At 35.6% G+C, this 144179-nt stretch overlaps 2 protein-coding genes and 1 long non-coding RNA gene across 17 annotated transcripts in view; 2 read left to right on the forward strand and 1 right to left on the reverse strand.

The window, feature by feature from the left end:
* Window positions 1–9228: 9228 nt before the first annotated feature.
* On the forward strand, window positions 9229–102785 carry LOC115227619 (transmembrane protein 45B-like). 3 transcript variants are annotated; one of them, XM_036499656.1, is made up of 4 exons: window positions 9229–9405; window positions 41514–41583; window positions 72284–72332; window positions 95848–102785. In XM_036499656.1, the coding sequence occupies exon 4, from the start codon at window positions 95889–95891 to the stop codon at window positions 96768–96770; it is 882 nt and encodes a 293-aa protein (XP_036355549.1). In that variant the 5' UTR covers window positions 9229–9405; window positions 41514–41583; window positions 72284–72332; window positions 95848–95888; the 3' UTR covers window positions 96771–102785. The 3 variants fall into 3 exon arrangements, with proteins under 3 accessions (XP_036355549.1, XP_029654253.1, XP_029654259.1); XM_029798393.2 differs by lacking the exon at window positions 72284–72332 and having other exon boundaries at window positions 9230–9405; XM_029798399.2 differs by lacking the exons at window positions 9229–9405; window positions 72284–72332 and adding an exon at window positions 12746–13271.
* A 5272-nt stretch (window positions 102786–108057) lies between these two features.
* On the forward strand, window positions 108058–122226 carry LOC118761627. Its single transcript, XR_004997523.1, has 3 exons — window positions 108058–108198; window positions 108628–108639; window positions 122217–122226. It is a non-coding gene; the product is annotated as an uncharacterized LOC118761627 (long non-coding RNA).
* The window catches only part of LOC115232554 (ralBP1-associated Eps domain-containing protein 1), a 139448-nt gene continuing 113818 nt past the window's right edge, over window positions 118550–144179 (reverse strand). For 6 of the 13 annotated variants that reach the window (XM_036499669.1, XM_029802497.2, XM_029802498.2 and 3 more), the window contains 7 exons: window positions 139755–140027; window positions 134872–134927; window positions 131822–132028; window positions 128691–128724; window positions 126355–126398; window positions 123513–123577; window positions 118550–120229 (listed from right to left, as the gene is read on the reverse strand). In XM_036499669.1, the coding sequence (XP_036355562.1) occupies window positions 120058–120229; window positions 123513–123577; window positions 126355–126398; window positions 128691–128724; window positions 131822–132028; window positions 134872–134927; window positions 139755–140027 (851 nt within the window). In that variant the 3' untranslated portion in view covers window positions 118550–120057. The remainder of the gene's footprint in view (window positions 120230–123512; window positions 123578–126354; window positions 126399–128690; window positions 128725–131821; window positions 132029–134871; window positions 134928–139754; window positions 140028–144179) is intronic. The other 7 variants (XM_029802501.2, XM_029802505.2, XM_036499686.1 and 4 more) reach the window with 3 other exon arrangements.

Here is a 144179-nt window from a genome sequence, read left to right on the forward strand (position 1 = left end):
CCGCTTTTCTCCTTGCCATTCATTTTAAGAGTGTAATTTGGATATGTTGCTAATATACCACCTGCTCTATATTCATTCATCATCATCATCATCATCATCATCATCATCAACAGCAACAAACAACATCATCATTGTTTCATGTCCACTTTTCCATGCTTGCATGGGTCAGACAGAGTTCATCAAGGCAGATTTTTCACAGCCAGATGCCCTTACTATTGCCAACCTGAGCAAAGTAATAGTTCTTTATGGTTTGACATTTCCACAGAAGATTGGAACCAAATGACATCACTTGTATGACACACTGCTGCTCATATACAATGTTAGCTAAATTTCTCAAAAACAATTCCAGGTATAGTTAAAGGTTTATATATATATATATATCTGGTGATCATTTGAATCATCTCAGAAATCCTGATAGTTCATAGCAGTAAGAATCATCATCATCATCATCACCATCATCATCATCATCATCATCATCAATCATCATCATCAATCATCATCATCATCAATCATCATCATCAATCATCAATCATCATCATCATCATCATCATCATCATCATCATCATCAACAACAACAACAACAACAACCTCAGGACCTTACTGCCTTAAGTCTTAGGATACACTGGACTGGTTACTCGGTTTCCATAGCATAGAAGGCACTGAGATCACAACATTCCCACTGAACAGAACACCAGGCAGTCACAGCAATACTAATTTACAGAGAGTGTTTTGCTCAAGAATACAACATACCACCTGGCTCAGGAATTGAAACCATGATCTTGCAATTGTGAGTGCAACACCCTATCCACTCACTTAATTTGATATAATTTATTTAATTAGTTTTCTTTCACCTCAGATGAAATAAAATGTCTTTCTTTAATATTTATCATTAAGTTGTTTAATCAGGCACCAAAAATTTAGTCACTTTTAACTTTGTTACTGAAATACTGAAAATATCAGATGGGGTTTGCACCTAACTAGTCTTTCAAATATATTGAGTGAGGCAATATTATTTCCAGTGATTGTTGCCAATATTAACTGTTAAAACGGTGAAGGTGTTCCATAGAAGAAAAATTAAATGTGTCTCAAGGTAATATTTCTTCAAGTTATGAAAGTGATGAGAAGGAAAATCAGTGAAGTTAGTGCTTGGCAGAATTAATTGAGCAGGATTAATTTCTGGAATCCTACCAGAACATGGAACTATAAATTCAATAGTTCTGATAGTAAGACAAACACAAATTGGTTACTGATAAATACGTAGTATTTTATCTTGTATTTGTTGAAGTTTTTTAGACAGGATATCTTGGTTTGTAGTCAGGTTAATCACATAAAAGGTGGGCATAGATGAATTGCATGAAAGCTGTTCAAACAATAAGTTGAAAGTAAAACTAGGTCAGAGAATAGGGTGAAATTTAGTTCATTTATAACATATTCAAAAAAATCTTAATTTTCATTTCAGTCTTGTCTCATAGAAATCTAATAAACCAAGTATGGTTGTAGTTCAGTTACTTACTTTAGGAAATTTATATATATATATATATATATATATATATATATATATACAGGGGTGTAACCAGCCCACTTACGCGTACCTTTCCTTCATTAGACACTAAACTCTGCTTGTGAAGACCTGTTGAGGTAAGTGAAATCGAAATTGAAATCAAATTCGATGACTGGCATCCGTGCTAGTGGAATGCTAAGAGCACCATCCAAGCGTAATCGTTGCCAAAGCAGCTGATTGGCTTCCGTGCTGGCGGCATGTAAAAAGCACCATTCGAGCATGATCATTACCAGCGTCACCTTACTGGCACATGAAAAAACATTCGAGCGAGGTCGTTGTCAGTGCTGCTGGACTGGCTCCTGTGCAGTGGCACGTAAAAAACACCATTTGAGCATGGCCGTTGCCAGTACTGCCTGCCTGGCCCTCGTGCCGGTGGCACGTAAAGGCACCCACTACACTCTCAGAGTGGTTGGCATTAGGAAGGGCATCCAGCAGTAGAAACTCTGCCAGATCAAGATTGGAGCCTGGTGCAGCCATCTGGTTCATCCAGTCCTCAGTCAAATCATCCAATCCATGCTAGCATGGAAAGCAGACGTTAAATGATGATGATGATGACGATGATATATATATATATGTATATATATATATATATATAGAGAGAGAGAGAGAGAGATATAAAAGAAAAAGAAAATGGAAAAAGTGACATATAGACATCAATTTATTAAAACAAATCCTATTTTGAACAATATTAAACTCATACAACCTACAATTGCTTCCATGTCCAATGAATTCAAATTAGAAATAGCTACATTAAATTAAAGATTCATATTGAATATAGTTAATTGAACATTTCATCAGGGTCAGAACTTGATTGAAAAAAGAAACTACATCACAATGTGTTGATTGACCACTGGTAGACTCAGCAGTAAATTCAGGTATGTGTGCTTGTGCATTCTAATGTATTTTAAAAACCGTTTATAGTTTAAAATACATACACTGAATACATGCAGGCAATAATGTTTACAACACAAGTGCTGCTTTTAATTCACTATTGAATAGAAAAATGTGTCGGTGGCCAACCATGAGACTCAAACTCACATCTCTGTGATTACACATCCATGCTTTACTTTTAAGCTAAACTGACCCAATGAAAAATTCTTTTGCAAATTTAGGATATATAAATCTAGCTTTATAAGATGCTATCATATGTTAAATTCAAATTACAATGAAAGTAAACAAACAAAGCGTTGAAATTTATTGAAAGATAAGGAAATAATTTTATTCTCAAATGCAGGATAATGCTAATAATATAGCATGAACAGGATAATCTACCCATATTTTGCAGAAAAATGTGTCAGCTTCCAAGGCAAACTTTGTTTACTTTCATCGTAATTTGAATTTAACACACACACACACACACATATATATATATATATATATATATATAATGCATATGTGTGTGTGTGTGCTACATGTGGAAAGGTGTGGCCCTCCGTTGGAGGATAGAAAAGGCATGTCAAAAGAATTCACACTGTTGCACCTATTTCTTCTGCCAGCCAGCACAGCTGCATTTTATGTAATAGAAACTCTCTAGTGGGTGAGTTGTGTAGGGACCTCACTTGGTCCTGCCTGAGATTTGAAACCAAATCTACCCACTTGTTACTTGTCAAAACAAGCAGGAAATCCTCTCCAGTCCAGATGATTGATGGGAAAACACTTAATCCCCCCTCCCAAGGACCTGTTCTTGTCAGTCCTTTGTTTAGGGTTTGACCTACATTACTGACCATTTTCTATATAACAGGGAGCATTTCCTATCTCTTCCTCTTTTGCGTCAGCCATAACCAAGGGCAGCACTTTCCCTTTGCCATCTACTCAACATATGAAGAGAAGCTTTCCGCCACAAGAAAGACAATGCCACCTTTATCCTTTCTTCCTTTCTAGTCAGCACCATACATTCCTTACTCTTTCCCTTTCTACTGGCAGACAACAGCTTCTTTGCTTCAACTACCAACTAGCAAGCGAACTTGTTGTCACTGCCACTACAATTACTGCTGTATCTCTAACTACATGTCCAACAAACAAATAAATATATGTAAATAGTATTTCTTTCTTCTTGGTGTTGATTCTGTGATGTTCACTGTTGCTTCGATGCAAGAACCTTCAAGCATTACATCTACACGCTACATTTGGTAGTGGGCTACATCATATCGAACTGATATGACATGTCACTTCAGCCTGCTTCATATGTGTTTTGTTTGTTCACTAGTTCACTGTGGTATAGTACCTGGGAAATGACTCCCTCATTACACTGGGCATTAAAACATGTGAATGTCATAGACAGGTGAGACAACTCACTCATGATTATTTCACTGTTATTTCACCATTTTTTGTGACTTATCAGTGAAGTTAGTGCCTGGCAGAATTAACTGAGCAGGAGGGGCAAATTCAAATACCAGTCCATGACAATATATATAAATGTTGGCAAAACCATTTGCTGACAAGACCACTCAACCCCGATCCCATTCAGGATTGATGGATACTAATATTTCACAAACATGATGATTAGGGGTAGGAGTGGCTGTGTAGTAAGTAGCTTGCTTACAAACCACCTTGGGGAAGTGTCTTCTACTATAGCCTTGGGCTGACCAAAGCCTTGTGAGTGGATTTGGTAGATGGAAACTGAAAGAAGCCCATCGCATATATATATATATATATATATATATATATATATATATACTTTATTTAAAGCAGCAGAAAATTCAACAAAACCTGTTACTCTGAGTTTCCCGTTGCCGTTCATGAACGGCAACGGGAAACTCAGAGTAACAGGTTTTGTTGAATTTTCTGCTGCTTTAAATAAAGCATATTACTCTACCACTGGTATCTGAGTACTCTTTTTTCCACCTTGTTTCACATTTATGTGTTTACTCTGGTATATATATATATATATATATATATATATATATATATATATATATATATATGTGTGTGTATATGTTTGTGTGTCTGTATTTGTCCCCCCAACATTGCTTGACAACTGATGCTGGTGTGCTGGTGTTACAACCCCGTAACTTAGCGGTTCGGCAAAAGGGACCGATAGAATAAGTACTAGGCTTACAAAGAATAAGTCCTGGGGTCGATTTGCTCAACTAAAGGCGGTGCTCCAGCATGGCCACAGTCAAATCACTGAAACAAGTAAAAGAGAGTAAAAAGAGATGATAAGCCACAAAAATGGTGAAACATCAATATCCATCTCTTCTGAATGGGAATGGGGGTGAGTTGTTTCACCTGTCTATGACTTTTAGGTGTTTTAACACCCAGCGTAATGAGGGAATCATCTCTCAGATGCTATACCATAGCAAACTGGAGAACAAGCAAAGTACATACATTGAATACACTGATGCTGGTGCCACATAAAAAGCACTGGTAATAATGGTACATAGAAAACACTGATGCTGGTGCTGCATAAAAAGCATTAATTTAATGCCAGCATGGAAAATGGACATTAAATGGTGATGATGAAGATGAAGATGATGATAATGATGATGAGGATACAGACATAAATATGATGATGGCACATACATATGTATGTATGTATGTATGTATGTATGTATGTATGTATGTACATATGTATGTATGTATGTATGTATGTATGTATGTATGTATGTATGTATGTATGTATGTATGTATGCATGCATGTATGAATGTATTATTATCACATCATTTAATACCCATGTTTCATGCTGGCATAGATTGGACAAGTTGACTGGATCAGATGAGTCCAAGGACAATATCATGCTGCAATGTCTATATTGTGTGTGTGTGTGTTTGTCTGTCCCACTCCCCATTGCTTGACAGCTATTGTCAGTTTGTTTACATCCCCATAGCTAAGTAGTTCAGCAAAAGAGACCAATGGAATTAGTGTGAGGCTTAAAATTAAGTACTGTGGTCAATTTACTCAACTAAAACTCTTCAAGGCAGTGCCCCAGCATGGCCAACTTCCATTGACTGAGACAAGTAAAATAGAAAAGATAAAAGATAGCATTTGGTAAAAATATAATACTTGTTTTACACCTGCTGATAATAAAGTTACTCAGCCTGCACAATAGACAAACTTGAAGCTTGTGTTAAGAATGTGAAGATATATTTTCTTTTATAAATCAATATAAAGGTTAATTTGAAAAATCAGTTGAGTTGAAAAAGTGTGTTAAAAGCATTTCTTAATATATGCAGAGAGACAATAGCAGTCTTTTTAATTAATTGTTGTAAGAAAATGCTTTTGTATAATGGAAAATGAGAATTATCAGACTTAAAACCTTAAAGTGTGTTGGAGTTGTTTCTGAGAAATTTAGCTGAGCTTGTATACAAGTATCATCATCATACTAGTGATATCATTTGTTTCCAATCTTTCATGAAAATGTCAAGCCATGGGGGAATATTACCTTGCTCGGAAATAGGTCGAGGGTTCAATTAATTACTCAGAAGTGGAGGAGCAGTATTCATGACTGTTATAGGCCTTCCTACATTGGTGCAATTGATGTGGTTAATGTTCAGTTTGAACCTTGACAGCAGCAAGCAAGCAGAATCATTAGCATGTTGGATTAAATGCTTAGTGACATTTTGTCCCATCTTCATATCCTCAGCTCAAGTTCTGCTAGGGTCAGCTTTGTCTTTCTCCTTTTCAGAGAAAATAAAATGATAAGTACCAGTTGAGCACTGAGGTCGATGTAATTGACTTACCTCTTCACCCAAATTTGCTGGCCTTGTGCCAAAATTTGAACTTTTTAAAGGCAAGAACTACAGACAAAATATAGGCTTGGTAAAATTTCAGATAGTTGCATTTGTGGAGAGAAATGATTGCACATAGTGTATAACGGAGGAACCGAAGGATGAGAAAATATGAATGATGAGAGGAGGGGAGGTAGATTTGTTGAGTGGGCCTAGGTGAACAAGGTAAGCAGTTAGCTACTTAAAGTGAGCAGAAGCTGTTTTAGTCGATATGTTGATGGACTCTTATGTCCACAATTTCTTGCTGAACAACCTCCATAGATAATTTATTTAATAATTTGTTTATGAGGATTAACTATTTGTGTGTACATTAGCTCACTCCCACCATAAAATTGCTTGGTACAAATTTCCAGATGCAAATGCACTGTGTATCACAAATCAGATGCCTAAATGGTCATAGAGCAATGTGGAATAAAGTGCTTCACTCAAGAACACAACAGACTGCTCAATCTGTGAAATGAAACCATGATCTTGTTGATCATGAGTGCAACACCTTAACGACCAGGCTATGCACTTTCATTATGTAGTAGGTATCAAGAAGTAGAAAGAAGAAACTGTGTTTGTGAGACAGCAGTTGGGAGCGAGTCTTTATCAAACAGTTTTTTTTAGCCTTTTTATACTATCACAATATACCTGTATGCATAAGCAACAGCATCCCAAAATATGTAAGCATTATTCTAATGTGGAACACACTCAGGCTCTGTAAAATATCAGCAACTGATCAGGGTTGATGTCTTTTCTGTCTATAGAGATAAAGCCCAGTCACTGAGGTATAGTTTTGGCAATGATATCTTATATTGTTTATTTGTTTCAGTCACTGGACCATGGCCATGCTGTGGCACCTCTATAGTCAAACAAATCAATACCCAGTACTTTTTCTTTGTAAATTCAGGTACTTACTCTATCAGTCTCTCATGCTAAACTACTAAGTTACAGGAACATAAACAAACCAGCACTGGTTGTCAAGCAGTGAAGAGACAGACACAAAAACAAAGATACACACACATAGCACACACACATACACCCACGTGCGTGCATATGCACATGAAGATATTTAGCAATAATATATGATGAGCATAGTAGAAGACACTTGTGCAAGGTGCCATGCAGTGGGACTGAACCCAAAACAATAGGGCTGAGAAGCATACATTAGTATCTCTCTCTTGAGAAGAATATAACATGAATAGATGGTGGAGGTCAGGTGGTGAAAAAATATTCTCAAAGATGAAGTGTAAAGTAATTAATTGTGGTAGGTGTACTACACAAAGCTGTTACATCAAACCGATTATTATTGGAACTCACAGTTGGTAAAAAGCTAAGAGAGATGCTGTGTTACCAAAGACTTTAATTTATAACTGAATGGAAGGATGATGATGATGATGATGATGATGATGATGATGATGATGATGATGATGACGATGATGATGGCGATGATGACGATGACGATGATGACGATGACGATGATGATGATGATATGATAACAATGATGATGACAATGTCAATGATGTTGAGGTGGTGGTAGTGGTGGTGGGTGTTGATAACAATGATGATGAGGAGAAAAAGGAGTATAATGATGATGGTGACGATGATGCAGAGGAGCGGTGGAGAAGGTGGTGGTGGAGGAGAAGAAGGAGGAGGTGGATGGGAGGGAGGGAGGAGAATGGGGTGGAGGATGCAGTGGTGATGATGTTGCTGCTGCAATTGATGTTGAAGACGACAATGATAATGTTAAGATGATAGGTTGTAGTAGTGATGACGGCAGTGGTGGCGGTGGTGGTGATGATGATAATAACGACGACGATGATGTTGACAATGAAGACAACAATAATGATGATTATGTTGAAGATAATGGTAATGTCGGTGATGGTGGGGGAGATGATGATCGTGGTGGTGGTGATAATGATACTGTGTGTGAAGCACTTATTTAGGTTTCCAATTGAAACCTCCCATCCCCTTTACTACTAATGTCCACTAATAACCATTGGAAAAGGAATGCATGTCACAACACTTGTTTACTTGTCCACTCACCAACTTACCACGCTACTCTTCAGAATCGATAGAACTGATCGTTTCCAATACCAAAAGGTTCAGTAATTTATCCTATTAGTGTACGAGATAAATATTGACTGTGTGTGCGCGTATGTGTGTTCCAACTAAAAGTACACTATTGTGTGCTGGAAACGTTCTGTACGTGCTGTAAAATTTATGTATGCTTGCATCAATTTATCTATCTACCTATCTATCTATATATTGATCAATCGATCCCTCTGTCTCTAAGTAATTAACCTCAGATATTTTTGTTAAAAACTCAAAATGACGATGACGACGGCGGCTGCGGCGGTGGTGGTGGTAGTGGTGGTTGTGGAGTGGCGATGGCGGTGGCGGTGGTGGGGGTGGAGGTAGTGGTGGTGGTGGTGGTGGTGGTGATGATGATGATGATAACGACGACCGAAGCGCTGGCGACGAAGATGACATAAACGATGATGGTGATACTTTTTTTTTACTACTCAGCGCACATTTCGGATATGTGTACGGGTGTAAAATATACATACATACATACGCACGCACACACATACACACACACATTATATATATATATATATATATATATATATATATATATATATATATATATATATATATATACTTTTTTCTCCAAAGAAAAAGTTGTGAAGTTGTTAATAGCAATTCACTAACGCACTTATCTAATTATTTATTTATTCAATCATTGATTGGCAACACCGGAATAAAATACTTCATTCAGTCTTTTAATACTTTTCCCCATCCCTAGTTCCCATTTATATTCTCTCGAAGGATTGCATAAGTCTTTATTAATTGATCAACAATTTACTATATAATAAAACAAATGACTCTCTCTCTGTCTCTCTCCCGCTCTCTTCTATGCTGCCTACCCCTCTGAGTTGGACGAGTTTATTTTGTAATCTACTACACCTTCCACCCCCGTAACGTTGTGGCAATCGCAACATCATTGTCTCGGCTGTGACGATGTATCTCTGTCAGTCCTGTTTATCGCATCCCGTATATCCAACGTGTGGGGGGAAACTCCATGCTTCTTCCTTTTAACAACAACAAAACGTTGGCTTTGACAAGTTCAGGTAAGTCGAAACGATATCTTCGTGTCTCAATTCATTCTGTTCTTTTGCTTAAATGAAAAACCTGTTTTCTTTTTATTGTAATCATTACGTATCGTTAGACTCGAATGAAATATCATTCAAACTAAATGGAATGAATAATAAATATATAGATAAATATGTTGAAATTTTCATACTACAAATACTTTACCAGGTTATTCATTTCCTTCCAACGCATCCTTTCTTCAAATCATATTCTTCAAAGACATTTCCGGTTAAATTCTATGCCTTAAGTTTTTTAAATTTCTTATTTATATTATTTAAGCCTGTGAAATACACACACACACACGTATATATGTGCATGCGTGTGTGGGTGTATATAATATATACACATATATTTGCGTGTGTGTATGTATATAAAAGATAAACATACACATGTGTATGTGTGCGCGTATATATTATATATACATACATCATATATACACGCACACACTTATGTACATGTGTATGCTTATATAATATATATATATACACACGCGCACAAATATGTGTACATATTATATACACCCACACACGCATACACAAATATATACAAGTGTGTATTTGTATGTATGTATATATATATATATATATATATATATATATTATTACTATTATATCGAATCGACTGTTTAGAATAAAGAATCTTGTATATGTGTTTACATTGATGATATCAAACTTTCATGTAAATACCGGGTGTCTTCAATTCTCGTCTTTGACCATTATTCTTCATCTGTTGTCTGCTTTCAGTAATTGCTTCTGCCCTACTGTTTATTTCTTGGTAATTAGGGGTTCAGATTTTTAACATCTTAAGCATTCTCACCAATTACAGTAATTAATAAACTTTTCGAATCTACTGGAGGTAAATACATACATTTGTAAATAGCTTTTTTGTTTATATCTTATCGTATAAATACACAGAATTGATCGATACTTCCTTCTTAATATAAGGATGCACGAGTCCTTTCAACCCACTGATCACTCACACACTCATTCTCTTTCCCATACACACACGCGCGCGTGTGTGTATATGTATGTGTGTATATATATATATATATATATATATATACACACACACAGAATTCTTCAGTATTGTCATGTTGATTTGATTGTTTTGTATCTGCTAAGGTTTCCAGGAATCCTATCTCGGGTCAATTAAAGTAATGCTGCCATCGTATACTGTCTATGTACTATATATAATACTGTACATGTCTCTACTGCAGCTTTCTGTGTACCATATATTCAAAAACTAAATATAGTTGCCTGAGAACTGAGACAGCAATTTGTCCAAACCGCTCTGCCTACATGCTCAACCACATGTACGCACACTCAGCCTTCCATATGTCAAAATACTCCTTTTCTCCACGTATTATTGTTTTATTTATATCTATTCTAGCAATACGGTTTCAATTCTAATCCATCGACTAACTACCGAACGAAAATTCTTGGGTGTTTACATAAACTGGAACTTTATTCTGGAGTGCTTTCAAAACAAATCACCCAGAATTTGTCATATTTTCTCCTTTATTTAAATTTTTTTTTATCGTTTTAGTTGCTCAGTGTGGGTTCAGTATAAAACAAATGAATACAATTCTGTGAAGAAATATTTCTTTCCGCGATCTTCTAACCAGCTCTCTAGATTTATACAAACACTCATAAGATAATGGTAAAGATCTGCTGTGTTTACATTTTTCCATTTAGCTAAAATATAATATCAACATCATGCCAGATTTCTGTTTCTGTCAAACGGAACTCGTCCAAAGAATTTTCTTTTCGTTCTTCTTTTTATTTATTTATTTTTACTTCTATATTTTTCGATAAGTTTTGACAATATTTTAATGCTTTCATTGCATAATTACTTCTTCACTTCACCTCCCAGCTCTGTATTAAAATGTGTTGCTTTTCTTTTCTTTTTTCTTCCTTTTGTTGTTGATAAAATACTTTCATGACTGACTGAGTTCGTTTACTGACAAATTAAATTTGGTAAATTACTGAGCATGTTTATAGGATCGATAAAAAATATTTAGATCACATTGCTTTCTTCCAATATCAATAGAAAAGCGCAATAGGGTTGTATGACTTTCATGCAGATTCCCACTTCTCCCCAAAAAGACAATATAAATTGGGAGCCCTGTTATAAGAAATTGTCCCTAAAAGACGGCGAGTTTGTCTCAACTCAGAAATATGTAATTTTTGTTTGTAATTTTTCTCATTAAAAAAAATATACTACTTGAATTTAAAGATTCCAAAATGAGTGTAAGCTTCTCTTGAGGAAATAGCTCCTTCATCTTTCTCTTTCAAGAACACACACAAATACTCGACCCACCACCTGATATATATGTGTGTGTGTATCAGTATCGTAATTTTTTTTAACGTCCACTATTCCATGCTTGCTTGGGGTAGATGCAGTTGATCACAGTAGGTTTTCTACTGCTTGATGCCCTTCTTGTTGCCAATCTTCAGTATTGTCATGTCGATTTGATTGTTTTGTATCTGCTACGGTTTCCAGGAATCCTATCTCGTGCAAATTTGTATTATTTGATTCTGTCTGAAGAATTTCGAATAGGAAATAACTTATGTTTCCCCATGTACAATTTTGTAATTCTTATTAGCAAATGAATCACTTGTAATAACAAATAAATAATGCCCCAATTTTTCCCAATCTCGTGTTTTCACACACACACACACACATATGAGGATGGATTGAAAAGTTTATAGACTGACTATGAAGAAGTTATACTTGAACTGTGAAAGCTTGTATGCATTACTTTCAGCCCTTCTTATTAATAACTGCATTGTTTCTTTCCAGGTGAACTGACATCTGACTGTTCAAAAAAGACTTTAAAAGTAACTAGTAGCAACTTCTCTTGAAAATCGACAAAATTTGGACATCATAGTGTTATCAAGTACCTGCAGAAAAATAGTTTAGCCCCTAAAGACATTCATACTGACATGGTTGCTACATTAGGGGATGACGAACCAGCTTTATCAACATTGCAAAAGTGGGTAGCTGAATTTATAAGGGGAAGGTAGAGTCTTGAAGTTGACCCAAGATCTGCACATCCTGCAACTGTCAACACCCAGGAAAACATCATTTGTGTTTACCACATGGTGATAGATGACAGTTGATTAACTACAAACCAAATAGCCAATGCCATGAGAGAGTTAAGAATATTCTGTATAATGAACTTGGCATGACAAAGGTTTCTTTTCAGTGGGTGCCACTCTTCTGACACCTGATCAAAAACGCACCAGGCTGATCATATCACAGGAAAATCTGACATTGTTTGAAGTAGATCCAGCTGGTTTCTTTGAACATTTTCTAAGCCACTTTGAGCCAGAGACAAAGAGACAATCCATGCAGTGGAAACACCTCTCCTCAACTGCTCCAAAGAAGGTCATGGTTGTTTCATCCACAGGGAAGGTGATGCCTTAGTTTTTTTGGAATGCCAAAAGCATTATGCTTATTGACTATTTTCAAAAGGGCCACACCATCAATGGAGAGTACTATGCCAACATGCTGAGGCAGTTACGAAAGGCTGTGAGTAACAAACGTCCAGGAAAACTGACGAAAGGGGTCTTGTCTCATGAGGATAATGCTCCAGCATACAAATCCTTGGTTTCAATGGCTGCTGTGCATGGCTGTGGCTTTGAACTGGTTCAATTTCCCTCTGCTTTTGATTTGGCCCCATCTGACTATCATCTATTCCCTGACATGAAAAATGCCTGGCTGGGAACTAGTATATGATGATTACTTTTTTGATCAAAAGAATGAAAGCTTGTTCACCAATAGGATCCAAGCACCACAACACCAATGGAAGAAATGTATAGGCAGCAAGGGCAACTTTGTGGTAAAATAAACTTTATTTGGTCATATTCTATGAGAATATCCTAGTCAGCCTGTGAACTTTACAGCCAACCCTTGTGTGTGTGTGTATGAATATGAGAGAGATGTGTGTGTGTGTGTGTAATGAAAGCAGTGAACACAAAAAGGAAGAAAACACATTTGTTAAAACTTGTGCCTCCTGTATGTATACACACACAGTTTATCACCACTGAATTTTTATCTTGCAGCTTGAGTTTCATATCACTGCTATTTTCAAATTATATTACAGTGGTATGAAACTCGTGTTGTGAGATAAAAATTAAGTTAGACTATATACATTACAACATGCCCCGAGCGATCATTCATACTGGAGTCAAATGATCACAAAAATTTTCAATCATTCACTCGTGGGTTGTGCAGGTTGTGTGAAAGGAAGTAGTGTCTAGCTGGAATATGTACACCTCCCCCAAGCTATTTTCTCAATTCAGGGCTTACCAACTATCTTTCTCTTAATGTAGGCTGCCATATTGACCCTAAGACCTTCTGGAAAAAAGTGAGGAAGCATGACATGGCCTTCATTGCTCACAATCCATAAGATGATTGGAACTTGGTGTGCATAACAGTAGGGATTTCAGTGGGCTTTGTGTACAGCTATCTGTCATCTCTCCTATTCACTTTTTTATTTTGAACAAAGTTCTTCTCATTTGAGACAAACCAGAGCATGTCTGGCTCCTTGTGGTGCTTGAGTTTGTTCAGCAAGCACTTCAACTGGATCATATATTTCTTCCAGGTTTTATTGGACATGATCTGCTCTCTTCTCATAACATAGGATTTGTACCTGATGTCTTTGTGCACCACATGTCTTATCATTGTCGCCAACACATGGAGATGATTGGCAATGGCCTTTACTGATTTCCTGGGTTTCTCATTTATGATCAATTTGCTGGACAAACATGTCTTTTCTGAGAATGCTTGACCATCAAGAATTTTTTGTCTCTTATGGTAGTGGAAGACACGTTCTTGCCTGAGGCTAGGGCCAGGACCTCTTTCCTGTCTTAAGCACAAAAAACCTGATGACTTTTAAGGAGGTTACAATCTCTGAATCAATGTGGTTAGCAGCTAAGGCAATGAGAATGATATGCCTTCTTGTTATCTGCATTAGATTTGAAGCTTCCACATTGGAGCTTAAAAAAAGAGGATATTTAGTTAAAATTTGAACCACCTATTGTTTTCAAGACTTTTGCTCCCAATTAGCTGATGTACTGTTTGTGTGTGTGTGTGTATGTGTGTGTGTGTAACAAGTCACTGGAGCAAGATGCATAAATTTCAATTCATTTGTTTTTACATCCATTTTCCATGCTGCCATGAGTTAAATAGAAATATTATGGAGACATTGTTTTTACACCCAGATGCATTTCTTGTTGCTAGTCATTTTCTGTTTTTTCAAGTATAGGATTTCTTATTTCATATGACTTTGAATATGCATAGCCAATGAACAGTTTGTTGACAAGGAAATGACATCATCACTGCCAATAGCTCAGCAATTTGAGGAGAAGTCCAAATATAAACAAACAAACTCACTCATACACACATACAGTGGGCTTCCTTGTACCAAATTTTCTTGTAAGGCTTCACTTGGCTCAGGGCTACAGAAGACACTTACCCAAGGTGCCAGATTGTAAAACTGAACCTCAAGCCACTTGGTTTGGAAATGAATTTCTTAACAACATAGCCATACATGCACCTTTATGCAAATGTTTAAATTTACTTCACTACACTCATCTCAGATACACTCATGCCAAGTACAAAAATATTCTCAGTTGCTTCAAACTTACAAAACCATCAACCTCAACAATGTCTCTTCCCTTAAACCGAAATGCTGTATCCCTGAACTTGTTCCTTTATTCATCAGACTCATTTTAATCTGTCATTAACTATGGGAATATACCTTGACATTTAGAAACATACTGTGGTCTGTCTCATTCACAAGAAAGATAATCCCCTTCTGACCCAGCCATCTACCATCCAAATTCATTCACTTCTAACATCTCTAAAATAATGGAAATAGCTATTAACACTAACGTTTTCCGATATCTTTAATCTCTCTCTTTCTCTCTCTCATGCACCACACCGTAACAAGGGTTGTTATCAAACATTCTTTTTGCATATCCTTGTGACTCTTTTTCCCTCCAGTGACCCAAAATATGGTTTCTATAGAACCAGATCAACTACTCTGTTATATCTCTTGCTAGTGTTATCTCATTCTTTAGAATTTCAGTAAAAAAATCACTGTTGTTGCACTTGGCTCTGTAAATTCGTCAATCGTGCTTGGCTGGGGAACTTCCCAAGTTGTTCGCTTATCATCTCTGCCCATTTCTCATTTCTTGGATAGAAAGTTTCTCCTCAAACTGCAACATTACATCTCACATTGTATCAAGGCTTGTTTATGTCTCTTACATGCTTCTTTCTGAAAGTCAAAATGCACACCTGTTGTCATCATCACTGTCACCATTCATCTGTTTTCCATGCTGGTATGGGTTGGAGGATTTAACTGCAGCTGGTGCGCCAGAGGACTGTGCCAAGCTCCACCATCTCCTTTGACTCTATAGTTTCAACAGCTGGATGCTCTTCATAATACCAACCACTTTACAGAGTGTAACAGGTGCTTTTTACATGGCACCAACATCAGTAAAATCACCAAGTAACTCACAAGACAAGACCCTCCCCATCTTAACTGAGTGGTGAGTAGTATTGAAAGAAGAGATTTTGTGCTGAATGATGAGATGTTAAAGTATGACAGGGGGACAGGAACAGGTGTCTTTCTGAGAGAAAGATACATAGTCAGAGGGAGAGGGTGTACAGGGAGAGAGAGAAGGACTGGAGCATTTAGTGATATTAGCAATAAAAGTAGAAGTTAAAGATGTAATATATGCCAGGTGTTGTCTTGTTTGGTTTACATATAAAACCTGAGAAAAAGCTATTGCTACTGAGGATGGTTATGATGAGACAGAAACAGAGTTCATGATTGATTGACAGACAGACTGAGAGAGAGAGAAGTGGGTGATGAAAATATTTCACGGAGATGGTGGTCACTTTTAACAATCTATGCAGATTAACCTATCTTTCACTCCTCTTTAACTGTTTGCATGTGGGTATCATGTACATGCAAGGTAAAAAGACGTCATACTATACATACAGTAAATCCATGAACAGAGTTCTTTAGAACATCTTTTGAAGGGGTTCAACCAAGCCTCTTCTCCTTCAACAGTACAAAGACTGAATCACTACTAATATCAAGGAACCATTCTTGTATGCAAACCTCTTTTGTTATAAACACAAACAAAAAGAAAATGAAAAATTGAAGTTACCACAAATACTTTGATGGTCTTTCATGGCAACACCGTATATATATATGTGTATGTGTGTGTGTATATATACATTCTCAATAAAGCTGCAAAGACATCACAATGTGGTTAGCAAGTTTTTGTAATATTTTTGCAGCTTTATTAATAAAGCAGATTACTCTACCTCCAGTATTCAAGTACTATTTTTTCCACCTTGTTTCACATTTATGTGCTTACTTTAGTATATACAGGGTTATTCAAAAAGAATGAACTGATTTCATTGTGCAATATTTTAATAGGGAAAAGCAATAGAAAACTCCAGCTAAGTTACAAGTATTCACTTTTATTTCCTGTCTTACAAGTATTCAGTTTCCCTACCTTCTGCAGCACAGGCAACATCAATGCAATAAGAGAATTCCTCCCAAAAGCATATCAGCATATCACGATCTACTGAGTTGATTACTGTTGTTATTTGATGTTTAAGGTTATCAAGGTTAGTGGGTTGCAGTGGAACTTAACACGATCTTTTACATACCCCCACAAGAAAAATCACACAGTGAGGTCTGGGATCTCGCAGGCCAAGCAGATATGCATCTTGGAGGAATTCTCTTATTACATTGATGTTGCCCATGCTGCAGGTGGTGGCCACATTGAACACGTGTAAGAGAGGAAAAAAAAGTTGATTGTGAGTAAATACTTGTGATTTAGCTGGAGTTTTCTATTGTTTTTCCTTATTAAAATATTGTGTAATGAAATCGGTTCATTCTTTTTGAATAACCCTGTGTGTGTGTGTGTATATATATATATATATATATATATACATATACATACATACATACATACATACATACATACACACACATACACACATACTGTGAAGTCCCAATTAACTTGATCTTCACAATAAAGTTTGCTCTACTCTTAGTATAGTCACACTATCATTAACAGTTCCATTGTTGTTCTTAAACATGCTTTAAAATTATAAACTTATTTTAACATTTAACATATATAATGCATATATTCATACACACACACACACACACATATTTCAGACAACCAGAGAAAGCATAAGATTTTAGCTTTAATATTATCTCACTGAGGACTTTCCAACGTTTCTAATGCTGGTAGCATGAGAAAATGTGACACCTACTCAGAATACACTATATTGTTTTGAATTTATCCTGTATTATCTTGTAGCTTTGATTGCCACATATCATCAACTTCCATGCATGCATGGGCAGGACAAATGATATGTAGAGTATAATATAGATTGCTATGTATAATATGTAACAATCTATCCCCTGTATTTCTCCCCTACAGATTTGAAGTTTGTTGTAGAGATGTGAAGAAATATACTGTTATGTGTTTATTATTTATCTAATGTTGATAATCAATTATTTGACCTTTCCTGATTGCAAGTATCTGTTAATGATTAACCATCCTAGTTGAGTTTAATGAAATAGAAAAGGGAATTGAAATTTTCGTGCTCTTCTTTAAATTGTTTATCTGAATAAATTATATAATAGCACCTGGGAATTGAACCTGCATCATGAGCTTAGCCAGGATTTCAACTATGGTTATTCTTAATTATTAACTCTTTAGCATTTAAACTGGCCATATCTGGTCAAAATATTCTGTCTGTTTTATGTTCAAACTGACCAGATCCAGTTTCTCACACCTATCCTACAATGTCAGTCCAAAAATAAGCAATTCCAACATTTAAGCCTCGAGGCTACAGGATAATGCAGGATAAATTCAAAACAATATGAATAGATAACCATTACATTTGACAGAGGAATCTGAATTCTGTGAAGTGACCAGGTTACAACTGATCAAAGCTGAACAAAGCAAGCTTGGTAACCTCAAAATGCTAATATTTTTCTATGTTCATGTCTCCAATGATTTAAGACAATTAGTTTTGGTCTCTTCTTACTAATTAGTATTTAATGTAAGGAACCTTGGTCAATCTTGATAAAGCATACCTATGTACAAAAAGTTGCCAGACATGACCAACTCATTTTTTATTCAAACATAGTGCATCTATTTAATAGAGTGGTGTGAAGTATTAAAACATTTAATTTGGAAGATTTAATTAAGAAAAATTTAGGCAACAAGAAGTATGTTTCTTGACTAATATAAGCACTATCATTCTTTTCTAATATTCTGTGAATACACTTCTGGCCTTGGGGAAATATTAGTTTGGAAACAGGAGGGGTGGAGATAGTGAAAGGAAGACCATCTGATCATAAAAGATTTGGTGCAGTAAAATCCAGTTGATCCATAAAAGTATGGAAAAATGGACGTTAAAATGACAATGATGATCATGATAGCTGCGGTTGGATGGATCTGGAAAACAAGTCTGTCCCAAATGTATTCTCTACTTCATTGGTTCTGCTATCAAATCTATTCTGTCAACTAGTTTCAGTGTAGCCTCTTCATGCACCTTGCCTCCTGTGCACTATTGTATTGCTCTCCAAAATTTAATGAGCCAGCTGTTCGTAAAATTTTTCAATCCCTGTTTGCTTGGTTTTTCTTTTATAAATTATGTCTACTTCACAAAAATATAAACTTTATGCAAATGAGTTTTTTTGTTTTTTTGTTCTCACATTTGCAATAGAATTTGACTTACTGCTGCAGTAAACCACTCTCTTTTTGCAATCATCAACTAATGTCATAAAATATCTTTAAATTCTCTCCACTACCACACTTTTAAAACTGTGCTCTACCTAGTCGTCAACAATCCTTACTTAAAACCTTTTTGTATTTTTATGGGACATTTTATTAAAAAAAAAAACCATTTCATTTTAATGTTCTTTACCAGAGAAGAATGTCTGAACTCAACAAAGCTTGTTGAGAGAGGAGCAGAGGGTGCTTTGCCAAAGATGATGTTTTATCATTTTTATTTTATAAATCCATGAAGGTTGTGACATGAAGATGCCACATGTTGCTAAATAATAGGTCTTAATGAAACCAACTGAGTTTGATTGACAAGGGTAACACAGTTTGTTGAACTAGAATAGAATCAGTAGATATTTAGGACCTGTTGAACAACAAAATATTACCTAAGATATTATATATTATCATCATTTAACCTCCACAATGCAAACTCTTTTACTTGTTTCAGTCATTTGACTGCGGCCCTACTGGAACACCACCTTTTAGTCAAGCAAATTGAGCCACTCCTAGGCCTGTATCTGCGCATGAATATCTTTTAACAATAAATTTTTGTATGGCTGGTGTTTCCCATATTGTAAACATATTCTAAATTTTGATACCTTTTCTGATGTTAGTCACTCAACTGTGACTTGCATGGCTAAACTCTGTAGGTGTGTGTTTAGATTTAATAGTACATAATGTTTAGATTTAATAATACAACATAGTCACACTATCTTTGAGTGACAGTGTAACATCAGACTGTTATATTATTCATAGTTCTATCTCTACATTCCGACTTAAAATTCCATTAAGGACAACTTTACTTTACATCTCTGTGACGTCAATATATGTAGCAATCTATTCCCTGTATCTCTCTCCATACAGATTTGAAGTTTGTTGTAGGGATGTGGAGAAATATACTGTTAAATGTCTCTTTATCCTATATTGATAATCAATTACTTGACCTTTCCTGATTAGAAGTATCTGTTAGTGATTGACCAGCCTTGTCAAGTTTAATGAAGTAGGAAAGTGAATTGAGATTTTCATGCTTTTCACAAATTCATTATCTGAGTAAATTATGTAAATGCACCTGGGACTTGAACCTGAATCATGAACTTAGCCAAGATTCCAACCAAGGTTGTTCTTAATTATTAACCCTTTAGCATTTAAACTGACCATATCTGACCAAACTATTTTGCCTGTTTTATGTTCAAACTGGCCAGATCCAGTTTCTCACACCTACCCTATAATGTCAGTCCAAAAATAAACAATCCCAAGGCTACAAGATAATGCAGGATAAATTCAAAACAATATGAATAGGTAAACATTACATTTGACAGAGGAATCTGAATGCTAAAGGCTTAAAATGGATCCACTATTAGCTGTCTAATTTTTTTTTTAATATTTTTTGTTGTTTATGCTAGAAATAGAACATGATTGTTGAAGAAATATATTTTTTTCTTTTGTCTATGAGATACAGATATGTTTTATAGAATTCTAAAATAGATAATAATGTTAATTGCATGAAGCGATAAAACCTATGGCTGTGTAGTTAAGAAGCTCACTTTGCTGCCACATGCTTTTTAAGGTTCAGTTCTACTGCAGGGCACCTTGGGCAAGTGTATTCTATTATAACCCTGGGTCAACCAATACCTTATGAGTGAATTTGGTGAGTGAAAACTGTGTAGAAGCATCATGTTTTATATTCGTGTGTTTGTATTTTTGAATGTGTGTGTGTAGGTGTATGTGTGTTTATCTTTGTTAGTTCCTCACTACTGCTTGTCGGTTTGTTCATGTCCCTGTAACTTAGCCGTTCAGTAAAAGCAATTGATAAAATTAGAACTGGACTTTAAAATTAGTACTGGAGTTAATTTATTCAACTGATAAAACACTTCAAGGTAGTGCCCCAGTATGACCACAGTCCAATGACTGAAACAAGTGAGAGGTATTAAAATAAGTACACTGAAGAAAGTTTGCCACTCATGAACTCATATACAAAAGTTTCTTTGAGAGGCATAGGTATGGCTGTGTGGTTAGAAGCTTGCTTCCCAACCACATGGCTCTGGGTTCAGTCCTGCTGTGTGGCACCTTGGGCAACTGTCTTCTATTATAGCTTGAATTTGGTAGATGGAAACTGAAAGAAGCCTGTCATATATATATATATATATATATATATATGTATATATATCTATGTGTGTGTGTATCTGTTTGTCCCCACCATCATCACTTGACAACTGGTGTTGGTGTGTTTGTGTCCCAGTAACTTAGCGGTTCAGCAAAAAAGACCAATAGAATAAGTACCAGGCTTTAAAAATAAGCTCTGGGGTTGATTCACTTAACTAAAAATTCAAGGTTGTGCCGAAGCATGGCCACAGTCTAATGACTAAAACAAGTAATAGATAAAAAGATGTTTGTATAAATAGGTATTGTTTTGCTCTATTTCCTTTACTGGGCCTGGAGAAAGGAACAGTGGCTATGGTCTTTCCAAACCCTCCAAGACTAATGTAATTGATACCATGAACAGAGAGAATTTCAGAAGGTTGACAATTTGGGAGTGAAGGGTTGATCATATTGATTACAGCAGGGCATGACAAAGACTTAGTTACATAAGCAATCATTCTAATCTACATAAAATCTCAAATCTTATTCTAATGTATTTAGTCCAGTGTTTTGCTGATCATTTAAAACTTGATATAATACATGTCATGAAGGTATGTGGCTTAGTAGTTAGGATGTTGCACTCACAGTTGCAAGACCATGGTTTCAATTCCCAGACAGGGCACTGCAATGAGCTCTTGAGCAAAACACTTCATTTAGTGTTGCTCCAGTTCACTCAACTATAAATGAATAACACTGCAATGGACTGGCATCCCATTCCAGGTAAATGTTGTGATCTCAGACCAGGTAACCATCCCCATGAGTCCTAGGACTTAGACATTTCCAAGTGTGCATGGTTCAGATCGAATTCATTGAGGTAAACTTCCTATGACTTTCCTCTTATCAACCTATGCCACTTTTCAAAAAAAATTATGTTTCTCATGGCCAGACATGTTTTACCAGAAGATTGAAAATAAAGGATACTGCTTGTATGGTGATGATGCTCATTTAAAACTCTCTCTCTCTCTTGCTCCCTTTCTTACTCATTCACTCCTCACTCACTCACTCACTCACTCAGTCCTCACTCACTCATTCACTTCTCACTCACTCCTCACTCACTATTTACTCACTCCTCACTCACTCCACTCACTCATTCCCTCACTCATTCACTCCTCACTCACTCGCTCCTCACTCACTCACTCCTCACTCTATCACTCCACACTCACTCGAGGAGTTTTCAATTTCTGTCTACCAAATCTGCTCACACAATTTTTGTCTGTTTGGGGATATAGTAGAAGACACTTACCCAAAGGATCAAGCAGCAGAACTTGAACCTGAAGCCGCATAGTTTGGGAAGCAAATTCCTCAACTACTCAGCCATGCATGCACATGCTCGTGTGTGTGTGTGTGTGTGTGTGTGTATACATGTGATTTAAATGCGCTTTTTGTGCAAAAATCTATCTGGAGGGTCTTTTTTTAAAAAAAAAGTTCAGATATTTACATAAACTGTAGCTGCCCATATTCATTTATGTAATGTTAACTGCTCCAACATAAAGTATGGACAGTTGTCACTTTCTTTCTTACTCAGATTGGATGTAATAATCACTTTATGCCAGACCAATGACACAATACACACACTGCAGTTGGATTTACACTTTTGTTCAGTGATGGTGATTAAGTAGGGGTTGGGTTAGGGTTGTTAATAAGTAGTTGAGCAGCATTTGAATTATATTCCATTCCTGGCTAATCTCTTATGCTGAACTAGTATTTACACACACACACACACACACACATATATATATATATATATATATATATATATATATATATATATATATATATGTTATAATGATAATAAAAATGAAAAATCCAAGATTGTCACATCCCTAACTCTCTGCAACATCCTCCAGTTCATTCAGTCCCACCTTGTTAAATCCTATTACACAGCTAATTATTTCGTTTTCTTTGTTATGGACTTTCTTTTACACTACGCGACACCTTTTACTTTTGTCCTTCTCATCAATTTTCTCCTATTGATATTTAGAGGATGATTTTGTGTGAAACTTATTTATTATGTTATTGTTGTTTACTTTCTCTGCTTTTTGCATAAGTTGATTGTTCTAGCCTTTCCTCACTTCTTTATTTGCTTTTGGATTTTTCATCTTTTTTTATATTTTTCTTTTTTTTTGTAACAGCTTGGAGAAACATTTTTATTTGACTCATTTATTATATGGTTTTATTATTATTATTATCATTATTATTATTATTATTATTATTATCATCATCATCATTGTTATTATTATTATCATCATCATTGTTATTATTATTGTCATCATCATTGTTATTATTATTATTACTATCATCATCATCATTGTTATTATTATTATTACTATCATCAACATCATTATCATTACTATTACTACTACTATTTTGCGTTGTCTGAGTTACTGGCATGGTAACCAAGGCCTTGTTATTTATAATTTTTGTCAGTACACTCATTCTCATCGGATCGATTGCTAAGGAAACCAAAACTCCTACTTCTTCTTCTGCTGGTGGAGGTTTATTGTCAGGTTCCATAAAATTTCTAGCCAAAGTGGAATGCCCAAGTCAATGTATCAGATAGTTTTTCATCAATGGCTGACTAGTTTTACAATAATAGTTTACAATAACTGAACTAACTGGAGGTGTTAGTTACTCAAACACAAGGATGATCATTTTATCTGTTTCCTATCATAATGTCCATTTTTATCTCATTGTGTTCTATATGATTTATGAGAATGACTGAGAATAGTGTAGAATTTGTTTTAAAGTAAGAAGAGAAAATAAGCATCAGAGTTGTCTTTCAGCATAGAACAGTGACTTGCAGATTGTAGAACTGCATATAATCTTTACTTCAGGGTTTTATAGTGAGGAATAACATGTTATTGATGATGAGCTTCAGATTAGATATTATAGATGAATACCAGTCTGTCTGTCTGTCTATTTGTTTGTTTTTTTTTTCGTTTGTTTGTTTGTTTATGTTAATATTTCGCTTATGCATTGTGATGCTAAAAACCTGGTGTTAGAATTCAATCTACATATGCTTCAGTACAAAGTACAGAGCTGTAATAAGAGATTGAAATGACAAAGGAATAAATACTTACATTATGAACTTCATTAGCTTACAGTTGTTTCTGCTATAAGATCCAATGCATTCATTGTTGAGTGCTTGAGTATCTGGAGCCTCAAACATGAAGTGCACCCCAATTTCTTAACTCTCTCTCTCTCTCTCTTCCCCTCTCTCTCTCTTCCTCTCTCCTCTCCCCTCTCTCATATACATACGTACATATATATATAATTTCTTTTTCTGTCACTTCATGTCAACTTTCCCCTACATGAATAGGTCAGACAGAATTTATTGAGGCAGGTTTTTGTATGGGTGGATGCCTTTCCTTTCACCAACCCTTGCCTTTTAAAAAGCAATGTAATATTTCCCAATGCCCAGATATGTTTCCAGCAGAAGAGTAAAAATGAAGAACACCACTCTTTTGATAGTTATACTGATTTATAGGCATCATATAATGAAAAAACAAGGGTACACACACACACACATGCATACATATGATGGGCTTTTTTCCATTTCCATCTACTAAATCCACTCACAAGGCTTTGGTTGCCCTGAGGCTGTAAAGTAGAAGACACTTGCCCTAGGTGCCACTCAATGGGACTAAACCCAAGTGGACATGGTTGGGAAGCAAGCTTCTCAAACACACAACGATGGCTGTTTACCTTTTATCTTTTATTTGTTTCAGTCATTAGAATGTTATTCTATCAATCTCTTTTGCCAAACCACAAAGTTATGGGGACGTAAACACACCAACACTGGTTGTCAAGTGGTGGTAGGAGAAAAACCAAGACACACACACACATAGGTTATGTTTAAAATCAAAGTTTAGATAGGAGACTTTAAAATATAGTATCCAAACCTTGTTTTTAGTATGTCCCTAGTAGTGTGCCTTGAGAGCATGTTCACCACTTACAGCTACCAGGCGTCATCCACAGTACTGCACTTTAGTTGCAGGTTCTACATAAGGAATTCCTTGGTGCACATTTAGTATATTTTAAATAAGTGATAAGGAAGACGAATGCTTATAGTACACTCTGTCTTCCCTATCAATTATTTAAAACACACACACAATGGGCTTCTTTAAATTTCTGTCTACCAAATCCACTCACAAAGCTTTGGTCAGCCTGAGGCAATAGTAGAAGATATTTGCCCAAGGTGTCATGCAGTGGGATTGAACTCGGAATCATATGGTTGGGAAGTGTGTGTGTGTGTGTGTGGTTGTCTTGATGTTGTGTAATAGTTGTAAACAACCATCACCATCATACAAGTGGTGTGTTCATCTTTAATCTTTTATGAAAACATGTTCAGCCATGGAGAAATATTACTTTGCCTGGAAAGTTGGAGAGTAGAGTCAATAAGTTACAGATCTCACTACAATTAGTGATTCAGTCACATTGGGGATATAGTCTAGTATTAATCCCAACTTTCTTTTTCCTTTTTTCCTCTTGCTTGTTATAGTCATTGGACTGCAGTCATACAGAGGCACCACATTGAAAAGTTTAGTTGAACAAATCACCCCCAGTACTAATTTTTAGGTCTGGTACTTATTCCTTTGGTTTCTTTTGCTGAACTGCTAAGTTAAAGTGACAAAAACAAACTGACACCAATTGTCAAGCAGTTGGGTGGGGGCATATACAAAAACACATACATTATGGGCTTCCACACAGTTTCCATCTGCCAAATTCACTCACAAAATTTGTTGGCCGAGATCTTGCTGTGGGACTGAACCCAAAACAACATCGCAAAGTAAGCTTCATAACTACTCAGCTGTACCTCTGCCTATTGAAGACGTTCATTAAAAGAATGCTCGTTAATTAGGTGAATAACTTTCTTTTGTGTGATATAAGCTTGTATTATTTTGCTAATGTTAATTTTTCTGTTGAAGAAATCACTGAACATGAATTGTCTGATCTGTTTTTCTCTGTACACTACATAATGATTGTAAAATGAATTATTTGAAGATTGTCAAAGTAGTTAGAAACTGAAGGGATTAAATAATTGCTCCTTGTTTCTAATATAGGCACAAGGCCAGCACCTTTGCAGGAAGCAGGCAAGTCAATTACATTAATCCCAGTACTTGTCTGGTACTTTATTTTATTGACTCTGGATGGATGGAAGGCAAAGTTTGACCTCAAATGGATTTGAACTCAGAATGTAAAGAGCTAGAATAAATACCACAAAGCATTTTGTCTGACATTGTAACAATTCTAGCATACCACCACCCTCAAATATTTGAGTGAGACCTCTGAAGACCAAAGAGGTGAAAGATGCTGTGCCAACAGCAGTCAAACAATGGGTCAGTTTATCATAAGAAGTAGGTGATAGCTTTAACTAAAGGAGCTGGATCCATCATTGTTGAAATAATAATAATGATAATCCTTTCTACTAGGTCTGAAATTTTAGGAGAGACGATTAATCAATTACACCAACCCTAGTATGCAACTGATACTTATTTCATCAACCCCAAAAGGATAAAAGGTAAAGAAGTCTGCCTTGGCAGAATTTTAACCCAGAGTATAACAACAGATGAGATGCTGCTAAGCATTTTGTCCAGTGTGCTAATGGCTCTGTTCACTCACCACCTTAATAATAATAATAATAATAATTGTTTCTAATACAAGCACATGGCCAATAACTTTGAGAAGAAGGTTCTAGACAATTACACTGATCCCCAGTATTTGACAGCTACTTTAATTTTTATTAACTCCTGAAGGATGAAAGACAAAGTCAACCTCAGCAGAATTTGCATTCAAAACATTAAGCGCTGGAGAAGTGTTTTGTCCAACAATATATAATAATAATAATTATTATTATTATTATTATTATTGAGTGAAAGAGCAGTGCATGCCATCAAAATGACACTGGGGTAAAATATATGAAGCCCAGTATACCCATCATGACTATCCGTCTGATAAGGATACACCAGGCACATGCATCACAACCATATGTGTGCGACATGGTGATCTCATATCAAGATAAGCAGTGCATGACCTTGCAGGTGGGGCCAAGTTAGAATTTTCTTCTGGTCGAGTAGCCCATCCTGCTCAAAAGGTCCCTGAACAAGGATTGTTTAAGAATGTTGAATGAACCACCCATGTTTCCAAAGGTGAATTATCCAAACCCCAAAGAATTCCTTTCAACACATGGCTATGATGCTCCCCCACTACTTCTGCTCATGATCAGAGATGCACATATTGTCAGCCATTAAGGGACATGGTCAACTGGTTAAGGTCAAACAACTGACAAGCAAATCTGTGGTATTGAGCAGAATATTTGCTGTAGCCCATCTTTTATATCAAGACAAAACAATGTACATGATAACACTCCCAATCAGTTAAGATAGGAAGCCATGAGAGCCACTGCCTGGTACTGCATCAGGATATTTATTATTATTATTATTATTATTATTATTGTTGTTGTTGTTATTGTTATTATTATTATTATTGTTGTTGTTGTTATTGTTATTATTATTATTATTATTATTGTTATTATTATTATTATTATTATTATGGGTACAAGACCTAAAATGTTGATGCTCAACTGGTATTATTTTATCAATCTTGAGAGGATGAAAGCAGTCGACCTCAGCAAGCATAAAGACAGATGAAATACTGCTAATTATTTTGTCCCATGTGCCAACAATTTTACCAGCTCACCACTTGTTTACAGCTCAATGAACCAGAACAGATACCACAAGCCAACTTGTTTGACATGATGATGACTCTACCTGGTCAGAGGAATGAAAGACAAACTTGACCTCAGTGAAACTTAAACTCAGAGTATAACTACATACCTAAAGAGTCTGAAGGCAGTAGGGTAGCAGAAAGTGTGTAATATATTATCTTGATCCTATTTTGATGTTCCTAGCCCACTGCATTTGACTTTGTCAGTCGTCTTACCATGGTCTGTCAAAAACAGCCAAGTGCTGGAATCAAATTATGTCAGTCACACTTCTGCCTGAAAATGTATGGCACTGTGCCAAAATAAGAAATCTAATAAATTTCCACACTGGCAAAATGTCACAAAATGTATATAATGGTTTATAAGCCTGGCAGATGGCCACAAATCTAGAATGAGTGATGAGATGGGGGAGGTCTGCTTAATTGAATTAAACTCAATATCTTAGTATTTATAGAATGTACTCTGGAATGATAAACAGCAAAGTTGACACTGGTGAGATATGAATTCCAAATGTGAAGACTTATAAATATAATTGCAGAGTATTTTCTCTGGAGCTCTGTTTCTGCCACCCCACTTCTTTAATAATAATACTAACAAACAGGATTACCTTACATAGGATTAAAGGTTTAATAAATTTTGATTAAAATGATACAGGATTCTACAGTTCTATATTTAAGAGATGAGGAATTATGTACATTATTTACATTCGACGGATATTTGTCCTCATCTTGTTTATTGTTAATAATAATAATAATGATAATAATAATAATAACACCGAAAAATACCTTAGGAATGAGAACCCAGGTTCGAAATTTCCCCAAGACACTTGAAGCAGGCTGGAGAATATATCAGCCGAAACATTGTGTTAACAACAAACAAGATGAGGATAAATATCCATTGAATGTAAATAATGATACAGGATAGTTGAACTAGATTTAAACGGATTTTAAGTTTGTAAATTTACTCCCTATACTTAGGAGGATCAGCATGTGATTACCAAGTGAGTGGTAAGAAAATATATTCTCCCTATATTTAGTGTAATGTTGGGCTTGTGACAATGAAAAGCATGGGTATGAAACAGTGGCAATGAAAAATTTGGTTACAACATATTGGCATTGAAATATTAGACTTGAGGTTTTGGCAGTAAAAAATTTGACTTTGACATATTGATAATGAAAAATTTGGCTATTAGGTGCTGGCAATAAAATACTGACTGTGAGGTATTGGTGAAGAAAAACTTGGCTATGAAGTGTTGGTAGTAATGAAAATCTTGGCTATGAAGTGTTGGTAATGAAAATCTTGGCTATGAGGTGTTGGCTATGAAAAACTTGGCCATGTGGTATTGGCAATGAAATATTAGGTATGAGGTTTTGACAATGTAAAACTTGGGTATTGTGCATTGACAATGAAAAACTTGGCTATGAAGTGTTGGCAATGAAAAGTTAGGTTATGACTTGTTGGCAATCAAATATTAGCTCTGAGGTGTTGGCAGTGAGGATTGGCAATGGAAAATGTTACTATGAGGTGTTGGCAATGAAACAGTGGCTATTTGGTATTCGTAGTGAAAAACATTGATTCTAAAATGTTGGCAATGAAATATTGGCCATAAGGTGTTGGCTATGAAAAACTTGACTATGAGGATTTTGGGAAGGAAACATTGGCTATGAGGTGTTAGCAATAAAGCATTAGCTATGAGGTATTGCCTATGGAATATTGACTGTGAGGTGTCAGCCATGAAGTTTTGGCAATAAAAAGCTTTCCAGCCATAGAAGCCAAGCCAAAGTAGATGATGGAGCATAAAATGCATTCTTTGTACCCATTGGACCCTGTCAAATAATTTAATCAATGCCAGTATAATACCAGGACATTAAATGATTATGAGGAGGATAACCTTGAAAATAGTATGCATGCCACAAATTCCCTTTATCCATTCAAATCATCTCTCTCTCTCTCTTTCTATCTCTCTCCCCTATGCCTTAAAAATTATTTTCATTAGCATCTTCATTTTTATATTTGAAAATTACAATATTCAAGTAAAGTATCTAGCACATAGATTAGATATTCCTCTGTTGAGGAAGACAGATTGATAAAATATTGAGGCATGACATCTTTGATATACTGCTTTGTATACATATATCACAGTGTTTGAGTCTTAGCTGAATAAGTAGCGATACTACAAGGTAAGAGTGCTCTACGAGCCATTATATGGGTTGTAAAGAACACTGTTATTTGCAGAAATACTATACAATTTATGTGCATTTTATTAGTTGAAATCCACCTACGAGTATCACTAGGAGAGATTTTTGCTCCATATACCTGATTTTGCTAGATACATAATCTGATGATAAAGGCTTTCTGTGGCATTTCAAAAAGCCAATGGATTATGCAACTAACTTAGCATAGTTCTTTCTAACAAAGGTATAAAACATTAAATTTGGGCAAAGGAATTAATTGAACTGACCTTAGAACTTGACATGTACTTTATTTTATAAGCCCTGAAAGGATGAAAGTCAAGGATGACGTCAATAGTATTTGAACCTGGAATATAAGTAGCTCAAAGAAATACCACAAGGCATTGTCTGGTGTACTTACAATTCTGACAATCCACTGCCCTTGGACTAACCTAGCATAATGTAGCAATACTGTGGTGAATTACAATGTAGTTGTTGGAGGTTCCAAATATTTGCATGCTGCAAACGATTATTAGTTCTTGTCTCAACGCAATATGTAATTTAATTTTCTGTATATCTGAGAAGACTTCCTGTCTAATTCAGAAATAATAATCATTCATTAGTGTTGTTGTCAAGCAAATCATCTTTTGTTTTGTCTTCTGTTGGTCAGACTGCTGTAGATTTAATAATTCGTTGTGTCTACTTCCTTATGAATTATCTGCAACTAGATATCTGTATTTTTATTATATTTAAACATGTTCCTTGATTTTTATATCGTGGCAGGCATGGCTGTATGGTTAAGAAATTTGCTTTGAAACCTTATGGTTAGGAGTTTGGTTTCACTGTGTGAATGTTGTCAGCTAACATTCTATACTATAGTCACAGCTCAACCAATACCTTGTGAGTGAAACTGGTAAACAGAATCTAAAGCCTGTCATAATCTTACCTTATCTAACAACTGTTAGATCTTACTCTAATAACTTCACTGGAAAGCATGTTACACCCTATCCTTAGAGGAATTCTGCTTAGTACCCAGGAGAAAGGTACTGTAAAATTGTTGATCATTTTCTTGATAATCTTCTCTAACCTATCTTTTATCTTTTACTTGTTTCAGTCATTTGACTGCAGCCATGCTGGGGTACTGCCTTGAAGGGTTTTAGTCGAACAAATCGACCCTAGGACTTATTTTTTTGAAGCCTAGCATTTATTCTGTCGAACTCTTTTGCTGAACTGCTAAGTTAAGGGGATGTAAACACACCACTACCAGTTGTCAAGGCAGTGGTGGGGGACAAACACACACACACACATATGTATGATGAGCTTCTTTCAGTTTCCCCTCTAAATCCACTCACAAGGCTTCAGTCAGCCTGAGGCTATAGTAGATGACACTTGCCCAAAGTGCTATGCAGTGGAACTGAACATGGAACCAGGTGGTTGAGAAGCAAGCGTCTTACCACACAGCCATGCCTGCACCTATACATATTTATCCTACCCAGTTATTTGTATTTGGTACTCTTCCCCATTATCCTTCTCAAATCCTCATCTACAATATTTAAATCCCCCATATAAGTATGTCCCTCACCACTGTAGCAGAATTCAGACTTAGTGTAATCACAGTCACCAAGGCAAATCATTCTGAAGCTTTCCAAATTAATGTTTAACAAGCACTATAATTAAACAATCTATCACCTACAGTATGATCTAGTTTATAGCTAATGTTACCCTTTACCATATATATATGTATACTTAACTGGCAAAAGAACCTGTCTTGTTATTACTAATGATAGGCATTATCATGTATTCTACCTTGACTTTGTCTTTTTCCTGGTTGTTTTAAAAAATTCATTTGAAAAACATTGATTTAAAAAAAAAGCCTAACTCTGTTAAATCTCTATTGCATCTATCCTAGAGTTTATAAGTATGGAAAGAGAACACAATCTTATGTGAAGTTTTCAAATCATTGTTTTCTAGGCCTGTCCCAAATTAGATATTTGCATCTAGTTACATACTCCTATTTAATCTTCTATTGTAGCTACATTGTCTTCTTAATATCAGCTATGAAAAATGTACATTGCCTGCTTGGTTTTCTCCCAATGTGTTACCAAAATCTAAAACCCTATTAGTCATATCTAGTGGATGAATACTAGAGTACACTAATCCAAAAATTCTCCTTCTCCAGAAGTGATTTCCTGTTTGTTTGTTTTTTTTTTTTTTTGGTTTTTTTTTTACTCTTTATCTTCTACCTGATCAATAACTTGTATTCTACAGTTTTCAAACCCAGAACTATGCTCCCTGAAATGTTTATAAATGTATTGATTCTTGCTAAGTTTAAACACCTCTTTATATCCATTAAGATGTTGGTGTAATGTCTGAGTAGTTTGTTCTACATATTGCCTACCACTCCTTACAATATATAAAATAAACATTATGAAACATACAAGTAACAAATAATACACTGTAAATATTAAACTTTTTGCCTAATCCACAATACAAACTGTTATACCCTTTGCCTGCATTTGCCAACAACATAATTGTACCGATTTTCAGATAAGTATTTTTTTTTTTTCTTTAGTATTTATAGAGCCTAGAATTTTTAAAGCAGCTCTTTTTGATGACATATAACCCACTCAAACAGGCTCAAACCAGAGAGAAGCAGCTAGCTGCCAGATAATGTCTAACAAGAAGCTGCCTCATCTAATTGATGTTTCCTGGTATAATTTCATTAATACTGAGATTCCCATTTACAATAACAATATCAGACTGTTCAGTTCATAGCTTTTCCAAACCTTATAACAAGATCGAAATTACCAGCAATATTGCTTAAATAATAGTGTTGGCTCCACCCTTTCAATTAACCCTTTTGATACCAACCTGCCTGGGATGCCCTGCATCTATGATTTAAACTTTCTGCTTTAAAGTTAAATAAAAAATTTCAAGAAACTTAAAAATTTAAATCTTGCATCAAAATTTCATTTTATGTTCCATACAGTAATTTTACTAAATTCTTTAGGATTTTCAAACTTAATTGAAACTAAAGCAATGTATTTCATTGGAAATATGGTAACAAAAAGTGTTAAAAAACAAATGACTAATGATATCCTCTCCCTGTTCTTTTATCTTGACAACCTCACTGGTGTCAGTGGCACAAGAAAAGCACCCAGCATACACTATAAAGTGGTTGGCATTAGGAAGGCTATCTTGCTGTAAAAGTTGACATTGGAGCACCACATGGCTCTAGGACTCACTGAATCCTGTCAAACCATTGAACCCATGCCAGCATGAAAAGTAGACATTAAATGATGATATATATAGCTATCACTGTATCGACCAAACTATCAGATGTTGTTGTACATCATTGGTTGCAATGTGTTTCCTTGCATCCTTGTAGCTTTCAAATGAAGGCACCCAGTGGGCTAGATGGGATGGCCAACATTTCCTCTGAACAAAATGTCAATCCTTTGCAAGGTTACACATTTACTGCTGAACAGACTGGGGTAATGTGATATGAAGTGCTTTTCACAAGAACACAATGCACAGCGAGTCTGGAAATTGAAACCACAATCTTGCAACTATGAGTGGAACTCTCTAACCACTAGGTCAGGCACCTTCACATACTATGTTTCTCTGTTCCCACTTACTTCTACTGACCTTGTAATTTGAGGTGGAGACACCCGGACACCTCATCATGACTATTTATCTCTTTGTAGCTAATACTTATTCATTCATTCTCTCTCCATCCCTCCCTCTCTCTCTCTCTCTCCTTTAAATGTAAATAGCCATATAGCTCCTCTTCAACAAGAACCTGTACTGTACCTATTTCTCCCCATTTCCTAGCATAAAACTTGCCTCCTTCCTTTGGGTTTTGTAGTCTTGCAGGCTGCATTACAACCTCACTAATGCTGGTGGCAAGAAAAAGCACCCAGTACACATTGTAATGTGGTTAGCATTATGAAGGACATCCAGCCATTGAAACCATGCCAATGCAGACACTGGAGAACAATAACAGTTCTTGGATGCATTGGATCCTGTCTAACCCATACTAGGATGGAACATGGACACTAAATGATGATGATGTGTGTGTGTGCATGCATGTTTATATGATTCATATTTTCTCCTTGTTTTATATGTGTTTGTTGCATGTTAAAACAACAGCCTGATTATCAAATACAGACAGTTGTGTATGTGCTTTCAGTGACCCACATAAATCTTACATACATAACTGGCATAATATAGAGTGATAGAAAGAGAGGAAGGGGAGAATTAGAGGTTAGTTACAAGGAGTTGAAATGCTAGAAAGAAAAAATATATTCTTTAAAGATGGATGTAAAAGTGATTGCTTGCCTTCAGCTCTTATTTTTGTCATTCTTTCTCATTGTCTCACCATTTGTCCAGCTCTATATCATAATACAACTACCTATAGGATATTTATAGCTGCCACAAAACAACTACTGCAATACTTTGTAACAGAGGACAAAAAAAATTAGGATTATATTATTCAATGAGCTTAATATTATGATGAATTTAAGTTTGTTTCCCAGTCAGGTGGTTCCAGGTTCAGTCCCATTGTGTGCCCAGGCAACCAAAGCTTTGTGAATGGATTTGGGATGTGGAACCTGAAAGGAATTCATTGTGTGTGTGTGTGTGTGTCTTTGCGTTTGGCCCCACTTGACAACCAATGTTGGTTTGTTTACATCACTGTAATTATCAGTTCAGCAAAATAAGTACTTGGATCAATTCATTCAACTAGAACCCTTCAATATCCCAGCATAGCCACAGTTTGGTACTAAAACAAGTGAAAGATTGATGGGAGTGCAGCCCTCACCTAATACACCCAGAAAATACTCCTCTATGACATTCTCAGAAAAAGATGAAGGCTGAAATCAACATTAGCAGTCATTATTTTATCCAATTTATTCAACATCTGGCTTAGCAAGGGTTCACTACACTTTTATCATTGTCTAGGCTATATCATCTGTTATATGCCTTTAATATTTCTTTTACTCTTCTCTTCAACCAGTGTTTTCCCATACTTATATAGCTTATATAGTTTCATCATTTCTGTTCTCTACATATTTCTATCATCATTTAACATCCATTGTCCATACTGGCATGGGTTGGATGGTCTGACCAGAGCTGGCAAAATGGGGAACTGCACCAGACTTCAGTCTGATTTGGCATGGTTTCTGCGACTGGATACCCTTCCTAATGCCAGCCACTTTACATGACACTGCATGAGTGCTTTTATATGTCACTGCCACAGGTGCTTTTCTATGTATTTAGATATATCAAACTGTTTCATAATTTCCTTTATAAACTTCTTATATCAGTTAGGGCTTTTTTTGTTTTATCAAGTTTTATAGCCTGTAGTTCTCTTTATCCATTAGTTCAAAATGCTTAGCAGCATTTTTTCCAGCTTCACATTCAGTGTTCAAATTCCTTTCATCGTCAATTCAGTAAGTAGGAGTATGGTCGATTATGTCAAGTTTGGTATTTCGTTGGTACTTTATTTCATTGATTGCTGAAAGATGAAAAGCAAAGTTGACTACTGCAAGATTTGAACACAGAACATAAAGAACAAAAAAAATGTTGCAAGCCATTTTTTCCCAAAACTCTTAGGATTCTAGCAATCAATCACCTTATAATAATCATTTCTAGCATCTGCACAAGGTCTGAAATTTGGGATAGGGGATTAGCTAAAACCAATGACCACTTGACTGCTACTTTATCAACTATGAAAGAATGATAGGCATAGTTGACTTCGATGGGATTTGAACTCCACATTTAATATGTTTGATAAAGTACCCTTGGCATTTTATCTGACACACTAACAATTGTAAGGTTTATAATTGTTTCTGATTTAGGCACAATGTCAGCAGTTTTGAAGGCAGGGATTAGTCAATACCATTGGCTTCAGTTCTTTGCTAGTTGTTCATTTAATCGACCCTCAAAGTATGTTAGTTAAAATTGACATTGACAGGATTTGAACACAAAACCTAAAGAGCCAGATGAAATATCACAAGGTATTTTATCTGACACTCTATCAGTTCTGTTATTCCTCCATATAAGGTATGATAAACCAGGTTTTATGTATTATACATTTGTTTTAGTTTTTAAATTTATGACATAGTGTGAAGGTGCATGGCCTAGCAGTTAGGGTATTGAACTCGTGACCATGAGATTGTAGTACTAATTCCAAGACTAGTTGTGCATTGTGTTCTTGAGCAAAACACTTCATTTGACATTGCTCCAGTCAACTCAGCTATAAATGGATTATCCTTGCAACAGATTGGCATACAAGGGTGAGATGGTGAACCGGTGGGGAAATCACCCAAACAGAGGTCCTGCAAGCAACATTTTGTATTCAGCAATCAAAAGGATGAATAATACAACCTGTACTGTGAATCCCAGCTGGTTGGGATTGGTTGTTTAACCATACCAAAGGATGATGATGATGCATCATCATCAAGTGTTTTAAATCCAGGTTTTGTCCCCATTAACAGGGGTGGCTGGATCTACCTCAATGCTATAGCACCTGAGGCAGGTGGTTGCAGCCCACCCCAACCTTTGGGCTGGTTGGTTGGCTGGCTGGCTGGTGCCCATTCTCCCTTGCTATCATGAGGCTTTTTTGGAGCTGGATTTTCTATAGGGAGCATACCCTTGCTTACCCCCAACCTCAGTTTCTAGACATGAGTGGTCCCGAGACCAAGGCCACTGCCACGATTTTTAAGAAATGTGGTGGAACACTAGCTCAGGAAGACAGGGACACTACTCCCTGAGACCCCTTTCGGAGCCCCCCTACCTATACATATAATATATAAAAACACAATCCGCATCAAGTTATCCCAAATTCATATTATTTGTCACTTGTAAATCATTAGCTGCATTTCAGTTGCTAACTTCTTACAATCTGAGCTGGTGTAGTAGACACATGTATGCATATGTACACTTACACATGTATTTCCTGCCCCTCACACTTAACATGCAGAACAATGGATATTCTCACGCTGGTTGGCATATTATAGATTATATAACACATTGGTCAATCTTATCATTTCATCAATTAATTAGTACAGATGCTAATATGTACACCTTTTTTTTATGGTATTGATTTAAAAATCTGATTTACTTTTACCTTCCAATAAATCTATATTGCTCAGTCTGTCAAAAGAAAATCTTTTTTGTTTTTTCTTTAAGGATTAGATGATGTTTACTTACAAAAAAAAAAACATTTATGCATGATGCAACATGAAACAGATTTACACATGAAGTAGCTGATATCATTATCAGTACATTTTTTTAGGTGGGTGGGGGCTTATAATTATTATTGTCATAATCATCGTTGTCATTATCCTCGTCATAATCAGTATTATCACAATCCTCAGCATTAACATCATTATCACCGTAATCATTATTGTGTGTGTGTGTGATAATTAGACTAACAATCAGCAGTTTAAGTATTCCAAGTGATTATATCATGTGTTAATTGGATTTCATCCATTGAACTTGTGGTTCAGCTGCCATCTTCATTGAATGTTGTGACTACTTACAAGTCTGTAAAGCTTGACAGTAATACTCTAAAACACAATGGATTAGAGTTCAATATCTATCTAAGAATAATGGCTGATGTGGTTAATTGTGAAGGCAAAGGAATTGGAACTGGAGACTAACTGGTTATTGATGTGACAATTGAAATATTTATTAACTGCATTAGATATTCTGGGATCAACAGGAAGCTGTTGTAAAGAGAATTTACTTTGTATATTCAGACTGGAGCCTGATGCAGCTGTCCAGCTTACCAGTTCCACTCAAACCATCTGACCCATGCCAACATGGAAAACAGATGCTAAATGATGATGATTCAGTTACTTCATTTTTACATTCCAAGTTCAAATCCAGCTGGGATTGGCATTATTTTTCACCTTTTATTTGTTTCAGTCATTAGACTGTGACCATGTTGAAGCACCACCTTGAAGGATTTAGTCAAACAAATTCACTCCACAATTGTTTTTTCTTTTGTTTTTTTTTTAGATCCAGTACTGATTCTATCATTCTCTTTTACCAAATCACTAAATTACTGAGACAAATAAACTGGTTGTCCAGTGCAGGAGGGACAAACACACTCACACATATATACACAGTGGCTTCCACACAGTTTCTGTCTGCCAAATTCACTCACAAGGCATTGGTTGGCCCAGAAGACACTTGCCCAAGGGGTCACACAGTGAGACTGAACCCAAAGTCACATAGTTGCAAAATGAGCTTTTTAACCACACAGCCATACTTTTTCTTACACTGGTGCTGATAGCATAAATATAAATGATATATATGGATTGATATAGGTGACTACAGACCTTTTCTATAAATGCGTGTCTGTGTGTCAGAGTTAAAAATTAATATTTTAATTGATGCATAGGAGGAAGACTTGTAATTTTATTAATTAGCAGTTTGCAAATTATTACATCACGAGCAAAACGCCCCCCCCCTCCAATGGACAGTGCTGTGTTGCCAAACATTTAAACCAAATTTTCTCAAAACAACTTGTTCAACCATCCCATAGGCCTTCCCTTTGAGAAACACTGATTTAACCTAAATTTGAGACACTGTGCATTTTTCTTGCATATGCGTAGAATCAATAGCAATAGCTGATGTACTTGCACGTTCCCACGGCTTTATCGATTACATTCTCACCTGGAATCGATTTTTGTAATTTTTTCAAGACTTATACACGCCCTGATATCGTTGGTATCTACATATCAAATTTGAGCATAATTGGATGGAGGATGCCCGAGATCCTAGAAGACATACAGAGACAGACAACGGATTTTATATAATAGATGTATAAGTGTTAGCAATCTTTTTTATATAAGCAAGTTAGAAACAACATCTTCTGATTTAAACAAGGGAGGAGTTTAGTTAATGCTATCAATCCTGGTACTTGACTGACACTTTATTTTATCAACTCCCAAAAGAATGAAAGGTTAAGTTGTCCGCGTTAGAATTTGAGCTATGAATTTAAAGAGTCAAACTAAACACCACAAAACATATTCTCCAGTGCTCTAACAATTCTGCCTACTCAGTACCTTAAAGGAATTAGGAATATTATACTCAACCACATGTAACAAACACACACACATACACTAGGCTTTCAGTTTCCATCTAACAAGTTCACTTATAAGGTTTTAGTCAACCTGGGGCTATAGTAGAAGACACTCAACCATGATACCATACAGATTAAATATTTTCCATGTTAAATTTTGGTATTTCTTACTGAATTTCATAAAACAACAGACAAAAAAAGATTAAAAAATAGCCAAAACCATTTTGTCTGTTCTCCTGCAAAAATCCCACCATAAACCCAGCCTCTGAGTAATATTTACCAATCCATTGATTTACCATTGTAAGAATCTTGTTTTATCAGTTACCAAGCAACACAGCTGTTAATTACATTGTTATCCTTTTCTTTTTTAACTGTTTGCTTAGTTACTGTCTCACGTTTACATGTGTGTGTCAGTGTATGACAGCATATTGTCTGACAGTCTGTCTACAGTTACCAAGCCTCTTTCATCTGTCATCTTTTTATTTATACAATTTCAGGTGCTTTATTTTATGGTTATTTTGTTTGCATAATTTTGAAACTAAAATTTGTTTTATGAACCATGTGCAGTTGTTGCCTAACTCTTGATTAGGCTGACACAAGTCTAACACAAAAATAACTGGTGCCTGGTCTTTGTAGCATTAGGAACTGACGCTATCTAAGATATTGCAGTAGCCCATATACTCAGTAGACTTCTCCTCTAGTTTTGAACCCACACACTGTGAACTTATAACTTGGTACTTGACTACTTAACTATGCGGTTAAGAACTAGGCTCCTGGTTTCTGTCAATGTTGTTATTTGCTCGGTCCAGGAAAATCTTTTTGTTTTCTTAAAGCAAATATTGATTATTTCTTTATTCAATACAAGCAAGTTTTCTAAGTAACTACTTAAGAACAATAAAACAAGGATGCCTCTGCTAAGTCTTTTGTGATTTTTGTTTACTTTTTTATTTGTTTGTTTCTTTTAGTGTTTTATAGAAACACTGGACAATTGTAACAGCTGATTAATTGGTTGAAGAGTTTTACAATTAAGCATTAAAAGGCATGAAATATTGTTTGTTTGCAGGTCACTTAGGCCGAGCATTAAACCTAGATCAAACAACCAGTTTCATAAAATGCAACAATTTCATAAAATGTATGAATAAAACTACCCAGTATTCAAGCAATTGTGGACCATGGTTTTGTGCAGCATGGCTGCAGCCAACTGGTTAGAATTAGTGAAACCATCTCTCTCTCTCTCTCTCTCTCTCTCTCTCTCTCTCTCTCTCTCTCTCTCTCTTATGCATTTGCTCAACCTGCAAGAAATAGCAACCAAATCTGCAAAATGCATCCTAAATCATTGTCATTTAACTTCCCTGTTCCATTCTGTTGTGGGCAGGATGGTTTGACAGGATCTGATGGGCCCAAGGACTGCATCATGCTCCAGTGTCTGCCCTGGCAGGGGTTTCTACAGCTTATAGTCTTTAAAAATGTTACATTAGGTTATATAGAGCTACATACACTGTCTGAATAAAAGACAGGATGATTATGGCTGGAATAACCTTTGACCATGAGCCCAAGCTGACTTGGACTTAACAAATTCTAAGACATTTCCACACTCACTTTTTTTATATAGTCCTACCTTTTAAATATTATTAGCCTTTTTAATTGCCTACTGCCTTTGCAGTTTATCTCATGCATCACACATTACTAAATATTGGTAACATATTTATTTCATATAACCAGAGAAAATGTTTTAAAAATACTATTTATTAATGATCTTAAATTAATTTAGAATTGATAATAATTTCACTGTGAAAGGGGTCTCATTGTAATACTTAAACACACACTCTACAGCATGTAACAGAAAGATACATGTTTCAAACCAATATTGCTTCTTTTCTTGTTTCTTACTTTGATAAAGGGTTCACCCAAAATATCAGTCTACTTTTTTCCCCCCTTTTTTTTGTCGTACTATTCACTGTACACTGTATTTGTTATATTTTTCTTGTGTTTTTTTTGTCCATCACTTTTGAATTTTGTCTACCTGTTGTACCCTCTCACATTGTCCATCTGCCCATCTCTTATTGCCCACATTTATGCTATTTCAACTCTCATTATTACTTTTATTTTTGTCTAGGAGCAGTATTCTTCTGAGGCTCTGCCAATGTCCACGTTATACTCAAAGAATATATTTAACAGCTTCAAAAGTGAGTGAAATAGTTCTCATTTTAAATCTTTCAAAATTACCATATTTCCTCGTATCTTTATCTTTTACTCATTTCAATCATTGAACTGTGGGCATCCTGAGACACTGCCTTGAAAGCTTTTAGTCAAACAAATCAACCCCCTACTTGTATTTTTTTTTTTAAATCTGGTACTTATTCTGTCAGTTAGTATGCCAAACTGCTTATTACAGTGATGTAAACACACACACACACCTTCACACACATATATATATATATATATATATGAATGCCATGTTGGATCATTAGCCCCTACACGCAATTTTTTTTCTCTCTCCTTGTTTCTCTCCTTGTTTCTTTTCTGTGTATCTTTCTGTCAAAGAGCATAGGCTCGAAACGTAAAAGACTTGTTTTATTTCTATTCCTGAGCGCCATACTAATACATTATTTGTTTGTACTCCACCTGCCTTCGTCTTTTGTTTATTTTCATAAACCTTCCTGTTATATATATATACACACACACACTATATTTGTGGTTTAACAAGGTAGCCATTAGTTTCATATGAAGAGATTTTCACAAATATGAAAGCGTGTCGCATTGGAATTTTGGTAGTCGTTACTATTCTGGCTATTAGTATGTGTGTGTGTGTGTATGTATGTATGTATGTATGTATGTATGTATGTATGTATCTATATATATATATATATATATATATATATATATATACAAACAAACATTAATAAGTTCAATTCTTAAAACCATGGTAGGTTAGAGTCCATAAGCAAAAAGAGTTCTACAAAATCAATTCATAATGCTTAAGAAGTGAACTTTTTGGAAGTACTCTTGTGTGAGGGGAGTAAAAAAAAACCTTTTAAAATATTTCTAGTCAGTTGGTATTTTATTTTATCTTAGTTTATTTAGTTTTTAGTAGCATGACATGCTTTAGAATTTTTATGAATGTTTAGTCATTTATATTTACCTTTTGATAGGCCATTCTATATATTTGTATTTTATTTGCATATATATTTTTACCTTGTGTGTTTTTATGTATACGTATATTTTTATATGTTTAAGAACCATGGTAATATTTATATTTGATCAAATGTTTGAGGTATGGTGTTATATATAAAGTCGTTGACTCGAATTTGATGTTTGTTCTATGATTAATGTCTCTTTATCTTTGTCTCATTTACATTTGAGCACTTCTTTTTTGCAGTCCTATAAATCCTTTTGTTTCCATAGAGACAAACATTATTCCTTGTTGTGTACATATATATACGCACACACACACATACACAAACTTTCAGTTTCTATCTAGCAAATTCATTCATGAGGTATTGGTTAGCTCATTCCTATAGTAGAAGACACTTCCCTAAGCTGCTATGCAGTGGAACTGAACCCAAAACCATGTGGTAGCAAAGTAGGCTTCCTAGCTATGTTTGATTGATATATAACACTGGTCAACACAATTTCTTCTTTGCTAATTTTGGGGTGCTGAATCCAGAAATGACATCTATTTTCTCCCATCACATCAGGTTTGGGCTGTATAAAAAACCATTTTTTTTTTTTAATCACAATTTTTGACCAAAAATGCTATTGTATCCTGATATTTCTAAATACTATTTTTACTTCTTCAAACTATAACAATGCAAATTGGCATTGAAACAAACACTATAAACATTACTGTTAGGCTGTTTGCTCATTTAACAAAGAAAAAAATTAAAAGTAATGCCATTTTTAACAGATGAACCTGACAATCCCAAGTGGTCCTTTATTGTGATACTAAAAGCTGTATAATCAGAAATTTGTAGATGGAATTACCACCAGGTAGACTTCACACAAAACAATAACAAATTCTTTCTTTTGTGATTTATGAATTTTGTTTGTTGTCACATTGACAGGAGCGCCTAAACACATCGAATTCAGAAGACAGTGATTGGCTTTTTATGATGTCATTGTTCTCTCTGATTGGTTGTCATTGTTCTCTTTGCATTCCACCGCCTCTGAATCAATGCATTGCAATCAGTGTGTTTAAATATTACTGAACTCACTGTATTTAGGCACACCTCACATTGACTGGGAAATAGTTACTTTTGTCAGAATCATTAGAACATCTATTAGCATTATAGGAAAAGTTTAGTATTCCTTGCTAGTAGTAGATTCTGCTGGGATATGATGTTGTTCAAGTTTGTAGGAATACAATGAAAAATTTGTGTGGATATGAATGATCATACTTTATCATTTTCATATATTTAGAAAAGAAATAAATATGGTATCCTCAAGGTACTGTACAAATGATCCAGATTTGTTCTGCTACACTTGTGGAGAGTTTACATTCAAAGAAAATAGAAAACAAATCAATGATTTCTAAGAGACGGCCTACTACATGTATTTCAATATTAAACTTGGAGATCAGGACAAGTCATGGGCGTCACACATCATTTGCAAGTCATGCAAGGAGAGTATACGCCTGTGGACAAAAGGTACTCAAACCTCCCTTAAATTTAGGATTCCAGTGATATGGCATGAACTGAAGAATCATCACGATGATTGCTACTTTTGCATGGTTAGTTTGGTTGAATTCAACAAGAAGAACAGAAAGAAAATATCCTACCTCTCCATTCTCTCTGCTATTCGGCCCATACCACATTCTGAACATTTTCTAGCTCCAGTTTTCAAGGGATTTGCTGATATTCCAGTTCCCGCTGTAATCACACGACTTGCACAAGAACTAGAGTACAAGATGACTGAAAGTGATTCTGACCCAGATCTTGATAATGCCATTCAAGCTTACAGTGCTTTTGACTGTTTTGAATCAGCAAATGAACCAAAACTGTTCAATCAAAATGAACTGAGGGACTTAATTCAAGACCTGAATTTACCAAAAGAGTTAGCAGAATTGTTAGCATCATGCCTTCGTAAGAAAAATTTGTTAGCAGCTAAAACAAATGTCACTTTCTACTGCAACTGAGATGCTGAGTTCACCCCATCCTTTGAACAAAACAACGATCTTGTGTTTTGTAAAGAAATTGAACAGTTACTTCTTAGATTGGGCATTGATGAATATGATGCTTGTTATTTATCAATACTTCAAAGTGCAGCTTGAAGTGTGTACTTCTACTCAACACAAACATGTATGCTTCCATACTGATTGGGCACTCCACTACACTCAAAGAAAAGTATGAGCCGATAAAACAGGTGATGGAAAGTATTAACTACTCCAGTCATAAGTGGATTGATTTAAAAATGGTAAACTTTTTACTTGGACAACAAGATCTAACGATCTTGAATAATGTTGTAGACCATTTGAAATATACTTTGCATTGATTTGCAATATCAACATTATCCAAACAATAATCCATAAAATAGTAAAAACTAGCCGATTTTTACAAAAATGGCTAAAAACAAGTAAAGTAGATGTGATGGGTTAAAATGGTTGTGATTTTCAGAATCAGCATGCTCAATATGATATATTTCACCTAAAATATACCCAAGCAGAGGACTAAAGTTGTTTTTTTTTTTACCAGTGTAATATATATAATGTGTTTATGTATTATTATCATAATAACCCATACTCATTGGCACTTCAATGACTCTACTTCCATGTGATAATAGCATTTTAAACTAACCAAACCTTTATTTGGAAGAAATGCTTTCAAAGATGTTTGTTTATCTGCTTCTTTTAAGGAAATATAAACTATTTTTGCTCCTCTCATTGATTGGCAGCCCAAAGACTAGCAAGTTTATTTAATTTACTTTTATTATACATGTTGTTAGCATTGTTAATGTTGTTTGAATCAGGTTACCTACAATTTCCATAATGGAGTGTTCTAAAGCAAAATTGTTAGAATACTAGTTGAACAACAGGACAAATATATTGATTTTGAAGGTAACATTATCCAATCAGAGTTGATTGGTGTTAAATACTGTTTATTAGCTATGGGTTAGTTTGTTGTGCTTTATTCTCCTCTATATGGTGCAGTAGTGTTTGCTAATGATTTTAGTTGATGAGAAAAGCTCCTTGTTCTTTAGCTATAGCTTGTAGATATTCCTTTCGGGTTCATGTGTAATAGAAAGAAAATAAGTACCTTTCAATGTTATTAATGCAGTTCTTTGTTTGCTTTACAGTGCAGCAGTAATGGGTTTGCTTTTAATTACTATAAACTGAATATCAATTGGTATAAGTGGATATATATATATATATATATATATATATATATATATATATATATATATATATATATATATATATATATCGGGCTTAAAATATATTCACTGTTGACAGGCAAGATACTGCAGTTTTTGTCAAAGATAAATCTCTTATAAGTGTACTGTGTTAAAAACACAATATATATATTAGGAGGAAGAAAAAATTGCAGGTCCCTTCTTTCTACTATGTTTGAAATTTTGGCTCTTTGTCTAAATGTATCATTGTTGTGTCTTTTCTGTATTTCCATGCTCATTGCACTGATGAATTTTCTGATTTAGTACATTCTGTCAAGACTTTTAACTTATTATTTACATTTGACGGATATTTGTCCTCATCTTGTTTGTTGTTAACACAACATTTTAGCTGATATACCCTCCAGCTTTCATCAAGTTTTCTTGGAAATTTCGAACCTGGGTTCTCATTCCTAAGGTATTTTTCGAAGATTTTTATTATCATTATTTTTCAGGTCTCTGCTTGGAAATCGAACTTGGAATCTTGGGGTTAGTAGCCCATGCTCTTAACCACTACGCCATATGCCCGTGGACAATTATGGAGTAAATTTTAGGGCTTATAAATCTAATATTTTCCTATCCTTCCTTAATACCAGTTCCCATGTGCTCCTCATATCTGCACTTGGTCTGCTTAGGAGGTTGTTGTGTCTTAGCATATGTGCTGCTTCTTTTAGTTTATGTATTTTCCAGTGGTGTTCTCTGTCTATTATTTTAACTTCATCCCACAGAGGGAGGTGGTCTCCATTTATCCATACATGATCAGCTATACCCAATTTATCAATATCTCCTCCTTTCACAGCTTTGCAATGTTTGTCTACCCTTATTTTGATGGGGTGGCATGTTCCGCCTTTGTAGAACCTACCACAGCTGCATGGGATGGACTACACGCAGTCTTTGGTCATATTCTCTTCTACTGGTGGTTTTACTAAAAGGAGATATTTGCAAATTGTTGTATTACTCTTGAATACTGTCCTGATGTCATATGGGCTGCATATGTTTTGTATCTTTTTAGAGAGGCCTTTCAAATAGGGTAGACAGACTGAGGACAGTTTATTGGTTTCATTCTCATTTTTCTTCATAATTGGAATGGATAGTATGTTTTTGGGGGTAGTTGATGCTTAATAGATTGTTATTGAACTTTATCATTTCTTCGTGATGTGTATCATGATTGCTACTTATATTCTTTGCTCAATGTTTTAGGCACTGAGCAGTCCTTCTCTTTACACTGTATGGATGGTGGGAGTTGAAGTTTAGGTATCATCCAGTGAAGGTCAGCTTGCAGTATACGGATGTCCTGAATTTATAATTGGTGCATGTTATTAACACATCCAGGAACGCTAGCTGATTGTCTTTTTCCTTTTCCATTGTTAACTGTATGGATGACTTTATTGAGTTCATATGATCTAATAGCACTTGGACATCTTCCTGGTGGGGGCCAGAGTATAAAGGTGCCATCAACATATCGCAGCCATAGGGTTAGTTTTAGTGGTGTTGATCCTAAACCCAAATTCTCAGTATTCCATGTATGTATTGGCTATTATCGGTGATAAGGGTGAACCCATAACTAAACCCTCTTCTTGTAAATATATATCAGTGTCCATACTGAAGTAGGTAGTTTCTACACTGAAGGATAACATTTCCATCAAGTTTCTTATTGGTATACTAGTGCATTCTTTTAGATGGGTGTCTATCACTTGTTTTTCTTGAATCACCGATAGTGCTTCACCAGTTGGTACTTTGGTGAACAGACTTATCACAACTAGACTCACTATCTGGTTGGATTCAATAGGAGTATCCTTGATCAATTCTGTAAAGTGGATAGAATTCTTCACGTACGATGTGGACTTTTCTGCTAATGGACTGATTATATCCACAAGGAAGCAGCTCAGTGGATGACATGCTGAACCTCTACAGCTCACTATAGGTCTTAATGGAATACCATCCTTGTGAATCTTAGGGAGACCGTACATGTGTGGTAGTTTACTGTAGTGTCAAGTCAGTTGTCTGTACTTCATTGGTGTAAAATGATCTTTGTTCTTGATCAAGATTTGTGACAACTTCCTCTCTGTTTTCAGAGTTGGGTCTTTCTTTTCTTTTACTGTAGCTACCATCACTTGTAAAACTTGCCAATTTTTCAGAGTAGTCAGACTTGTTCATCACCACTGTAGCATTTCCCTTGTCTACTATGTGAAAGGCCTCTCCAAAAAAATACAAAACATATGCGGCCCATATGACATCAGGACAGTATTCAAGAGTATTACAACACTTTGCAAATATCTCCTTCAAGTAAAACCACCAGTAGAAGAGAATATGACCAAAGACTGCATGTAGTCCATCCCTGTGGTAGGTTATACAAAGGCGAAACATGCCATCCCCTCAAAATAAAAGTAGATGAATATCACAAAGCTGTGACATGAAGAGATATTGATAAATCGGGTATAGCTGATCATGTATGGAAAAACAGACACCACTTCTCCCCGTGGGATGAAGTTAAAATAATAGACAGAGAATACTACTGGAAAATACATAAACTAAAAAAAGCAGCATATATGCTAGGACACAATAACCTCCTAAGCAGACCGAGTGCAGATATGAGTCGCATATGGGAACTGGTATTAAGGAAGGATAAGAAAATATTAGACTTATAAGCCCTAAAATTTACTCCATATTTGCCCACGGGCATATGGCGTAGTGGTGCTGGCTACTAACCCCAAGATTCCGAGTTCGATTCCAGAATAATATTAATAATAATAATATCAAAAAATAACTTAAGAATGAGAACCCAGGTTTGAAATTTCCAAGAAAACTTGAAGGCTGGAGGGTATATCAGCCGAAAAGTTGTGTTAACAACAAACAAGATGAGGACAAATATCCGTCAAATGTAAATAATGTACATAATTCCTCATCTCTTAAATATAGAACTAAGTCATTTAACTGTTTAGTATTCTAATCCAAATACTATACCAGTTTTATGTTCAAACTGGCCAGACCTGACCTCTCACACCTACCCTACAATGTCATTCTGAAAATATACAATCACATCATTGAAATCTCAAAGCTAAGAGATGAGGCATGATTAATTCCAAAACAGCATGAATAAATAAGCATTAAATTTGACAGAAGGGTTAAACATGTCACTCACTTCTCTTTCCAGGTACATTGTTTCTCTGTTGAGCTTCCTGTTAATCTTGAATCCTTTTATTTTTATAGCTTCTTTCCACAAGCTGCTGCTCTCAGGAACTCATTACCACCATTTTGTTTTCCTTTAGTCTATGATATTCACTTCTGTTTAGCTTTCTGTCAATGGACATTTTTTGAATTGGTAGGTCCCTTCTTTTGCTTTTCTGTAGTCTTTTATGTTACAGTGTCATTAAGCCTTGATTAGAACAAAAATGTTTTTTAAAAATTAATGGTATAAATGAAATGGTTCCAAGTAGAAACCAAACCTGGATTATTGACAAATATATTAGACTGGTTTTTAATTAATGAATCTGACAGTTATTTAAAACCAGTCCTAACTAAGCTAGACTAGCTTTCTTTAATATACTGATTTATCAAGTTTACATTAGATATACCGTTTAAAGCAAAATATATTATAACCTCATAAATATTCGTAGCTCAGAATTTCATTTTTCATGATACCACAATGCTGTAGAACAATTACATTATAGATTTAGATATATTTAAAAGCATTCTAGTAATGGTAATTATATTGTGCTCAACTTAATTATTGGATTCTGATTTTCCTTAATTTCTGCTATATTGTTTTTTCTCAGCTATAACAGAAACTTCATCCAATAGTGGCATGTGATTTTTGTTTTTATATCATAGATTGTTATATTATTCCTGGCATCTTAAACGAAAGGAGAAATATATATTTTGGCTATCTTTCAACATTTTTATCTCTTTCTATTCTAACATTGATTAGGTGTACTGTTGTATCTCAGGAGGGTCATTATGCAAATAATAAACACATATGCTTTATTTTCACTTCTCTATTTTTTGCTTGCAAATTGGTTAACTATTTAACCAATTAACTAAGCAATTGTTTGGTCAATCAATCAATCAGCTAACTTTGTCTAAGTACTTTTTGTCTCCATTTGTGTCTTCTTCATGGAAATAATCTCTACTCCAGATTTGTTTTAGGTCCGGAGAGCATATGTCATTGATGAGGTTGTGAATGATGACAAATGGACTTTGACAAACCCAGCTAATTGATTGATTGACCAAATGATTAATCAAGCAATTGGTTAGTTAATTGGTTAAATAATTAATCAGTTGGCACTAATAATAAAAGAAATGAAATAGGACCAGTGCATGTATTTATTACTGGTATAATGACCTTCCCATGATACAACAAAATATGTTTCAACACACAAGTTCATGACAAGTGTCTTGCAAACCAAATACAAAAATTAAATATTGTACACATGCAGAGGACATATAGACTACTGTATTTAGAGGACATATAAACTACTGTTGAAGAGTGTAATATTTAATTATATCACACCCTTGAACACAACTTATCTAGTTAGATGATAGGTACCAAATTTTTCTGGGCAAAGTTAAATACAATAGCATTAACATCCTATACATGAATAGATAGGTTTTTCATTTCATTAATACTTCAAAGTGACAATTCAGGCACCAGCCCTATGGATGAAGTCTTGTAGTTCTTGAATAGATTATCCGAAGTTTATTTCTTTAATCACTTTGGTGCTAAATATAAACAAACATCAAGCTTCATGAAGACTTATTGTAAGATACTTAGCACCTTCAGTTAACCTCATCATTAGATATTTACTTTTCTTCTTCTTCAAGTGGCTGCAACTAGGTTCCTTTTTACAATGTCACACCAGGAATCTCTGTCCCCATTAGATTTAATAGTTCTTCAATTTCATGCTGTGTGTCTATGCCAATAACATCAATGTAGTTGAGTGCTCTTTGTCTTTTCTTTAAGTGCACAAGTCTACAAAATATAACATCTGATATTGCCTGTTGCTTAGCATGATAGCAGTAACCAGTAAAGCATACCCTGCCTTGGGCAGTAATAGTAGAGATAAGGAGAATGTATCCATAAATCCCCTCTTGTGCCCACATCATGAGATGTTTTGAACCCTCATAACAAGCCTAATATAGGTGCCTTCAAGTGATCTTGGAGCTCCATTTTTATATACATCATACACACACACAAACACATTTTATAGGTACAGCCATGGCTGTGTCATTAAGAAGCTTGCTTCCCAACCATGTGGTCTTAGTTTCAATCACACTGCATGAAACCGTGGGCAAGTGTTTCCTACTACAGTTCTGGGCTAATCAAAGCCTTGTGAGTGTGAGTGAATTTGGTTGGTAAACTGAAAGAATTTTATCATGTCGTGTGTGTGTGTGTACTTTTATTTAAACATTACATGATGGTTGTAAATGAGCATCATTATCTTACAAGTAAGTCTTCTGAGAAAATCATGTCTCTCTATGAGGGAAATATTACCTTGCTTGGAAAGAGGTGAGTATTAGTAATGAAACAGGCATCCAACCATAAAAAAATCTGCTTTGGAAAATTGTGCATTAAATTATGATGATGATGATCCTGTTTCTCATCCTAAACTACTTGATATATGAATAACTGCCTAGTATTGCTATAAATTAGTTATGAAACAAGAACTAAACTCATTTGTTTTACTCATCACATGAATATTTAGTTGCTATGCAGCACTTATATGTTCAAAATAAAACCTCATTAGAACTGTGAATTGCAGTGTTTTTGTTATATTTTTGTCTCTAGCCATGGTATTGTCTATATCTTGTTGTTCCATAGTTTTCAGACAATAGTAACTTCTCATTCCTTCAATACCTTTTTTAGATTCCTTACATTTCTGAATTCCATATTTATCAGCATACTTTCCACTCGAGTGGTTACCTATTGTTATTACTATTATTGTCGGTGTTGTTATTAAATTTATTATTATTACTTTTATATTCCCACCAGACATGCTTTTAATGCTCTCTTTTATGCTCAATAGTGTTTCATTGTCTTCATGACCACCATCATCACTACTATAGCATAGTCACCACCTTCACATCATCATCACATCACATCACATCACAACACCACCACTTGATAGGACTGAATATATCTAACACCTCATATTCTTTCTTTTCTTAACTGTTAATAAAGATGTATTATATTTTGACTCTTTTATCCATTTACTTTCACCTGTATTATGAATAGAGTTTGAAACAAACTTAGTGTGAGTGTCTTGTCTTGTACTTTCGGGGTACAAGAAAGCAATCACTAGTCGTTGCTTTAAAATCCAGAATTCTACTAGTCAGAAACAACAAGACGCAGACGTAAAATATATATAACTACTTTATTCTCTTTCTTGGTAACAATAACAATAAGTGTGTTATCTGATGTCCTTGATTCTGGGCGCGCAAGGCTGAAAGTTAATAGATTGTAATATTTACAATGTCCAGCCGCTAAACCAGAAAGGGGTCAGCCGCTAAACCAGAAAGGGGTCAAGATGGCGTCGAACAGGGAAGTTGAATGTGGTCGGCAACAATTTGGTTAAAGGCATTCGGCCGACTGCTGCTATCAACCGGAGAGAATATATGCGTGACCGCCGCCTTCAATCGCTGGGTCCCAAGTCGCCGCTTGCTGCTGCTAGTGGTCAAACGTTCTACGACCCCCTTGCCTCGCTAACTACCACGATAGGCAAGCGGGTCGTGCTTCCGGTGGTTCGCGCATGTGCGAGAGGGCCCTTCCTTTCTCTGCCTTGGTAAAGGCACCAACACGCGCGAAATACAAATGGACGGTGCGCGAGCGCACGCCGTTGTAGGATCACTACAAGTTTTTAGGAATAATAACCCCCATTTGGCTTATAAGATCTAGTTTATGTTTAAATCCAGTCCACAAAACCAAACAAGTTTGTTGCAATTGTAGTTAACTACATGGAACTGAATGGTCAAAATTGACCAGAGATCAGTGGATATAAGCCCCAGAGCACAAGGAAACTATCGAAGTCTCTATTGATAAGAATAGTTAAAGTTTGCAAATTTAAACAAGTTTTGTTTAAGGACCATCTTCAGAGTAAAAAAGTGTCCTTACCAGCAATATTAGAGAACATGGCTGCCCCTCATACACAGATTTCTGTAAATTTGTGAACAGATATCAGAAAGCTAACTTACAAGTCAGTAGAAATTAAAAGATATGTTTTATAGTCACTTGTTGCTAAGTTGAGTATTTCTTTTCTGTTAGTTTGTAAAACTGCTGATAAGGTTGTATTATATTATATATTATATTATATTATATGTAGATGTGCGCACACACACATATACATATACACACACACATACACGTGTATGTGTGTCTATTAGCTTTCTCTCTCTCCATGCACATGTGTAGGTGTTCAGATAAAAGTACCTTTTCAAATAAACATTAAGATATTTATCGACTGTAATGTTGCATTTCACTAGACACAAAGGTGGGTTGACCATTGGCTTTTTTGTTCCCTTTTTTTTTGTTTGCAGGAGGGTGGGGAAAGCTTCCTTTGTGTTCAGATTTGTTATAGCTAGTGTCTACATGCATGACAATAAAGTGAGTGTGATCTATTTCAAGTGTATAGATGAAAGTGGCTTACTAGTTAAAGGTTCTGGGCTAAGTAAGCAACCTTTGTACTCTATGGATATGAGTGGATTTGTCTCAGCTCATGTGTACTCTTGTACAATTTCTTCTTTTATTCTTTTACTTGTTTCAGTCATTTGACTGTGGCCATGCTAGAGCACCACCTTAAGGGGTTTTTCAGTCAAACATATCAACCGCAAGACTTATTCTTTGTAAGCCTAGTACTTATTTTATCAGTCTCTTTTGCTGAACTGCTAAGCTACGGGGACATAAACACACCAACACTGGCTGTCGAGTGGTGAAGGGGGAACAAACAAAGCTACTAAGATACACATGCATAAATATATACATATATGATGGGCCTTTTACAGTTTCTGTCTACCAAATCCACTCTCAAGGCTTTGGCCAGCCCAAGGCTATAGTAGCAGACACTTGCCTAAGGTGTCACGCAGCAGGACTGAATCATAAACGAAGCGGTTGGGAAGCAACCTTCTTACCACACAACCACACCTGCGCCTCACTTTGTCTCACCTTATAAGGTAAAATCTCTTCATGTTAATTAACATAGGAATGTAAGCAAGAGAAGTTATTGCAGTATGAGTGCAGACAAGGTCCTCACCTCTGAGATTTAGCTTTGGCTTTTGTTGAATATTTAATGATGCATCACTTCACCCTTTCACTTAGCTGTGTTGTCATACACAATGAAGACTGGTTATGTAACTAAACTGACATTATACTAACTACAATAAATGTTTACTGTGAATTGTTTTATTGTCCAAGAAGCTATGCTTTCATGTTGTTTTGCTTAGCCCCAAATCAGCTTAGGTCAAGTAGGCCTCTGAGGAAAAGCATTCCAGCCATGATCATCCCATCTCTTAAGACTGTTTATCACAAAGCTACATTATTCAATATGTCCTTATTTTTAAAGGTGGTAGAGTATGATGTGAGAGAGAGAGAGAAGAGAAAAGGAGAGAGAGTTAGGTGTTATTTCTAACATATCAAGCAACCATGGAGTGACTCTCTGAACGTTTGGCTTGTGTTGAAAACCACTCAAGATAGTTTATGAAAATCAGCTCATTACATTGGTTCAAATTTGTGTTAAATTTAGATTTTCAATTCATCATCATTTTACATCTGCTTTCCATGCTAGCATGGTTTGGGTGGTTTGGCAGGAACTGATAGGCTGGAGAACTGACAGCATTTTACTCCAATATCTACTTTCACATGGTTTCTGCAGCTAGATGCCTTTCTTAACACCAACCACTTTACAGCATATATTAGGTGCATTTTTGTTATAACACCAACACTAAAAGAGTTTCTCATGGCCTTTGGCAAAACCTAAAAGGTCCGCTCAACCCTGAGTTGTCTCTGGCAAAAATGTAAGATTGCTCTTAGCTCCATTGACAGCTCCCTTGTAACCACAAAAGCCACTACATACTAGGTTCAAGTGGATCCTATCTATGTGATCCAATATGCTTGTAGTGACAGTTTCCAACAAGTTTTTGTCAACATGGTGCTGCTGGACAGCACCCCTAACAATACCCTAGATGCAGCTGTCCAATGAGATTCAAAAGAGTTCAGCTATGAGGTCACATGATGCATGGATCACATGACCACATGGTTTTCTCAGATCTTACCTGATACAAACTGCTGTCTCTTTGTCATACAGGACTTGTACATGATGTCAATATCACACCACACCACTTTCACCTACTTAACGAGGGTCTTCATTAACCTGCTGGAGTGATCACTGATGATATCCTAGACTAGCTACATGAACTTGGCCATCCCTAATGACTGCTGAGAATGTTTCTTTTTCTTGTCCACAGATAGCTCTTCCCAACCCTGAACACAAAGGATCCAGCCACATTCAAGAAGCTGGCAAACTCCAATTTGTGTGGTTGACAGCTTAAGCCATGAGCATAGTGTGCTTTTTATTTTCTCTGTCATATTCAAATTTGCCATGTTGATGTTGTTGATTAATCTGAAAGCAAAAAGAAAAAATTGAAATTTGGAGCATGTCATCTTCTATTTATGACCGATTAACATTTTCCTCTAGTCTTTACATGTTGAACTACAGGATATATTGTATATGGGAGACAGAAATATGTCATTACTGCTTAATATACATTCATAAAAAAAAATAGAAAGAGAGAGGGAGAGAGAGACATATATACACACACACATACCATCATCATTATCATCATCATTGTTGTTTAACATCTGCTTTTCGTGCTGGCATGGGTTGGACTGGACTCCAATCTGATCTAGCAAGGTTTCTTCAGCTGGATGCTCTTCCTAACGTCAACCACTCCAAGAGTGTAGTGGCTACTTTTTATGTGCCACTGGCATGAGGACTAGTCAGGCAGTACTGGCATCGACCACACTTGAATGGTACTCTTTACATGCCACCAGCACTGGAGCCAGTCAGGCAGCACTGGCTACAGCCATACTCAAGTGGTGCTTTTTATGTGCCACCGGCACAGGACCAGTCAAGCGGCACTGGCATCGACCACGCTCAAATGAAGCTTTTTATGTGCCACACATACATATATATATATACACACATGTATATGCATACATGCACACAGTGGGGTTGAGAAGGGCATCCAGCCATAAAAACTATGCCAAAACAGACACTGAAACCTGGTACAGTCTTCTGCCTAGCCAGCTCCTGTCAATCCGTCCAACCCATGCCAACATGGAAAGCAGATGTTAAATGATGATAATGATAAGGATACATACATATACTGCAGTGAATTGATTTAATTGTACCTACATGTACAGAATAAATCACCATTGTAATCTACAGCCTATGTTTCTTTTAAATAACAATGCAATTTCATACATTTTAATGATTGGCTAAATGGCATTTGAAGAATTTTATGCACTTCTGTAGCAGTATATATTAGATACATATATTAGATAAATTCAAATGAAATAAGGACAAAGATAAACTAGTCAATATATTAACTACTTTAAAATCCATTTAGCACCATCTTCACTTTGTTTTTGTTTTGTTTTTTTGCTTGATTTTTTAAAAAGTTTTTTGTTTTTGTTTTTTAAATTATAATTTTGTTGTACTGCATAATATAAATATATTATCACATGGGCATGTTCTGAGGAAGGTAATTGTGTTTGAGGTAAATGGAGCATGAAAGCAAGGTAGACTAAGGAAAAGGTGGAGGGGACAGGTGGAGGAGGAGATTGGGAGGGTTAGTTTGAAAAAGGAGAACACCCAAAGCCAGGCAAGACGGTGTGAGGGCAGATACTATGGCATTGAAGTAGATTTGGCCTCCCCTGTTAACGGGAACAAAATCTGAATTTAAAACATTGGATGATGATGATGATGATGATACAAGTCTTGTTTGTAGAAATATAACAATGTGACTTGAGATAATTCACCAACAAAAATATATCTGAAGTGGCTCCTTTTCACTTGTTTAAAAGCAGTCATAAGAGTACTTCAGACAAAGATAATCTTTTGAAGTTTTCCATGGCAATTTTTATTATCATTACTAATATCAACAGCATACCCATGTCATCAAAAGTGCTGACAGTTTTATTGATAGCAAATGGTGCATCAAAAACAATGGGAGAAACCATTTATAATTGTCAGCAAGTAAGTTAATACATGTACCTGTACAGAATTCAAGCACTGGAACAATCAGATGCAGTTGTAATATCTTGGTAAAAAATATTATCATCCACGTAATATCTGAAACCTCCACTTTTCCATGTTCAGATGGAGCAAACAGATTTTGTACAGCTAGCTGCCCTTCCCTCTTTCTAAGAAAGCTAATATTTCACCATGCCCACACATGGTTACATGAAAAATTGGAAACAAAACGCATCTCTTGCATGACAGTCACGCTTGCTTACAACTGTTGCCTGACGTCAAGGCAAGGAGACAGTAAAACAAATGCACACACACATATATGTGTCTATTTATATACATGTATACTCTTGTACACATATGTATATATATATGTGTGTGTGTGTGTGTGTGTATACATATATGTATGTATATTTATATGTGTATATATGTATATATATATGTGTATGTATGTATATTTATATGCATTTATCATCATCATCATACATCCATTGTCCATGCTGACATGGGTTGGACGGTTTGACCCGGGCTGGCAAGCTGGAAGGCTGCACCAGACTCCTGTCTGATTTGGCATGGTTTCCACAGATGGACACACTTCCTAATGCCAACTACTCCAAGAGTGTAATAGGTGCTTTTACGTGCCACCAGCACAGGTGCTATTTGTATACACCAGTATCTGCCATGACTGCGATTTTACTTGGCTTGATGAATCTTCTTCTTCTCAGGCACAACATAATGCCAAAGGTTTTGGTCATTTGTTATTGCCTCTGTGAGGCCAACATTCAAAAGGAGCATTTCAGGTGCCACCAGCATCAGTGACTTTGCCTCCATGAGGCCCAACACTCGAAAGGTGCTTTTTACATGCCACCAGTATGAGTGCAAGTTATGTGACACCAGCATCGGCCATAACTATGATTTTGCTTGGCTTGATGGGTCTTCTCAAGCACAGCATATTGCCAAAGGTCTCAGTCACTACTCATTGACTCTGTGAGGCTCAAAGTTCAAAGATCATACTTCACCACCTCATCCCATACCTTCCTGAGTCTGTCTCTACCACAGGTTTCCTCCTGAGTTACAGATCAGCACTTCTTTACACAACTGTCCTCATCCATATGAATTACATGACATACCAGCGCAGTCATCTCTCTTGCACACCACATCTGATGCTTCTTATACCCAACTTTTCTCTCAAGATGCTTACACTCTGTTGAACATGCACACTGATGTTGCACAGCCAGCAAAGCATACTGGTTTCATTTCTTTCAAGCCTCCACATATCCTCAGCTGTCACAGCCCATGTTTCACTGCCATGTAGCATAGTTGTTCACACACAGGCATCATACAATCTGCCTTTCACTCTGAGGCCCTTTGTTGCCAGCAAAGGTACAAGCTCTCTGAACTTTGCCCAGCCTATTCTTATTCTCACACCTACACTCTCAGAGCATCCATCTCCACTACTAACTTGGTCACCTAGACACTGGAAGCTATCTATTACCTCTAGCTTATTGCTCTGGCAGTTGATGGAGTCTATTTTATGTACATTTTCAGTGTTTATTGTACCTGTACATTTTCCACACACAAAAGCTATTTTCCCTGTTAACTTTCCTCTGATGTTATTTCATCTCTTATGTGTCCATAGCTTACACTGGGTACATCTTATGGAGTTTCTATCTACACATTTTCTACAGATCAAGCAGAGCCATCTGCCTGAAGAGATTTGTGATTTGTCTGCCTTCTTACTTACTAAGACTTTGGTCTTTGCTAGGTTAACTCTAAGACTCTTTGATTCTAGACCTAGCTTCCATACCTGAAACTTCTTCACTAGTTCTGGTTGTGATTCATCTATAAGAACAAGGTCATCAACATAGAGGAGCTCCCAGGGGCAGCCTGTCTTAAATTCCTCTGTTATTGCCTGCTATATTTATATGTGTATGTATGTATATTTATACACATATATGTATATTTATACACATATATGTATATTTATACACATATATGTATATTTATACATGTATATATGTATATTTATACATGTATATATGTATATTTATACATGTATATATGTATATTTATACATGTATATATGTATATTTATACATGTATATATGTATATTTACACAGGTATATATGTATATTTATATGCGTATGTATATTCATGTGTATATATGTATGTATATTGTATACATATATGTATGTATATTTATATGCATATATGTGTATGTATATTTATATGCATATATATGTATCATCATCATTGTTTAACATCCACTTTCCATGGTGGCGTGGGTTGGACGGTTTAACTGGGGACTGGTGAGCCAGATGGCTGCACCAGGCTCCAATCTGATCTGGCAGAGTTTCTACAGTTGGATGCCCTTCCTAACGCCTACCACTCCGAGAGTGTAGTGGGTGCTTTTACGTGCCACCAGCTCGAGGGCCAGTTAGGCAGTACTGGCAATGCCCTCGCTCAAATGTTGTTTTTCACATGCCATATATTTATAAGCGTATATATGTATATACATTTATATGTGTATATATGTATATATATCTATATGCATATATATGTAAAGTCAATGAAATTCCAACATTGTCTGATTTTGATATTTTAGTTTTGTATGTTTCATAATTTTACAATATTATATACTATGATAAAACAAGTTGTTTCATTCTACAATCTTCAAAGTTATATAGCTGCTTTATTAACTGAAGTTTATCATATGTAATATTGTAAAATTGTTAAAAATACAAAAATAAAACATAAAAATCTGATTGTGTTGGAATTTCATTGACATATATATCATACAAATCACAATCATACAAACTCTCAATCCTGAATTTAACTCTAAGCTAGTTCCATTTTTAATATCTTAAATAAACACCCCACCACATTACACAACCTTATGAAATCCCAATCTCTCACCTTACAAAACCTACAATCTAAAAAACTTTGTCTACCTACCCTCAGACAAGGAGAAGGGATCCTGCATCATAGGTTCACTTACAATGAATTAGCAATTAAACATCTTAATGACACCATGCTATACCAAAAAGCACAAATCACACCTAGTCAGTTTGAAGCCACAATTAATGCTAGTTGGACCAACATTTGTCACAACTGAAAGCTTTCTAAGAAAATTGGCTTAATTTCAAACCCAAAAATATACCCCTTCCCTCTGTCGTTTAGTGAAAACCCACAAATTCAAACCTAAACTTAAAATCAGACCTATTATCATAGGAATTGATGGTCCCTGTTATAAAATTTTTTTGACTTCTTTCTACATGAAACAGACTGGTTACTAAAGCAGATACCTATCTGCACATGTCACCACCTCTTTCCTCTCCCTCCTCCTTCTTCTCCTTCCTCCTTCTACCCCAACAAATCTGAGCAACAACTTTTCCATACCTCACTTTTTTGAAAATGTCTTGAAAGAGAGGTTATAACCCTGAAATACAGAAATACAAGGTAAAACTGCAACTTTGTTTTCATTTCTTTTCCTTTTGTAGTTTACTTTGTACCTTCTCGCATTGCTCCGGCCTTGCACAACAAATCTCTTTCATATATATGTATATATAATTCAAGAGAGTTTAATATTTAATATCATAGATATATATATATATATATGTATAATATGTATCTTTGAGAAATTGATAATATAAATATAATTTGATAATAAATATAATTTATGATAAAAAAATTGCAATTTTATTTTTATTAATATAGTAGCAACTTCAGAACAAGGTGTCTCACTCCAACTCACCTGCATGTAATGTTACTGTCTCTCACACCTGCTCTGTTTAGAGTTTCCCTCTATCAGCTTGACTAGCTTCAAGCACATTGTGTTTTATTTTATGTAATCTATTATATGCTGAATGGTTAGCTTGCCAGGCAAAATGCTTATCAGCATTTCATTTATTATTATGGTCTGAATTCAAATTCTGCCGTGGTCAGCTTTCATCCTTTTCAGAGTTGATAAATTAAGTACCAGTTGAGCATTTGGGTTGATGTAATCAACTTACCCACTCTCCTGAAATTGCTGGCCTTGTGTCAGTATTTGAAACTGTTATTATCAATAATATTAATATATCAACTTATTCTTTTTGTATGTACGTATGTGTGGTGTGTGTCATACTTACTTCAAAGGAAGAAGCAAGTGGCAAAGTGAGAGAGAGAGGAAGTAAGAGCAAGAGAGAGAGTGAAAGAGACAGTGAGTGGTAACGGTGTTCGTTTTGTGTTTTGAAATGTTTATCACATCGCAAGGAAAGTAGATACATAGATGGAAAGAAAAGTTGATACATAAACAAATGGAACAGTCTGCTCATAAAATTAACGCACAAGTGACTGAGTATTCCACAGACATTCATACCATAACATAGTTCTCAGGGAGATTCAGCCTCACCCAGAATGTGACAAGGCTGGCCCCTTTGAATTAAGCTACAACTCAGTTTTGCCAGCTGAGTGGACTGCAGCAAGTTGAAGCAGAGTACCTTGCTCAAAAACACAGCATGCTGCAGGGAATTGTATTCATGACTTTACGATCGTGGGCCCAATATCCCTAACCACTGAGCCACACACCTTCACTCTCTTAACCATAGACAAAAGGAGTGAAGCGACAGAGAAAGGAAAGCTTCAGTCATGTACAATGACAATTAGACTGAAATATGATCAATCTTTTCTCGCTTCTTTACATTTAGCAATGAAGAAGAGGGGAAAGACATTTAGTAATGAATGGAGGGAAAGTCTTTCAGGTGTTTATGTTTTTATTCTGGGAGTTCTAGAATGATTGACTGTTAGTTTTCTGTTTTTCCCCCACCTCAGTACTTATTCGCCTTCTTTCATAGTTCTTCATGTCTTTAAGTTAGTGGGGGAAGACCATGTTTTTTTTATTTTTCAGGCACATTTAATGTTTTCTCTACAAACAACAAACAAGCCCCACTCCCTTCCTTTTATTTTCATACACAAACTAATGCAAATTTCCAACAGGGTATAGCTGTGAAAAGAATCCAGAAAATTGGGTACTACCCACTACAAAATAGGTGGGGGAGAAAAGTTGCCAACAGGTGGCTACACGAAATTCAACTCTATACTTTAAAGAGTGTCTTCTACTATAGCCTCTGGCAAACTGAAGCCTCGTGAGTGAATTTGGTAGACAGAAACTGAAAGAAGCCCATCATATATATATATATATATATATATATATATATATATATATATATATATATATATAGTTAATCCAAACAAGAAAGCACAAAAAAAACACCACAACGCAAGGACGTAGAACAAATATAGTATTATTGGATGCTCAGGAAAGAAGGAAAGAGGGAGGGTTTAACGTTTCGAGCGGAGCTCTTCGTTGGTACACACGCGGTCACATTTTGAATAACTTTAAAATTGAATAGAAGATATGAAATCCACCTGATGAATGTCATTTGAAGACAGGAAACAATTGTAGTGGCGATTTATTTACTTTATATTAAAATTTTTTTATGTATTGATTAAGTCTTTCTTTGTTTGATTTGCAAAATAGTGGTTTTGTCTCTAATTAATATTATATATATATATATATATATATATATATATATATATATATATATATATATATATATCATCGTCATCATTTAACGTCCATTGTCCATGCTGGCATAGGTTGGACAGTTTCACTGGGCACGGGTGCCATTTGCATGACACTGGTATCTGCCACAACTGCAATTTTGCTCGACTTGATGGATCTTCTTCTTAAGCATGACATAATGCCAAAGGTCTTGGTCATTGCCTCTATGAGGCCCAACGCTCGAAAGGTGCTCAGTCACTTTGCCTCCATGAGGTCTAACGCTCGAAAGGAACTCAACCACCTTGCTTTCATGAGGCCCAACATTTGAAAGGAACTCAGCCACCTCACCTCCGTGAGGTTCGTTCGAAAGGAACTCAGCCACCTTACCTCCATGTGGCCCAACACTCGAAAGGAACTCAGCCACTTTGCCTCCATCAGGCCCTATATTCAAAGGTTGATTTTTCGTTTTTTTTACGTGCCACCAACATGAGTGCATTTGGCTTGGTGGGTCCTCTTAAGAAGAGCACATCACCAAAGGTCTCAGTCACTAGTCATTGCCTTTGTAAGGTTCAAAGTTTGAAGATCATACTTCACCACCTCATCCCATGTCTTCCTGGATCTACCTCTACCACAGGTTCCCTCCACAGTTAGAGAGTGGCACTTCTTTACACAACTGTCCTGATCCATACACATCACATGACCATACTAGCACAGTTGTCTCTCTTGCACACCACATCTATTTCTCTTATGCCTAACTTTTCTCTCAAGATGCTTACACTGTCGAACATGCACACTGATATTGCACATCCAGCAAAGCATACTGGCTTCATTTCTTTCAAGCCTACACATGTCCTCAGCTGTTATAGCCCATGTTTCACTGCCATGCAGCATAGCTGTTCATACACAGGCATCAAACAATCTGCCTTTCACTCTGAGAGAGAGGCCCTTTGTTACCAACAGGGGTAAGAGCTCTCTGAACTTTCCCCAGCCTAATCTTATTCTCACAGCTACACTCTTGGAACAACCACCTCCACTACTAACCTGGTCGCCTAGATACCGGAAGCTATCTACTACCTCTAGCTTGCCCCTCTGACAGTTTATGGAGTCTATTTTCTACTCAAGTTCAGCATTTATTCTCTGTGCACCTTCCACATACAAAGTTAGTTTCTCTGTTAACCTTCCTTTGATGTTGCTGCACCTTTTGTGTCTCCAAAGCTTACACTGGTTGCATCTTATGGAGTTTCTACCTACACCTTTTCTATAAATTGAGCAGGGCAATCTACCGGAGGGGATTTGTGGTTTGTCTGCTTTCCTACTTACTATGACTTTGGTTTTAGCTAGGTTATATATATATATATATTTATGTATGTGTGTTTGTGTTTGTGTTTCTCCCTCACCACCACCATCGCTTGACGACCAATTTGGTGTGTTTGCATCCCTGTAACTTAGCTGTTCGGCAGAAGAGATTGATACAATAAGCACCAGGCTTACAGGGAATAAGTCCAGGGGTTAATTTCTTTGACTAAAGGGCAGTGCTCCAGCATGGACACCATCAAATGACTGAAACAAGTAAAAGAATAAAATAATACCAAAATAATTTTCCATACCACCAAACCAAGAAGGTTCTTTGAATATATACGATGTATTTTAAGGCTAAATATTAATTCTGTTTACATTTGCGTAACTGAGACATTTTGGTTGGATGATATAGTTATCAGTTTTACACTTCTTTCTATATTCTGTAACTGTCACAATATAGAAACATTTCTCATGGAACCAGCACATAATTTACAGATGCTTACATTTTTTATGTTTTCTGTGAATTTTTCATGGGTCCAGCTAGTTATTATTATTATTAATGCAGGGAGCTGGCAGAATCTATAGTACACCAGGTGAAATGCTTAGTGGTATTTCATCCACCCTTACATTCTGAGTTCAAATTCTGCCTGGATCAATTTTACCTTTCATCCTTTTGTGTGAGGGGTGGGGTCAATAAAATAAGTATCAGCTAAGTACTGTGTTTGATGTAATTGAATATCCATCTCCCACAAATTTCAGGCTTTGTGCCTATTGTAGAAGTCCCTCTCATCCTTCGCCCTTGTGGCAAATAAATGAAATCATACAGTTCTATATTTAAGAGATGAGGAATTATGTACATTATATACATTATTTACATTCAACGGATATTTGTCCTCATTTTGTTTGTGGTTAACACAACGTTTCAGCTGATATACCCCCCAGCCTTCTTCAGGTGTCTTGGGGAAATTTTGAACCTGGGTTCTCATTCCTAAGGTATTTTCAATGTTATTATTATTATTATTCAGGTCACTTCTTGGAATCAAACTCGGAATCTTGGGGTTAGTTGTGCTCTTAACCACTACACCATATGCCCGTGGGTATATGGCGTTGTGGTTAAGAACTCGGGCTACTAATTTCAGCCTGACAAACTTCCTCCTGAAAGCACTATTATAGGCTTTATAAGTATCTGTTATTGTAAAATGTTTTCATGCTCATCAAACATGATGATAATGATGATGATGTTTACATCATCATTATCATTTAACATCTGTCGTCCACGCCATAAATTTATTACTATAAATTTATTCAATGAGGCAAGTGTCCTATACCTGACTAATGATTATTCAAAATTGATATGATGAATGGTATTTGTTTTCACTTCAGTTGTCTGCTGTAAATATAATTTCTATGTATCTTATCACAAGAAATCACTAGTTTCAAATTACTAATTGCTAAATGATGTGTGTGCGTGTGTGTTTACATCTATGTTATGTGGTAACAATATACAAGAAGCTTCTTTTTTCCATCTATCAAATTCACTAACAAAGCTTTAGTTAATCTGAGACTGTAGTAGAAACAGACTTTGCTCAAGCCACACCATGGAATTGAACTTGAAACTATATGGCTGCAAAGCAAACTTCTTAACCACACTGCCATGTCTGAGCCTAATAAATGTAAATAGAAATACCATTTGTTTAAAAAGGAAAACAAAACAGAAAAAAGGAAGAAATATTTGTTTTCTCTCCAATCACTTATAGTTTTTATTCTATTGTTTTGATTGATTAACAAAAGCCATCAATTGACAGTGGCCCAAAACAATTTCTATTAATTTTATTGCTTTACAATATCTGCATTGAGATCAGTTGATACAATTAAAGAACTGCTTAAAAGATTGAAAGTGAATAGAATAATTTGCTTGTTTTTCTTTTATAGATTTTGTTGCTTTTGGTTTATTTTTTCTTATTTTGCTTTCCAAGTGTTAGCTTAAGCTTCCACTTAAAAGCCAATTTAATTATCTTTAAATATGAGTGAAGTAAATCTGCACTTATTAAGATTCAGCTAGCTATATGATATATTCAGACATGATCTGGGTGTGGGTTGTGGTGGGGGTGGGGTCTTTTCTAATGAGAACAACAACAGACATGGAGGCAGCATATTTTGAACTATATAAGTATTTCAGTGCCATATTACATTTTATTATGCCCTTGTATACTGAATCATATTGTATTACATCACTACTAAATGCATATGTATTCAAATTCGAGATTTATCTTCATATTACATGAAGATTAAGCTACAAATATTGACAGTCTAAATATGCTCCTAGGTACCAATATAGCTGTGTGGTTAAGAAGCTCACTTTCCCTTCACGTGTTTCAGTTTCAGTCTCACTGCACAGCACTTAGGTAAATGTTTACCACTATAACCCCTGGCCAACCAAAGCCTTGTAGGTAGATTTGGTATGTGGAAACAGAAGTAAGCTTGTTTTGTGTGTGTGTTTTTATCTGACACCTATACCCCACTACTTGACAACTGTTACTAGTTTGGTTGCATCCCCATAATTTAGCCCTTTGGTGAAAGAGACTGATATAATGAACACCAGACTAAAGGCTTTCAAAGCAGTACCCTGACATGGTTACAGTCCAATGACTGAAACAAGAAAATGATAATAAAAAAGGTGCTCGTAGATGCTAGTGTGGCTGTGCAGTTAAAAAGTTTGCTTTCCAGCCACAGGATTTGGAGTTGAGTCATGCAACATGGACAAGTGTTTCCTACTATACCACAGGATGACCAAAGCCTTGTAAGAGAATTTGGTAGATGAGGGATGATAGAAGCCCTTTGTATATGTGTGCATGTTGGTTTTTTTGCTTACATTTGCATTTTATATAAACCTCTCATTATGAACAATATTATTGTTGTTATTGTCACTTCTTTCAAGAAACCATGTAGCCACTTCATGCCTTTAAAGACATAAGAAATAAATGGACCCATGCTTGAAAAGCTGGTATGGATTAATGACAGGTAGGACATTCAGCTGTATAACAATGCCTCGTTAATGTATACATCTAACCCAAGAGAAAAAAATGAACATAAAACAAGTAGTGATGGAAAAAAGGAAAATGGGATATTTTTTCATTAGATATTATCAGCAATTGTTTGTAGTTCTTCAGGCACATAATTTTTATTTTCACCAAGCATAATCTCACTCCATGGATCTACAGGTGTGTAAAACTTAAGGTCACACAGGAGAACATTTTGAAGTAGGTCACATTTATTGTTATAACTCTTAGTAACAACCCTTTTAATACCAACCTGATTGAGACCATACCAAGTTCTACGATGCACACTTCCTGTTTGTATCATAGAGCACTTGTATCTTTAGATCACTTTAAAAAGTTATCTGAATTAAAACTTAAACAAAAATTGGGCTAAGAGAAATAACTCAGACTGGCCAGTGGCATGTATTTCAACAACATAGACAAATATATGTATATCAAATACCACAATATAAGTTCTTGGTTTATTAAAATTATCGCCAACATCAGAGGATGTGCCTTAAGCCTTTAGCATTTAAACTGGCCATATCCAGCCAAAATATTCTGCCTGTTTTATGTTCAAACTTACCTCTCACACCTATCCTACAATGTCATTCTAAAATTAAACAACCACATCATCAAAACTTAGATGCTACAAGACAATTCATGGTTAATTCAAAGCCATGTGAATAAATAAGTATTACATTTGATAGAGCAATCAGAATGCTAAAGGGTTGATTGCCATATCACAATTAAGATTAGTTCCACTTCAGAAGGAGAGGTCATCTCAAGAATCAAGAATTCTCCAAAGTTGATATGCCATTAAGGTTTATTTTCAGGAGATAAAAGGACAGCTTTGTGCCAGTTGATGAGAAATTAGAGATATAGAGGGGTGTGGCTAGGTGTCCTGCTGTAAAGTAGGTCTATGAATGCTCCAGTTAAAAAAGAAAGGTGGGTTAGAGACTAAGATATGTTGGGACATGTTCTGGGGGTGGGGGGCAGGTGAGCATAGGTGGAGGTGATACAGAGACTTGGACTGGGTGGGCAGGGTAGAGATGACTGGAGCAAATGATAAAGCGAAATATAAGAGAGGCTTAAGGGCAGGGATTATGGTAGGTATGTGAGGGCATTGAGGATGATAGCAGATAAGCAAGATGTTAATAAGTAACAAGGATGTCAAGGTATTAGTGCATTATGGCCATTTCAGCTGGCTCCATTTAATCGAACAATGCAAGCATTACATCAATTTGAAATACACCACCATCTTCAGATGCATAATATAGGTTTTCATCATACAGGATACTCCATTATGATTTTTAGTAAATATTTCGAACCAATCAAAATAGATGAACATCAATGGAATTTGTATCTTTGTGGTACCAGTGCCGGTGGCACATAAGAAAACCATCCAAACGTGGCCGTAGCCAGTACCGCATCGACTGGCCTCCGTGCTGTGGGCACGTAACAAACACCATCCAATCATGGCCGTTCGCCAGCCTCGTCTGGCACCTGTGTTAGTGGCACATAAAAATTAAAAACACCATCCAAGCGTGGCCGTTCGCCAGCCTCGTCTGACACCTGTGTCGGTGGCACATAAAAAAACACCATCCGAGCGTGGCCGTTCGCCAGCCTCGTCTGGCACCTGTATCGGTGGCACATAAAAAAACACCATCCGAGCGTGGCCGTTCGCCAGCCTCGTCTGGCACCTGTGTCGGTGGCACATAAAAAACACCATCCGAGCGTGGCCGTTCGCCAGCCTCATCTGGCACCTGTGTCGGTGGCACATAAAATCACCCACTACACTCTCGGAGTGGTTGGCGTTAGGAAGGACATCCAGCTGTAGAAACACTGCCAGATCTGACTGGCCTGGTGCAGCCTTCGGGCTCCCCAGACCCCAGTTGAACCGTCCAACCCATGCTAGCATGGAAAGCAGACGTTAAACGATGATGATGATGATGATGATTTCATCAGAACTAGAGAATAAAGCCAGTTGTAATGCACTAATACCTTGACATCATTGTTATTTACTTTTTATTCACCTTACTTCAAGCTGTGAAAATAATACTGGACTGACTTGGTTCCTCAGCTACCTAATTCAACTAAATTGTAATTATATATATATATATATATACTAGCAGTATAGCCCGGCATTGCTCGGGTTTGTAAGGGAAATAAGCATTTTTAGAGAGTTATAGCCAAAAAATAGCAAAAAAAATGCATTAAAAATGGGAAAAAAATTATGGTAAATTTTTTTTTAAATCGTTGACTCATCGTAGACATTTTCTGTTTTGTTGTCTTCAAGCCATGAAGTCGTTGTTCTAAAAGAATGCTGGTCTCCTTGACAACACTTTACGACGTTGATTTCCTTACACTCCCTTCCCCACAGCTTCACGAGGGAGGGAAGAAGGGGAGAAGCAACACAGGTGCAGGCGTGAGCGTGGACGCCAACTCCGCCGCCATCGACACACGAAAAAATATGCATTAAAATGGAATAAAAAATTATGTTAAATTATTTTTAAAATCGTAGACTCATCGTAGACGTGCACTAATACCCAGACAGACTTGATATGAATCACGACTATAAGATACCCGAATTTGGTTAAACTGCACCGCAAAATGTGGGAGTAGTTAGGAATCTAAATCGAAGGGGACAGACACTCACACAACTACAGTTTTATATATATAGATATATATAAAATTGGTGTACATTTAAGCACAAAAATAGGTGACCCTTAACAGGCTGCCTTACATGCCAGAAGGAACAGTTAAAAGTCCAAAACCACAGTTAAGAGCATTTTTGAAGGGAATGAAAAATAAAAACATTTACCATGTTTTACAACTAGACCTAGGTTTCGAACTTTAATTAGCAAATAAAATAATTTGCTGGGCAAAGTTCCCATCACTGGGTACGCCAAACATTAACATATAATTTAGAGACAGAATAACACGTGTCCCATCATTATATATTATAATTTTTCAAATCTACTGCACAGTTTCACTCGGCAGTAAATAAAAAATGTTGACTAACTTCAGAAATTACTAAAGTCATATTCTTAAAATGATATAGGGTAGCAAAATTTTAGAAATCTTTCTACCAGTGGCTTAGCATGTATAAAAAGTCAATAGACAACATATTTTCCATATAAATTTAGTGTACATTTAAACACAAAAAGAGGTGACCCTTAACAGGCCACCTTACATGCTAGGAGGAACAGTCAAAAGTCTAAAACTACAATTAAGAGCAATTTGGAAGGGAATGAAAAGTAAAAACATTTACCATGTTTTACATATATATATATATATGTATATATATGTATATATATATATAGCCCAGGTAATATCTTTGCAATGTTTTCCAGAATAAATTTTTTAAGACAGCTCATTTAATTGTAAATTATGTAACAATAAAGACATTTACAAATCACCGTCATCATCGCTGACAGCAGCAACTTTATTTTATGTCTTGTGGAATGATGGTTTTTATAATATTAACAATCCTAAAAATAGAACCAAAACCAAATTGAAATACTCTCTACCTTATATGTTTAGCTCTGTAAAAAAAAAATGTTATATTGCTTTATAAGTAATAGTTCTCTATCAGTGTCAATGTAGTCAAGATCATCTATATATATGTGTGTGTGTGTGTGTGCACATTTTAAAGATTTTCTTTTCCCCTTATCCCAGATTTATGTCTAGCTTTATGTTTCTTATTATCAATAATAGTTAGTCTGTATTGGCAACAGTCACTTCAGTTGAAAGCAAAAAATGACATCTGAGGAAACGCTCTGCCAAAAATGTTAGCTATTTCTTTTCTACAAAGCACATGACCTTCCTTTTGATTAAACCAATAAGTAATACTTTGATTTATCACTAAATCATTCAATGTGTTACTGGGTCTCAAATAATGTAATATAAAAATAAACATATTCTCTTTATAGGTAATCCCATACAATATTATATTAAATGATGTAATGTTTTATTGGATCTTATTGATGTACTAAAGACACAGATCTTATAATTAATCACACAGCATTACATTAGAGATTTGAAATTGTTATAAATATTAAATATGTAGTGTTTTAAATTTTTTTTTTTTTTCATACAAAAGACTCCATGATGAAAGCATTGTAAAGATATGTAGGGTAAAACTAGTCAATATATCATTACCATGATTTAGAACACGAACTACTGGTGAAGTTTTTTCCTTCATATATTGACACATTTCCTATTACCTCATTAATTTTTATTATTTTGCTAGTTCATTTGGTATACTCTCTCTAGTAAAATAAATCCAACTATATTTGCAAGTCTTATGACTTTTATTGCAAAAAAAAAAAACCATATCATAACAATTAATTTTATAAAACTTGAGAAAGCTTATATAAATGAGGTTGTTTTTGGTTTTTTGGGGTTTTTTTTTAGGTGGGAGGGCGCAATAACATTCTGTACTGACCTAATTTATTTACAATGTTTTAACTGAAACTGCTGTGAATATCTGCCTATTTGTCTCAAAAGAAATAACCTGATTGAAAGATAAGAGATTTGTAGAAGATACAGAAAAGAGTCTTCGATCAGCCTGTCTAATGCACTTTCATTGTAGATAAATCTTTTAAAAACACTCATAAAAGAAAACACTAACAAATGACTGTGATTATTGATTTGAATTTAAGTCACTTGGTTTAGTTCTATACAGTTAAATCTAAGCTTTATGAGGAAACTAATACACAAATCCATTCATTCATTTGCTTTACATCCGGTATTTTGTTTTTTTGCTTTTTTCATGCTCGCATGAGTCAGACCAGGGGTTGGGAAAGTGGTCAATCAACCTAGGCCTATGTGGCTATCCAACGGATCAATAAACACCTGAAGCAATATCAAATGTTAAAGATGTTAAATTATTATAGAATTGAATCCAGAAGGTACTGTAATTTAAGGCTAAAACTAATTTCAGCCAAACATCAATGCAACAACTAGTATTCAACAAACATTAATCCTTTAGCATTCAGACCAGTCGTATTAGGCCCAAATATTCTACTTGCTTTATGTTCAATCTAACTAGATCAGGCCTCTCATACCTACTCTGCAATGTCATTCTAAAAATAAACAATCACATTATCAAAATCTCAAAGCAACAAGATAATGTATGATTAATTCAAAACAATATGAATAAATAAGCATTACATTCGACAGAGTAATCTGAATGCTATTGGGTTAAATATTCCAAGTGTATCAATAATGTTTGCTGCTGTTTGAAAATGTCATCAAACAACATTATTTCTGTAAATATGTTTTATTAAAATGCAGTAGTGACAAAAAAGAACAAAGGAATTGTTGATTCTAAATAGGAATTTTTTTTAATTATACTTTTTAATTTTATTTTAGAAATTTACATGATTGGGATCAATGAGTTATCAGTGATTTCATGAAGGAGGTCAGTGCTTTAAAAAGTTTGTTGATTCCTTGGTTAGATTAATTTATGATGTTAAGGCATCCATTTTATAGCCAGATGTTCTTCTTGTTGCAAAATTTTAGCTGCTTTTCAAGTAAGGAAGTTTCTATTCCCTTCAAAAGGGAGATGTCAACAAGCATCATTGCCCAGAGCTTAGTAGTTTTCCCCAGACATGGTTGTGTGGTTAAGAAGCTCACTTTGTAACCATGTGCTTTCAAGTTCAGTATCATTGTGCAATACTTTGGGCAAATGTCTTTGACTGTAGTCTTGGGCCAACCAATGTCTTGTAAATGAATTTGGTAGATGGTAAATGTATGGAAGCCCATCATGTGTATATATGTGCATATGTTTCTATGTTTCCCACCAGCTCTTGACAGGTGTTGGTTTGTTTAAATCCCTGTAACAAAAAAAGAGACTGGTTGCAACATGCTTCTAAACTTTATTAATTGTGTCATTCTTTTCCATTTTGGATCAAATTGTTTTACTAAATCATCTTCCCATCATTGTGGAGGCCTTCCAAATGGTCTTTTCTAATCTCTAGAATACAACTTGCAACTGTATTGATTTACCTGTTGCGTGTGACCCTCACAACATATCTGGCCCTGAGGAACTTGTTCTTTGAGTATTTTCCACTTCATTTGAGAACCATCCCATTTTGGATATATTTTTGCAACAATATTCCAAACATTAATCTTTTCATGGCCTTTTGCATCTTCCCTCTTTGTAGTAGCCTATGTCTTGCTTGCATATAAGAGCACAAGTACAACAGTGCTGCCGAAGAGACTAGCGCATAGGGTCTTGTCCAGCTTTGCTTTGAGCACATCTGTTATCAATGTAAATGCCTTCTGTCCTGTTCTTATGAAATTCATTCTGCATTAGTTTTGTGAGTTCATTGAAAATTCATAGGCACTCACATTTTTTACACTGGACTCAATGTCAACCCTTTGCAATAACCTAAATATTGGTTTCAAATTTTGGCATAAGGCCATCAATTTCAGGGTAGGGGCTAAATCAATTACATTGACTCCTCTGCTCAACTGGTACTTATTTTATAGACCCTAAAATGAAGGAAGACCCTAATGACATTGGAACCAGGATGTAAAAACACACAAAATGCCACTAAGCATTTTACCCAATGTGCTGACAATTCTGCCAGCTTTTGATAGAACTTAGGAGGAAGATTTAACCTCATATATCATCAGGCATCTCATCTAGAGCACTAACAATTCTGCCGGTGCTCTACCCTGGACAGACCCTTTATTTCCTGACCCCAACCGGTTGAAAAATACAATTAACCTCACTGGGATTTGAACTCAAAACATAAAGTGTGGTGTTGTATGCATGTGTGTATATCACCATCATCATAATGTCTACTTTTCCATACTTGCATTGGATCAGATGGAATTCATTGAGGCTGATTTTCTATGGGTAGATGCTCTCGATGTTGTCAGATAATATTTCCTCATAATTAGACACGTTTTCATAGAAAACTGGAAATGAATGATGCTGCTAGGATGCTTGCTACAACCATTATGTTATGTCAAGACAAGGAGATACACACATGTATACACATTCATGCATGAGCGTGCATGCACACACACATACACACACATGCATAATAAGTTTCTTTCAGTTTCCATCTCTCATAACCACTCACAAGTCTTTGGTTGGCCCTAGGTGCCATGCAGTGAGACTGAACCTAAAACTGTATGGTTTGTAAGCAAACTTTTTAACCTCACATCCTTTCTATATACATACAAACACAACTGTCTGTTTTCTTTCCTCTTCTCTCACTCTCCTTCTCTTTCTCTCTTCTGCATCTCCTTATATCCCTTATCTCACCATTGCTCTCTCTCTCTCTCTCTCTCTCTCTCTCTCTCTTTCTCTCTCTCTCTATCTATCTCTCAGTCTCTCTGTCTCCTTCCTTCTTCCCTATACATATTTTCCTCCCTCCTAACTTAGACAACTTAACTGGCTAACCCCCATCACACACACACACATGCACACACACCAAACTATCTCCATCAGTTGGTTTGTATTTTGAAATATATTAATTGAAGTTGTTGTGTAAGGGGTGTATTTCATATTATATATTATGCAGATTTGAAGCATACTTATTAAATGCATTCAAAATATTATTTGGTTTGTCTTCATTATTACAATGACATATATAATTAATAATAGTCTCTCAAGTCTAAGAAAGATAGTTCTGCAATTTCTTGCTGAACAACTTGCACAGATTATTTGTTTGTAATGATAGTATGTTTGTGCTGCACATAAACTCATTTCCTCCACAAATCCTCATTGCCTGTACAAATGCACTATGTGCTATACATCAGATGTCAAAGTGATTGCAGAGCAACGTGAGATGAAGTGTTTTGCTCAAGAGCACAACACACCATCTGCTCCAGAAATCAAACTTGTGATCTCGCAATTATAAATGTAACACCTGACTACTAGGCCATAAGCACCACCACCCCTCTCTCTCTCTCTCTCTCTCTCTCTATATATATATATATATATATATATATATATATATATATATATATATCCTGCAGTTAAATATATGTCCAGTCATAGAGTGACCAATGGTTTCACATCCATAAAGTGCTTGGCTTTATAGACAATTGTCAGATACTAATGGCAAATCTGACGAGTTGTCTATAAAGCTAAGCACTTTATGGATGAGAAACCATTGGTCACTCTATGACCAAACATATATTTAACTGCATGTAAATACATTACTGTTCTGTCCTTTGGAGTAGGCTTCTTTTTCGGATATGTGATCCACTGACGATTGATATATATATATATAGGGAGAATTTACGAAAAAGACAAAGACAGGTGGTGTACAAAACAAACAGATGTATTAGTATAACGCTTAGGAATAGAAAAAGTCTTTTACGTTTCGAGCCTACGCTCTTCTACAGAAAGGGACATGAAAAAACAAGGAGAGAAAAAAATGTGTGTAGTGGCTAACAATCTATCATGGCAACTATATATATATATATATATATATATATGAGTGCATGTGAGTTGTGTGTGTATACATACACAAACACACACACAGGAAAAGAAGCATTGAATATTCTGCTAACACCTCAGCTATACCGAACAACAATTAAAAATATTTCCTGACTAACACGACAGCTCTTTGAATTTATGCCACCTAGCAAACACTATAACATGTCCATATTTCTTGAAAAATAAAAATTTAAGGAATAACCACAAGGTTTATGTGGCAATTCTGAATAGCATAACATTTATGAATGGACCAAAGCACCCAAGAAGGGACATCAAAAACTTTGATCCCAGGATATGACCCAAATGACCTGGAACTCATATAGCTTTTTTATGATTCTCCGTCCTCAGAAACTTCTTGGAAGTGTTTCCCACCCAGTGCTAGCTAACAAGAACATAACTCAAGAGTCATGACATATGCAGTTTACCACCCAATGCTAACAAGGACATAACTCAACAGTCATGACACAAACACAATTCAAAGATGTATGAATTTGATAGAAAATCTGTCTTGTTTTTTTTTCAGAATACTTCAATAAACACCATTAGGGCTGGCTTGGTAGTCAAGTAACATTCCAAGCTGTCACCACAATTTAAAATGAACTGATTGTTTTGGCTTACTATCACCTTTATCTTATCACTTAATATCTATCTTTGTCTACCTCTGCTAACCCCAATCACTCCCCCACCCCTCACCTACTCTTTGTCCATCTCTGTTGTTGCCAATCAGTGACCTCACCCAAATAACCTTGCTTTTTTTCCATCATAGTCTTGCTTTTTCCACCTACCCACCTTCACTTTTGCCCACTTTTACCATTTACTCCCCTCCCAATACCACCCTTAAATTTCCCAGTTTTTTCCTCCATCATACTGTTGTTTCTTGAGCCCTTCCAACCATTCCAGTCCTTCTGGCATCATTCTTCTTTCTCTTTTTCTCCTATTCTCCTCCTTCGTCACCTATACAAATGTACATGCCCCAGTTTATTGAATACTCTGCATACTCCCCTATCTTTCTCTCTCAAATACTCATTTCTAGTCTTTCTATTATCATTGTTCTGTCTCCAAATTTACATTTACTGTATACAAGGCTCCACCTCACCCACTGTAAAGTGGTTGGCTCTATGAGCTGAGAAAATTCGGGGTTATAATGTCCCTTTTGCCCTGTATTCACCCTCTGAGGGTTGGTGCCATTTGAAAATGCAGCCACTACACTCTATAAAGTGGTTGGCAAAAGGAAGATCATCCAGCTATAGAAACGGCAAGCTTGTATATAGATACATACAAGCACCTACACTTTGAGTAGGTTTTGATGCAAAATGATTCATATCATGATGATCTCTCAAACCCATCTCAGCATGGAAAGATGTAAAATAATGTTGTTGTAAGTGAACTGACAGGCAATGATCTTCTGGCATTATGTAATGGATTTTGTTGCTGCTATGCATCTGTAGAGGAACAAAACCATCTTGACCCTTTCTAGTGATCACTACTGTTAAGAAATAAGTGAATACTGCATATAACAACTTTTGACTAAAGATGATACTCTCACAATGTAATTGTTTTTAGTTATAAACAACAAATGGTCTAGGATCAAGTCACACACACACACACACACACACACACACACATGTGCATATTAATATCATTTTCATCATTTTTTATTTTGCTTCTTTTAGTCATTGGACTGCAGCCATAATGGTGCACTGCCTTAAAGAGTTCAAACAAATCAGTCCTAGTTCTTATTTTTAAGTCTGGTACATATTCTATCACTTTCTTTTGCCAAACCACTAAGTTAAAGAATGTAAACAAACCTACAACAGTTGTCAAAGCATTGCTGGGGACAAAGATACATACACCTACATACATGTGTGTGTGTGTGTGTGTGTGTGCGCGCGCGTAATGGGCGTCCACACAGTTTCTGCCCACCAAATTCACTCACAAGCCAGTAGTTAATCCAGGACAAGGTGTCATTGATAGGACCAAGCCCAAAAGCACATGATTGCAAACAAACTTCTTTAAATACGCATAACTATATACATCAATGCCTACACAATACATCTTTACACAGATGTCATGTCTATTGAATTGAGCTTTCAATTTCTCCTCTATTATTTTGTGATTAAACTTGTCTGGCAGCTAATCAATCTTTATGAAATATGAGTGGTAACCTACTATTACCTTTTTTTAATAAAATTCAAAGAGATCTATTCTAACATCAATGAATACTGGAGTATCTGGAGTATCTGTGAGTTTTAGTGGTTTAGAGTTTGACTTGCTATGGTAAAATATAGTTGGAATTTACAAAAGACAAAGACTGGTGTATAAACAATAAACAGGTGTATTGGTTTAACGCTTGGGAAGATGAGAAAGTTTTTTATGTTTTAGCCTATATTGATATACAAGGTGCATTCCAGAAGTTTTTGAACTTTTTCAAGAGAGACATTTATTAATTTCAAAGAAGTACAAAGCTCTAATCTCCTTCAAAATAGGATCCTCTGACTTCAGTGCACTTGTTGCAGCACTCCAGCCACTTTGTGAAGGCCCTATAAAAATCCTCTAAAGCGAAGGTGTCCAGGACCCATATCACAGCCACTTTCATCTTCAAAACAACCTCCCCGAAGTTTTTCAGCTTGAACAACGAAAAGTCAGAGAACAAGAGCTGAACTGTAGGGAGGGTGAGGGATGATTTTGATGCCCATCTCTGTCAAGTATTTTGTTAGCGGGATGCTCACTACTAAGCACCTTGAGAACAAATTTTGCACATGAATAATTCGCTGTACAGTTGCCAAACCAACTCCAAACTGTATGCCTATTTTCTTTATAGACATATGACAGACTTCTTCCTCTCCCTCCCACACCTCACATCATCTCCCACCTCCTCTCTATCGTCTGTGAACCATTTGTGCCAGCGAAAAATTAATCATTAACAATCTGGAACATTTCATAAGTTTCCGTAGCATTTTCACCCCGTTTAACACAAAACTTTATGGCATAGTGAGCTTCCAAGCAACCTGACTGAATAATGCAAACTAGTCAGCTGAGACAAGCAAAGTTTAATAGGGTATGTTCAAAGTGCTGCTGCACAGCTAATTAGATATATTAAAATCATGATATTATAAAGACATACTAAAATTATAATTATCTTGTACATTTATAACTGCCTCTCCTAAAAAATGCCTGTAAACTTCTGAAATACACCTAGTATATTATGAAGAATATATATAAGCATAAACGCACATGCACACACACATGAATGTATATTGTTTGTTTTATGTCAAGTTGTATATGACAATAATTCGACATTAATCCAAAGGATTACTCAATACTTTTTATTAGAGAACATACTTATTGAACTTTTACAAGGTAAAGGTTAACAGTGGCTTTGAATATTCAACTTGCCCACCTTCATCAGTCTGACAAAGAAGTATGCCAAAACAGTGAAGTCACTGTGACATGTTTCTTCATAAAGTTTGATTACATAGCTATCTGTATGCCTATGAATATATTCATAGGCATGGCTGTGTAGTTAAGGTCTCTTTCCATTCATATGGTTTTGAGTTCAGTCCATCACATGGCACCTAAAGCTCTACGAGGGGAATTGGTAGTTGGAAACTGGAAGAAGCTCATCGTGTGTGTGTGTGTGTGTGTGCATACGTACATCTATGTATGTATGTATATAAAGTTTGTCTTGTACACACACATACATATAGTAGTAGTATGGGAGTATGCATTGTGACAGTGCATCACCACATCCACCATTTGTTGATGATACTCTAGTCCTGGTGGATGACACCTTTGCACCATTCAGGTGATAACCATCCAAACCAAGGGCCTGTTTGGGTTGTTGTTGCTGGTGAGGGTTTTACAAAGTCGGAGTACAAATCTTACATCAATCTCTTTTGGCTGTCTTTTGCGACATACAGAGGAAACATTGGGTCTACTTTAACATGCCAGTCTCCATGCTGCATATGCGCGCGCACACACACACACACATCAATTTCTATCCACTAAATTTCAATCTCAACTTGAGAATACATTGGAAGGCACTTGCCATATAATGTTATGCAGTGGAATAATCATCATCATTAGCAGCAGCATTTAACGTCTGTTTTCCATGCTTGCATGGCTTGGACAGCTTGAATGGAGCTGGTAAGGCAAGGAGCAACACCATGCTTCATTGTCTGTTTTGACATGGTTTCATCTGCTGGATGCCTTTCCTAATGCCAACCACTCCACAGAGTGTACTGGATGCTTTTTATGTGGCACCAGCACTGGTATCAATTCTGCTGAAATTACATTGTTGTGATACAAACTACTTTACCCACACAACTATGCTTGCACCCATACTTGCCTTATAGTTATTCTATCGACCCTAGAATGCTGAAAAGCAAAGGCAATAGAGATGGAGTTTGAACTCACAATATAAAGAAACATAACTAAATATCAAAATAGCATTTGTCTCCTTCTCTACCAATTCTATTAATCTTCTGACCATCTCAGAGTAGATAATTGTTTCTAGCAGGGCATGAGGCTTGAAATTTGAGCAGAGAGGGCTAGTCGATACCATCAATTCCAGTACTTGACTGGTATTTCATTTTATCAATCTCAAATGGCCTATTGGTTAGGTTGTTGCACTTAGAATCATAAGAGCACAGTTTTGATTCCTGGACCAGACAGCATGTGTTCTTGAGCAAAACACTTCATTTCACATTGTTCCAATTCACTCACCTTAAGATGAGAAGCCCTGTGATGACTAACATCTTGTTCAAAGGAAATGTGATAGCGGTCTCTTACTCGCCATAAAAACTGGGTAACTGGCTCTCGGAGTCCTATAACTTAAGACAGTAATGTCCAGAGATTGATGATGATGAAAAGCATGAAAGACAGTTTTAAGGATTCTACCAATCCCTGTAATTGTTTCTAACATTTGAAATTTGTGGCAGAGAAATTAGTTAATTATTTCAATCTTAGTACTTAACTGGTACTTTATTTTATCAACCCTGAAATGATGAAATACAAAAATGACCTTGATGATTTAAACTCAGAACATAAGGAGCTGGACTAAATACCACAAAGTATGTGCTTTATGTTCTAATGATTCTACCAATCCAGTACTTCCACAATTACTTCAAATATAAATGCAAAGCTTGAAATTTGTGGGAAGTTAGGTTAATTAATTACGCCAACCTCGGTATTTGACTGATACTTTATTTTATTCCTCTTGAAAAGCTGAAAGAAAATTTGACCTCTGCAAGATTTGAACTCAGAATAAACACCACAAGACACTTTTTTCCAATTCAGCCAATCCACTTATCTTTCTTCTGAGTAAATAGTAATAATATCAAGTTTTATGTGTATGTAAAAAAAAATTATTTAGCTAATTTATATTAACATGATAAGCCCAACAGGATCCACTTACTAATCAATGATATGAGTTAATCTATATAAATTATACACTGGCAGCATCTGGTCAGGCTAGAAGTTCACTTAATTTATTGTTTTCTCTGTTTCAATTGTTGCTTAATTTTATATATTTATTGATTTTGCTTTGTTAGAATCAGGTTTTATAGAATTAGTGTTTTATATTTGCAGTATGGGGTTTTTAGCTGTAAAGATATTGACTATTAATTATATATTAATATGTTAACTCTATAGTTGAGGTAAATTGACTTAGTTCAGAGTGGTCTACTGTATTATATGTCTTTGTGAATAAAGTCAAAGTTCAGAAAAGTGAGCCTTATAGTTTAATGTGCTTGCTTATGATCATGCAAAGTGCAGTTTGTTGTTTCATGTTATTAGATAACTATACTTCTCAAAATGAGCAATATCATCCAGTGGAGATGGTGAACAATTTTATATTTGTACAGAAGACCAGGAGACTGTACAGGAAATTTGTGAGGAGGTGGGTTAGTCTACATTGACCCCAGTACTTGACTGGTACTTTATTTTTTTCCTCTTGAAAAGATAAAATACAAATATGACTCCAGCAAGATTTGAACTCAGAACAAATACCTCAAGATATTTTGTCCAAAGCTCTAACAATTCAGTTGTACAGTTTTTTCTTTCTTTTTTAGTTTTTGACACACATTTAAATATTAACTTTCAAAATATAAATTTAAAATGTAATATGGTAAACTACTTGTTAGCTACAATCATAACAGCTATAACTATAACCACAGCATCAACAAAAATAACTTCAAAATGTGAATAAGTAAATAAGAAAAGCCAAATATATACCAGCTATGTTTATAGTAGTGTGGCGTTGTTGTAAGTAATCACCTGTATCAAATTAGTACCTGGAATTAAATTATTCTGGCCGGATATTACATCAATGTAGATTAAAAATGAGTGGGAAGGATTTGAGTTGTAGCAAGGAGACATTGAAAAAGTTTTATGGAAAAGAGGTCATAATTAAAAATAGTTTGAGAACACTGCTGTATAGTGTTTAGTTACATTGATGTTTTATATATTGACTTGCTAATTTAATTTTTAAGTCTCAGGGAGACACCAAATGTGAATTCAATTGATCTGTTGCAGTTTCGATGACTCATGATTTGTTATGTGTGTTATGCATGCATGTATGGCTGTGTGGTTAAGGAGCTGACTTCCCAACCATGTGGCCACTGGTTCAGTCCTACTTTGTGACACCTTGGGCAAGTGTCTCCTGTGGCCTCAGGCTGACCAAAGCCTTGTGAGTAAATTTAGTAGGTGGAAACTAGAAAAAACCCAATGTGTGTATGTGTATTCTTGTGTACACACACATGTATATGCATTTACAAATATACACACATATATATGTATATAGCTCAGTTGGTAGAGCATCAGTCTTTTATAAGTCAACCGTCAAAGTATTATGAGGGTTATGAGTTTGAATCCTTCTGCAGGTCTATGACTTTTTAGGCTCAGGCGTGGCTGTGTGGTAAAAAGCATTCTTCCCAACCACATGGTTCTGGGTTCAGTCTCACTGCATGCCACCTTGGGCAAATGCCTGCTACTACAGCCTAGGGCCAACCAAAGCCTTGTAAGGGGATCTGATAGGCGGAAACTGAAAGAAGCCTGTCGTATGTATATATGTATGTATGTTTGTATATGTTTCTGCATATGTATGTTTATATGTGTGTGTGTATATATATGTGTGTGTGTGTATACGTTTGTGTGTGTGTGTGTGTGTGTGTATATGTATGTTTGTGTGTATATATATAAATGTATGTTTGTGTATATATATATGTATGTATGTTTGTATATATATATATGTATGTATGTATGTATGTATGTTTGTGTATATATATGTATGTGAGCATATATATGTGTGTGTGTACCTTTGTTAAATGAGCATCACTGTCATAGAAATGCTGTTGTTTCTAGTCTTCCATGACAAACACTGCTAGTCACATGAAAAAAATTACCATAATTCAAAATCAGCTCAGCTTGGTGACAGGAAAGGGGTTCCAGTCATAGAAAATCTGCCTCAGTAAAATGATGTATTTTTTGCATTAACAGTGATTTGGGGGCAATGTTGCATATTATTCCTGCATGGTTTGTATATGAATGGATTCAGTGGTTCATGGAGGTGATTTTTAAAAATTTATTTATTTGTATTTTTCTTCTTTTTTTTTTAATTTTTATTTAGTCAGTGCCAATGGTTATTTACAGGGATTCTGGGAGGAGGGAAGGTGTCTACAAACCAGAGATCTGGTCTGAATGCTTGCAACTAAGTGGTTTCTAAAGGGACTCAAGGTGCTAGATGGTAATGTTTAAAGTAGGTGGTGGGTTGAGTCTGCCATCAAGTCAGCCATGGTGGGATTTGAACTCCAAATATAAAGTACTGAAACAAATATCACAATGCATTAAGTACAACATTCATGCAGTTCTGACACCTCATGACCTTTTGTTTTTGACCCTGAAAGGGTGAAAGGCGAAGTTGATCACAGCAGTGTTTAAACTAGCACAGAGAGATGAAACAAGCCCACTGACAACTTTACCAATTTACCAGGGTTGTATAGAAAAAGACTGCATCTAGATCTTTATGTGTACCTTTACATTTAAATGTGTTTGTAAGCCTACACCTTTATTCATATGCTAATACATGCTTGTATGCAATCATACATATTCAAGGTCTACATCTATTATTCTATAAATACATGTAAACATGTTACAGAGCACGTATATATATAAACGTATAGCTTTATCAATACATGATTTTAATTCTGCTCCCATGAGTGTATGAATGTAGAGTGGCTGTGTGGTAACTAGCTTGCTTACCAACCATATGGTTCTGAGTTCAATCCCACTGTGTGGCATCTTGGGCAAGTGGCTTCTTCTATAGCCTCAGGATGACCAAAGCCTTGTGAGTGGATTTGGTAGACAGAAACTGAAAGAAGCCTGTTATATATGTTTGTGTGTCTGTGTTTGTTCCCCACCACCACCACTACCATCGCTTGACAACCGAAATTGGTGTGTTTATGTACCTGTAACTTAGCAGTTCAACAAAAGAGACTGATAGAATAAGTACTAGGCTTACAAAGAATAAGTCCTGGGGTTGATGTGTTCGACTAAAGGCAGTGTTCTAGCATGGCTGCAGTCAAATGACTGACAGAAATAAAAGAATATGTAAATATACAAAGTTGAATGGCTAGTTTAACTACTTGAATTATTTGTTATTTATTCACCCTTGCCTCAACACTAGCATACTTTGTTTCATTACAACTCTTTTTGTAGCTCTATCTAAAGAATAACAGCCTTTCTTTATTTTTATTCTTATGTCTGTCCAGCTAGTAAGTGTCATAAAGTATAAAAGCAGATAGTTGCGGATGTGATTTAAAAAATAGTTTTAGAAGCCCATTGAATGGCTGTGCATATAAGCTGCTTGACCACTAACTACATAGTCAAGTGTTCAAACTCCACTATAACTATTGTCTAGGATCCCAAGGCAATATTATTACTTTAAACAAACATTTCACTAGGTCAAATATGTTTACAATGCCAACCTAGGTTAGAACAAAATAATATACTAAGCATATAGATAGAAATGACTTCACTGTTCCATCTAGCTGTTGGTATTTTTAATACGTACTGCTGAAGGCCAGAATTTTTTCAGTAGCAAACAGTGAATACAGTCATTTTACAAATCAAATATATTCCAGATATATTTGATGTGATCTAAATGTTTGTTTACTCACAACACTATTTTCAAATGTCTATTACAAAATACATTGCTTTGTTAACAGAAAATTGCAATCACTTTCATCTCACAACTGAGTGGTTAGCACTTGGTTATCTAGGTAAAAAAGAAAAGCAAGAATCATAACAGATTAACCCTTTTGTTACTGTATTTCTGTGGAGATGCTCTGTTTCTTTCAATTAATTTTAAATATAACAGAGAATTTAGTAAAATAACTTAGTTATCATTAAGCTCATGTTAGGAACATAAATTGTGACAAAGGTTTGGTGGAAGATTTTCATTCAGAACTTTTGAAAACAAAACATTTGTACTATAGAGCCAGAAGTGGTTTCAGCTGGGTTGGTATCAAAAGGGTTTATAATCCTATAGCAGTAGCTTGATCAAAGTCAGAAGGATTTATTGAAAACAATTCAGTACTGAGTAGAGTCATTGGAATAGAGTTGCTACAGCAGAAAGAAAAAAAAACTTTTAGAATCAAAATTATTTGTATAAAAATTTCTGAATCTTAGCTGACCAAATTCAGTTAGTATAATCATCAAGAAACAAATAAAGATTACTAAAATTGTCCAGACTGAAATTCTCTATCTAAAAAGCTTACTAACTCTTGGCAGCAAGTCATACAGACCACTGTGCTTCCTTCATTCATATCATTTATAGTCATTGTATGATCCGTTAATACCTGCTTCTACAGATATAAAATCTCATAGCTTTTACTCACAAATGATTATGACCTGATAGCTATTATGTGCTATACTTTTGCGTATTGTTTTAACTGCTTGCAAGCACCACATAAAGGCGCATGTGCACCGTCAATGTGTGTGCAGGCACTTTGTGAAGACAGTCGTAGAAGTTGTTGAGAAGAGATATTGTTTGTCTTGATTGTAAATGAGCATAACCCTCATACAAGCAATGTTGTTCATTTCAAGTCTTCCATAAAAAGCATGCCTGGCAATGGGGAAGTGTCATGCTTAGAAACAGGTGAGGGTTGGCAACAGGAAAGACATCCAGCTGTAGAAAATCTACCTCAACAAATTCTATCCAAGCCTTGCAAACATGGAAAAGTGGATGTTAAATGATGATGATCATGATGATGAAACTTGATACATATCTCATATCTTTTACTTGCTCCAGTCATTGGACTGTGCCTGTATTGGAGCACCGTCTTAAGGAGTTTAATGAAGCTAATCAACCCCTGTACTTATTTTTAAGTCTGGTACTTATTCTATTAGTCTCTTTTCCCAAACAGCTAGCTGGCTTATTTACATGGACACAAATAAACCAACACTAGTTGTCAAGTGATGGTGGAGGAAGAAACACAAATACACATACACATGTCATTTCACAACCAGCCCCAAATACCATCATACCAGATTTTGATGTTACCATCTTTGATACATCTCTCAAAAACATAGAGCATTTTCCATATCTAGGCAGCCTTTTATCAAACAAGTGCACTTCAAAAAAGGATGGGGAACACAGAATTGGAGCTGTGCATGGGGCATTTGGAAAGTTAACCAAACACGTCTTCAACAACAAAGATATAACTTAACAACTAAAATTATAGTTTATAATGTCATTTCAACCTTGCTATATGGCTTTGAAACCTTGACTTTATACTGTCACGATGTCCAAAAGTTAGAATGCTTTCACCAACAAAAGCTTTGTTCAATCATGGCCATCAAGTGGAAAACTATGTGACCAACAACGAAGTCCTGGAAAGAGCCAGCAGTCAAAGTATCAAATTAATGGTCAGAACATGTAGCAAGAATGAAAGAGTTAAATCTTTGTTATGTCCTTCTTTGAACTCACTGTATATGCCACTTTATAATGTGGACTTATAATAAGGTTATAACAATATAAATATAAATCAGAAACAACACATAACAAACAATATCTCTTCTCAACAACTTCTACGACTGTCTTCACAAAGCGCCTGCACACACCAGACTGTCCTTCATTGACTGTTTAGGACAGTTGACTTGCGATCCCACAAGGGTGTCAGGATTTCAACAATTTTTCAATATCCTGATCCATATTTGACTAGTAAACATAGCTTCTCATCAATCCTTTCATTCTCGCAATTCCTGGATGTCCCATGTAGAATTCTTTTAACATATGGTTTTGCAAAGAAAAAAGTATTACAACTTTCTGAGTGTACATAAGTATGTCATCACATATCAAATACCATTTCAGAACTGTGTTACCCTTGGTTACATGAGTTTTTGTATTTGCTTCAAGCTTCGCTATTCTAGCCCTTATCTCTGCATCTTTACTTGCCGTTAATCTTTGTATGAAGATTAAACATTTAAACATGTCCGAGCTTAATTCGAGTTTAAATTTTTCACATTCTCTATTTACGATTTTGGCATACGTGACGAAATCTTCCATTTCTTTATTTTTTCAAATTCAAACACTCCCAGAAAATATTAAATAGTGAACTTCTTTCACTGTATATTTTAGATAATAGCTTAATTGTTTCCTCGAAGCAAATTTTAGATGTAATTACAAAACTTTTCATGTTCTGGTAATAATTTCCTTAAAAGAAGACATACCTTCTTTTTGTCCATCCAGCTTTTATACCCTTCCTTGAAGATTCCTTCATACCTTCTGAAGTATGCAGAAAATGTAATCCCTTCTTCCAGATTATATGTAAATTCTTCAATTGAATTAGCAACCATGTCTGCCAAAAATGAACCTGAAGTGTTTTTTGACTGAAATAATAATTCCAACAACTGTTAATTTTGTTGTTATAGTTGCTGTTGTACCTGTTCTTGCTCTTTCTGTTGTTCTTGTTGTTACTGCTGTAGTTGCCATTGCAACTGTTGCTGCTCTTGTTGTAGTTGCCATTACAACTGAACCACAGAAGCTAATAGGTCTTCCATGCTAAGAACGTCCACTGTTGTCTTGCTCAACCCTGTTATGTCCTGTATTATGACAGCTTACTTCGCCGTCGGCCCGACTGGCCCCTATCTCAGTGACTGGCCAAGAACAGTATACCTCGTCAACTGCCTGCTCCACTTGTAGCTGTTCATTATATATTTGTAGTGGAATGACTCACTTCTCTCGCTCGGGGTGTCCTCCACAACAATCTTATTCAGTGAGCTCACTTCAGAAAAAAGACCACGAGGTTGCCCTCTTCGAAGGTACAAGGACCAACTCAAAGCAACTCTGAAGGCCACTGGAATTAGCCTTAATCACTTAAAACACAAGCCCGAGATGGTATCAGGTGGTGAAGTTCCATCACCATTGGAACCAAAAACTTCAAAGCTACCAGAAGAGAAAATGAAGAAATGAAGCAACAGGAGAGAAAGGCTCGACAAAATCAACTTTATCCTCCACCAATATTATCATGCAGTCAATGCCATTGACTCTTCTTTGCAAGAACTGGTCTAGAGAGTCATCAATGTCATTACCATAAAGAAAGCATCCAGCAAAGAAGAAATTAAATACTTGGATACAAGATAAAGCTGCCACTGTCCATATATATATATATATGGACTTTCACACAGTTTCCATCTACTAAATCCATTCACAAGGCATTGGTCAGTTAGGATGTGGCAGGGGGGGGGGGCTATGATAGAAATCACTTACTCAAGATGTCTCACAATGGGAGTGAACCCAAAACCATTTGGCTGCAAAGCAGGTTTCTTAACTACATTTTTGTTTTTACTCATATGAACTTCTTTTGTTTCAAAATTTATGGGAAATTTACAAATGAAACCTACCTTAAAGATATTAGAATTTTTGTTGCTTTTTGTTTGTTTGTTTTTATTATTATTTTGTCATTTTTATGTCAACCAGTTCCTTGAAACTAGTTTAAGTTTCATAGTCAGACTGAAATGTGCTGCTTGATTAGCAAGTTTCCGATAGTGAATATAAAGAGTTTGCTCTGAAAAGCCTTTTGTGTTTGAATAATAACAATGAGAAACATGGTAAGCTTGCAAGAAATTGAAACTGAAAGGAAACAGAAAGTATACTGAAGGAGGAAATCTGAACAATGCACAGACAGTGCTCACTCACACATTGGCAATGTGAATGCATCACATCAGCATCATCATTGTCATCATATTCCTCATAATTTATATGAACAGCATCATCATTGTCATCATCGTCATTATCATCATTATTTGAGATAAAGATACAGAGTTTGCAGTGGCAAACAAGGTATTGTTAAAACAGTTAACTAGTTGGACATTCAAAAGCTTTGATAACCAGGTGCTGTTGTTATTGTTGTTGCTTCTACTACTACTACTGCTGCTGCTTGTCGTCTTAATCTTGTTGAAGCTGTTTCAGTGGGAAGCTTTTTACACTGGAGCAGATATGCAATAAATTTGCAAACAAAAAATTGAAACACTAGAAGGGTTGACAGTTACAAAGCATTTTCTCAGGGATGTTTAAATGATGTAAGTTTCGTCATCATCATCATCATCATCATTTAACGTCCATTGTCCATGCTGGCATGGATTGGACAGTCCACCCAGAACTGGCAAGCTGCACCAGGTTCCAGTCGAATTTAGCATGGTTTCTATGGCTGGATGCCCATTCTAATACCAACCACCTGACAGTGTGCTGAGTACTTTTTTTTATGTGGCACCGCACAAACGTTTTTACATGGTACTGGCATGTCTTTTACTTGTTTCAATGCAGAGGACTGCAGTTATTCTGGAGCACTGCCTTATATTGTTATTCAAACAAATCAAACCCCAGTACACATTTTAAGATTATTTTGTCAAACTGTAAAGTTACAAAGAATATAAATAATCAATTGTGAAGCAGCGGAGGAGTACTAGCACAAAGACACACACATAGATATAAACAGGCTTTTGTATAGTTTCTGTTTACCAAATTCACTCGCAAAGCATTGGTTGGCCTGGGTCTATAATAGAAGACACTCAAGATGTCATTCAGTAAGACTGAACCTAAAACCATGTGGTTGTAAAGTAAGCTTCCTAACTACACAACCATGTCTGCACTTGTTCAAGAAGAATAGCGAGTGCTCATCCTGTGACCTTCAAAGGCTGTCCAAGACCAATGCAATTGAAGCAACTCCTACTAGAAAGATACAAACAATGAGAGAATTCCCAAAGGTTAACATTCTCGGTGGGAAAGACTGAGTATCAGGATTAGAGTGTCTCAACTACTTACTTTGATCTATTTAGTCTATGTTCTATTGATCATTTAAAACTTTGAGAAATACATGAAAGGGTATTAATTATAAGTGTTAGAAATGTCAAGAATGTTCTACATTGTATAATGTAGAAGGCACACCAGATGCACAAAATAGACGTCAAACTTAGTTTAGCTTTTGTTATATTCTTTTACTTGTTTCAGTCATTTAACTGTGGCCATGCTGGAGCACTGCTTTGAAGGGTTTTAGTCGAACAAATCAACCTCAATACTTATTCTATTGGTCTCTTTTGCCAAACCACTAAGTTATGGGGGCATTAACACACCAACATCAGTTGTCAAGCGGTGATGGGGCAAGGAACAAACACAAAGGCACACACAGATAGATATATATAGGGTGTGGTGAATTAATTTTTGTCTAAATTATACAAAAATGAAAATAACACTGACATCTCATTTTAACAGATATATTTACCAAATTTACATAAAAATATCTTGAAATACATTTATTCAATAAAATCGCCATTGACTTCAACCACAGCTTCCAACAGAATTTTTTCCCATAAGACAGTTAGAATCTTGTGTTCTACCCTCCCCAATATGGGTACCATCATAGCAAGGTTAAATAGAAAGAATATAAAATGTGCAAGAAGTGTTGATAATAATAATATTACTGTCAACACTAGCTTAAGCCCCTACAATAAGAATAATATTAATGGTGATGTTGGAATTAGAAACAGCAGTATTGACATATCTAATATATACAATATAGACTGTAACTCCGAGATTTATACTAGCACAGAGATTACTGACACAATGCCTGTTGATGCTGAGATGAATTTGAATAATACTTCAATTGAAGGAAGTATAAATAATAACAGAAATAAAAATAACACATACATATGATAGTAGTAGTGGGATTAATAATAATAATAATGATGATGATAGGAATATAAATAATATTAATAGTAGTAATTCTCCTGGTTGCAATTGTAGAGTTAAATCCTACTGTCCGTTATTAGGCCGATGTCTAATCCAAAACATAATTTATAACTGCACAATCATAACTGAGACTGGTAACTTTATATATATAGGATGTTTGATAAATATGAAAAAATGTATCACTAGCCATTTTTTATCTTTTTAGGCTCAAGCATAAAGCCAATTGTACATCCTTAAGCAAGATTTGGGAACTGAAAGAAAGCCTTAAATGGGATATAATACGGAAAGCACAGCCTTATATAGTCGATACAGGTGTGAGCTGTGCTCTATGGAAACCTATGAGATTTTTAAGTATAGGGACAAGAACAACCTGATTAATAATAGATTAGACCTAAGGGAATCATGCATACATAGCATCACCTGTGCATTTAAGTACTTTTGAAATTAGCGATTATAGGTGCCATACTTGAACTTTGATGGTGGAAATTAATTTTGGTGCCATATCTGTTGTAAACTTACCCTCTAGTATTATATATAATAAAATCATGGGATATGTTATAAGCTATATGTGATGTGCTATATGTAATTACTAATCCCATGAAAACTCTTGCCTTGTTAGTCTAACTTCATCATGTTTTTGGTGATTAAACTATTTTTTCCTTTCTCTGATGTTCTACCCACTGATCATATTATGTATATTTGTAATGGCTTTTATGTAAGTCTCCTAATTATATACCACTAGAATCTATAAAATCATAAATGTAATAGTACCTGTAACATTGCAACTTATAAAATCTCTTCAGTTGGAATACCTCCAACTGCCTTTACTACTCCCATACCTATTACCCCCCTCATTTAGGGTTACCTTTATTTCTTCCCTACCTCAAATTTTAATACCCCGTGTCTTTAAATGTAAGTTATATATTTCTTATCGTTTTCTATAAATTCTTATTTTGTTTTCTTACTTTGATATCCTTACCTGTTAACCCCCTTATCCCTTAAAGTTGTTACTGTTCTTGAATAGAGATTTTTCAGCTACTAGGTCTATGCAAGATGGTTATACTATATCCATACAAACATATAAATATTTATATATGTATATATATGCATAAATGTGCATAACCTATTAACCTCTTATCCCTTATAAATTGTTATCTTTCTTGTTTGTAAATAGATACTTTTTAGTTACTTAAGTCTATGCAAGATGGTTATACTGTATCCATATAAACGTATAAATATTTGTGTATGTGTGCATGTGTGCACATCTACATATGTGGGAAATTCTGTCTGTGGGTGTGTTTGTGGAGTTGTTAGCTAACTCCTACACCGTTTTATCGATTTTGATGAAACTTGACATGTGTGTAGAACTCATGTCTGGAAACCTCATGACCTACTCAGATTGTTGAAAAAAAAATCAATAATAGAGCCCCTGGAAGGGATCCTTATATATATCTAATATATTTTATTTTAAAAACCAAGGGAAATAACCCATTCATTTTCCTAAATTGTTTGGTAAAAATGAAATTGAGTATGCTTATTTCTTAGTATTTGAACTGTTAAAGTTATTTCCACAATTTATCCAGTACAACCCTTAAACAAATAAATAGTATTTTCCTAAACAAGTTATTTACTTTGAATTGTTATTATCTCATATCTGATTAGCCTGTTATTACATAACATGCTTCACAATTTTGATGATGATGATATATATATATATATATATATATATATATATATGTTATTATACATATATGGCCTTCTGTCATTAGAATCTGACAAGTCATCTATAAAGTTAAGCGCTTTATGGATGTGAAACCATTGGTCACTCTATGACCGGACATATATTTAACTGCATGTAAATATATTACTGCCCTATTCTTTAGAGTGTGCTTCTTTTTTGGATATATGATCCACTGCCTCTTTACTTATATATATATATATATATATAGAGAGAGAGAGAGAGAGAGAGAGAGAGAGAGATTCACAATATCATCATCAATAACTTTATTCAGCAACAACAAAGTGTCTGTTAGTGCATGATTGGTTTCAAAGGTGGGGAAAAATGGGAATTGTGACTTTCACATCTTTCCTAAGGACAATTAATGATTTATATTTATAAAAATCAATATAAAGCACCATTGTACTAGTATATGCTGTCTAAAAAGTCACCACTACCCCTACACACTTCCCAGCCACGTAATTTTTTTTTTTTTTGCTTTCTTTTCATATCATTTCATCTGATATTAAATGGAATATTTGTTGCCAAAGTGTTTTGTTTCATGGACTTATGTATCGATCTATAAATGTTCTTTGAATTTCTAACAGCTTCATGAAAGAAAATTACATTTAATGATGAAGAAGAAAACAGAAAAAATACAAACAAGCCAAAGAAAACTATTCACCATTAGGATTATAGAATTATAGAACAATACAATAATGTATATTTTCATGTTTGAATATGTGTGCACATGCATGTGTGTGTATATATAAAATATATATTTGTGTATTAGTGTGTGTGTAGACATATCCTATACGTAATAGTGTGTCTTCATCAAGACAGAACAAGTAACTGTAAAATATGAATGTATTTCTTTTTAATTAAATAGAAAACTGAAATGAGACAATTTCCTTAAATCAATATGTGTGTATGTGTATATGAAGAAGTGTGTGTGAGAGACAGAAGTGGGTGCATGAAGAAGTGTGTGTGTATGCTGAAGTATTTAGGGAGGAATGTGTGTATTGGAAAGGATGTTTATGTAGGGAGGGAGGGGTGCTGGAAGTGATGTTTATGTGTACAGAGGGACATATATTCATCAAAGATTTATGTGTTTGTGTAAGTGTTTAGGGAGTGATGTGTGTATACATTGGGAGGGCTGTGTTTGTTGGGGGATGTGTGTGGGTGAGCATTTTGCATATTTTATGTCTGCTAAATATAGTATTTAGAAAACCAATTGGAAATATATTGTATCTGTTATTTATATTTTCATCTCACTTTAGCTAAATATTTGTTTCAAAAGAAATGGGTTAATCTTGTGTAAGCTAAGTTTTTCCTATTTCTTGTAGTAATGAATCTAATATGTACTGCTATTTTACAGTTTATGTGTGTGGGAGAGAGAGGAGCAGTGTGTGTCATGTAGTATAGACATTTCAACCACTATGCCATTCTGCAGTTTTGTGCTATATATAGTCCACATGTGGTATGAGGCTTTCAGGTCTGGCAGAAAATACTAGGATATTTAGAAAACTTTTCTATGCTTACATGGGTAAGATGGAATTCATTGAGATAGATTTTTCTATGGTCCTACCTGTTGCCAACCCTCACCTAGTAAGGTGATATTTCTCCATGCCCAAACCTGATTTCACAGATGGGAAATGAAATGGCACTACATTACAACTAACACCATGTGGAGACAAAAGAATATTCACCCATTCACACAAATACATATGCATACATACATACGCACACACGCACATTTCTTTTTATTTCTTTTACTTGTTTCAGTTGTTTGACTGTGACCATGCTGGAGCACCACCTTTAGTTGAACAAATCAACCCCAGGACTTATTCTTTGTAAACCTAGTACTTATTCTGTTGGACTCTTTGCCGAACCACTAAGTTATAGGAATGTAAACATGCTGGCATTGGTTGTCAAGCGATGGTTGGGACAAACACAGACATACAAATATATATATATATATATATATATATATATATGACAGGTTTCTTTCAATTTCCATCTACCAAATCCACTGACAAGGCTTTCGTCAGCCTGAAACTATAGCAGAAAACACTTGCCCAAGGTTCCATGCAGTGGGACTGAACCCAGAACTATGTGCTTGGGAAACAACCTTCTTACCACACAGCTACTATAATAAAGAGAGATATGAGATGAATATATTTATTGCGCCAGTTGATATCCATAAGATAACTATTGTTTCACAGCCAACATCATAGAAAATGATTGTGTATAATATATGCTAATACAGAATGTAAAATAATTTAAGTTATAAATTATATCATACTATTGTATATAGTACTATTATATATTGTATTATATATTATATTAGATACTGTAGTATATATACTATTGTATATATAGTACTGTTATAGTGTGTATATTATAAATTATATAGTACCTTATAAATTGTACAGTATAATTTATGAAATATACACTAATACAGACATGTGAAACAATCGTAATCTTATGGATTTCAACTGGGGAAATAAATATATTCGTCTCATACCTCTTCCTTCATATTTTATAGACTCCTAATGAAATAATCATTACTAATTGAATTTAATGAATTGCAACTGAATTGGACTATACATTACACACCTTTGTTTTATAATAGTCTACTCTGTAGTTTGTAGCTTGATCCACTAAAGGAGCTTTTTGGTGGGCACCACCAGATTAGTTAAATGCATATAATGTGCATTAAATTTATGTTTGTGCAACAAGCTTTGTTTCAGTTACTGTTTGCCAAATTCACCCACAAAGCTTTGGTGAGCCATAGAAGCTGTGACTGAACCCAAAATCATGTGGTTGGGAAGCAAACTTCTTAACCACACAGCCTTAGATCACATAAATTTAAAACATGTTGCAAAGTAATGAAGATTTTCTTTAGTTTTACAGAATACAAGATATCTTCAGTTGTGTTAGTGCCATGATAAAATACACTTAGTATACTTTTCTGTAAAGTCTTTGGTGAATGAACAAGGATAGTGTAGGGTTGAGAGGACTTTTGTTTGTCAAAGATATAACAATCTCTCTTGTCTAGTAACATCAAAGAAGATCTCAGATTTTTTTTAGTTTTTTAAAGAAATCCATTCTAAACATCAGAAAAAGTTACACAATGTACACTGGCTTTTATAACAAACACCATTGAACATATTCCAGGAGACAAGAAATAGCATCTAGCATATATGTGTGTGTGTGTATATATATATGTATGTATATCTTTTGGTGTGTATTGGAGAAGGATATAAGAATAGGTGAGAAAATCCCAAAACTGGTGCTTTACAGTTGAATTTCCTGAAAATATTTGTTCTGCATTGAACAACAGACACTCCTTTAACACTAGAAATACAATTTACCCATAATTCATACATTGGAAACTGTAACCAATAAAATTTTTCCCCATAAATTGTAAAATAAAATATATATAAGTATGTATGTGTATCTGTGTCAACATAGAAATATTTATGTATTTCTTTTTTATATTTCAGATTGTGATACTGCTTCACTGTCTTCTAGTAGACACTGAAAAATGGGAACTTTTGGTGGACATGCCCTACCAGGAACATTCTTCCTACTCTTTGCCTTTTGGTACACAGTACAAATTTTCAATCGGTATTTCCAGTGCCGCAAAAGAAACGCTCGCTTTACATCCACAGTGACTTTTCCATGTACATGCTTGTGTGGGCGACTGAAAAAATGGCCTCTAGAATCTATAATGAAAATTGTCCTAGTTATAATTGGTTTTAGCGGGGAAATAATTACAGGCTTGCGACCTGGACCATATGTTATTTTGGGAAATGGCCAACATGCCACAATGTTTTTTGCCTTTGGTTTGTCTGGTGTAGTAGAACTGTTGTTGTTTTTTAAAGCACCTCTGCCAACAGATGTTGATTACATTGCTAATATACTGGCTTTTACAATTGAGCTTGTGTTGTTTACATTTCACCTTCATGGAAGATCAGAACTTGATGTATTACTGCACGTGCTTCTTACCTATGTCATCATTGCCAGTTTAATCTCAGCCTTTATTGAAATGAAATTTCGACATAATGTTTTGGCACCTCTTGCAAGAACTTATTTTGTAATGTTACAGGGATCTTGGTTCTGGCAAGTTGGCTTCATACTGTATAGGCCTTTCCCAGGTAAATCTCCATGGAAGGGTGATGACCACAGCCAAATGATGCTGATCACTATATACTTTGCTTGGCACAGTATCGCCTGCTTTATCATTATCTTGCTGTTTGGAGGTATTGTTAGCTGCTATCAAAAAGGTCGCGGTGTTTCTTATGTTGACGATGATATGATAATGAAACGTTTAATTCACACAGGAACCAATGGCCAAACACTTGTGAGTCTCAATGATGACAGCGAGAGTGATATAGAGTACCAAAAGCCTTCAACCGTCAAATAATACTAAATAGTTTCATTCTATATCTCCTTTGGTGATAGTCCAGTTTTACGTTCATCTTTTACAGATCTATCACATACAATTCCTTAAAATATTAAGAGCAAATGATAGTCTTTAGCAAATTTTGTGCTTCATAGACTACAGAATAAACTGCTGTTTGGTTGATACATGTGGGATTATCTTTCCAATTATCATGATACTCTGGGAAAATGAAATCTTTCAAAACCATTATTTTGTTCATTTCTGTTACCTCATAATATTTGCTCAATTAATTCAATTACTAGCTTATTTCACATGTGCTCAAGACATCAGTTTTCATCCTCTCCTTAAATTGTCTTAAAATTCTTTCTTTGATAAAAGAAATAAAATGTTAATAATATTCAGCTCTTCTCCCCCACCCCTACTCCAATGCAGCTGTCACAATAGATCCTCTTTTTACCATTGTGACTTAAGTTTAAAACAACGTTCTAGCAAGCAAGTTAACATTTTCCTCTGGTTCTGCATTTTATCTTTTATTTTCACATATCTACATATATATAGGTTGGCCAAATGTCACCCAACAGTAAATCAAAATTCCATAAATACTATCTATAATTCTCTATTGACTCAAATGGAAAAATGTGTCACTCAAGAAAGGCTTTAGTTTGAACAGTTTTCATGATGTTTCATATTTAGATGCTTTTATTAAATTCATTCAATTGTTAAACATAAATAAATCTTGGAATTAAATGGTTTTGATTCACTGTCAGCTGACTTCTGGCCAGCCTTGCATACATTCATACTTACATACACACACACACATATATATATATATATACATATATATATATTTGCTAAAAGTTAAAATGTATTTCATGCCTATTGGTCTTGTAGACCAAATAGAACACTTTGATGCTGCTCTTGTTCCTAAAAAAAAAAAGGAATGTTTTTTTTTCTCTTTTTTATTTTTTCCATCAGAACTCCTCTTTTTACCTTGTTAGAGAAAAGTACTTGGAATATAGAATTCCATTAACATTGAATTGGTTGCCTTCAATGCTGCTAAAAAGAAAAAAATATTTGATTTTTTACAAATACAAGCATCCATACCAATTTGTAGAAACTTTTTGTATTACTGGAAATATTTATTAGTCCTTTTTTAAGTAGAAGCAACTCTTGTTTGTTTCTAACAAGAATCTCTAATGCTGTTGACCTCATGCTATATCACATTGATTAGAAACGTCCTTATCAAGACAAAAAAAATGTAAAAAAGAAACAGAATTTTTATTCTTTTTCAGTGTTATCATCAACCATTTTAATCCATCATTGTATGGCAGCTGATATTTTACTCATATTTTAACATATCTGAAAATTCTTTCTGTTTATTCTCATAACTGTATCCGTATTATCATTCGTGGTTTGATTGATACATATTCATGGCTGCCCTACTCACTCTCTTCATTTCATCGATATCCGCCCAATGTGCCCAAGAATTAACTATTTACAAGTGACTAATTTATTACAAGATTATTTTTAGAACAGTCTGTTTGGTTAATTTCTCAATAAGATTCCAATAAATGTTTTTGTTTTGTTCTCATAATAGCAAAACCATGAATAAACAATATAATCTTCAGCAATAGAATTGGAAAGTTTGGAACACCATTAGGGTAAAAAAAAAAAAAAAAAGAACAAAAAATATCACTGAATAAAAAAAAAATGTTTGATAAATGAAAGCACAATGATGAAAAAATATATTGGGAAATGAATGGTAATCATATAGATTGAAATTTAAAATTAAATTAAAGTGAAATGAACAAAACTTAAGAGGTGAAATATCATGACATGATCCCATTAATATCAACATTGTCATTCAACAATCTGGTCCAGAATGCTTTATGGATCTATATTATTGATTTTGTTCCAAAACGGTTCCATCTATCATAGTTCCAAACACAGTAAACTTCATATAGAAACAGCTAATAATTAGCAGGAATATATCTGGCCAATGTATATATATTTGTTATATAAATGAACAGTCTTTTGGCAAGACTTAACAAAGCTGAACAAATCCTTTATAACTAACTGTTGAGGCCTGCCATTATTGTTTAATCAATAAACTATCAGATTCTGAATTGTAAGCAAGCTACCATAGTCACAGTTTGAAAATGTGATTCTATTTTGTTAATTTCCTAACTGTAATTGATATACCCTTCAAATCACATTAGTCGTCTGTGTGTCTGGTGTAAAGTTAATATCTCATTTGTCATTTGTGAAGGTTGGTTTCAAAGAAAATAATGAGTGTGGCTGTAGACTTGACTTATGGGGTTTTATTCACAGAAAAGAAGTCTGTGTCTCTCAGGTTATTTTTATCTGGCAATACTCATGAATATTATGCTTTGATCAAGAGGTCTAATAAGACTAAAACCTGTCTGGAATTGTTTCCTTATTGCCAGTATCAAACTTATTCTGCATTGCCCACATTTTCTTATTAATTTTGATTAAAATTTCAGGGTTGTCTCCCTTGTCTTTCTTGACCAGAATTGATCATTAAGATATTGATTGTTAGCACTAATCTTACCGTTCTGGATTTTTTGTTAGTTTTTTGACTCCTTGCTTTAAATATGTTAGCAAAAAGCCATTGTGTTAAGTTAGTGTTAACATTTTTTTTAAAGCAGGGAGCTTCAAAATGTTAACTAGGAAAACATATTTAGGCAGCAAGTACAGAAGACAATTCCAGTCATGTTTTGGTCTTATTAGAAGCTCTTCAGCAAAATATAGATTTCACAAACATAGTCATTGACTAATATTTTTTTACACACTATATTTTCTAGTTAGATTTAAAATATTCACTACATTAAATATGTCAAAACTAACATAATTGCTTTTGTCAAACAGAAGGTAACAAAGGCAAATTTATCTTATGGAGGTTTTTTAGCTTGTCATTGGAATTTTGGTAAAACAGTTAAATTCTTCAGGGGGAGGATAAGGTAATTTACCTGAAAAGAGTATGAGTTGTTATTGCTGTTCAACTTCAAATCAACTTTCATCAAGCAGCATACCTTTGACCAAAGGAATTCCACTTGTGACCATGTAGTAGCTCAACTTACTTAAAATTGTTACCAAATTTCCATATTTTTGTAAAGAGAAAGGAAGAAGTAAATTTGATTTTAGTATTATGAGACCGTTGGTAATAAGTTTCATCGATCAATATTAAAAACAGAAAAACTAGAAACTTGTTAAAGAATTTCTATTTTTAGTCATCATATTAAACCTTTGTCTTTAAAGACATAAACATATAAACAAGGTTCTTACCCAAGGTACTACATCAATTATCTCCTTATAGTCTTATGCATGAGTACGACTATGATTGTAGTAAATGTGAGAAAAGGAATTGTTTGGATGCAAATAAAAACTAAACTATAATCATCGACGCCAAAATTCATATCAAATGGATTAAAACTATATCATTTCAGAAGTAAATCAAACAGGACATTTTTTCCTAGATTCATTTCTCAAAAGGATGAAAGATTATTTTGTTATAGATATACAATCACAAAAGTAAATTCGGATGAAGAATATTTTCATTTAACTTCTAAAAGTTGAACACATTTAATCCTTTTGTTATTATATTTCTTTTAGAATATATTCTCTTTGTTTCAATTAATTTTAAAATTAATGAAGAATTGGATTAATATAAGTTATCATTATTAAATGGATTTTTGGAACATAATGTAAAATTTTGATGGGAAGTTTTTATTAAGCTCACAATAAAACAGTTTGTATCAAGGAATGTGGAACAATCTCAGTGGGTTGGTAATGAAGTCATTTAAACTATTTTAATATTGATTGCAACTTTATTGAATGTAATTTAGTAAAATTTAGAGTTTGGATAAGCTTATGTCATGTCTTTCTTGACTGACGCTTCATCTGAGAGAAAATAGTTTTTCAACTGAAAAATCTTTCTCTCAGATGAAGAGGCAGTCACTCAATGTTAGGCTCCTCTTCTTACCATGACATATCAAGTTAACCAAACTCATGAACTTCACTATGCAAACCCCTTCCCCCTACCAGTTTCCATGAACTGTGTTTTTGACATAAACAATTTGTTATATGTGTTGAATGTATAATGACCCTTAGGACATTCTCAGATCAAAGTTAGTAAAATAGTTTTTCAAGGTGGATTGGCAATTATTTTGGCTCAATGGCTAACAGCTTAGAGTTAGTTTATAGTCCTATACTTTGATATAACTATTTATATTCCATAATTTTAAACTGAGATCAACATGAAACCTATAATCTAATGATTGTATCTACACAAGTTGCATAGTTCTAGGCTAGTATTAAAGGTTTCACAGATTAAATCAAGCATTTTAAGTTCTACCATAGTATCTTGTTACTGGACATAAATTTATGTTGAATGCAATAAAATAAATCATAAATATTCTCCATGAGAGCTACAGGAGTTCATAATATCAATGCTTAGCTTTTGTATCCAGTTACATTATGTAATGGGATTCTCTCTACTGAGTATGATGCTAATCAATTTCAGCCAAGATTTTCCCAGAGACCATAAATCATCAAGTCTAATTCACTACAGCACCTCCTAAATACATTACTCCTCAATACTACTACTAATTATAGCAACAATAATGATTATAAAAATGGTTTCTTTATTAAGTACAATGCTAGTAATTTTGAAGGGAGGAAGTTAATACTATTGGTCCTAGTGCTGATTGTTGGCAGTGACTTCAAAGGTTACTGAAAACGACTTATTCAAACTGTCATCAATCATTGTAATATCACATTTACAGATCCTTTCATTCTTTACTCACTAAAATCAATCTAGACACACACATTCACCATTTTCTATTTAGCCATTGCAACTGCCCACACTAACCCTTTAGGCTAATCTAGGGAGATCACTCATGATTCTATGGTACAGGCTTCCTGTTTAAAGTGATTCGAATTAAAACCTTCCTTCAAAATTTAATATTAATTTATGTTCCAAATACCAGCTTATTAATGACAAAGTAGTTTTAATACATTCATTATTTTCAAAATTAGTTGAAACTAAGGCAGTTTACTAAAACTAAAACATAACAAAATATGGTTAAATAATTATATATATAATTTCTTCAAAAAGCATGAGAAGTTGAAATGTTTGTGCTTTTCTCACAGAATAACTTCAACATATATTTTTCATCATTGCATTTCTCTCCTTTTTACTTAGTAATCAACAAAAGTTTAGCAAAACTATTTCTACAGGGTGTTGCATAAAGATGGGACTTATGGCCATGATTATATTTTTTATTTTTCTTGAGCCCTAGGACTCAAAAAGCTTGTCACCTGGTTCCTATGGTGTATAGATGACCAAGATCACAACATTCCCTTCTGAATGGGATACCAGTCCATTGCAGGGTCAAGGCCAGAAATTTTTTTGATTGGAGGGAACAAATCAGTTACATCAACTTCCAGTATCTGACTGTTACTTTATTTTATTGATCCCCAAGGGATGAAAGGCAAAGTAGACCTGAGCAGGATTTGAGCTTTATCTGACAGGCTAACAATTCTGCCAGCTCATTACCATGATTATATATCATAACACTTTATGCACTGGGGTCGATTTAATCAACTTAATCCGCTTGTCTGTCCTTGTTTGTCCCCTCTGTGTTTAGCCCCTTGTGGGTAGTAAAGAAATATATTATAACACTTTCTTTAATAACTGTGTTTGTTCTAGTCCTTTGTATATTTAAAATATGTCCCATCAATACAAGACACCCTTTATAATTTGGTTTTCTGTTTAATCATGTTATTGTGCCGGCCAATTCCTGCTAGTGTTTTTTTTTGTTTTTATTTTTTTTTAATCTTTCCGAAACCTGAAGAACATTTTGAACCGTTGATTTCTCTGGTTTGGAATAAATCATTTTATGAAACCAAAACAGAATCTTGAACAATTTGCAAGAGACTTGTTTCTCCTATATAATCTCATTATTTGCCTTGATTATTTATTTTTTAAAACAATAAATGTTTGTTTTTTTCCAATGGATGTTTTCTTCTTATTTTCTTTCAAGATTTGTCTCTTTTATTGCAGGCAATTTTTAAATTGAACAAGTAAATCTAGATAATAATGCACATGTATTAAATCTTTCACTCTAGTTCCAAATCACATATTCTATTTTTTTTCTTCAGTTATTGCACTGCAGCCATGCTGGAGCTTCTCATTGAAGAAATAAATCAAATAATTTAACCCCAGTACTCTCTTATTGAATTAAATTACAATGACATGACATAAATTAACACCTGTTAAGTAGTGTAGGAGCAAACACAAATATATGTACACATAAATATATGTGCTTACATGCATACACACACACACACATATATATATATGAAAAGTTACCACAAAATTTACAATATTCACGCACAAGGCATTGGTCAGTCTAGTATTTATAGTTGATGACACTGATATCAAAGATACTTTACAACATAGAAGTGAGACTAAAATCCCCTGGTTGTGAAGCAGGCTTCTTAACTACACAGCCATGCTTGCACCTACAGTAGAAAATTAACTGATTCAGCTAATGGTGATAAATTTGAAACAGTAGATTTTTAGGTGTGAAGAAAAGACTTTAAAATAATACAGCAAAAGACAATAAAAAAATATATACAAATTGTCAATTAAAATGTCACTGAAAAACTAATATTGATATAAAGTGAAAGAGAGATTGAATATTACAAAAGAACATATCTACTGGTGTTAGTGTCATGATAAACATGTTCAGTTTGCACCATTACATTAGTTCAAAACAGCAAAAAACAATCATCCAAAATCATCATCATCATCACCATTTAGCATCTGTTGCCCATGCTGGCATGGGTTGGATAGTTTGACTTGGGCTGGTAAGCTGAGGGGCTGCACCAGACTTGTCTGATTTGGCATGGTTTCTACAGCTTGATGCCCTTCCTCACGCCAACCACTCCAAGAGTGTAATGGGTACTTTTACATGACACCGATATTTGCCACAGCTATGATTTCATTTGGTTTGATGGGTCTTCTCAGCACAGCATATTGCCAAAGGTCTTGGTCATTTGTCATTGCATCCATGAGGCCCAGCACTCAGAAGGTGCTTTTTACATGCCATGGGCATGGGTGCTAAGCAGGCTGCAAAAACTCCATGAAATCCATCAACAGAGCTAGTTGACAGTCTTAGAAATCAAAACATGTAAAATATTGCTATATTTCAAACTTGTCCAACCAATAGAAAACTTGACACAAAACCAAAATTTGTCTCCAGTTTACAGGTCCACAAGGCAGGACTTTATCGCAGTTTCCTTAAGCAACTAAGAGTTCAAGATTATCTCTTGATCTTGAACACTAGCCCATCACACAGGATTAACACCCACCCCCCACCCAGTTATTGCTGGTACTCATTTTCAGCTGAGTGGGTTGAAAAAATGTTGAATGGAGTGTCTTGCGTAGAATATTGTCCAGTCCAAGAATCAAACCCATGACCAAATTATCATAAACCTAACACCCAAACTACTAACTATGCTCATTCACACACACCTACATACGTGTATTTTCTTTGCATTTTTAATATTAATCAGGGAAGAAAAAGTAGTGCCCATGACCTTTACAAACCTTTCTAGACTGGTGAGACTGAGAATCTAATGCCCAGAACAAATTTTACAGGGAAACCATGATCTTTGAATGAGATGAACTAGACTAAATACACTCAAGAACTTAGTTATGTATGTATATATGTTCCCACATGTCCTCATGCTATCACAGTTTGAGCATTTGATTTTCATGCAACTGTAATCTTCAGGTGAGAACCATTACAATTTTATATTGGTGGTATATTTAAATCCTTTGGTTTGTGTGGTCTAGTGCTTGTGTTTTTTCATTGCTTGGCTTATCATGTATATTGGTCAGTTGATGGTTTTCAATATAATCTATAAAGCAAACAATTTCACAAAAGGACAAATAAAAATTACATCGATGCCAATAGGCAAGCTTTTAAAGACACATGCACATTCTGGATCATGTACAAAAGGAATGCAACATCCTTCTCTAAATATCTCTGGGAGATAAAGGAAAGCAACAACACTGGAATCATTGAACACAAAGTTATAGATCATGCACTGTCATATATTAACAGCTCTGGTAATAACACAAAATCACACAATATACACATTTTAAATAAGAGAAATCAAATCATATCACATTGTAGACAGCAAAAATTCATGTTCAGAAAAAAGATCTTAACTCCAAATGGGATAAAATAAACACCAAAAATTCACACCCAAAGGCATAGCACACACACACACACAAATATAAAACATGAAACAAAAATACTTCACACATACAGGGTGTTCAGGTTAAATTTGACAGTTTGCCTAAAAAAAAAAGAACGCCCAATATCCCATCCAAAAATAAAAGTATTTAAAAAAAATTTTTTAATATCAACTAGATTATGGCTGGGAGATATCTGTTTACTCAAAGTAGCAGCCCCCAGCTTGCACCACAGCCTTAACATAGCTCCAGAACCTGGCACATGCATTTCTCAGTGTCCCAGGGAAGATCATTGAACATCTCCATGATTTTGGACACCAGCTTGGTTTCGGTATTGCAAGCAGAGTGATCAGTGTCTTTCTCAACTGTACCCCATGTTCAGTGATCCATAGGATTACTATCAAGGGAATTAGGAAATCAGAAATTGGGACTGGTGAAGTCATAAAAATTCTTAACCACTTTTGACTCTTCCCAGAGCCAAATCCTGCTGCCACACATACAGCTTTCCAGAAGCAACTCTTTCCAGCTAGCAATTGACCATAGTTCATAGCAGCTTCACATAGCTGACTGAATTGACCTTGAGGTCCTTTCATCAGTTGTTGGATGAATTGCAGCATGCAGATGCAGTCAGAATGCTTGTTGTGTCCCTTCTTGCAGGTCATTGCTTTGTAGTCTTAATTGCAGCTGTCCGTGTCACATCTTATAGCCTTTACAGTGTTCACAGAGCACTGAGTAGCAGTCATGATGTCAGCATTTTGATACCCAGCCTGAATCATCATAATGCAGGTAATTCTTTTCCAATATTCAGATGGCTTCCAATCTTCCAAGTAGACTAACTTTTTCTCAACTACAAGTTTAATCTTTATGCTTTCCAACATCGTTGACTGTTCACTAATATATCAAGCTGTTTCTGAATCATCAAATTTAGCATAAACATCCTGTACATAGCATGCAAAATATGCACTCACTACCTTGGTATAATCATCATCATCATTTGACATTCATTTTCTATGCTAGCATGGGCTGGGCAGTTTGACAAGACTCAGCAAAGTTACAAAGCTGCATTGTACTCCCACATCAACTTCGGCATGGTTTCTACAGTTGGATGCCCTTCCTAATGACAACCACTTTATAAAGTGTACTAGGTGCTTTTTTCAAGCCACTGGCACTAATGAGGTTGCCATGTAACTTGTTAGGTAGGAAAAGAACGGAAAAAGAAGCTTCCACTAAGAGGGGAAGGTGGAGGTGAATGGCTTTATGCTATATTGAAAGGCTAAAGCATGATAGAGGGACAAGCACAGGTGTCTTGCTACAGATGAGATACATAGCTGAAGGAGATAAAAGGAAGCAAGTAACAGGGTGTTGGAGCAAACTTTTAAGGTATAAGAGCATGAGCATAAGAAAGGGTACAGACAGTGGATTTTTTCATAACTTTGTTGGAGGGAGTAACAGGTAGTTAGAGATGGTCGTTGAGGTGAATATAATGAGTAACAAACAAAGCTGCAGTTGAAGGAGTATCTGTATGGACAGGAGTAAAGTGAGAGATATAGGAGTGGCACAGGATGGAGAATAAGTCAGAAAGTAATGGAATGATGTGCAAGGTGTAGGAGCAGTGGAGTGGGAGATATAGGATACATAAGGGGCTACAGTAAATGGGGAATGCTGATAATATACGAGAGGGTTTTGAAAATGATAGTATTAGGAACAGAAGCACAGCAAGGAAGTGATTGGTAGAAATAACATCAGCAGGATTGATTATGAGAAATGGAAGTTCCAAGTGGGAGAAGTGAGGAGTATAATATGTACCGATTCTGTTCCCATGTAATTACAACAGCCAATTAGTGCTATAGATGGAGAATTGGGGGAAATGCTTGACACATCAGATGGGGAGGAGTTTGGGCAGAGTCCTGCACATACAATCATATATTCAAAAGAAAAAAAAGCTCTAGGAATGGCTGTGTGGTAAGGAAGCTTGACAACTGGTGTTGGTTTATTCATGTACCTGTAACTTAACAGTTTGGCGAAACAAGCTGATAGAATAAGTACCAAGCTTTAAAAAAATAAAGTACTGGAGTAAATTCATTCAACTAAATTTATTCAAGATGGCATCACAGTCTAATGACTGAAACAATTGAAAGAAAATAAAAGAGATATACATAATATGCCCATATAGACAACACAACTCAGACTTCAAAAAAAAAAAACATTCACTAGAATGACAGGTTGTTATTGTTGTTGTTAACAGAAAGAGAGAAAGAGTGAGTGAGAATGTGTGCATGACTAATGTGGAAAACAATATCCCTAAGCATATTCACATTAAAATTTGTTTCAAGGAAAAAAAAACAGGTTGTAAAGTATATCAATGATCATGATAGTGGGCTTCTTTTGAAGGATCTATTTCATCTTTCATCTTACCAGCAGCAGGTAATTACTAGTAAGCTTAAAAAGCCAACCAGTGAGCAAGCACTAGGCCACACACCAAAGAATATAAATATATCACCAATACCAAGTTCTAACAGTTTTCACCTGAAGATAGCATGAAACTTGAGTCACAAAGCAAACTCAGTTTCAATGGAAAAAGAACCTAAACCCTCTAAAATGTGTATTCAAGCATTCCTCTCTCATTCATCTGGCATAAACTAATGTGTGTGTGGTCAAGTGGTCAGAGTGCTGGAATCATGATCATAAAATTGTGGGTTCAATTTCTAGACTAGGTAACACATTGTGTTCTTGAGCAAGACACTTCCTTTCACTTTACTCCAATCTACTCAGCTGAAAATGAATATCAGATATCAAGATTTTTGTTTCCTGTTGTTTCCTTAGTTTATTCAAAATATGAAATTGTAAATAAAGGACAATGGAAAAAGCATCTTACAAGAAGACATTGCTACGTGGTTAAGAAGCTCACTTGACTTTCATATGCTTTCAGGTTCATTTCCACAGTCCAGCACTTTGGGCAAGTGTCTTCTATAATGCCTTATGAGTGAATTTGGTAGACAGAAACTGCATGAAAGTACATAATATATAAAAAAGAGAGATTACAAAGGAATAAAGGATTATCTTATGAACTTCATAGCTTACAGCTGTTTCTGCTGTAAGATGCAGAAGACTCATAGTTCAGTGCCTGAGTAACATTTTATAGCTTCATCAGAGCCTCGGGTTATTAATCTCGTAATACCTAAACTAAATATTAAAACAAACGTGTGTGTGTGTGTGCGCCACCACTTGACAAATAATGTTAGTTTGTTTACATCCTTGTAACTTAGTTTAGTAAAAAAAAACAGAAGTACCAGGACTTGAACACAAATGTATTGGGGTTGATTTATTTGACTAAATCTTTCAATGAGGTGCACCAACATGGCTACAGTCCAATGACTGAAAGAAAGAAAGAAAGATAGAAAGCTGGTCTCTTTCATTAGTAATGATATAAATAAATAAACAATTGCAGCACGGAAGGTGTTTATAAGCCATTTAAAAACACACAAAAACCATTAGATTCACTTCCACATTTAAATTTAATTTGTCAAAATATTTTTGTCACTTTGAGACCACGACCTGTTCACTGACAAAACTCCATGCTGCATCTAGGAATGTTTGTCAGTGAACAGTTTGTGGTCTCAAAGCAACGAAAATATTTTGACAAATTAAATTTAAATGTTGAAGTGAATCTAATGGTTTTTGTGTGTTTCTTAAATGGCTTCCATGCTGCAATTGAAAACAAAATATATACGAGGAGTGCTGCAAAGTTCCTGGCCTTAAGGGCATCATCTTCCAAGTTCGTTTACATGGCTTAGATAAACTGAAGGGCTACTGCAATACTTGTGTCAGTCTGAGATGGAATTATGTTGAATAAAATCATAATTAACTGATCTTCCTTTATTTTCTTTTACCTGAAGCCAGGAACTTTCAGTGCCCCCTTGTATATATAATTACTGACATTAAAATAGGTTACTCAGGGAACACCACTGTGGGTTAAGTTTTGAGGCATCTAAGGCTATTTGTTTGACAAATACATTGAACACAGTAATAAAAAACGAAAAAGGCATTGGAGGAGCAATGCATACCTGCGTGCTGATAAATTTTTTGCAAATTATAGTATGACTTACAATGTGTTGCTTACCCATGCTTTTTAATTGAACTGAGTTAATTCTATTATTTTTTTTTAAGTATCACCATTATAGGTATTTATACTCTGGTGAAACTAAGAAATCAACTCATAAACAAAGCCCTCAAATCCATCGTACCCACATGTCAATGCACATAGGTATACCATGATTTATACACATGCAGACAAGGGTCAATTCATATGAAAAAGGAGGTGAACAAAATGAAATACTTATAGAAAATATTGCAAAGAATTTGAGAATTGTGTCACCATTATAGGTACTTATACTCCAGTGAAATTAAGAAATCAACTCATAAATAAACGAAACCTTCGAATCCATCACTACACAGACACACACAGTCACATATCTTTGTATGAATTTATATATGTTTGAAGATAATCAAACCGAATTTTCATCATTTCAAGCCACTCACCAAATGAATATTTCTGCCAAATTTAGTGGAAATCTGTTCAGCTGTTTTCCAGTAATTTTGCAAACATACAAATAGACAAAGACAAGTGATTACAATACCCTGCTTTCACTTATGTGCACAGGGTAACAAACACCAACATTTCTATATACTTGTACAGGAGAGACTATGCGTGGTAATTTAAATTCTGAAGTTGTTGATAAAACATGTTAAGTACATGTTAAAGAAAAGACAAATCAATAAAAGTTCAAGGAAATTAAGGGTGGTGTGTGTCAGCAATTTCCTTTTTCTCCATCTTCCTTCTTTTATTTTCTCTTACTCGTTTTGGTCATATGACTGCACCCATACTGGAGCACTGCCTTGAAAAGTTTAATCATATAAATCAACTCCAGTACACATTCTATCGGTGTCTTTTGCTGAAGCATTACATTACTGGGACATAAACAAACCAACACTAGTTAAGTGAAAGGGAAGGACAAAAAACACATGTGTATGTATACACATGCAGTTTCCATCTACCAAATTCACTCATAAGGTATTGGTCAGCCTGTGGATATAGTAGAAGACACTTGCCCAAGGTGCCGTGCAGTAGTACTGAACCTGAAACCATGTGCTTGTAAAGTGAGCTTCTTAACCACACAGCCATGCCTGCACCTAGATAAAGTATATTTTATAAGTTTATGAACCACTAGGAGAAGAAAGTTCTGGAATTTAAGGCCAAGTCCTTTGTCAGAAAGTGAAAAACATTTGTGTCATTTATCAAAGCCAGTACTAATGAAGAATCAAATTATTTACAAATGTGAAGAAGTTCATTTCTTTTATTTAAATTATTGATGTTTTGAGTCAAAATTCTCAGTTTTTTACTCAAAGGTTACACTGCATCCTTGATTTCAAGCTTCTGTTCCTATAAGGTTGTGTATTGTTTAAAATAGTCCGTGTAATTTTGAATTCATGAAGACTTGTCTCATGCAAGAACCATATAAACTTCAACAAAGTCATAGCACAATTTCTGTTGGAGCTGACAAATGAATGCTTGTTTGTAATACCGGTGATTGTCGTACGCTGATGATGGGTCAAGACCCAGAAACTGCAATCCGTGCGTATCACTTAGGTTGACGAGGGAAGGATGACCTCCCTTTGCAAATACTGATAGGGCACAGAAAGTGTGCCTATAGCCAGCTGGAGGAGATGTTCTGGGGCTACAAGCTACAGTAACACCCACCCTTAGTGGTTAGCCATATTGAGATGGCAAATATACCTGATATTGATATCATTAACTCGTTTTACAGCTACACTCATACATACAAATACATCAAGTAGAAGACACTTACCCAAGATGCTGCACAGTGGAATTGAACCCAAGACCACATGTTTGGGGAGCAAACCTCTCTATCACACAGTGATATCTTAATTTAGGCATTGGAAGTATTTATAGATGCAGGTGCAGCTGTGTGGTAAGAAGTTTGCTTCTCAACCACATAGTTCCAGGTTCAATCCCAATACATGGCACCTTGGGCAAGTATCTTCTACTATAGCCTCAGGCCAGCCAAAGCCTTGTGTGGATTTGGGAGACAGAAACTGAAAGAAGCTTGTCATAAATGTATGTATGTGTGTGTCTTTGTGTGCATCCCCTGCTACTGCTTGAGAACCAGTGTTGATGTGTTTACATCCCTGTAACTTAGCAGTTCAGCAAAAGAGACCAATAGAATAAGTACCAGGCTTTAAAAATAACTACTGGGGGTCGATTCTTTTGACTAAAATTCTTCAGCATGGCCACAGTCTAATGACTGAAACAAGTGAAAGATAAAAGGAAAGATAAGACACAGCTCCAGGCTGAAAAACCCAAATGGAGAATCAGCCATGATTTACAGAGTTCCTGGGGTTTTTCTTGTATAATGAGGTTAGTAAATTCCTAACACAGAGAGGTGAAGGTGGCAGGAGAGTTTAAGAGGTGAGACATGGGTTTCAGGATGCCTGGGACATTATTATGGACACCCAATGAGTGTTTTCAGAAACAATCACCCACAGTGCTTGTGTCAGAATATTCAGCTCCCTAAAATGTGCACCCACTTCTCTTAGACCAACGACGTACTCTTCTTCTCTCGCCCCAACTAGACACTCAACTGTCTCCAATGACTTACCCTAACTGACTATAAAGCCCTCCTCTCTTCAGCACCTCATTCCAATACTCCTTCCATTCTCTCATGTTCCAAGAGTGGTCATTCCTGCTCTCTTTCTTATCTTACTGAGAGTTGATTTTTTTTTTTTTTGTCTTTTGGCTTTTTTTTTTTAAATCAAAGAAATTGATTAAAATTTTAATTGTTCAGAATTTGTGCAGCACACTCACATGTTGGCACCCAAAGCAATAACCTTGGGAACCTGTGTGTAGTACCAGGCCTGATCATTCAGAAAATGACTTGTACAGCTCATATCACAACCACATAGTTTTTGGTTCAGTTCCACTGTACCTTGAGTACATGTCTTCTACAATAGGCCCAGACAAAGCAATGTGAGACAATATGACAGACAGAAATTGTATGAAAGCCATTGAATATATAGGTGTGCTTCAGTTTTCTGTCCTCACTGCTTAACAACTGGTGTTAGTTTATTTACATTCCTATAGCTTAGCAGTTTAGAAAAACAGACAGGTAAAATAAGAACTAGATTTGAATTTGTGTCAATTTGTTTGACTACACTCTTCAAATTATTGCCACAGTATGGCTGCACTCCAATGATTGAAACAAGTAAAAAGATTATGAAATACAATCATCAATGTGGTTTTATAAAAGGATATATAAAAGCTGTACATTATATAATAATATCAACAATTATTCTTTTCCCCTTTTCATAAATTATTCAGAATAATCTCAAATAAATAGAATGCAAATTCTATTATTCTAACTTGAGTTACAGCGTGATAGTATTTAAATGAAAGGGAGATAACTCTGAGCAAGCAACTAGAATTTCCTATGGCGAATCAGTTTCAAATTTTGAACTTTTCTTTTACTTGTTTGTCATTTGACTGCGGCCAAGCTGGAGCACCACCTTTAGTCGAACAAATCAACCCCAGAACTCTTTCTTTGTAAGCCCAATACTTATTCTAACGGTTCTTTTGCCGAATTGCTAAGTTACGAGATTGTCAAGCGATGATGGGAGTACAAATACGTCATCATCGTCATTTAACATCCACTTTCCATACTGGCATGGGTTGAACGGTTTGACCGAGGACTGGCAAGCCAGAAAGCTGTACCAGACCCCAATCTGATCTCACAAGGTTTCTACAGCTGGATGCCTTTCCTAACGCCAACCACTCCGAGCGTAGCGGGTGTTTTTAAGTGCCACAAGCACGAGGGCCAGTCAGGCAGTACTGGCATCGATCATGCTTGAATGGTGCTTTTTATGTGTCACCAGCACAGAAGCAAGTCATGCGGCACTGGCAACGACTACGCTCCCATGATACTTTTTACGTGTCACAGTTCCCTGTCAGGCGGTACTGGCATTGGCCACGATAGTGACTTCACTTGACTCAACAGGTTTTTACAAGCACAGTTTATTGCCCAATGACTGAAAGGTACTCTTAAATGGACCAGTTATGCTGCACTGGAACTGGCCACAGTTATGGTCTCACTTGGCTTGCCAGGTCTTCTCAAGCATAGCATATCTCCAAAGGCCTCGGTCACTCGTCATTATCTCCGTGAGGCCCAATGTTCGAAGGACGTGCTTCACCACCTCATCCCAAGTCCCTTCTACTGCAAGGGTGTGACATTTTTTCATACATACGTAACACATGACCTTACCAGCACAGTCATTTCTCTTGTACACTACATCTGATGCTTCTGATGTCCAACTTTTCTCTCAGGACACTTACACTCTCTCATGTATGCACAATGGCATTACACATCCAGCAGAGCAGACTAGCTTCATTTCTTGCAAGCTTACGCATGTCCTCAGCAGTCATGGCCCATGTTTCACTGCCATGTAGCATGGCTGTTTGCACACATACAGTCTACCTTTTACTCTGAGCAAGAGGCCCTTTGTCACCAACAGAGGCAGGAGCTCTCTGAACTTTGCCCAGGCTATTCTTATTCTAGCAGCTACACTCTCAGAGCATCCACCCCCGCTACTGACTTGGTCACCTAGGTAACAGAAGCTGCGGTGATTCCTAATGGGCCAGGGACTTTCCCTGTCTTATAGCCTTAATTGTTTTATCTACCAAGGTACTGTCAATTCAGATAGCTGGTCCCTCTATGGGGTCGACATTCGGCAGGCTATCTTTCTCCACTTCATTCTCTCCATTTAGCAACCTTTCATAGTGGCATCTCCAAGTCTCTCTCTTTGCAGCCTCATTAAATGTAAGTGGGCCATCATCCATGCGGAAACAGTTCTCTCCTATGACATTACGATTCCCACTCACACACTGTCTTGCAACATGAAACACTTCAAGTCTTTGGTCCTCACAATGCAGAACATTGGCAAATTTTTTTTCTTATCTGTTTCTCCTCTGGCTATGTAAACTTGTCTCCTAGCTTCCCTTCTAGCAATCTTATATAATTCCCTGCTACCACCGTTCTTCCAGGCCTGCCATGCCTGTTTCTTTTCCCTAATGGCCTTGTCAACTACATTGTTTTACCACCTCATTACCTTGGGTTGAGAGGGACTTTGCACCATCCATAGATCTGGTCAGAAGCCCTCAAAAGGTTATCCCATAGGAACCTCCAGTTGTCTTCCACATCAAGTGATGTTATATCCTCCTCTATTTTGTCAAAAGTTTCGAGTAGTACGTCTCTAAATTTTCGTCCATTCACAGGACCCTTAAGCTTCCAGTTCCTTCCTTTCCTCGCTGGTCGTTTTCTGGGCATCCATTTAGCCCTGATTCTGAAGTCGCTAACTACTAACCTATGTTGTGAGGTACATTCTTCCCTGGGAAGGTTTTGGCATTTATAAGCAGCCATCTTTCCCATATCCTGGAGAGGATGTAGTCAATTTGACTAGTGTATCCACCAGACCAGTAGGTGAATAGGTGACTGGCAAGTTTCCTGAAGTTAGTATTACAAACCATAAGATCATTTGTATCACAGAACTCCAGCAGCCTGATTCCCTCCTCATTGCAGGAACCAAAACCAGTCACCATGTATGTCATGGAAGCCCCTTGCATGTTGTCCAACATGCCCATTGAAGTTGCCAGCCACAAAGTGAAGATCCCTGTCATTCGTCGACGAGGTAGTCTGCAAGAAGGTATCATAAAATCGATTTTTCAGTTCATCAGGTAGCCCTGGCTGGCGAGCATAAGCCGAGATAATGGTTGCTAATCCATGCTGCAGCACTAATCTAAGCTTAAGTATTCTACCACAGACTGACTACCTTGATTAGCTTAACCCATTTCTCCACAAGAAGTATACTCATGCCCCCGACCCCGTCAGTGTATCCTACCCAGAAAATCTTATACCTATGTTCTTTGCTTGTGAGGAACCTAGCAGAACTTCCTCTCTACCTTACTTTTTGGAAGCAGCACAAATCTACCCATCTCTGTTCAAGCATCTCAACAATCTCACCAGACCTACCTTTCAATGTGCCAACATTAAGTGTGCCAAATTTGAGAGTGTGGGCCCATAAGACCTTGGGATAGGGGACACCAGTGTCATGTACCTGAAAAGAAAGCTCACATTTGGCAGAACTTATAAACATACAATAGCCTTCAACCTGAAGATGCTACACCATTTTATGTGCTACATAATCACTACATTGCATAGAAGAATAACCCTAAGTAGGGATGGGGGAGTATTAAGTCTTTGGAGGTGTTCAGGGAAAAGACATCTGATAGAGGTCAATGGATGAAGACTTTCGGTACAGGTGGTGGGGGTGGGAAGGGTGGGAGCACTGCAAAACAGCAAAAACTCAGCCTGCCAGTGTGAAGGAATAGTAGTAATAATAAGATAGAATTGAGTATTTGCATTCTTAACTAGAGCTATAACCAAACTGACAAAATTAGATAAATGAATGAATAAATGACAATAATAAATGAGCATGAAAAACACACAAATACACGCACACACACAACGGGCTTCTTTCAGTTTCCATCTACCAGATCCACTCACAAGGCTTTGGTCAGCCCAAGGCTATAAGAAGACACTTGCCCAAGGTACCACGCAGCCACTCTCATCAACATCGTTGTTGCTGTTTTAATGTCATCTTTTCCAGCTTACATGGGTAGGATGAAATTCATTGAAGCAGACTTTCTATGGCCAGATACTCTCCCTGTCAGCAGCCTACACCTGTTTCTTACAAGGTAATATTTCCCCATGACCAGACTTATTTTCAAAGAAGATTGGAAATAAATAATACTGTTCGTGTAACAGTGATACTCATAACACCATGTTGAGATAAGGGGACACTAATGTACCCTGCCCATACACACACACACACACATGGTGGGCTTCCTTCAGTTTCCATTCACAATGCTTTGATCAGTCTAAAGCTATAGTAAGCAAATCTTGCTGCAGGTGCCAGGCAATGAAACCACCCAATTGGGAAGCAAACCTCTTGAGCTCCCACCCATGCCCATGCTTATGGATATGAATGAAAAGAAAACTTAAAATTGACAAGCTCTATAAGCTAAAAATGGTGAGTTCAAGTCATGCTTTGTCTGAAGAAATTACTTTGTCTTATCCTGACAGAACCTGAAGTGGTTCTGAATGTGGGTTACATGTGAGCCAATTTCATGATATTTATCAAACACAGACTTCCAGTAACAGTTGTGAACCTCCCTCATCCACAAAGAATTTCCACCATTAATAATGATGGGGGCTGTGAGTTGCTTCAACAGCAATATTTACAAGTGAAAATGGTATAAAATTACTTAATGGCATAAATTTTCAGAAGAAAACTATTGCACTGTTCATTATCAGGTACTGATAATAAATTTTTTTAATATTTTTAGTTGCAATTAAAAACATTGATAAATCACTTAAAATATACTAGCACTATGACCCAGCATTGCCGGGTCATAGTGCTAGTGCACGCATATACAGCTGCGTGCGTGTGCACATACACGCGAGTACTGTCCAAATTTCTGACCAATCACATACAGCTAGCTGGCATTCAATTGGTGTATCAAGTTTCGGGCAGGACACACACGCAGACATTTTGCCATTTATATATATAGAGATGAAATGTTTTGAATGATTTTCAAAACATAAAATATTTTTTCTTTAGCCCTTTTGTTACCATATTTCTATTGAAATACACTGCTTTCGTTTCAATTCATCTTCAAAACAAAGAAGAATTTAGTGGAATACCTGTAATTATTAATCTGATGTTTTGAAATTCAGTAGCATGAAATAATGCTGGAAGGTTTTAATTTAGGCCACTTTAAAATAGGAAGTTTTCATCATAGGATCAAGGATCTTGGTATTTGTATCAAAAAGGTCAGATTCTTTAATGTCATTGAGACAAATTACTCAGTACGTTTTGTCATTAATGAAAAATTGATACTAACTTTGCTTTTGTGCCTTCACAGGCTTTAGTCATTAGCAGTTGCCATTAGTTGACACTAACTCCAATGTGAGGCCGAGGCATGAATTATAACAGTACATAATATCATGCATATATGCCATGATCACCTCCCTGATAGCAAGAGAATTCTATCTTTTTTTTTTTTCTTACAAGCTAGAACTTTTGTCATTACTCAGTTTACTTCCCAATTCAAGCCTTTGCTTCCATATTGGAATTTCTTTGCTATTCAACAAATAAGCAATGAAAATCAGGTCATTTTCATGCAGGATTTGTCACAAATAGCTAGTCTCAAACTCTTCTATGGCCTGTAGAACCACGATACATAAGAGAAGACTCAGAACGGAGTCCTGATGAACACTTACTTGCATGTTAAATTCTCCACTGAACTCATTGCTCTCCCTTGACTTGTTCCATACAAAGATTTGGTTTGTGGCTCACAATAAAATGTCTCATAGAAAATTCCAGCAGTCCCTTACATTATAAGTCTATGTTCCCGAACTTACATCTGGCCAAGTAGTCTTTCGGCTCCTATACTATTCCATATTGTGTCCATGTCCATCTAGTTCTTATCCTGAAGCTATTGGTCTATAATGAGAGGTACAGTCTTCACCAAAGAAGGAATTGATATTCACAAACAATTGTCTATCCTGTTTCTTGATCAATATGAAGCCTATCTGGATTGTATGTTCACCAGAGCAATACCTGATCAAATGTTTAGCCAATTTCCTGAAGCTAATATAGCAACTGGTTAAGCCACTTGCATACAAAACTCTAAGAGCCTTGATCCATCCTTATCCTTCATACCATATCCACAGCCTCTAGATAAAGTAGAGAAGCAATAATGATATTGCCTAACATGTCAATTAATGTAACAATCCATGATGACAAGGGCACCACCATCAAATGTTATCAAAGTCATCTGCAAGAGACACTCATAGAAACAGACCTTTTGCTCATCTGTCAGTCTTGGTTTCAACACATGCAAAGCTGTTGTTGCAGTCCTAGTCGGTGTGGAGTTGTCATCTTCCTGATGCTAATAATTTTTTAAGTGATTCTGCATCTTAATTTTAGTATGATGATGAAATGCATCATTTCACATCTGCCTTTCATGCTGCCATAGCTAGGATACTAAAAGTAAAACAAAGACAGTCAAATAAATCCTGAGTTCCAATTTGGAGCAAAGGACTGAAACCTACATCCAAAAACAATATTTTTCAATGTCGTGAAACCCAGCTAAACCAACCAATGAATTTGTAGATGATTTGCAAAGGTTTTATCAGTTGAGTTCACAAAGAAAATATTTCAGATAGAAATATGGTGATGAGATATCTCGGTAAATTTAATGTAAACCTATGCTTGTTAACTTAGAAGTATATTTGCTGCAAGAAACACATAAATTTTAGACATTGCACATATTACAAAAACAAAGTAAATTTTGAAAATAAAAAAATAAGAGCATATATATGCATATCATCTTCAAACAATATTTTATAGACATTGACATTTAGCAATACATATACACAAAATTAAAGCTAAATAAATGTACAAGCTTCAAAAGCCAATAAACTTAAGTTAATTACATACATATTTGTCTGAGTCCCCCGCCCCCACCCCACCAGTAGATAAAAACAAAATTTACATTGGAAAGCAGAAAAAGTACATGGTTTTTTAAGACACAAAGAGTGGGTGGGGAGAAAGAAAGAATACATCTTAATTGAAGTGTCAGAACAGTTGTTTTTCTGGGGTCTTTTTTTAATCTCCTAAACTCATTCCTAGATTTCAATATACAAAAAAGGTAATAAATAGAACAAGGATCAGTTCTATTTTAACTTTCCTTTCTTTCTTTTGTTGGTTGAATCAGTTTTTTTTTTTCATTATATATAACAGAAACACACAGGAATATTCTATCAATACTAAATAACTGTCCTCTTCCTCCTCCTCCACCCCATCACCCCGCATTTAGACAGACAAAACTATATAACATTGGTTTGTAACGCAACATGATACAATCACAGTCCTTTGACTCATCTTCTTCACCTTTTTGTTTAGTTTTCTTTTTCTTTTAGTTGCTCAAATATTGGATATGCTTCTGACTGATGAAGCAATGAGGCAGCAGAGGTTTATTTAAAATAATTACAAAAAAAAACTGTATGTATATTTCTATGTATGTATGTGTGTGTGTGTGTGTGTGCATATATATATATATATATATATATATATATATATATATATATATATATATATATATATATATATAGAAGGATATAGGCGGTGCAAATAGGCAGTTCTTTACTAGCCATAAATAGCAGCACATTTGTAACAGTAGAACCAACCTCTATGACACCAGTTAAAGATTCAATCTCTATCAAGTCTAATGACAGTCAAGAGAGAAAGAGAGGAGATATTCAGAGGCAGAAACAAAACCTGATTGAAATTAATCAAGTTTACAATATCTGTTCCATATATCATTTCTTTTGATGCTTGTATAAGTGTGTGTGTGTGTGTGTGTGTGTGTGTGTGTGTGTGTGTGTGTGTGTTCGATAATATTTTGCTACTTAAGTTAAATTTGTTTAAATGCAATACAGAAAAAAAATAGTGAGAAGAAGCAAGTGTTTTCATGGTAGTTATAATCCAATAGTTATCAACCATGTCCACCAGCAAATAAGGAGATCAGACCTGACTACAGGCAGTCGCTGCTGTTACTGCTAACAGACACAATGTTTTAGTAATTCTGCTTCAAGTAACTTACTGCCAACCATTAATTTACTGATATAATGAGAAGATTATTTTAAAACAAGAATTCTCAGTCCTTAGGTCCTTCCTTTGCTGAGTGGGGTTATCATCTTGGGCTTCCGAGCCATCTGCCCCATTCTCGGTAATTTCCCTGATGTGGTTGCTGTCTTTTTTCTTTTTCTTTTGGAAATGGCTTTATTAATGCCAAGGGCTGCTGGTTCAGTAGCTGTATACTAGTCAGCTGTGGTAGGGCCTCAGGTGCTCCAGTTGGATTTCCAGCGCAATCCGCTGTTCCATCACCTCCTGGAGTTCCTGGTTCAGTTCGCTATTAACACGTTCTAGCATGGCATTCCTTTCTTTATGGGTACTAATTGCCATTTGGAGCTCTCGTTTATCCCGACTTGGTTGCCTAAAGAGAGAAGTAGTAACAATATAAGTCATTTTAAACAACAAATCCAAGACAATAACTATTCCATAACAAATTTATAGTTTAAGTCATCTCATGCAGGAATAAATCATTTCTGCACAAGAAAACATTTACTACAGCTTCTTTTTATTTAACATCCTTTCACTCCACAAAATTCTTAAAGAAAACTCACAATTGGTAATTGTAAATAATACCAAGTGTAGAAAGTTGAAATTTTTCTACAGACTAATCTATTGATTAATCAGTCATTTGCTTGTGGAAAGTCCTTGCAATCTAATGTATCACATAAGATTAGGATTACAAGAAATAATTACAAAAATTTCACATACAACATGTAAGGGAATAATTTTAAAAAGTTACCATCACCATACACTGTCTTTCCATGCAGGCACAAGTTGGATAGGTTTTCACAATTCAAATTATTTGTTATTGGGAGCAACTGCTCTCATAGACAGATACTTGATATGTTATCTTGATTTGGTTTGATTTCTATAGCTGGATGCCCTCCCTATTGTCAACCACTTGAGTGTACTCAGGGCATTTTTCTAATGGTACCAACCAACACTAGAGTAAAACCATGACAAGATAGGACAAAACAGACCTCACAACCCTACATTTCTCAGCTTGTTTGCCATCCACTCTACAGTATGTACTAGGTATGTCACTAGATTTTGAAAATGTGGTTATTTAGTTAACAAGTTTACTAACAGCATTGTTTTAAAATACATTATATTCCCTTTTCAAGTAATTCAAAAGTAACAACTCATTTTTTATTAAATTTGATTTTACGTTAAACTCTTCCTTTCTTCAGAATAATTACAGAAATCATGGTGGAAGTAGATTACATCCTTTACAATTTTTCCTTTTGTGTGTGTGTGTGTATGTGTGTGTGCATGTGTGTGTGCATGTGTGTGTGCATGTGTGTGTGCGTGTGCATGTGTGTGTGTGTGTGTAGATATCATCATTATCATTTTAATGCCTTCTTTTCCATGCTTATATGGATCAGAGTTTATTAAGGCAGATTTTCTAGGGCTGGATACCCTTCATATCACCAAACCTCATCTGTTTCCAAGCAAGATAATATTTCCCTATTGCCAGACATGTTTTGCAGAATATTTGAAATGAATGACACTGTTTGTGTGACAGTGACACTCATTTACAGCCATCATACTAAGACAAGGAAGCACATACACACACATATACTGTAGCGAGACCAATTTCTGCTATGGCATATTGAAGTCAACTAGTGTTTTATAGGCTCAGCATATTAATCTGTAATGATTGGTCGTCTTACTTATCATATGAGTTTGGAATATTGGTTGAGTCTTGTGCTTTGAATGGTTGACTAAAGCGTGAGATATGGATTGAGGATCCAATTACATTGCACGTAATACATTGTCAAACAACTAATCTGAATCTGTGCTGGAGCCTACCTTCTGTCAATGTACATGTCTAACAAATCAACTGTAAGCAGAAGGGGGTGAGCAATTTTCATGAAGGTGAGTCATGTTATTTTCCTGCCGTTATTCACCAGAATAAAATTAATGTAACAGAGCACATATAACTAATGACGGCCAGAGCTTAATTATCCAAACAATGAATGAACTATTCAATCACATCAAAATTCATGATGTGTTCATTTCATCCACTAAGCTATTTAACAGCTGAATAAAGTCTCACTGTTGTTTTTTAAAGTTCGTTTCTTGTATCATTTCTACAAGTGAACACACAATGTTACATAATGGAATGCAAAATTCCATAGTAAAACCAAGGGAGCCTTTATATCAACACTGTTAAAATACAATGTCTTTCAATGCAGGCATGAGTTGTCAAAATCCACATTATTCCTTATTCAGAGCTACTGCTCTCATAGACTGGTACACATGATGGGCTTCTACCAAATCCACTGACAAAGCTTTGGACAGCCTGGAGCAATAATAGAGAATTCATCCAAGATGGTGACAGAAAGGGCATTCAACCAAAGAAAATCTACCTCAATGAATTCTGTCAAACCCATGCAAGCATGGAAAAGTAGATGTTAAAATTATATATAACTCTGAAAGCGTATTTGCTAGAATAAGAATGAGCTGAGCAAAGTTCAGAGAGCTACTATCATTGTTGGTAACAAAGGGCCTCTCACTCAGAGAGAAAGGCAGTTCATACAATGCCTGTGTACAAACAGCTATGCTACATGGTAATGAAACATGGGCTCTAACTGCAGAAGATATGCAAAGGCCGGAAAGAAATGAAACCAACATACTCTGCTCGATGGGTAAAGTCAGATGTAGGGTGCAAGAGAGAAGATTGTGCTGGTACAGTCATGTGATGCATATAATAGAGAATAGCTGCATGAAAAATATGCCAATCTCTAATTGTGGAGGGAATCCGTGGAAAGAGTTAACATGGGATGGCGTGTTGAAAAATGATCTGCAAATGTTGAACCTCAAAGAAATGACAAGGGACCGAGACTTCTGATAATCTGCTGTGCTCAAGAAGACTTGTCAAGCAATATAAAATCATAGTCATCCATCCATACAGGCATGTCCTTTACAGCTATAGCCTGTCTTCCCCTCTCTCACATACATAATTTTGTCCTCTAGCAAAACTCCCCAACACCCCCACCAGGTCTCACCACTCTCCCTCACATGCCTATCTGCACACTTTCCATGCCTTTATATTATCTCTCATACTCACTTCCCAACCACTCGAGTTTCTCTTACCATCACTTGCTATCTATAATTATCTCCCCTTACACTCTTACAGAACATCTGTATCCCATCAGTACTACTTATACTCTCCCCCTTAGGTTTCCAGTGAGTAGACCTTTACTTGCTCTCTCTCTCACTCTCTCTCTCTCTCTCTGACTTTCTAGTTCTCTCTCACCTCCCTTTGTTCCTTATCCTATAGGGTAACTGAGTATGTGTTTTGTAGTAAGGCAGCTATCCTTGTCCCTCTCACCTGGCACATGGCCACATCTCTCATTTCCACTCCCCCTCTCAGCTGAGAGGTCCTTGTCTTTCTAGCTTGTTGGCAACCCAACAGATGCTGGCACCACATCAGAGGTACCCTTGCTGCTGCCACGTCAGAGGCACCCAGTACACTCTGTAAAGTAGTTGGGGTTAAGAAGGGCATCCAGCCATGCCAAAACAGACAACTGGAGCCTGGTATAGCTCTCCAGCTTGCCAGCTCCTGTCAAAGAGTTCAACCCATGGCAGCATGGAAAATAGATGATGATGAGAATATATATTTGTACTGACAAACCTACCTGCCATAGTAAGAAGACTTTTGCCGATCACTACTCATAACTTCTTCTTCAGGTTCTGGAAGCACCTAAAACACATACAAGATGATACTTTTAGGCATCATCTATACATTTGGATTAAAAAAAAAAAATTTTAACAACAAGCATCAACTGAAACATTACCAACAATTTTAGTCTTAGGTGGGTTTTCAGAAAAATCTTTATGGTACTTATTTCCTTCAACATTCTCTTTGAAGTGTAGAACAGAGTTTTTTTTTCAATTTCTGTGCATAATTTCTAACTATAATTCACATTCACCAGCATAAATATATAAATAAAAGATTATAAACTAATGTATTAAACTTGGATTGGAAATTCATACCCACGTATGACATTGTCTTGAATAGATAATCCAGCTTGTTGTATACACATTGACCCTTTTCATACCAAACCCACCTGAGACTGCCTTTGGCCCTATGATGAAACCATGCCATTTTAAAGTGATTAAATCTTTTTTAAATGTTCTCAGGAAACTTTGTTTTAATTTATGTTTCGAACAACAGCAAAGTTATTTTACCAAATTCTTTACTTAATGTTACAATATTATGTATTTTTTTATATTTTCAGGTGTGAAAGCAAGGATAAGAATCGAAAGGCCTTAGAGTCAACCTAGCTAAAACCAAAGTCTTAATAAGTAGGAAGGCAGACAAACCACAAATCCCTTCAGGTAGATGGCCCTGCTTGATCTTATAGAAACTCTATAAGATGTACCCAGTGTAAGCTATGGACACATAAGAGGTGCAGCAATATCAAAGGGAAGCTAACTGGGAAGATAGGTTTTGTATGTGGTAAATGCTCAGGTGCTATAAACAGAAAATGTGCAGAGAACAGCTTCTGTCACATTCCAGGGAGAACATCTAGAAGTAGTTGATAGCTTCTGTTACTTAGGGGACCAAGTCAGTAGCAGAGGTGGATGCTCTGAAAGTGTAGCTGCTAGAATAAGAATAGCCTAGGCAAAGTTCAGAAATCTCCTACCTCTGCTAGTGACAAAGGGCCTCTCACTCAGAGTAGAAGATAGACTGTATGATGCATGTGTGCAAACAGCCATGCTACATGGCAGTGAAACATGGGCCATGACTACTGAGGACATGCGTAAGCTTGCAAGGAATGAAGCCAGTATGCTGCACTGGATGTGTAATGTCAGTGTGCATACACGACAGAGTGTAGGCGCCCTGAGAGAAAAGTTGGATTTAAGAAGCATCAGATGTAGTGCGCAAGAGAGACAACTGCGCTGGTATGGTCATGAGTTGTGAATGAATGAGGACAGTTGTGTGACTTTTTATACCCTAGCAGTTGAGAGAACCTGTGGAAGAGGTAGACCTGGGATGAGGTGGTGAAGCACGACCTTCAAACATTGGGCCTTACCAAAGCAATGACTTGCAACCAGGACCTTTGGAGATATGCTGTGCTTGAGAAGACCCAACAAGCCAAGTGAGACCATAACCCATGGCCTATGCAAGTGGGTGTAACCAGCCCATTTATGAATACCCCTCATTCATTGGACAATAAACCTTGCTTGTGAAGACCTATTGAGGCAAGTGAAATCAAAATCAAAATTGATGACGTGGCTGACGACAGTACCGCCTGATTGGCACTTTTGCCAGTGGAACGTTAAAAGCACATCTGAACGTGGGGTGTAACCAGTCCACTTATGAGTACCCCTCATTCATTGGACAATGAAATTTGCTTGTGAAGACCTATTCAGGCAAGTGTAAACAAACCAAAATCATTGACGTGGCTGATGACAGTACTGCTTGATTGGCACTTGTGCCAGTGGAAAGTTAAAAGCACATGCGAGTGTGATCATTGCCAGGGCCACAGATTGGCTCCCGTGCTGGTGACACATGAAAAGCACCATTCAAGCGTGGTCGTTGCCAGTGTTGCCCTGCCAGTGTGTACCAATGGCACGTGAAAAGCAACACTTGAGCGTAGTTGTTGCCAGTGCCACCAGACTTGTTCCCGTGCAGGTAGCACATAAAAACACCTTTTCAGCAGGGTCGTTGCCGGAACTGCCAGATGGCTCTCATGCCGATGGCACGTAAAAAGCACCCACTACATTGTCGGAGTGGTTGGCATTAGAAAGGGCATCCAGCTGTAGAAACTTTGCCAGATCAGATTGAGCCTGGTGCAGCCTCTGGTTCACCAGTCCTCGGCCAAACTGTCCAATCCATGCCAGCATAGAAAGCGGACGTTAAACGATGATGATGATGTTTGTGTCATTAATGTCACTGACTTTGATGAATGAATATCTGATGGGTGGGGGGCTACACTAATAATTACTTCCAGTCGCCATTATGACTAATGACCATCAATTTATTTTCACAGTCACACCAGAAGTGTGGATATAGAATTAATGATACAAAATATATATATACAGGTGTAAGCATGGCTGTGTAGTTAAGAGGTTCACTTCCCAACCATGTGGTTTTAGATTCAGTACTCTTGTGAAGCACCTTGGCAAGTATCTTCTACCATGTCCTGAGCAAACCAATGCCTTGTGAGCAAATTTGGTAAATGGAAACTATAAGGAAGCCTAACATATGTATATGTTTGTATGTGAGAGAAAAAGAGTGACAGAGAAAGACTGTGCAAGTGTCTGCATTTGTCACTCACTACTTAACTGGTGTTGGTTTGTCTATGTAACTTAGTAATTTGTCTAAAAAGACGGATAGAATAAGTACCAGACTTAAAACAAGTACTAAGGGGGATTTAATCTGATACTCCAGCATGGCCACAATCCAATGACTGAAACAAGTAAAAGAAAATGTGAGTATTCTTGATATGCTCAATATATTACAAAACTCACCTTTGAAACTGAAGTACTACTGACAATTGAACTATCAACATTATCTGAAATGTAATTTAAAAAACAAATAAGCTTAAAATAAAGATCAGAAAAGAAAATTATGCAGAAACTGGAAATGAAACAGAAATTAATTACAAATATCATACATTATAATATTTGAGAAAGATCCTATCTTTAAATAATGACATCACTGCTTTTGCATATGTTTTTGTGCATTGAATGTTAACTCTTCTGTTAAAAATGTAAATCTTGAGAATGCTGAATGAAGTCAATGTCAGTTTGAATGATAATCTTTTCAAATTTATTAATATACTCTGCTACAAAGTATAAATAATTTGTACATGTATATATGAGGGAAGAAGTAGAAGAATGAGTGTAGAAAAAATGTTTGGGTAAGATAAATTTTTTAAAAACTGGATGGGAAGAATTCTATACTAGAAACAAAATATATTTCTATTCAAAGGGCAGGTGAAGGCACATGGCCTAGTAGTGTGGGTATTGCACTCACAATTGCAAGATTGTGGTCCTGATTCCCAGACTGGGTGGCATGTTGTGTTCTGTAAGAAAACACTTCATTTCACTTAGCTCCATTCCACTTAGCTGTAAATGAGTAACTCTGCAACTGGTTGGGATTCTGTTCAGTGGGAAATGTGGTCTCAGTCATTTGTACACCAGGGAAACTGGGTAACTGGCTCTAAGTGTCCAAACATTTGAGACAGTGCTTACTTTTTACAAAAGGCAGATAGTATGAAGTATGTTTAAGAAGCAGAGTTACATGAAAGTAAAATTTAAGCAATATGTATATAGGAGATTTGAAAAGGTTGCAGAGGAATCATCTGTCAGTTTTTAAAAAATTAATTTAGATAAAGTATAGTATAAGTGTGATGCAAAAGCAGCTGTATCAAACACAATGATTGACATGTCTAAGAAATGTCAGTGCACTGATGCAAACATATAATATGAATGGATATTTGGAGAGTGAAAAGTTGGTGTATGAAAGTAGTTGAAACAAAGATAAACCAATGGCAAGAGATGTGGAATACACAGATAATTTTGAAATGAAATGACATAGTTGAAACTCATAAATTACATACTGTTTTGCAAATATATTGTATTGCTATTTTTGCGCTGAGAATGATAACAGAGTGGGTGATGGAGATGCAAATAGACATCTTCATGTGCTTCATAGATCACACAAATGCCTTCAACAAAGTAAAACATGAAGAACTCAGCAACCTTGATCTGCATGGAAAAGACCTTGAAATCTTGCAGAGCTTGTACTGGAACCAATCAGAGTGCATAAAGGTGAATGGAGAAGGCTGTGAATACACTAGCATCAGGTGAAGGGTTAAACAAGGATGTGTTATGCCACCAGATCTCTTCAATTATCATAGCGAGTTGATCATAAGAGAAATGGAGAAGGAAAAAGGTCTTAGAATAAGAGGCAGAAACATCACAAACATAAGATATGCAGATGGCACAGAAAAGGGGATTCAGGATGTAGTGAGAAAGTGAGAGGAAAGGTCTGTTCATAAAACACAAGAAGACAGAGTGTATAGTGGTGACAAAGAATGGAACCTTAAGTACATGCTGAAAATGAACAATCAAATCATTAAGCAGGTATCAACCTTCAACTACCTTGGAACTTTAATCATAGAAGACAAAACGTGTGAAGGAGATCAAAAGACAAATAGTGCTGGCAGAATCTGCATTCTCAAAATTGCATAACATCTTGAGAAATTGTACTCCAAGCATCAAGACCAAGATCCATATATTGAACAGCTAGGACTACCCTGTGTTAATGTATGGAAGTGAAGCATGGTCTATAATATCAGAAATGAGAAGGTGCTCAAAGAGCTATGAAATATGGCTCTTAAGGAGAATATGAAAGATAGCATGGACAAAGTGTTTAATGAAGAAGTGATGACCCAGGCTGTGGTAAATAGGAAACTGCTTCTTGAGATAAGGACCAAACAACTGAGATTTCTTGGCTGTTTGATGGGGGGGGGGGGCAGAGAATTTACTAATGACTGGAAAGATTGAATGGAAAAGAAGCAGAAGAAGAAGAAGGGTGATATGGTTATCAAACTTGACAAACTGGTTGGAAGAAAGATGTATTAAACATCATGAAGTAGAACTATTACAGAAAACAAAGAACAGAGAATTGAGGCAGAACATGACTACTCATGTTCTGTATCCTAGACATGGCACAAGAAAAGAAACAATTTCTAACACAATCACCAACCTACACCAGTATTAAAATAATCTCACACACACACACAAAAGGGTTTGTATGAAAATAGAGCGTAACATGAGGGTCCAAAATTAAAACATACCTGTATCTGTTTGAGTTGTAATAGGAGGCAAACCCTGAAAAGCAATGAGGATTGGATGTCAGACAACTAGATATTAAAAAAAATGAATTTTAAAATAAACAATAGGTGATAAAAAATACCTCTGATACTAACATGAAGCAATTCTATAAAAAGAAAACAGAATATTGTTTTTAAAGAACATGAAAAATAAATTTCTCAGATTCAAATTTTTAAAAACATATAAAAAAAAGTTGATTAAAAATAATGGCAAAGACAGTGGGGTAACGTGGAGTAGTCAGACCACATAGGGCAGCCACTTAATATATACATATATATATATATATATATATATATATATATATATATATATATATATATATACATGGTTGCTGTAGTTAAAGTTAAGTTATAACTAAGGGAGGGGGCCACAGAAACCCGTGCTACACCACTGTGTACAGAAAGGCTGAAGAAAATTAACTGCATAAAAAGCTTTGACAAGAGCATCAGAAGTTTTTAAAAAATGCAAAGTCATAGAAGTAGTGCAAAAAGACTGAATGTGTTTATTTCTAAATGTGCTTCATCACCTCATCTATACTGCCACTGTTTTAGGTTCAGAAAAAGAAGACACTTATTAGATAAGTTCTAAACAATTATGACTATACAGGGTGATAAAATGGACTGGGTCTTAGATAAGCAAGTCTTGACCAAATCCAAGTCAAATAAGAGACAATCACATCTACCTTCATACACTGATATGTTAGCAGTTAAAAATACATTGATTTTAGTGTTCTTAAACTCAGAGATATTGGTTCAAACATCACATTTATGCCTACTCACAAATGGTGAAACATCTCCTTTACTGTAATCTTTGACTGTAAATCCATCAACACTTTAACCACTATGTATATACACACACATTTGTTTGTACAAAAGTGACTCAATGGCCAAAAGTTTCGTGCACCACACTTATCAAACAGTTTGATAAATACCATACATGAAGTTCATGAAACTTAAGCCTTAGGTCACTTTTGTAACTTTCTGTCAATTAAAAGTAACATTAAAGTGTGTGTGTATGTGTATGGCTCTCTCTCTCTCTCTCTCTCTCTCTCTCTATATATATATATATATATATATATATATATATAAACAAATTCTATCCATATCCACCAATGCAATGCTGAGCACTCATTCTCATCATTCAACATTTACATGTGTCTGTGTAGCTTGAAGTGGTGCAGAGATTTTATAATATTAAGAGAAAAAAAGAGATAGCAGAATTTGGATAAAATCCATTTAGTGCTTTTATCCCTTTGTTTACATAGAATTATTAGTCTATGAATCATTGTAGCTTGCAATGCTGGTTCTGAACTGTGCAAAAAAATCTGCAGTAATAAACTAAAAAGTGTGTGTGTGTGCACGTGCACGTACACACACAAGCGATCAAATGCACATAAGCAGCACTTAATATATATATATGTTTACATACATACATACATACATGGAGAACATTTGAGGAGATGGATATATATTTTCCATCTACCTTAAACAACATTAAGAGGCATGTCAAACTGCTTGTGTGTGTGTATGTATATATATATATATATGCATGTGGGCACAGGACGTCATGAAATGTATACAACAAAAAAGTATGAAGCACAAGTGCATAAAACATGAACTATTCTCTCGAACAACAAAGACACAAATGGAAAACAAAACAAACAACAAAAACTACCCTTCATCAGTTGTTGGCTGTTTTTCTAGTCTTATATTTCATGCATTTAACAACAAATATACACTTTAGATAAGACAGTTGCCCCCCGCAAAGCAAATTAAATAAAATTTGAGATTTTGCAGAGGGTCAAAATAGGTAACACAAACAGGACAGTGAAAACAAACAGGAAGGGCTGCTAAGCCAAGAGACAAACAAGAGCACGTCGTTATTGTTCCAGCTACAGTGGAGAGAAAGAAAGAAAGATGGCCAATGGTCATGTGGGAGCCATGTGAACAAGGGAGGTAGAGTGAAGGAGAGTGAGTGACAAAGTAATAGGATAGAATAGTGGGAGAAGAGGAGGTAAAAGAATAAGAGAGAGAAAAACAAAAGAGTAAAAAGATTGAATAGAGTGCGCATCAGAATTATTACGATAAAACTTACTTGCAAGAGAATAATCCTGACATGCACTCTATAAGATCTTTTCACTCTTATATTTCTCTTATCTCCTCCTCTCACACTTTTCTATCCTATTACATTGTTACTCTCTCTCACTTCTCCTCCCTTACATGGCTCCCACGTGACCATTGGTCATCTTTCTTTCTCTCCACTGTAGCTGGAACAATAAAAACGTGCTCTTGTTTGTCTCTTGTCCTAGCTTGATTTACGCATTCACCACCACAACCTCCTTTTGGCTTAGCAGCCCTTCCTGTTTGTGTTACCTATTCTGACCCTCCGCAAAATCTCAAATTTTATTTAATTTGCTTTGCAGGAGCAAGTGTTTTATCAAAAGCGCATATTGTTCTTAAATGCTCAAAATACGAGACTAGAAAAACAGCCAACAACTGATGAAGGGTCGTTCTTTATGTTGTTTGTTTTGTTTTCCATTTGTGTCTTTTATTGCTCGAAAGAATAGTTCATATTCCATGTACTTCATATTTTTTGTTGTACACGTTTCATGACATCCTATGCCCACATATGCATATATATATATACATATAGATGTAAGTATGTACATATATATATATATTATATTATTATATGATTGAACGCCACACATCCTCTTCCAAGTAAGTTTTTTTTATCTATCTATATATATAACACACACACACATGCATATATACATAAAATACATTTTACACATACACACAGAGTTAGATGGGAAATGAAGAGCGAGAGACTAAACTATTAGCTTTCTAAATCATTTACTGCAAAGGTCAATATTGGATAAATAACTGTCAGTAATTATTAATTAAGCAAAAGAATGGAGAAAGAAGGAAAAAATATTAAAAATTAAGAATTAAAAAAAAATAAAGTGTAGTTTGAAGCTAGCTAATAAGCTCCCAGTATGAAAAAATTTTTTTTAATTAAAAATCCCAACACCAGTTTATAATGATAGGCTGGCAAGCGAGTAGGGTTCTTAGGGATAGAACCACAGTCTTACCCCAATTTGACGTATATCAAGAGAAGCACACCGACGGTGCTTCTCCACCATGGGAGCCTGTAATTTAATGGCTGGTGTAACTGAGGTAGAGTCCTCAGAATGGTCAACAGAATCGAGATCTTGAGAAGAGAAATCAGTAAATCGGAAAATCTTTTCTGACTGCATACCTCCAAATCCAAGTAAGATATCCCTGCTTTGCCTAGAGACCTGATGAAGGTAGATTAATATAGTTTGATAACCTTGCTTTGAAGAAATGATTCAAGTTCTATTTATTTCAGAAATAACAATAGCAAATAAACAACATATAGAGAATGACAATGCCCCAAAGAAGTTTATATCAATATTGGTTCATGTATAAATGATCTATGATTAACAAAATAATCTACCTTTCTATTTTAATAAGCTGTGTTGGGTGTGTATTTATACATGAAAGAGGGAGAGACCAACTATTAAACAGAATGAACCCAATTTCAAACTTTTACAGAGAACCAATGAAAATTTTGAATACAGAAACATTTGAATTTTTTTTTTAACTGCCACAAAGCTGGGGTTTTTTTAAACAAGCATTTGATTTTATTGATTCTAGAGGGAAGAAAGGCAAAATTAACTCAGCAGTCCATCTACAAAGAGCATTGACAATAAAAGCATTAACTATAAGAAGAATGCTACTAGGAATGAGAAAGCATGAGTGCATGCATGTTTGCACACATACATTCACATTCAAACTTTCAATTTAAGATTATTTTGAAGAAATTCAATTAACTGATCAATTGTTGTAGCTGTTGCTATTAACACTATTTTGTCAATGTAGCTTAAGACTGAGGAATCACTTGTGGAATATTTCTAGGAATAACATTTTTTTCAATTTGCTTTGAACTTTAAGATCTTCTGCAATTAAGAACCTTATAAATTAAAGCAGCCCCCCCCCCTTAAGAATATTGTACAAAGTTATGAAGTTAATCCTTTAAACCTGTAGGAACCATTGATGGTCTGAAGGACCCCAATGGTGGTCTGTATCAGCAAAAATGAGTTTAACAAAGTTCAGAGAAAAACAATACTAATATTTTGAAGAAGGACCTTCAATAGCTGAAGGCATGAGGAGGACAGAAGCAAGAACTAGAAAATATTTAGTTTTAAAACCAATTTTAAAACTAATTGAGATAAAGAGATTTTGGAAAATATCATGAATTTAAATATAAATCTATGATAGTTGCCAAGTCTGAAAAAGAGGTGCAAAATGGCTGTGGGGTTTAGGCTCTGTACTTCAAATTTTACTATAACAATAAATAATTACTGTGTTGGGAAAGGTACTTTACTCTGCTTGCATCAGTTTGCCTGTTGGACAAATATCAGGCTCTACTTGTAAATTAATAAATAAGCAATTACAATTAGGGTATCCAGCTATAAAAACTAATTGCTCCATCACAACCATGCTTTCATAAAGAAAGGAAAACAGGTTAAGTTGTTAAATGCTAAAATTGATTGACATCAGCAGCATTGACAATCATCAAAACTTTGGTGAAAGCAACACTCATAAAATTAAAACTACACTTCAATAAATAGCAATCAAATATTTACTACCAATCTTACTCAATCTGCACACCTAAAGTCATTGCTCCCTCTTTCTTCTACTCATTTACAGTTATTGGGACCACTTTTGGCACTTAATCATGAGCATTACAAGGCGATCTCTGCTAGTGCTAGAGCTATGAAAAGTGCACCCAGTACACTGTCAAACAGTTTGTATTAAAGGTATCCAGCCACAGAAACCATGCTAAAACAGTCACTGGAGCATGATCCAGTCCTCTAGCTCACCAGATCCTATCAAACCATCCAACCCATGATAGCATAGAAGACAGACATTAAAAGTTGATCATGATTACAGAGTATTTGTAACTATCAATATTTATATAGTTCTGTATAAACTAAATATTTCAGAATAAATAAACCATCATAAGGGAAAACTTCATGGTTATATATAAAATGTATGTTCCATCAAAGTCTGTTAAGGTTTTAAATATAAATGATGCTTTGCTTATAGGGTATATCATCATCATTTGACATCCATGTTCCACGCCAGCATGAGTTGGACAGTTTGATGCAATCTGACGGGTCCAAGGACTGCGTTATATTCTAATGTCTACTTTGGCATGGTTTTTACAGCTGAATATCCTTCCTAATGCTGATCACTTTATAATGTATACTGGGTACTTTTTCATGCAATTGGCACTAGTGAGGTCACTATGCAGCTTGCAAGACTACAAAATGCAAGGCAGTGGCTTTACACTAGGGGATGATGGTTAGGGGATGATGGTTAGGGGATGATGGTTAGGGGATGATGGTTAGGGGATGAGAGAAACAAGTGGGGCAGAGCAGGTTCTTGTTCTAGAAAAGCTAGTGGAGAGTTGAGAATAAATCAGTAGTAGCTGTAAAGAGACAAATAGTGATGACGAGGTGTCCAGATGGCACCTCGAGGTATGATGTGAGTAGAAGTGAGTTGGGTCAAATGATAGGAAAAATAGGAGAGGGGATGTAGGTAACATCTGTAAAGATTGAGTATGAATGTAGGGAGTGATGGATACAAGGGTGGAGGATGGCTAATGAAGCATGAGTTGGGGAAGGTAAAGGGATGCAAGAAGAGAGCAGGGGAGGGTAAGCATAAACTGAATGGTTTATGTTAAGTTATTCTTACTAAAAATCTATGCACCTTTCTTATTCCTTACCATCCAGCTGTAGAGAAATGAAACCTTTCTTAAACAAGCAAGCTGGTACATGTACCTTGCAAAGGAGCAAAATACAGTGGCTACAGTATTAAAATTTGAACTCATTTTAACTTCACAGCTACAGTACTGTGGCTTCATAAAAAATCTATGCAGAAATTTTGAAATAACATCAACAAAGAATTCCTCATTAAAATATGTCCTTTAGCTGAAATACCTCAAATCATTTATATACACATATCTCTTTAGCATGTCAACAGCAATCCATATTGAAAACATAAATATTAAAGATGGTTACGAATTAAGTTATAATATACAGAAGCTACATACATCTTTAGGAGATGTCCGAGGTGGCACTGCAGGAGGTGGTAACAATACTGAAGTGCCTGAAAGTAAGTAAAATGCATCATTTAAACTGTTCCATATATTATATTATAGATGTTACATAGTTTATGATTTAAAGGTTCAAGGCAAGTGTAAATTATCAAACACAGAACAAAGTAACACACATTTTTCTATGTATGGTTATAGTTACAACAAGCATGAACTAATAACTAGAACAACAATATACAAAAATATAGCAAAAGAAAAAAACAATAGAAACTAAAATTATTGAGAGAAAAAATAATTAACATTTACTTATTAGCATATCAATAATAATAATAATAATAATAATAAGAGAAAAGCAGCAATTCAAACAGTAACAGAAAACAACAGCAAGTAAATAAAAAAATATTAAAAAATGGTGTTGGTGGAGCTGACAGAAGGGGAAAAAAGAAGTTTTGTTGGAATCAAGCCACAATGCATGATGGGGTTAGTATTCCCAGTTGTTAGCACAGATATAGCAGTGATATTAATAGGTGTCTGAGAAGAAGTCAGTAAAGTTTCGGATCTTTTCTGTTTGATAGACGGAATTTTCTAGTTAACTAAAAAATTTGAAACTTCGTATACTGGTAGAATGTGCCAAAAGAAAACATTATTGTAAACAAAATTGAAAACAAAATTGTAATTCGTAACTTAAACGTAGTTTAATTTTACGAATTTTAACCAATGAAATCCCAACATCTTCGAATTTTAACCAATGAAATCCCAACATCTTCGAATTTTAACCAATGAAATCCCAGCATTGCTGCGTTATCGATATTGATAAAGAAATATAGCAGACGCACGACACACACACACACTCTCTCTCTCTCTCTCTCTCAAACACACGCATATACATTTGCACAAGCACATAGTAATTAATATATAAGCGTACACACACATACAAACGGACATATACATACACACACAAGCATACATACACGTTCATGTTTTGCCACTTGCCGCAACAAATTTGCACAAAAGGTAAATAAACCAGAAGGGGTGGGGTCAATGTTTCATCGTTTCGGGGTCGATAAATTAAGTACCAATTACGCACTGGTGTCAAGGATTTTTTTCCCAATTTATATCACAGCTTACAACAAGCTGAGGGCATCCTTTTATGAAAAAATATTTCGCAAATTTTTACAATACTACTCACACTCCACACACAAACTCGAGACCGATTTAGGCATATTATTGTTTTGTTTTTGTTGTTTCTGGCCCTTCAAAACCATGGGAGAAGCCTTTTCGGTAAAAAAAAATAAAGAAAATATTCAAAAAATATCGTTAATATTTTTATTGGGCGACGAAATTCATCGATTTAAGAGATATAGCTGTTATTTCTAGCACATGTAGAAGACAGAAGAAGAGACAAGGATGAATAAGACATGTGCGTGTGAGTTTTAACTCGTAAGTAAATAATTTGAGCTTGAATGCTGCAATTTCATTGGTTAAAATTCGTAAAATTAAACTACGTTTAAGTTACGAATTACAATTTTGTTTTCAATTTTGTTTACAATAATGTTTTCTTTTGACACATTCTACCAGTATACGAAGTTTCAAATTGTTTAGTTAACTAGAAAATTCCGTCTATCAAACAGAAAAGATCCAAAATTTCTAAGTGAAATGAGTTTTAATTGAAATAAAAATACTATGTCATCTTTTGTTGACAAGGCAAGAAAAAGAAAGAATTTCTATAATGAAAAATAAAAAAGAATACTAACAAAAAGGGAAGGAAGTTAAAGCTCTTTCTCATTCATCTTGAATGAGAGTTATCAGCATTTTGTTCAAGATTTTGGACTGAAGAATGCTCAGAGTAAACACTTGCGTGCTGACAGTGCTACTGAACTTTGGTTCCAAATGCAGGAGCTGAAGTCTCATCAGGCAGTGAAGCAGCAACAAACACCTGCACAACAGCACGAGTTTTGTTGAGTTAGATGTTGCAACTCTGGGCCACATGTTTCTACCATTGTCAGTGCTAGTTCTTGCCGCACCACTTGTCCTCTTGAGCCAGATGTAATGTCTTGCTTTCTCAGAGGCTTCTGGCATCTTTTCTATTATTCACAGCTAATCTAAGTCTCCCAAGCATCAAGTGAACTCTTCCAACAAAGCCTCTAACACCTACCTCTACAGGAAAGCATATTGATTCACATAATTAGTGAGAAACTAATACATAAATAATGTGGAATTATGGTTAAGTTACTAAAAAGGTAAGTCAGCAACTCATTTTCATTTTCTGATTAAAGCTATGAGGGACATTCAATAAGTAATGCCTCTGACCCACTTGCAGTTGTTTGATCTAGCTGAAATTTTGCATGTGCAATCATTTATATCTCTATAGAGTAAGTGGCAAATTACAGCTCTGAATTCATTGTGGTTTCTGATTTACAGGTGTTTGAACCGAGTCAAGTGTGAAATGGAGCCTGTTGAGTGTTGAGCAGTGATCCGGTTTTTGTATTTGAAAGAACACACACCACGGGAGACTTTTGATGAAATGAAAGTAACTTATGGTGATGATGCCCCATCATATGACCTTGTAAAACGCTGGCATCGTGAATTCAAACATGGTCGGAACTCTGTGGAAACAGCTCCCAGATCTGGTCGCCCCTTCTGCCATTGATGAGGCATCTGTCCGTCAAGTTGAGGCTGCCATTTTGGAAGATCGACGCATAATTATTCGCCAAATAGCCCATGAGGTCAAGATTAGTACCGGGTCTGTGGAAACTATCATTCATGACCATTTGCATATGCAAAAGGTGTCTGCCAGATGGATTCCCAGGTTGCTCACGCCTTTCCAGAAGCAAGAACGCGTCGAGTGCTCGAGGGTGAATTTGGAGATGTGCCAAAATTTTTCAAAAGACTGATTACACAGGATGAAACCTGGGTCCATCACGATGATCCAGAGACCAAAACCCAGTCAATGCAGTGGAAGCACCGTGACTCACCCCCTCCAAAGAAGGCAAGGGTGCAGCCCTCCGCTGGCAAGGTCATGCTCACAGTCTTCTGAGACCAGGACGGAGTAGTGATGACAGATTTCCTGGCAAAGGGTACCACAATTGCAGGAGCTTATTATGCTTCACTTTTGAGGAAATTAAGAGAAGTTATCAAAATCAAGAGGCGGGGCAAGATCAGCAAAGGCATCTTCCTCCTGCAGGACAACGCTCCGGTCCACAACTCGCTTGTCGCCAGATCAGAAGCACAGGCGTATGGCTATGAACTCCTCCCCCATCCCCCTACTTTCCTGACCTTGCACCCTCTGATTTTCACCTCTTCCCAGTCATGAAGTTGTTTTTGAAAGGAAAGCGTTTCCCAGATGATGCAGCCTTGATTTCTGAAGTCACGTTCAGGTTGGAGGACCAAGCTGGGGTCTTCTACAAAAACGGTCTCCAGAGCTGCATCAAACAATGGGAGAAATGCGTAACTCTGGGTGGTTCCTATGTAGAAAAAGACTAATAACTGTGCCAAGTTTTGTTGCTCTACTGCTATGGGGAGTGGGTCAGGGGCATTACTTATTGAACGCCCCTCGTATTTCACTATTTTTAACTTTTGTTGCAAAAAGTATAAACATCACAAATTTTTTTTTCTTTCTTTTTGATAGTGGGGATTCCTCCAGGGACATTGTGTCTGTGTAAACCAAACACAAAGTCCCAGGTCTAATTAATATGCTAAATACTCTTAAAAATGGGAGGCTACCTGAGGAAACTATCACAGTGTACTTTGTTCTCTTACACTAAGACATTGCTGAAGCATTTAACTAAGCAGGAATAAAATTTGGGCAAATGGTGTACCCCAGCAGCAATTATTCTAAGGAAAACAATCACTTCTAGATTAATCATGGTAGGATTAGAAGTTTTACACAGAATATACATATTTAAATTATTTTTTTTACTTCTCTCATTACAAAGATCCTAAATAATATTTTAATCATAGGTAGCCATGTATAGAGCCATTTAATCATCAGCATGACATAACCTTAGGTAAATAAATTACACTTAAACATTTTATGAAACAAGATAGTTTAGAAGATATTCATGGAATGTGCTTTTCTTCTTTCTTTCTTTTCATAGGTCGTTAATAGTTCAAGAACTGAGAGAGAAGACAGAGAAAACTCCTACATACAGATTAATTATTTCCTGGGAATTTTTAACCTTCTGAAAGAGTTCATAAATGTAGATACTATTATAGTTTTGACTACAAACAAATTTCACAGGCTATTTTTTGATATATTTTAATTTAATCCATAATTGATATAATAATACATAGATAAGAAAAATAACTTGACTAAAAACTTAAACAAATAGCAAAAACATAAGGAAATCAAAGCACAAGAAATAATAATAATAGTGTTGGTGGTGATGGTAGTGCTTTCAATACAAATACATAAACTCACTACACCCTAGGTGATTTTTTAGACAAAGTTTCTGAACATAAGGTGAAGTAAATGATTTAAAAGATATACAAACCTTCAACTTATGCATGCACGCGCACACACACATGCACACAGCATGTAGGTGTGTGTGAGTGCTTATAATACAAACATACTAACACATACACAGACAAACACAAAGAGATTGTTTAATGAGGAGGATAGCAAAGAGAAAGCAAAACAGAACAAAAGTTCTCTTTTTCAACCCATCCAAACCCTCAAATCCTAGAACAGAAAGTGGGTTCAGATACTATGCAGTGACAAATAAGAGTTGGGGGGGAAACAGGTTTGTAATTATGAGCCGAACCAAAATAAAGGGTTGGGTTAATTTATTATTAATGAATGTTAACTAGAACTGGTCAGTAATTAACAAAAAGTATTGAGTGATTAGTATTATGAGATGATTTTGAAAAGTAGGACCTACCCACATCACCTTTCATTTTTAAGTCGACAGAAATGCTCCGTCCATGTGACTGGATTGGCCGAGGGGGAAGTCTTGGAGGTCCAAACTGCCCCCCTGTAGTGGCTGGACTTTCAGGGGTCACAGTCTGCTGGACTGTGGTTGTAGTTGTGGCTGTCACGCTGATGGAGGCCGTGGTCCCTGCCGGCCCTTTGTCAGAGCTACCAGTGTTGGTCATCTGGTCCCCACCTCCAGTACAAGGGGCTGGAGGAGGTTGGAGGTGCCCAGGTCCAGCAACTGAGGAAACAGTGCACAATTTAGCCAGCTCAAATAAACTGAAGTAAGACAACTTCATACAAACAACAGAGTGAGAAGGTATCCAAGTTAGAGAAAATCAAGATTTAATGTTTGATATAATAACACACTTACCCTAATAAATTAATAAGAGGCTGCTAAAAACAATTTTTTTTATATTTTAAATGTACAATTAATGTTAAAAATCAAAAGAAAGAAAACAAAGTAACAATATTCAACAAAAGAAAAATATAAAATAAAACAAATAACACCTATTTCTCTAGATATATTCACTTTCTGAGTTGAGCAATGTACTTTCCTTGGATTTTCTCTTTCTCACCTTCATATCACATTGTTTTTCTCTCTTACAAGTGTAGTACCTCGTATTAAACTGAGCAACAGGATCGTTGTTGTCATTACCATTAATGATAAGGTGATAGTAATGTTCAATTCTGATCATCTTAAAATAGTAACCAGTTGTACAAAATAACATTTTGCATTTTATATCCAATATATCCACCACACTTCTGTTGTAACAATTTGAAATTAAGTCACCATAGTTGACCACATAACTGTGTAGATTACTACCCCACCAACAACAGGCAGCATGATTAGTGTTGAAGAGTTGAAATAGGGGATAATATGTATATGCAGATCAACCATACAAAATCAAACAATAAAAGCAAATGAGACAAATGTGGAAAGGGAGGAGAGGTGCTCTAAAGGTCAAACTTTGAGGCCAATGTTATGTACATATACAATACACACACAAACACTTATAAACACACATATTCATACACAAACGCACAAAACCATGCATGCATATACATATCTAGTGCAGCTGTCACTCACAATTGATTGTAACCTGGTAGCTGGTATACACTTTCATCTTAGGAGCCTTGGTAGACACTGACACCTTCTCAGGTCTTCCACTCTTGATCCAACAGAATATTGCTGGTGTCGTCCTCTTTTTTATTCCATCTATCACAACCTCAATCAGCTGAAACTTATTTTTTGGCTGAGTAGAGTGGAGTTACATAAAATGATGTGCCTTGTTTGCTCAAGGACACAAAGTACCACCCAATCCAAGTATCAAACCCAAGACCTTATGGTTGAGATCAACACCTTAACTACTAAGCCATACTCCTACATACATATATAGATATACACATAAAATAAGATGATAAAGACGACCACAATGAAAATATTAAGGATGATGATGATGATGATTACTCTATCTTGCAAAAAAAAAAAAAAAGCCATCCCATTATTTAATGTTCAGTTTAATGATTCAGTGTCCATTTGCTCATGTGCTCTAAAATTCTGATGATTTATAAAGTCTAGAGCAAACATTACAGAGCAAACTTGACATCTCCACAAGAATATTCAGACACTTCTATGTGATGATATTCTTATGCATATGGCTTCACAATCCAGCTTTAGATTTATACCCTTTGATGTGCCTGCAGGAACTTTATGCAATACCTCCCAGTTAACAATAGCAAAAGTCTAGGCTAAGTCAACAAAGACCTGACATAGACATATCTGCTGCTTGATAAATTTTTCTTGAAATTGATTCACAGAAGAAAAGAAAAATCAAGTCCTTTGTATCCTCTACCTGATCAACACCCAGAATATCATTTCAAGTAACACTGAGGGATGTCTTTCATTAAACTAATTTAACAACAGTAATCTAGACAAAACCCTGCCAAAAGATTCCAAGTGAGTAATACCATAAGAATTACCACACTTAGATCCAGATGCTTTGCTTTTCATATCAAAAGTCTCATCAAGCGAGTCATATGGTACAAGAGTTCTGTCCCAGCTTTTCTTGTTATATTAACCTTTTTAAAACAATTCCACTTGGGACCATCCCTAGTTCTATGATATCAACTCACTGCTCTAAAGTGATTTAAATTAAAACCTTGCATGACAGTTTCTTGTTATGTTCTTCACACCAGCTTAATAATAACAAATTTGTTTTGATAAAAACTTCATTATTTTCAAACTAAATTAGAACTAAAACAATGTATTTCAATGGAAATCTGGCCCAAGGAACTTGCATAATTTCAACAAAAATGAGGTAAAAAAAAAGGTAACTCAGAGTGGCCAGTGGCATGTATTTAAGGTAAGGGTCACCTTCTCAAGTCATGCCAACTCATAAGAACCAGTTTCCATAGCATATAACTTCCCTGCCTGGATGGGACACCAGTCCATTGCAGGATTACTCATTTTTGCCAGCTTAGTGGACTAGAGCAACACGAAATGAATTGTTTTGCTTAATAACACAATGCATTGCCCAGTCCAGGAATCAAAACTACAATCTTACAATCATGAGTCCGATACCCTAACAACTGAGCCACGTGTCTCCACAAAGGCATGTATTTGAACAACACTGGCAAATACAGTTATATCAAATACTACAACATAAATTCTTCATTTATGAAAATTATCTCCATATCCAGAGGATGTCATAATTATGAAAATGGCAATAGCCATTTTGATAATTATGATACAGGGATGTACCACACCTATGAGCACACAAAGTGGTCTTACAAGAAAGTGAGTGAACAGCTACTATATAGATACGTACACACAGACACACACAACTACATGTGGACAAAGAAATATATTTTAAGTTAGAAGGCTCTAATGAAAACAACTTTAGAATATTCAAAATGCAACTCAAATTATTTATAAAAAAGCTTTTCTTGCACACTAAAGAATATTAGGCTTGTGAAAAAAGTCGCCAAAAATATCATTAAAGGCAGCCTTGAAATAAGAAGGAAAGGGAAAGAAAAAAACAAACAATAAAGCATTTAACAACTGAAAAGCAAGGTTAGGACAAAAAGGACATAACAAAATAATTGTGTAGAGAGAAAGCAAGTGTAATTAAGTGGTAAGTAATCTCAATGATATAAAATATTATAAAACTATTTTACTTAATAAATATTTTAACAGAAATATTTTCAATCCTGTAGACTTGGCAATAGAAATAAACCTTGTGGTTTGCCAATAAGGTTTTATTACAAGAATTGATTAACAGAAATAATTAAAATGTAGCAAAGAATATTATTAGAAGAAACTTTAAAAAAACCTTTTTTTTTTTTCATACATATTAAAAAGAAACTCAATGACGAACTGATGAACAACAAATCTTGTGGCATCTTTGAAAGAGTAAAATAACAATAAAAAAAATAACATTGAAAAAGCAAATATAATGTAGCCATTCATAACTTCCAATTAAAACTAAGCTTTCTAATTTTGCTTTTTGGTTGTAAGGACAAAAACTTCAAGGAAACATAAATGAAATTGTGTAATGCTCATATTATCCCCAAGCGCATTAGTGGCAATATGTACATCCTTTATAGAATCAAAAACTGAATCATAGACACTAACATGCACCATTCAGACCCTGAGCATCATTGCATCTGATTCTCAGCTAAACATATAAATTATTTCCAAAAATAAAAATTAAGATTATATTTACAATAGGCTCTGTCATCATTTCTTTATATTTATGAAATCTATACCATCTTGGGTCATACTGTCCAATTCCATCCACTAATTTCTGTGTGTGACAATTATTTTCCTCCTGTCCTTTTGACAACTCTTAAGCAAAGCCACTGGTTAGATATAATAGCTCTCTTCACACAAAAATTACATAAAGGACTACTGCTGTTTCTGACATAATACATCACAATTAGAACACCTATCTTTAACTGCATTGTAGCTACTGCAACATCTATGACCTCTCCTGTTCCTGCTATGGTTAATCTAGGGATGTAACAACTACAGTATAGGCAACGTAGATAGTGGTTGCCTACCTAGAGATTAAATATAAAAAGTAAATGCTTTCCAATTCATTATAAAAATACTAATTTAATGCATAGAATTCATTTGTTGCAGCGCGGAAGGTGTTTATAAGCCATTTAAGAAACACCTTCCGTGCTGCAATTGTTTTCGTTCCAGCACACGATCTCAGATCAGGTCACTTGCTACGCAAGTACATCTCCATAATTCATTTGTAGTATTTTATAATCAACAAATCATGATATATAATTTCTGCCTATATATATATATATATATATATATATATATATATATATATATATATATAGTTATTTACATTTGATGATATTTGTCCTCATCTTG

This window comes from Octopus sinensis, linkage group LG2 (genome assembly GCF_006345805.1).
Source record: "Octopus sinensis linkage group LG2, ASM634580v1, whole genome shotgun sequence".
NCBI classification, from domain to species: Eukaryota; Metazoa; Mollusca; class Cephalopoda; order Octopoda; family Octopodidae; genus Octopus; species Octopus sinensis.

Coding starts and splice junctions, on each gene's coding strand:
- LOC115227619 (XM_036499656.1), top strand. CDS start 95,889: ATGGGAACTTTTGGTGGACATGCCCTACCAGGAACATTCTTCCTACTC.